This window comes from Sciurus carolinensis, chromosome 11 (assembly GCF_902686445.1).
Source record: "Sciurus carolinensis chromosome 11, mSciCar1.2, whole genome shotgun sequence".
NCBI classification, from domain to species: Eukaryota; Metazoa; Chordata; class Mammalia; order Rodentia; family Sciuridae; genus Sciurus; species Sciurus carolinensis.
The window spans coordinates 109,725,313-109,869,491 of record NC_062223.1 but is presented as its reverse complement, the minus strand read 5'-3'; the positions used below and the strand labels follow the sequence as shown (position 1 = coordinate 109,869,491).

Sequence of the window (144,179 nt, the reverse complement as noted above, 5' to 3'; positions counted from 1 at the left end):
GTCCCCACCGAGTGAGTCTTCCCGGCTGGGGAAGGTTTTCCCACAGGGACGGTAAAACCAGAGACACAGGCACAAACAGGCCTTGCCTCAGCCCGCAGTCTAGTTCCCCATTGGATGACCATTGGTCAATAAGTGGAGGCACCTCTGCCCACTAGCAGGGAATATACGCCACCTGAGGGTCACCACCCCTAGAGAGGCAGCTTCTTCATGGAGCTCTGCATTATCAAACTCCTCCAAGACTTCAGGCTACTGAAGGATAAGAGGGGATATACTAGCAATCTTCAGGGACATTATAAGTTGATAGAGGAAATCTGCAATATCTTAATGACCCACTGACTCCTGAACAATATGAGAAAACAAGGGAAGAAAATGCCCCAAACAAATCTAGATGTTACATCAATAAAATCCAACGACAACATGGCAGAAGACATGACAGAAAGGGAGTTCAGAATGCACATAATTAAAATGATTAGGGAAGCAAACGATGAGATGAAAGAGCAAATGCAGGCATTGAATGATCGCACCAATCGACAGTTAACAGAGCAAATTCAGGAAGCAAAAGAGCATTTCAATAAAGAGTTAGAGATATTGAAAAAAAACCAAACAGAAATCCTTGAAATGAAGGAAACAATAAACCAAATTAAGAACTCCATAGAAAGCATAACCAATAGGATAGAACAGCTGGAAGACAGAACTTCAGATATTGAAGACAAAATATTTAACCTTGAAAACAAAGTTGAACAAACAGAGAAGATGGTGAGAAATCATGAACAGAATCTCCAAAAACTATGGGATATCATGAAAAGGCCAAATTTGAGAATTATTGGAATTGAGGAAGGCTTAGAGAAACAAACCAAAGGAATGAACAATCTATTTGAAGAAATAATATCAGAAAATTTCCCAAATCTGAAGAATGAAATGGAAAATCAAGTCCAAGAGGCTTATAGGACTCCAAATATACAAAATTACAACAGAACTACACCAAGGCACATTATAATGAAAATACCTAACATACAAAATAAAGACAGAATCTTAAAGGCTGTGAGAGAAAAGAACCAAATTACATTGAGGGGGAAGCCAATACAGATATCAGCAGATTTTTCAATCCAGACTCTAAAAGCTAGAAGGGCCTGGAACAACATTTTTCAAGCTCTGAAAGAAAATGGATGCCAACCAAGAATCTTATACCCAGCAAAACTTACCTTCAAATTTGACGATGAAATAAAATCATTCCATGATAAACAAAAGCTAAAAGAATTTACAAAAAGAAAGCCAGCATTACAGAACAATCTCAGCAAAATATTTCATGAGGAAGAGATAAAAAACAAAGAAGCAAATCAGCAAAGAGAGGAATTATCTGAAAGGAACTGTCAATTAAAGGAGGACCAAGATGTGTCAAAATTTTAAATATGAACCAAATGACTGGGAATACAAATCATATCTCAATAATAACCCTGAATGTTAATGGTCTGAATTCATCAATCAAAAGACATAGACTGGCAGATTTGATTAAAAAGAAAGATCCAATAATATGTTGCCTGCAAGAGACTCACCTCATAGAAAGAGATACCCATAGACTAAAGGTGAAAGGATGGGGAAAAACATACCATGCACATGGACTCAGCAAAAAAGCTGGAGTATCCATCCTCATTTCAGATAATGTAGACTTCAAGCCAATGTTAGTCAGAAGGGATAAAGAAGGACATTTCATACTGCTTAAGGGAAGCATAAATCAGGAAGATATAACAATCATAAACATCTATGCCCCAAACAGTGGCTCATCCATGTATGTTAAACAAATCCTTCTCAATTTTAGAAACCAAATAGACCATAACACAATAATACTAGGTGATTTCAACACGCCTCTTTCACCACTGGACAGATCTTCCAAACAAAAATTGAACAAAGAAACCATAGATCTCAATAACACAATCAATAATTTAGACCTAACAGACATTTATAGAATATACCATCCAACCAAGAGCGAATACACTTTCTTCTCAGCAGCACATGGATCCTGCTCTAAAATAGACCATATATTATGCCACAAAGCTAATGTCAGCAAATACAAGAAGATAGAGACACTACCTTGTATTCTATCAGATCATAATGGATTGAAGTTACAAATTAATGAAAGAGTAAAAAACAGAAACTACTCCAACACCTGGAGATTAAACAATATGCTACTACATGATGAATGGATAACAGAAGATATTAGGAAGGAAATTTAAAAATTCTTAGAGGTAAATGAGAACAAAGAAACATCATATCAAAATCTCTGGGACACTATGAAAGCAGTACTTAGAGGAAGATTTATTTCATGGAGCGCATTTAATAAAAGAAGTAAAAGTCAAAAAATAAATGACCTAACACTATAGCTCAAAGCCCTAGAAAAAGAAGAACAGACCAACACCAAAAGTAGTAGAAGACAGGAAATAGTTAAACTCAGAGCTGAAATCAACAAAATTGAAACGAAAGAAACAATACAAACAATTGACAAAATAAATAGTTGGTTCTTCGAAAAAATAAACAAAATTGATAAACCTTTAGCCACACTAACAAAGAGAAGACGAGAGAAAACCCAAATCACTAAAATTCGGAATGAACAAGGAAATATCACAACAGACACGACTAAAATACAAAACATAATTAGAAGCTATTTTGAAAATCTATACTCCAACAAAATAGAAAATTTCGAAGACATCAACAGGTTTCTAGAGACATATGAATTGCCTAAACTGAACGAGGAGGACATACACAATTTAAATAGACCAATTTCAAGTAATGAAATAGAAGAAGTCATCAAAAGTCTTCCAACAAAGAAAAGTCCAGGACCAGATGGGTTCTCAGCCGAGTTCTACAAAACTTTTAAAGAAGAGCTCATTCCAATACTTCTCAAAGTATTCCAGAAAATAGAAGAGGAGGGAACCCTCCCAAACTCATTCTATGAAGCCAATATTACCCTGATTCCTAAACCAGACAGAGACACATCAAGGAAAGAAAATTTCAGACCAATATCCTTAATGAACATCGACGCAAAAATTCTCAACAAAATTTTAGCAAATCGCATACAAAAACATATTAAAAAGTTAGTGCACCATGATTAAGTGGGTTTCATCCCAGGGATGCAAGGTTGGTTCAACATCACGAAATCAATAAATGTCATTCACCATATCAATAGACTTAAAGTCAAGAATCACATGATTATTTCGATAGATGCAGAAAAAGCATTTGATAAAATACAGCACCCCTTCATGCTCAAAACACTAGAAAAAATAGGGATAGTGGGAACATTCCTTAACATTGTAAAGGCCATCTACGCTAAACCCATGGCTAATATCATTCTAAATGGTGAAAAACTGAAAGCGTTCCCCCTAAAAACTGGAACAAGGCAGGGATGCCCTCTTTCACCACTTATATTCAATATCGTCCTTGAAACTGTAGCCAGAGCAATTAGACAGACCAAAGAAATTAAAGGGATACGAATAGGAAAAGAAGAACTCAAACTATCCCTATTTGCTGATGATATGATGGTATACTTAGAGGAACCAGGAAATTCCACCAGAAAACTTTTAGATCTCATAAGTGAATTCAATAAAGTAGCGGGATATAAGATCAATGCACATAAATCCAAGGCATTTTTATACATAAGCGATGAATCTTCAGAAAGAGAAATCAGGAAAACTACCCCATTCACAATAGCTTCGAAAAAAATAAAATACTTGGGAATCAATCTCACAAAAGAGGTGAAAGACCTCTACAATGAGAACTACAGAACACTAAAGAAAGAAATTCAAGAAAACCTTAGAAGATGGAAAGATCTCCCATGTTCTTGGATGGGAAGAATTAATATTGTCAAAATGGCCATACTACCAAAAGTGCTATACAGATTCAATGCAATTCCAATGAAAATCCCAATGATTTACCTTACAGAAATAGAGCAAGCAATTATGAAATTCATCTGGAAGAATAAAAAACCCAGAATAGCTAAAGCAATCCTTGGCAGAAAGAGTGAAGCAGGGGGTATCGCAATACCAGATCTTCAACTCTACTACAAAGCAATAGTAACAAAAACGGCATGGTATTAGTACCAAAATAGAAAGGTGGATCAATGGTACAGAATAGAGGACATGGACACAATCCCAAATAAATACAATTTTCTCATACTAGACAAAGGGGCCAAAAATATGCAATGGAGAAAAGATAGCCTCTTCAACAAATGGTGCTGGGAGAATTGGAAATCCATATGCAACAGAATGAAACTAAACCCATATCTCTCACCATGCACGAAACTAAACTCAAAATGGATCAAGGACCTCGGAATCAGACCAGAGACCTTGCATCTTATAGAAGAAAAAGTACGTCCAGAGCTTCAACGTGTCGGTTTAGGACCAGACTTCCTCAACAGGACTCCCATAGCACAAGAAATAAAAGCAAGAATCAATAACTGGGATAGATTCAAACTAAAAAGCTTTCTCTCAGCAAAGGAAACTATCAGCAATGCGAAGAAAGTGCCTTCAGGGTGGGAGAAAATCTTTGCCAATCATACTTCAGATAGAGCGCTAATCTCCAGAATCTATAAAGAACTCAAAAAACTCTACACCAAGAATGTAAATAATCCAATTGACAAATGTGCTAAAGAAATGAATAGACACTTCACAGAAGAAGATATACAAGCAATCAACAAACATATGAAAAAATGTTCAACATCTCTAGTAATCAGAGAAATGCAAATCAAAACCACCCTAAGATTCCATCTCACCCCAATTAGAATGGCGATTATCAAGAATACAAGCAACAACAGGTATTGGCGAGGATGTGGGGAGAAAGGTACACTCTTACATTGCTGGTGGGGCTGCAAATTAGTGCAGCCACTCTGGAAAGCAGTGTGGAGATTCCTTAGAAAACTTGGAATGGAACCACCATTTGATCCAGCTATCCCACTCCTTGGCCTATACCCAAAGGACTTAAAATCAGCATATTACAGAGATACAGCCACATCAATGTTCATAGCTGCTCAATTCACAATAGCCAGATTGTGGAACCAACCTAGATGTCCTTCAATTGATGAATGGATAAAGAAAATGTGGTATATATATACAATGGAATATTACTCAGCCATAAAGAATGATAAAATTATGGCATTTGCAGGTAAATGGATGAAACTGGAGAATATCATGCTAAGTGAGATAAGCCAATCTCAAAAAACCAAAGGAAGAATGATATCGCTAATAAGTGGATGATGACACATAATGGGGGTGGGAAGGGTTAGTGTTGGGGTTGAAGTTGGGTTTAGGGAGGGGGGCAGGAATGGAGGAAGGAAGGACTGTATAGATGGAGGGGAGGGGTTGGAGGGGTGGGGGGGGAAGGGAAAAAATGGCAGAATGAATCAAACAACATTACCCTATGTAAATTTATGATTACACAAATGGTATGCCTTTACGCTATGTACAGACAGAGAAACAACATGTATCCCATTTGTTTACAATAAAAAAATAAATAAAAAAAAATAAAACAAAAAAAAATTTTATTAAAAAAAACAACAACAACAACAACAAAAAAAGTTTCTAGGATTCTTCTCCAATTTTCAGTTTTCATTGTACTGACACTTGGTTTTTTTCGGACTTCAAAGTCATGTCTCTTCTTTCTTTGGAATTTTCTTGTGTTGATAATTTGATCATTTCTTTTCTTCCAGTTCCTCTGTTTTCTTTCTGAAACTCTCATTGTTCAGATGTGTCATCTTCTGGATAGATCCTCTAACTTCCTCATGTTTTCTTTCCTCTTTTTGTTTTTCTGTTCTACCATCTAGGAAATTTTCTCAAAATTCTCTTAGAGTCTCTCTATTTTCACTTTACTCATTATATTCTTTAATGTCTAGGAGTAATATCTTTGAGGATTTCAATTATGTTCTTGAACAAAAATGTTTCCTCTTTTTTGCCTCATTTTCTAAGATTCTATTTTTTAACTAAAGATATTTTTAGAGTCTTTCCTCGAATTCCTGCTGTTTCTTCACTGTTTCTTTGAGATCAAGGCACTAAAAAACAGAAAGGCAGGATGTGTGGACAGGTGGGTTCAGTGGGGATGGTTGGGCAGAGACCCTGCTATTTCCCTGGGAAACCTGTGTCAGTCTGCCTTTGATGGTCTCTGCTGTTGGCTGGTTGGGAGGAGTCCCCTCTGTCTTTCCTGTAAGGTACAAACCTGGCTGATAGCATCTTGAGAGCAGACAAGGGCGTACAGACTTCTCCCTGAATGTCTGTTTTCATCTCAACCCTTGACCCTGTCTGGGTCTCTGGCTCAGGGCATCCCTCTTTTTAGTTCTCCAGAGAATACATAGCCTGCCTTTTGTTGGAACTGGGGAGGGGAATTTGCCTGGTTGTGTAAACTGGAGGCAGGGTTCTAACTTATTCCTCAGTTTTATAATAATTCCTCCTATTTTCAGCCCAGTTTCTGTTTTCCTGGGGACTGTCAGCATTTTGTATTACTCTCTGCAAGCCAAGGCTTCAACTTTCCTTGCTTTGCTATCATTTACCATTCATTCCCTGATCCCAATCTTTCAAACTGTTTTTGAAATATCTGGGGTCTAGTCTTCCTTTGCGCATTTGAGTGTGTGAACTTTAAAAAAAATTCCTCTTATAGAACGGAAATAAAAAGATAGATGCACAAAAGATAAATGTGACTTCTATCCACTGCATTTATTTGGCAGTCAGTTGCAAGCCTATAATGCTTTAAAAACAATATGAAAAGTGTGTTCACACACTTTACAGGCTTTTCCATGGAACTCTGTCTTATACTTAAAAGCAGAATCCTTATTTATTGTATCTCAGAACCTAGCATTTATTCTGGGCATAATCTGTTCACAAAAAATTTGAATATTATATATAACAAATCAGTCATTAATCTTTGAATGTAAGAGAGTTAATAAACTTATTTCTTAATTTATGAGATTTTTATCTTCAGCAATAAGTTGTGAAATCAATTTTCTGGAAAGATTGATAATCTCTCTCTGAGATCATAGAAGATGTCCAAAATAATAGTTACCTGCTAGGGGTTGAGGCCAGGTAAGGTATTACGTGTTACAATTTAGAGGGTTTGTGGAGGACGAGAATGGTCAGATGAAAAAATATGGAAGAAAGAAGAAGTTCGAAGACTCAGCAAAAATCATTCTTTTAGTTTATGGGCTTAGGTTTAAAAGCTTTGTTTTCACATTTCTAGTTTAGTGCCTTTGCTTCTTGACCCAAATAAACATTCTGCTTACACACTTATTTATGGAGCCCAAGTGGGAAGGCCCTGGCAGGTCTCAACAGAATTTATTTCACATACCTGGCTAAAATAATGCATAGAATAAAAATCCCATACCTTTAACCAAGAATTTCTTACCTTTCTTAAATACCTACTATAAGTCATCTCTAAAAAGATCATTTTAAACACAGGCACACTGCTTCTACTATAAAATTGATGCCCATTTCATAAGTACTTTTTGTTAACTGGCCAATTAGTACCTTCATGCACATGGCTCTATTTTTTTAGGAATGAATGGAAAGGCAGTCTAGAATGTAATTCAAGCTATTCTTTTGGGGGTCAGGGATGAGTAGAATACATTATGTATTATCTTTGTCCCTCTGCCAATATGCTGCCTTTAAAGAGTTGATAAGAATTTAAGGAAGACAGCCGCCATAGAACTGAAGGATTGCTATCAGTCCTAGAAAAAATTAAAGTTGAATCCGTTTCAGTGGTTGGACCACCTTGAACTTATCATATTTTATGCCTTTTGATGTTTGGATTACCTTAATTCTTATATCTTTTCCTACTATTTTCATATCCTTTGTCCTTATACAAATCAGTTAAATCTTCTGTACTTATTAATCTTCTTCCTGCACTTATGCCTTCTCAACCTATATTTCATATTTAAAGAGTACTACTCATCCACATCTGTCTCTCATGTTACCCGAATAGCTTCAAAACCTCCACTTCCTGCAACATCCCCTTCTTGCCACTACCCTGCCATGGAATTTAGCCTCTTCTTGCAAGAGAATTAAAATTTTAGGTATTGATTTTGCTAACAGATGACTAGTATCTTCTCCTATAGAAGTACTGCTGTCATTGTCTTTAATTTTTTGCAAGACCTTAGAAGACATAGATACATCCAAGTCTGTTTGTTAGACCTCTGATATTGGAACACATATTTTCCAGACCTACATTATTTTCTAGTTCTGCTGCAGATCTGGGACTGTTTAGACTTCTCACTTGCAGACTCAGTCCTGTCCTATTGTGAGATTTGATACTGAGTCGCCTAGCTGCCAGTCTGACCCTAGTGGGACATTCCAGTTCCCACGTTGGTTTTTTTGTCTCATTCCCAAGCCCCAATCTCTCCTCCATGTGCGTGAATCTTGGGAACAGGGGTTCTTTTTGTCCTTAAAGTGTACTTTATTTTAAGTAATACTTTGCTCTAAGATGTAGTCCTGGCATTCTGCCCTTATGTGATTTTGATTTCTATCCAGTATCTCTGTGTCCTGCCAAATGGAGGCCCTGCCTTGTTTTCTGCCAGGTCACCCCCTAGAGAGGGGAACTCATTCTTACACATCATCATCAGCCTGGGGGCTGGGCCTGGCCCTCACCCTGCCTCATATTGAAAACCATCACTCATCCACACAACCACTTTCTGTGCTCTTACTACCTTCCAGGAACTTAACTGTTCTGAGAGTCTCTTTTTCTAAATTTAAATAAAAAATTGCTGTATTTCTTAAACCCTCACAGGGCTTAGGAAAGAGAGGTAGAAAGGTAGAAAAGGAGGAAGAAAAATTTATTTCGTATGGACTATGTTCCTGGAGTAGTTCAGCCACTGTCACATATGACACACATTCACTAATGAACTCTTTTATTCCCACAAAAGTTCTGTGAAACAGATATGGTTTCCATCTCACAGTGGAGGAAAAACCGAAATGAAGAATTTGACACATGTTGTGAATAAGAGACTGAACCAGAAATTAAACATGGGTCCTTTGCTTCCAGATCTCTGTGATCTTAGCATACAAGCCTGCAATTTGCCTGGTTTGACTGATTCTGGTTTTATATCTTGTATCTTCTCACTTCTCTGCTCTACATTGCTTGATATAGTCACAACTCAACTCATATTGAAAGTTTTAGATGATAATGATGGTTTTATACACATACATAATACAGACATATGTATAAAAATCTTCCTTAGTAAAACAACAGAGAAAATAGAACAACAGTTAATAAGATTAGAAAGTAGGAAGGCGTTTTTAGAGTTGCTCAGCATGAGTACTCAAGAGACTATTTTAATTATGGTATGGGTTTCAAAGAAAATTATTTCCCTTGGACCATTAAGAAAGATATAAATCATTAAACACGATTAGTGAAATTCCACAAGTTTATCAAAGAGCAACAACTCTTTGTTGACTGACGTTTGTTTTAAATAAAAGGAAGTGTCTATAATTGCAAACCTCAAATTGAAAATGCTATCAGCAGCATTAATAAACTTCAGTCCTATCCTTTGTTTCACGAATGTTAGTCATTCACTTAAATAGATGTTAGTAAACTAATTATGGGGCTTCCAAATAATAAAGTCTAATGAAACCTCCTGCAGCAAAAACAATGCCCTTCAAACTCTGGTTGGAATGCAGGACACTCTTGCTTACTGATCTCTGGTGTTGGCTCTGAATCTTTCCAGTAGTTGCAAAGGGTACAATACAGCCCAAGACTTCATCACATCTGTCAAAGTCATTGTCAATTCATCCATTCTTAAATCAGAAAACTAATTAATTCAATGGGAGAAAAAAATTCAATGAAAAAAAACTTTGGTATATCTTGTGGGGAGGCATTGTTTAGATGAGAAGAATTACTTAGTTGTTTAAAGCTTTTGCTTAATGGTTTAATGCTTGTTTTTATATATGAAACAGATATACCTGGGACCATACAAAACATCTGAGAACTCCTAAATGATAGGCATTGCATATGTGATGACTGGATTTCTAGTACATAATAGAATAAACACTTAAATATGTTTTGAATGAATGAAAGGCATATGGATCAGAGGCCATTCTTAATAATTACATTAATTTTGTATTTAAGAGTTATGTTCATACCCATTTGGCTCTGAGGTAGCTTTAGAGTCTAATTTGAATTTAAACTGACCTCAAGTTCAGCTCTAGGTGGTGTGCCTTGGTGTTCTCCAGATAACATGGTCAAGGGGCTAGTTTTCCCTCTTGGAATAACTGTTCCTGATTCCAATGATAAACTTGAGCAAGGGCAGTGAAAATGAAATCTGGAAGGAAAGTCATGAAGAACTTTGGCTCAAGGACATTCTACTAAATGGTAAGACTTCTCTTCATGGCAGAATTTTCTGCTAGTCAGCTTTTTGTTGCTATGACAAAATACCTGAGAAAAACGACTTAAAAGGTTTTATTTTGGCTTAGGGTTTAAGTTTGTGATGGTTTGGCTCTAACACTAGAACATCATGGTGGAAAGGTGTGGCAGAAGAAAGTTGCTCATCATGTGTGGGGCAGGGAGAGAGAAGAGGAGAGGAGAGGAGAGGATGGGGAAGGGAAGAGGCTGGAGACAAGATATAGTCCCAAAGTGCATGCCTTCAAGCTGCTGCTCTCTCCAACCAGGTTTCATTTCCTATAGTTTCCATGACTTCCCAAAAGTCCACTCAGCTATAAGTCCTTCAATGGATGAATCCACTGATGAGATAATTAACTAATCATTTCCTAAAAGTTCCATCTCTGAACACTGCTGTACTGGGGCCCAAGACTTGAAAACATGAGCCTTTGGGGAACATTCCAGATCCAAACCATAACTTCAGTGATGGGATAGAGAAAACTTACCAACAATACATTTAGGGGCAATGTAAAAACAAGTCACTTTTCATCCTTAAAAAAAAATAAGGTAATTTATTTAACAGCAACTAGCAAAGTGCCTGGCACATAGAGCAGGCACTTAGCAAGTACTAGTTCCTTTCCTTTTCCTTCTTGACAAGGACAAAGTAAGCTTAGAAAACCATTTTGACTTTTCTGGGCATCTTGGGTTTTTGTATATCTGTGTGTATTTGGAGGAAGAATCTAGGTAAGGAAAGAATAGGAAAATTTTATTTTAAAAATATGCATATATATCAAGATAACATATTGAATATCAGTTGCCTTGTCCTTTGGGGCCATCTGCATAACCCCTTCTAATTTCACCTTGATGGTTAGCTAGGGCTAGTCACACATAACGCCTTATTACAAAATTCAGAAGGGAATAATTCAGTGCTTAGCCTTTGAGTGTCAAAGTAGACATTGAAGCCCCTGATATAGATAATAGTTTTAAAACAAAAGTGGGAGAGTATTGAATTGGAAGAGACTAGATCTTCTGAACCTTAAGAGCAAGACTCTGATATAAGCAGTGGGCGTTGAAGAATTGGTGATAAGTGAGTATGAGTAAATAAAGATTCCCTAGTGATAGTAGTGAGGAGTAAATTAGGAATCAAGAGAATGAGGTACAGGCAGGCACCTCTCACCAAAGGACAGTTCCAAGAGCTGAAGGGAGAGTGTGGTAGATGATAAGAAGTTTCTGTGAGATGCAGAGATCTGAAGACAGATATGGAACTCTGCAACATGCGTGTGACTTGAGCCCTGCATGGACAAGTCATGGCAGTAAGGGGTCATGGAAATACCCCCACACCTGGGGAAACATGAATGCTAGTGAGCATGGAGAGCGCGCAGGCCAGGAGGAGCCTCCCAGTCAGAAAGGGCCTGGGTGTCTTACCAGTGGGTTCTTATGTAGGGTGATGATCCTGTCTGCAGGCCTTGGAGGAATCCTTCTCAACCCATGACTCTCAAGGCTGACGACCATGGTTGAGTCTCAAACCCACCCCTCTCTGAATACTCACATACAAGCAGTCCACAATGTTAGCTCATCATCCAGCATTTTAAATTAACTTCTAGGAAAAAGAAGGAAAGGGAGGATAATCTTTAACTGACCAGATTTACCACCAGTTAGAAAGAGGTTATGAAATAGAAACTTTATTTAGTTATGAAAAAAGTGAAAAATATGTTTCTTAGATATCTGCATCTGACAAAATTTTAAAAAGTACAAATATGTGAGTGTGTAAATGCTGAATGTACAAGTAAATATGGCCTAGGTAGTAGGAATGGCTCTGAGCTACATGGCCTGGGGTTGCATTTGAGTATGAAGGAGGAAAATCAGGACATTCTTTTTTCTTCTTTAGTGCCTATGAGGGAGTCAGGAGGGGTCCACTGTATGATAGTAGGTAATGGTGGGCTCTGGGGTACTTGAAGGGTTCCTGGACCATCTAAAGACAAAAACTATGTTTTTCACATAGTTTGAAAAAACTCTTGGTGGGTCAAATGACATATTTGCAGGCTAAAGAGTCCACAGATGACTATATCTACCTCTACTAGAGAGTTTTTATGATACTCCTAAATTCTTTTTTATAATTTAATGAATGCCTTATTATACTCTGATCTTTCGTCTTTGGTCTCCAATTCAATCACCTATCTTTGATTACATCACTCCCTTGCTTAAAAATTTTCAATGATTTTTCCTTCCTACAGGATCAATAGCAAAAGCAAGGCAGAGGCCATTTTTTTCTGAGTGCCACCCCTGCTTCAATGGAGATATGTTGACTGACTGAATAAATGAATGACTAAACTATGAGGCCTTAGGTCAAAAACCCTAATTAGCTCTCAGATTGTATTTTTTGGGCCCTATCGCACTATTTTTAACATTTAGTCCTATAATTCTCAATGAATCCTTGCTGACTTATTTATTTTTCTATTTCTGCATGCCAAGAACCATGTTAGATATAGGTAGACAAAAATTAATTGAGTACATTCTTTGCCTTAGCAGATCTCAAATTATAGCAGAGGATACACATGAACCAGCCATTAAAATACAATGTGATTTGCATTAAAATTAGTAATAGGTTAACATTCCATGGGGATATGTGATATGTGTGGTCAGACAATTTGCTAATCACTTGTCATGCCTTTTGAAATTCTATTTTCAAAACAATCTATGAGGTAGGTGCCATTCTTACTTTACAGTTGAAGAAATGAAGTTTTAGAGAGGATAAATTGTTTGCTCAGAGTCATATGAGTAATAAGTGGTAGAGCCTCGTTTCAAACAAGTCTATGTTCTAAATGCCTGCATACTAAAAAGAAGCGGGCACAAAGTGGCTGTAGAATTACTAAGTACAGGAGCCTAACAAAGTCCAAAGTGATCATGGAAAGTGTACAGAGATAAAGATACTGTGAAACTAGACAGGGAATTTTACAAAACAGTTATTCTAGGATTACTCCATCCACCCACAATGGTTTCGCCATTTATTTATTCCTCCTTCTCCCTTGCCCACCAGGTCTAAAAATTCCTCCAATCTTTGCATTCTATTTCCAGTACTTCCATTCCCATGTTATTATAGGCCAATTACTTTAAAAAAAAGATATTCAGTAGCTTCTGTACTCTTCCAGCATTGGAAGAGCAAGTGGGTACATGGAGGGGATGGAGAGTGGAGTTCTTATATTCAAACGAGTTTCCTACTCTGCTTAGTGGTATCCCAAGAATGGGGTTTGCCACCACTTAAGACATAAAAGTTAAAAGAAAGAAGTCTTCTCAGGTCACATGGATATCATGAAATCTTTAAAATCCATTTCAAATTATAACAAATTTGAATTTGTGCAAGGAGAAATGACCTTACATTATAACAGAACTGATTCAACTATAATTATTAAAATATTGGCTAAAGTTATTAATTAAAAGACAAAACATTCCAAATGAATGTGGCAAGAATAGCCCCACCAATTCTACATTAACTCACTTTTTAATTCTGTTCAGTCACATTCTTTCTTAGTCTGTTTTGTGTTGCTATAATAAAATACCTGAAGCAAGATGCTTTATAAATAAGAGTTTTATTTAGTTCACATTTTTGGAGGTTGAAAGTCTAAGATCCGGCATCTGGAATCTGTTCAGCCTCTGGTGAGGGCCTCCCTGACTGTATCGTGACACAGCAGAAAAGTAGAGAGGAAAGTGATTATATGCACTACAGGCCAAGCACACTGGGTGGCCTTGGTTTATAATGACCTGCTTTGGAGAGAACTAACTCACTCCTGGAGAACAGCATTAGTCTTTTCTGAGGGGGTTGCCCATGACCTAATTACTCTCCATTAGGCTCCACCTCTTAAAGATTCCACCATCTGCGTGACCACATTGTGGACCAAGCATCTAATACATGACTGCTGGGTGTCACACTCAAATCATAACCAAAGCATAGACATTCTCACACTGTTTCTGAAACATCTAGAGTGTACTCTCCATTCTGTTCTGCTTTTCCTACTTTCTTCTTCCTCTTCTGCATGTTCTGTTTTTATATATTTTGCCTCTTCAGAAGCAAACCGTGGTCATTTTAAGAGTAACAGAACAGTTTTTAAACTCAGAGGTACATTCTGACTACCATATCTCAGATTTCTCTGTTCATCTGTTCTTGTGAGTACAAAACAGGTATGGGGCTTTAAAATCCCTCTCCTGAGTCCAATATGCCTTCTCACATTTGACCTAGAAAGGTATTGCTTATCCTTGTAATAGAAGCAGAGATTCACCTGAGATGCCCTGTTTGTTTAATTATTAGTTTGGGATGGCTGGTGTTTGGGGCAGGAAGACTACCTTAGATGGAGCTGCAGAGCGGAGAGAGTCCATGGGAGATTTCAGAACACACTAGAATGGTTCTCTTGACAATTTCCTTTCCAAAATCATAAGAAGGAAATATGAAGGAAAACCAAACTAGAACATTATGTCTTTCAAAGGCCAAAGGATTTGTTCTAGTTAAAGTGTTATTTTTCCCTGTGCAATGATTTCTTCATTTTAATGATAGTGTGAATTTATTTCTTGCCCTTCATGTAACCCTTTGAGCAAAAATAAATCACTCCCAACCTGTCAATGATTTCCTAAGAGATGATGCATTTTGGTGGAAATAGAACTGGAATGAGAGAGGCATCAGGGCTCTTCATTTGGTACTAAAACTGAAGAGACTTTGGGGGAAAATTCCCTGTGTCCTAGTGTTCTGGCTGTTATAGTAAAATACCACAGGAAGGGTAGTCTAAACAGCACAGAGTCTCACACACTTCTGGAGGCTGGAAGTCCAGGGGCAGGGTTCCAGCACCGGTTCTGGGGAGGGCTCTCCTTCTGCCTTTGTAGACAGCTGTCTTCTCCCTGGGATCCCCTGTAGAGGGGGAGAGAGAGAAAGAGGGAGAGAGAGAGGGATAGTGAGAGAGAGAGAGAGAGAGATTTCTCTTTTTCTTTTCCTATAAAGCAAATAATCTTACAGGATCAGGACCCCTTTCTTTTCTGGTCTCATTTAATCTTAATTGTTTCCTAAAGACCCTATTTCCAAATATAGTCACACTGGAGATTAGGACTCTAATGTAAGAATTGTGAGTAGGTACAAATTCACTTCATAGGACCCCGTATCTTATTTTTATAGTTTAGATTATACTTCACAATGCCTAATTAACCTAGTTCAAAGGATAAGGATCATATAACAATGTATACAAAAACTCCTTGTAAATTTTAAGATCCTCAATGTAAGATGCTAATTAATAAGAACACTAATATTGAAGGAATATACAAAATAAGTAGAAAGTCCAATGTATTTCTGACTTAAGAGTAGTACATACACAGACACTTGAAAAATCCCTTGACTATCTCACTACTGTCTAGGCAGATGGGGACAGTAATTATTATTAAAATGTCCTAAGATAGACTACCACTGTTAAAATGTGTGATTATTATAACAAATAATGAAATATTTGCTTTTGTTTAGGCAATTAGCTTTGGGATACCTAGTAATTATATTCTGTACTTCTACTAAATTGCATCTCTCAGAGGGATGCTGAATTACTGTCATAATAACATTTGAATACCACCAATATCCCTAGTTAACTTGTCTGAAACACATTCACAGCAGACCTGTGCCTTCAGTGTCAGATTTATGTAAATAATACTGAAAAATTAAAATTTTTAGCTCTTTAATCTCCTTAATTATTATTTATTAATTTTGTATACTGGGAGTATAACCTGTACTGTATAAAATAAAAAAAAATTACGCTGGTGTGAAGACTCATAATTCAATCAGAAGATTAAATAATTCAAATATAAGAACACTGGTTAAAAAATGGTTGTCAGATGTTCTAGCTGAGTCCTTGGGATGTCAGCTATTTTTAGAACTGTTTCACTTGCATCTTCAGCAACTGGTGATCACACAGGGTATGTGCTGCTTTTGAAAGACCTGTGCTCAGATTAACATATCTCCTGCTTTTATGTTAGTCTCTATGATAAATGGAGAAAGGCACGATTCTCAAAGGCAAGTTTTCCCTTTCCCCTGAGGCCCCAGGAAGAGCTTCTCCCCAGACTGGGGGCAACTTGATCTCTCATTCTGTAGAGATAATTGATCACACATTTACAGTCACCAGCATCACTACTGCCATCATCAAAATAATTAAAACCACTAGTTCCCAGCTGGAGCTCATGAATGACTTTATGGAACTTCTGAACTCCGTGCAAGTCCATAGCTTTCAATGAATTCTCAAAAGTCTATAACCTAAAAAGATTTAAAGCCACAGAAATAAACTTCAGTTAATTAGTATGAATTTTTTCCCTCATACAATATTCTTTAGTGCTTTATATTAATAGTGACAATTAAAAATTAACTACAGCAAACTCTTATTATGTATAAGGTTTAACGCCATATGGGTATGCTCATAGAATATCTTAATATACCATGTAAGAAGAGAGAAATGTAAATAAAAAATATGTAACAATAGTCTGGATCAAAAAGGAATAGAGTGTGAAAACTACAAATATGAGCAAGACATGTCACTTCTACACTCAATCTTGCAGCATAGTTAGGGTATTTAAACCAACAACAGCAATACAAGACAGACTGTGTAAAGATCATAAAGTAGCATAAAGAATTTTTTCCCATTTTTAGAAATATTTTAAAAATTTGTTCTTTTAAGATACACGTGACAGTAGAGTATTAGAAACATATTATACATACATACAAGGAGACATAAAGGAATTTTAAAGAAAATTGTCAAAGGAATTAAGTCTCCATGGAGGAAGTTGTATTTGAACTGGGTTTTGAAAAACAAATGGAATTTCACCAAGTGTAGTTTGTAAATAGTGTAGTAAGTTATTGGGTATGCTCATAGAATATCTTAATATACCATGTAGGAAGAGAGAAATGTAAATAAAAAATATGTAACAATAGTCTGGATCAAAAAGGAATAGAGTGTGAAGTAGGACACTATTTATTTAGGATAGAAACCAAGTCATGTTACATCTAATCATCAGGGAATTGCAAATCAAAACCACAAGGAGATACCAGTAAGGATGACTATTATCAAAAAGAGTAAAAATAATAAGTGCTGGTGAGGATGTGGAAAAAGAGAGCCCTTATACAGTGTTGGTTGGGCTGTATATTAATATGGTCATTGTGGAAAACAGTATGGAGCTTCCTCAAAAAAATTAAACAGAATTACCATATGGTCCAACAATACCTCTACTGGGAATTGGGAAATGAAATAACTATGTTGAAGAGACATTTGTACTCCCATGTTCATTACAGGCCACAAATGGAAACAACCTAGTGTCCAACAATGATTAATGGATAAAGAAAATGGGTACCTATCAACAGTATAAATATTATTCAGCAATAAAAAATAAAATCCTGGCATTCTGAACATCATGAATGGAATTGGATATCATTATGTTAAATGTTATAAGCCAGGTACAGGAAGACAAGTACCACATGATCTCACTCATGTGAGATCTAAGAAAGTTGACCTCATAGCAGTGGAGAGTGGAAAGTAGTGGGGAGGGGCAGATGGGGAAGGGTTGATCAAAGGGTATAAGTTGTGTTGAGTTAGATGGAGGCAAAAAATTCTGGTGTGCTTCTGCATACCAGAGTGACAATTGATAATATTTTTCTGTACACTTCCAAAAGTCAGAAGAAAGAATTTTAGAGATTTTCCCCATAAGGAAAAGAAAAATATTTGAAGAGATAGATATGTTTAGCCTGACTTAAACATTATACAATGTACACATGTATCAAAACATTATGGTACCCATTAATATGGACAATTCTTATGCACCAGTTAAAAACAAATTTAATTATAAAAAAAGAAGTATTCGGGGAAAGAGTAGGAGAGAGGAAAGTATTGAAGGGTATGTGCATAAGAGACAGAGACAAAGACATAAGAGACTGAGAGTCAGATAGGGACACTGAGGACATAAAGTTTAGGAAGGAGTGGGAGAATAAGAAAAGAATAAAATTGTAGAGAAATTCTTAGAAGGAGGTGAAAGTTAATAATATCATGCTAAATTTATCTTCCTTGTAAAATTCTTCTTCTTCTTTTTTCTTTTCTTTTTTTGGTATAGAGAATAAGTAAGCCTACCATTAGAAACTAGGAGTGGAAGGTCAGAATAGTCACTGCATTTTGAACAAAGAAGTGAAGATGAGCCCAGCTGAGAGGGACTGGATTGGTAGTGTTCCATGCTACCTGGGGTTTCTGACTCCCCTGGCACCATTCAGCAGCCAGGAAGCCAGGGCAAAAGCAGACAGAGGTTGGGTCCCTGGGTGTGGATCAACATGGGAGACCTGGCAGAAGGTCAAGCAGAATGAGGTCCACTGGGTTCAAGCCAGAGTGCACATTAATATTTCATGTGCGCTGGTTCTGAATGTTACTGTAATAGTTCAGAGATGGCACAGCACATAGGTTAGAGAGCATGGCCTTTGAGGTTAGGACAGACCTCCTGGTTGGGAACTGGCAGTTCTGGGAAAGACTTGTAAAATGTAGCCTTTACAAAGCAGGTACCTGATCCATTCGCGATTAAGAACAAATGCTGCAGAGAATAAATTAATCTGATAACATTTAAAATAAAACAAATACAATGGTAATAAGAACCCTATTAAAATAAATGCCTGAGAACCATATGTTATAAAACCGAAGTAGCATAGAAATTAGATTGTTTGTTTAAAACTCCCAATCTATATTGTTGGAAGTTTCAGTAAATTTGTGTATTTATCTATAAGTAATAAAATATTCAACTTCAATTCATATAAATTAAAAGATTTATGTGTTTTGATCAGTACTATTGCAGATCTGCTCTGCTTTTAGAATACTGATCACCTAAAATATTCAGAGGGAAAATGCAACATCCTTGCAAACCAGTGCTGCAGTCTGAATGACTCTTCAGATGTATTTTTGATTGAAAATATATGGTTTGTCTTTGCTCCAGGGACTTTTCTGACAATATATGTTTTGTTGTTGTATTTTCTCCTAAAGGTAAAAATTACTAGGAAAAAAACTGGAGGGCAAAAGGCTAATGTCTAGTTTGTTGAAAGAAAGACTTATTCCTTCTAGGAGTATAATTTACATCAAATATCACTAATCGTAGCATTAAGTATTAAGAAATAAAAAATTCTCTCCTCAAAACTCTGTACAGCAACCTGTGATAAATCTGAAATAGAACATACACTATGTTATTTCAGAAAGGATAAAGTAATTAATTTTCTTCCTTTTAAAATTTTTCTTTTCAAAAAAACTTATTTTTCTTTAAAAAGAATATTTTGTGGCATACTTAAATGAAATAAAATGTAATTATTTTAAGCTTTATAGTTTGATAAAATTTGACATCTGTCTATACCTGGGTAACCATCACCACAATCTAGATAAGGATTATTCCCATCATGTGAAAACATCCCCAGTCTATTTGCAGCTTATTCCCCACCCACTCTCTACCCAAAGTAACCTCTGTTCTACTTTCTGACAGTCTAGATTGGTTTATCCTGCTCCAGAATTTCATATAAATGGAATCATACAGGATGTACTCTTTTTTGTTTTCTGGCTTCTCTCACTAAGTACAACATTGCAGTGTTTATCAGTAATTCATTCCTTTCTTACTGCTGAGTAGTGTTCCATGTAGGTTTATAGCAAAATCTGTTTATTCCATCTATCTGTTTGGAGGACATACAGGTTATTTCCAGTTTGAAGGTATTATGAATAAAGCTGCAATGAACATTTAAGTCCAAGTCTTTTGGAGGACGTATTTTCTTTTCTCTTGAGTACATTTCTGAGGGTGGACATGCTAAGATGTGTTTGTTTAATGTTATAGGAGAGGACCAAACAGATCTCCAAGTAAGTAACACCATTGTTAAACTCCAGCAGCAAAATATGAACGTTCCACCCACCCTACATTTGCTATTATTAATGATGCTTTATTTCTCATGACTATAGAAATCTGTTGAGACCTGATCTGAGGAAGGAATTCTCCAGAGAGGATTTGTGTTTTCCTCTTCTAGTTGTACTAGAAAGAAGATCAAATATCGCAGCATTAGAAACATCTAGATGCTTTAGCTTTCATTCCCGCTGAGGCCATGCTGTTCATATTTTCCTGAATTTCTGAACTCTTACAGAATATTTCCTCCATGCACCAATGCCCCGATCCACTTCCCCTTGCAATTATTTGAATGATTCTTTATTCTTACAACTAACAATACCTAAGAAAACCTCCTTGTGGTTGGAGTATTGCTTAGTCATGAAGAATAAAATTATGTCATTTTCAGGAAAATGTGTGCAACTGAAAAACATAACATTATATGTTTTCTCTCATGTGGAAGCTAAAGTGAAAAAAAAGATAAAATGAGACCTCATGAAAACAGAAGGGAGAGCAGTAGAGTTGATGGGGATCAGGGGTAGGTAGAAGAGGGAAAGGGGAGGTACTGGGAATGAGATTAAATTATGTCGTGTGCATATACAAATATATCACAATGAATTACACTATTTTGTGTAACTATAATGCGCCAATAAAAATCCTTAATATTCAACTTAATACAATTTGAGAAAAAAAAAAGAAGAAAATCTGTGGATTCAGTGGACACTATGCCAGGTTAGAAATCTAGAGGTTTTTTTTTTCTTACTCTATTACATAATTTGGGGGCTTCTCACTCCACCTTTAATCAGTAGAAACAAATCTACTTCCAGTGACTTCAGGAGAATACTGTGAGACTGCTTTTTGGCAAACCCTACCACCCCAGCATGTGTCTCACAGCTTGGTGTTGGGCTCCAAGTGGTTGATTCAGGAGCCAATTAGATGGTAAATCATAGAAACAGGAAATGGATGTGGGAGTCCCACATTATACTTCATATCCATAATTTAGTTGTGGAAATCTAGCAACTTCCAAACTGCAATATTAATTTCTGGATTCTGATTATGTGAAATTTGGGCACATTTCTTTCTCTGTTAAGCAAATATGGTATCATATTGTACAAATGTAGCTCCTGGCCCTACTGTTTGCTGAGAATAATGGTTGGGCACTGGTGATCTTTTTAACTATTGGTTCTTGGCTATGTCTCAGGCTCACAAGGTGAAAAGGGCTATGTCATTTTCTAATTTATAGTGCTTACTGCTTTGGCTAGTAATATAAAGTCCTTTTGGGTTAGTTGACTTATTGATTAATCATTACCTTAAATAAATATTTTTTTTCTAGTCAAAAGAATAGTCCAAAGGTTTTTAACATTTGGAAGGTTGTGCTTTCTTTGCACATTAATTAATCAGAGGTTAGTGACTTACAAGCACTTTTGACACTTTTAAGTTTGCTGGGTTAGAGTTCAGAATGACAAATTTAGTCAAGAACATACATTTTATGTTCTGGCTGTCAGTAAGGCATTGAGCAGTATGTGTTTGTGCAAAGACAGGGCACATTTGCACCACATTTGTGTGTATAGAAGGAAGATGAATTAAAAATAAATCAAGATTGAATTACATATAACATTCCCTTCACTACTATGTTCTAAACATCCAAATAGAGTCATACAGTGGGATTACTTATTTTGGGAACACTGGAGATTTTTTTTTTAATAGACTTTATTTTTATAGAGAAGTTTAGTTCACAGCAAAATTGCAAAGTGGAAAGTATCTGGGCTCCCATTTATCTTCTGATCTCACACAGGCACAATCTCTCTCACTACCAAAATCCTGCTCCAGAATAGTACATTTGTTACACTCAATCAACATACACTGACGTATTATTATCACACTCAGAGTCTAGAGTGTACATTAGGGTTTACTCTGGGGGTTTTCAATCTTATGGGTTCAACCTTAAGTGTGACCCATCATCACTGTACCATATGGAGTATTTTAATTACCCTAAAAATCCTTATGCTTGGCCTATTCACACCTTCCTTTTCCTTCCTACTCTTTTCTTTGTTTTGCTTTTTCCAGAATGTCATATGGTTGGAATTGCCCAGTATGTAGCCTTTCCAGATTGTTTTCTTTCACTTAAGTAACATGCATTTAAGCTCTTCCTTCATGTCCTTTCATGACTTGATAGCTCATTTCATTTTTTAAAAATTTCCTATTTGTTCTAATTAGTTGTACATGACAGTAGAATGTATTTATACATTTTGATAGATGAAACATAAATGGAATGTAATTTCTCATTTTTCTGATTATATATATTGTAAGATCACATCAGTCATGCAATCATATGTGTACATGAGGTAATAATGTCTGTTTAATTCTACAATCCTTCCTACCCCTATGCCCCTTCCCCTCCCTTTACTCTACCTAATATGAAGTAACTCTGTTCTTCCCTATTATCCCCTGCCCCTTATTGTGAATTAGTTTCCACATATCAGAGAAAACATTCTGTCTTTGACTTTTTGGGTTTAGCTTATTTCACTTAGCATGATATTCTCTAACTCCATCCATTTATCAGCAAATGCCATAATTTTATTCTTTAAAGCTGAGTAATATTTCATCATGTATATACCATATATTCTTTATCCATTCATCTGTTGAAGGACACCTAAGTTGGTTACATAATTTAGCTATTGTGAGTTGAGCTGCTATAAACACTGATGTGACTGTGTCACTGTAGTATGTTGATTTTAAGTCCTTTGAGTATAAACCAAGAAGTGGGATAACTGGGTCAAATAGTGGTTCCATTTAAGAACTGAACAGACACTTCACAGAAGAAGATATACAATCAATCAACAAATGTGTGAAAAAATGTTCAACGTCTCTAGCAATTAGAGAAATGCAAATCAAAACTACACTGGATTTCATTTCACTCCAGTCAGAATGGCAATTATCAAAAATACAAGTAACCATATGACTACATGATCAATGTGATCCTGCAATATGTATAATCAGAAAAATAAGAAATTATACTCCATTTATGTATGATCTATCAAAATGTATAAATGCATTCTACTGTCATGTACAACTAATCAGAAAAAATAAAAAAATTTAGAAAAAATGAATACAAGCAAGAATAAATGTTAGTGAGGATGTGGGGAAAAAGGTACACTCATACATTGCTGGTGGAAATGTAAATTGGTGCAACCATTATGGAAAGCTCATTTCTTTTTTGTGCTGAATAATATTCCACTTCATAGTTTTACCACAGATTATCTGGGAAATGTGTACAAAATATCACTCTTTGGAAGTGGTGAGGAGAAAACTGACTAGAGGATAAAGCACTTCAAGTGGAAACAGGAAACAAAAAGACCTAAGATATTTTGTTTTGGGAACAGAAAGGTTTTGCATAATATCATATCAATACAAATTAGGCAAGCAATAAATATTTGTTGAACTGCACGTGAGGAGGCCTGCTCCTTGGAATACGACTTGTATACAGGCAATGAAAGAGATGTGGATCACAATGAATTACATTAATTATCATGTCACCAACAGACGAACTTAATCTGAGATTACAAAACTGGCTAGTCAGTGTTCTAAGGGAATAAAACACTTGGCAGGAGGTCACAATAAAGTTGTTTTTCCATGCCTGGTCTTTAATTAAATAATTATTTTCACAAAACTGTAAGTGAAAAATTCAGACTCTAAGAGACATTTTTAGGTCTAAAGAGGCATTCCACAAAATTCCTTTTATTATCTAGCTGAGAATTTGAAGCAATTGTTTGATAATACTTGTACCTATTTCTTAGTCCTCTCCTGCTAAAGTTTTGTCCCTTGCATTGTTTTAAAAGTCCAAATAGTACCTTAAGTGGGGAAGTGAAAGATTCTTTCAAGGTCAAATTCTGAGAACATGACCTGGTCACTATTTGTGGACTCTGCTCATGTAGAGGTGAGATGATCTGTCCCTTTTGAAATGGTTGACAATAATGAAATCCAATTAAAAGTTGTCATTTCTTTTATTTGGAGTCCAAAGATTGGGCTTTCTTTGGTTACAGAAAGAAATATTACAAAGTAGTGAGCATGCTAAATTCTCTATGACATAAAACCACTTTAATTTTTCTTATGTTTGTAATTTATACCAATAGTTTCATGGGATTACAATGGTAAAGATATAGCATTTCTATTCATTTATCTATTAAATAATGCATTCATCCAAGCAGTACCCATTGAGCACCTACTTCTGTGTCTAATAGTGTGCTAGGTATACAACAGAGAACCTGACAGAAAAGAGCTCCTAGACTCTGGTAGAGAAATAAACTTTGAGTAAACAGACAAATTAGACAGTTTTGAGGGTGTTAAAAGTGTGATGGAGGAAACAACCCATTAAAGAAATAGTCCTTGGGTGTGGGTAAAAAGATGATTAGAGAAGAATGTTACATCTATATCTATATCTGTATCTATATATGATTTTTTGGTCATTCTGGGTTTTTGGGATTGTCTTGCTCACTAGCCCTACTTTGAATCTTGTCAAGTAACAAGTCTATTCATTTATGTAATGGACTTGTTGCTTCATTTTTTAATTTTTATTTTTAGTTGAGAAAAAACTGCACATATTTGTGGTATACAATGTGATGTTTTGATGTATGTACACATTGTGAAATTATTATTACCACAACCAGGCTAATTAAAATATCTATCATCTCACATATTTATCATGTTTTTGTGGTAAGATCATTTGAGATCTACTTTCTTGGTAATTTAAGTAAATATTACAATATTATTTCTATTATCACCATGCTGTATGATAGACCTCCAGAACATATTCATTCTAATTAAATTTTGTAGCCTCAGACCAATATCTCCCGATTTCCCACCTGCTCTAGGCCCTCCTAATCACCATTTTACTCTCCGCTTTTGTTAAGTTCAACTTTTTCAGATTCCACATGTAAGTGAGATTACACAGTATTTGTCTTTCCGTACTTGGCTTACTCCACTTGGCATAATGTCCTCCAGATTCATCCATGTTGCAAATGACTTTCCCTCTGAATATTATTCCATTTTTTAGTTCATTCAGCTGTATATCAACAGATCAAAATTTTATATCTTGGCTATTGTGAATAGTGTAGCAATAAACAAGGGAGTACAGATGTCTCTTTAGCATATTGATTTCATTTCTTTTGTGTATATACTCAGTAGAGGGATTGATGGATTATACTATAGGTCTACCAGTTTTTTGAGGAAACTCCATACTGTCTTCTATAATGGTTTTATAAATTTGCACTCCCACCAACAAGGTTCAGCTGTTACCTTTTCAGAACATCCTTGCCAACACTTGTTACACCTTTCGTTCGTTTGCTGTTTTTTGCTAAAATCCATCCAAACAAGTGTGAGATGATAGTTCATGGTAGTTTTGATTTGTATTTCCCTGATAAATTGTGATTTTGAGCATTTATTTGCATAACTGTTGCCATTTGTCTTTTTTGGAGAAGTGTCTTTTCAGGTCCTTTGCCCATTTTAAAATTGGGTTAATGTTTTCTTACTATTGAATGGTAGGACTTCCTTATATGTTTTGTGTATTAACCTTGTATCAGATGTGCAGCTTGAAAATACTTTCTCCTATTCTGTAGGCTCCGTTTACTCTGATGATTGTTTTCCTTTGATGTGCAGAGATTTTGGTTTGATGTGATCTCATTTGTCTGTTTTTGATCTTATTAGCTATGCTTCTGGGGTCATTTTACTGGTCTTTGATCAATGTCATAGAGCTCTGTCAGGTAGGTCACTGAAGTAAAAGTATGTGATGGAATAGATAATAGACTAAAAACTTTAGGGAATGAGACCAGAAACTTTGGGTGTGATGAAATCATAGGATATAAGAAGAAAACATGTTTGGAAGTTTTGTGGTTTTATAGTTTCAGGTCTTTAGTGTAAGTTTTTAATTTCTGGGGGTTGATTTTTGTGTGTAGTGTAAGATTAAGTTCCAATTTCATTCCACATGTACATATCCAGTTTTTCCAAAACTACTTATAGAAGACTGTTCTTTCCCCATTGTATTCTTGGCACCTTTTCTGAAGATCAATTGACTATAAATGTATGGATTTACTTCTAGGCTCTTTTTTTTTCTTCCACTGATCTGTTTAATGCCAGTACTATACTGATTTGATTATTATAACTGCAGTATATTTTATAGTAAAGAAGTCTAATGCCTTCAGCTTTGTTCTTTTTTTTTTTTAAGATTGCTTTGACTATTCAGGGTATTTTGTGGTTTTATATGAATTTCAGAATTGTTTTTTTCCCTATTTATATAGAATTGTTATTACAAACTTCATAAGGATTGCATTGAAATCTGTAGATTGCTTTGGGTAATGTCTCTATTTAAAAAATATTATGTCTTCCTATTCATAAAATGGGATATTTTCCCATTTATTTGTATCTGATTTAATTTATTTCAGCATTTTAAAAATCATTTTCAATGTATAGGTTTTTCACATCCTTGGTTAAGTTCATTCCTAAATATTTTATCTTTTTGGATGTTGTAAATGGGATTGTTTTCTTTATTTCTCTTCTAGATAGTGCATTGTTACTGTCTAGAATAGTCACTGATTTTTCTATGTTGATTTTGTATTCTGCAACTTTACTAACTTTGCTTTTTGATTCTAGCATTTTTTTGGTGTGTGTGAAATCTTTAGGGTTTTCTCTAAGATTTTATCATGTGTCAAGAAAGACAATTTTCCTTCATTCTTTTTGTTTTATTTCTTTTTATTGTCCAATGCCCTGATTAGGACTTCCAGTACTACACCGAATAGAAATGGTGAGTGTGGACAGACAGACTTGCCTTGTTCCTAGTCTAAGAGTAAAAGTTTTTAACTTTCCAAGTTGGGTATAATGTTATTTGTAGGCTTGTCCTATGTGGATTTCATTATATCGAGGTACATTTCTTCTACACTTGATTTATTGAGAGTTTTTATCAGGAAAGATACTTCATTTCAAAATGAGAGTAGTAGGAGGTGAAAACTTCAGGCAGATGATGCTTCTAACTGTTGAACTCAGGGTAAAAGCATTTGTGCAGCATGCTGAGAAAATTGCTGCTTTCCCAAAGAAGCAGAAATATGGAGAGTACTGCCAGGTGGGTCATAGAAGTGTGTGATGGAGAAGACAATAGACCAGAAAGTTTAGGGAACAATTCCTCAAACTTTGAATATCCTAGCAACTTTGGGGGATGATTGAATCAGGACACAAGAAGAAAACGCCATCAGTAACTTCAATAAAAACAACCAACTAACCAACCAATTAGAAAGACAGTTATGATCCCAAACTGCAGTCAATTAATTGTGATTTTCAGCTATTGCTAAGGATAAAGTGGGAGAATCTTTTTGCCCTGAAGATTACAAATTTTCCTAATGTGTCAGAGGGGTTATGGCATTAGGATCTCAGAGAAGAATACTCCTAACATACTCTAGTGGCTCTGCAACAACCACTTATCTGATTACAACAATATAAACATGGTTTATTGTGTTCAACTTGTGCAATGAACTTATAAAGAAAGCATAAAAGGTTTTGCCATTATAACCGCTATTAGCCTTGACCTCATAAAGGTGAAGCTAGAACTGACAGATGTTAGGAAGCAAAAGAGGGAGTGGAGGGTGAAGAGAAGAGAGAATCACTGAAATCCCAGCTCCAAATGGACAGTCAAGAGAAATGGTGAATAAAAATGGAGGTTTAACATCTGAAGTTTCTGAGATGGTTAGTGGGAGGAACTGAGAACAGTGGTGTAACTATATTAGGAAGTAGAGGGTAGAGAAAGTGGGAGGTAGTACAAATGAGCCATCATTCATGTCTTTGAGCAGGAAGTTACAAATAATCAGTAAAAATGATACAGTATGAAAGAGTGACTTAAGCATACTATTTAGAGGTTAGTAGTTAACTACCAGAAGAATCATGTAAAAGTGATTCTCTCTAGGGAGAAAGATCATAGATGCGGATGGGTGGATCAAATAACTGATGGTTTCCATTATGAGGTGCTAAATAATTTATGCATGTATATATAAATTTTGTATACTGAGAAAATTTCTGAACCATATTTCCTTCTAATCTATAAGCAAGAGCACAAATACCTCCATTGCTTTCTGGCATGTGGAAAGGGCTCTTTTCTAATACAGACAGTACTAATTTAGTTTTTGGAAGCTGGAGGGAAAACCCGTTAATGGGGGTGGAAGGGAAAATTCCACCGTAGTATCTTCAGACTATTTTTTAAATGATTTTTTTATTGTGGTAACTATTTATAGCATAAAAATTATCATTTCAAACGTAAAATTCACTGGCATTAATTACATTCACAATATTTGCAATCATTATCACTATTTCCAAAATTTTTGTCATACTGAACAGAAACTCTGTACCCATTTAACTGTAATTCCCCATGTCTGTTCTACCCAGCCCCTGGCAACTTTTATTCTATGATTTTCCTTAGTCTAGGTACCTCTTGTAAGTGGAATTATACAATATTCATCCTTTTGTATTTCACTTGTATCCAGGCTATCTTCTGACAATTTTCTGAAGCCTTCTTAGGACAATGACAAATTCTGAAAGGGATGGAAGATGTGAATTTTAAGCATTTTACTTCATATAAATCCTTGGTAGTACTAGAAAAAAATATATATTATGTCCATAAGGAACAGTGGATGCTGAATTTTCTAGAACCCAGAGTAGGTGACTATACCAAAGATTTCTCTTACTTGATCATTACAACAGAGAAGCAAATTTTATTACAGTAGGGGAGAAAGCCACGTGGAATCTGTTGCTTTTCAAAATCACTGATACAAGATTGCCAACATGGGTACAGTGTTGGGGTACACACTTCAAAACAGACTGACCCATGGTACTTACTTTTTTTGTTATCTGAGACACATGGTTGGTGTATGCACAATTTAATAAGACCAATCACTCAAATCTTATTCTATCACACAGTGTGACTGTCATACATGCCCCTGAAGGACATTTTGCTTTTGTTGGTAGAATTCCTGCCCATTATTTGGATACAGATATAGTTTCCTTCATACTCTGCATTTCTTTCTGGAACTTCTGACATATCCATAAAAAGGAATGAATATGCGTGCAGTGATGTGAGTTACAACATACCTAAAGAGATTAAACCATCTCTTGTTACTTGTATTGATTTTCCATTGCCAGCTAAAATTAGTTTCAAGGGTATAGCAATTTGTACAAAAACTGAAGACAGGATTGATAACAGGCAGATTATTTTCCATGCTTTCTTGAATTGCTGTCACTCTTGACAGATACCCTAGAATGCAGTTATGCAAGGAGATGCTAAAATGTCAGCATTTCATTAAAAATAAACTATTGAAGATAGCAGGGTGACTATTAAGCATACCCCAAAGCACAGAGAACACTCACATATTTGTAAGAAAGTCCCTGGAGATCTCAGGAGCAAAGCATCTTTGTGGATTGACTTACCTTTCCAGAATGTGTAAAATGTAAACAGGAAATCTTAAATTTCTCAGAGGCAACCCTTCCTATGGAGGAACTGTGGTTATAAGGTAGCTGTCAAACTGAATTGGTAAGTGGAACCTCTGATTTCTTAAGCTAGCAGGCATGAAGGATATATGAAGCATGTGTGCATGCGAGCCTTCTTTTTAATTTTTAAAAGAGATGCTCTATTCTGAAGACTGTGTGTGTTTGAGATTCCTTTACTCCTCTGATGATAAGTAAGAAAGAAGAAAACAATATAACTTGACTCTACATGTGCTGGTAGTCTCAGGATATTGGTACCTCCAAACAGCAGGTGTGACCTGGGAGACAGAGTTCCATTGACTTTAGAGGACCTAAAACAGAGATTTTGTGATGACTTCTTTGTTTTTCTCTCACCCTCACAGCTTGTGGTCAAACTCAATTGCCTGCATTCAGGTACCTGGCATCTTTGTGGGCTTAAGAGGGAACTCAAATCCTTGAATAGGTGGGGGTATATGGTCCAGCCTGACCTCTTTGAAATCTAGCTGATGTCTCAGGCAGTGAACTTGGAGTCATGCTTGTTTGTCCTCTCTTTCTCTCTTATCTCATAGCCAACCTATTAGGAAACTGTCAGCTCTACCTTCAAAGCACACCCAGAACCCAGCCACTTCTCACTACCTTCATGCAGATGTACTGGTCCCAGCCACTATTACTGGGTGGCTCTAATGGAATTCTGACCTATCTGCCCATTTTTGCCTTGTGTCCCTTATGGTCTCATCTTAATACCTCTGTGTAGAGACCCCACTAATCTCCATTCAGCTCAGAATGAGGCCCTTAGTATGGACCACAAGGCCCACACAATTGCCTGCACAACTCTTGGGCCTTTTCTCCTATTATTTACCCCCTCACCGATTCTACTGCAGTCATACTGGCCTTTTGGCAGTTCCCCACGCAGACCCACTTTGCTCTTGCCTATGTGCTTTTGCCCCTATCTGGAATGCTCTTCCTCCAGATGGCCACATGGCTCACTTTCTTATGTCCTTTGTGTCTTTGCTTCCATACCACCTTCTTAGAGAGGGTTTCCCTTGGCCTTCCTGTTTCAAATCTCCCTCTGGTCCCCATCATGCCCTATCTCTCCTCTCTGCTTTCTTATTCTCTATTGCATTAATCACCATTTGTTACATATTTTAAATTGAATTTTATTTATTGTCTATCTCCCCTGATAGAGTACAAATTCCTTGGGAACATGGAGTTTTGTATGCTGCTATATGCCTGGCACGTAGTGGGGCTCAGTATGTATTTGAGCGAATGAATGAAGGTCTCTTGTATCTTATTTCTGGAAACAGAACCTGGCTTTGTTATATAATAAGCGTGTTCTGACCCAGGCTGTGTGTAAGGTCTTTATCTTAGTAACTTATCCTGCCTCTGGTCCTAATTACTTAGAATTGTTTTTCTCTTGTCCTTATTGCCTTACTGTGCTACCCAAAACTGAAATCTCTTCTTGATCCCCAGTCTTGTGAACCAGGGACCATAGAGACTGACTGAGTGCTGATCTGCCTGACGAAGTCACTTTATTTGATCTGTTCATAGGGGTCCTCTTGGCCTGGCTTTCCTGACTGGCCTAGCATCCTGTTACTGCTTACTATGCCTCCTGGTCCCTGTAGGAAGCACAACCTATTGTCTGTCATTAAGCCTACAGGTGAGTCTCCCACCACCTGTCCAGCCGGTATTTCCAGTTGGAACACAACATACAAACACATTTTCTTTTTATAATCCAATTAGGTCATTATATCTCTATCTCATTGATTATAATAAGATTTTTCTTTTATCTCTGGGTACTCCATCCCATGATGACAAAGACCTTAGGGTCTTACTCAATCCAAAGATTTATATCAAGGAAAGAAAACCAGAAACAAACAAAGAAAACCAGAAATCTACTTAGTGGTTTGGGGAGTCTTGGGTTATTGTCACTGCCACATGGTGTCACTCTTGAGACATTATCAGGCCAGCAAGTGGGTATCACCTGTATACCAGCAGAAGAGCAGTGAGATCTGGTCCTGAGTAGGTGGCATATTACAACTGGCATCTGGAAATTCTGAAGCCTAAGTAATAGTGTCCACTGAACAAAAAAGTCAGAGGAAGTCCTGCTTTCCGAGGTTGGCTCTCAGCTGCTGGAATCTACACCACCAGGGGCAGGGCCCCAGTGTTACTGCTTCTTGGGTGTCTGGCATATTAAGTTCATACATAAGCACACATATGTACATCCATACACATTCCACCAGACGTGTCAAAGGGGACGGTTCCTAAGTGGTTGTCAGCAGCCTTCTTCACTGCCAGGAACCAGTCTCTCCTTTAATCCTAGAATTCTGATCCTAAGAGCATAGGAAATTCTTCTCTTTCTTTGACCTAAAGCTTGCCTCATTTTGCAGGAGGAATGACTTTTCTTTTAGAGAAGCAACCCCATCTTATTACACATGCAGTTTGGAACATGTTCCAGGTATGCCTCACCCAATTGGAAATGCATACTTTTTTGATTGCCAAATACTTCCTTTTCTGACTGTTATTTACCTATTTTATTCTTGCCTAAGTCATAGGATCTGAAAGAGTTTAACTTTGATGGAAATGAACCCAAAGGAAGTACATTAACCATCAGGCCAATGTTAAAAGAATAATGAAGAAAGAGAAAAGGAACTCTGAGAGATCACTCATTTACTCATTAACAATACAAATGATCATGATAATAGTTGCTATCCATCTGGTAACTAAAGTGTATTTAAGGCTTTAAGGATTCTCATTCAACTCTACAACAATCCCAAAATTTAGATGTGATTAAGGGAAATGTGGAAATGAGAAATCCGAAGTCCAGAGAAGTAAAGTAACTGAAATCCCAAAGTCATATGGAAAAGAGCCAGGATTTAAAGTTAGATGTTTTAGACTCTAGAGCTTGAAATCCACACTTACTCTATAGTGATTGAATAATTACTAATCATCTTAGGTTCCTCACTGTTGAGGGACACATGCATCATTAGTGGCTTTTGGCTTCCTAATTTTTACTGAACCCACTCACCTACCGTATCAAATGACCCCATTCTTTTGGTTCTGAGTGTGTGTGTTCAAGTTAGTGTTCCTTTCCCTTTTGAAACATTCTCATTTCAATTCACTCTTTTATAGCAGTGTGAAAACTTTATGGTGGGCCCCTTCATATTCCAGATGAAGGAAACGGGGAAGAAACCAGCCATCAGGAAGACTCTCCATGATACCTTGGAATCATGTCATTGTCTTGTTGGCAGATCAGTCCTGTGCCTACAATAAAGCCAAGAATGATCTTGGTAAGAGATGTTATCTTTTGAAGTATGATCAAAGCTCTGGGCCTAAGATTACTTAGCAAGGTGCAGTTCTTCTCTCTCTCTCTTTAGAGTTTAAATGACTCCTGTAATTGGTCAGCATTATAGTCACAAAATGAACTGAAGTGGAGAAGATAAAAGACCACTACCTTGGAAAACAGTGAGAAATTCTCCCCTTTGGTGTTGCTTTCATCTCACACTTGCTCATTTTGTGAGGTTCTGACTGTTACCCTCCAGTAGTTTCCCTATGACTCAGAAAAAGCCCCAGGATCTTGCTACCCAACTTGAGGTCATTAAGATGCTTGAGTGAACTTCCCAGTTCCTGTCTGTTGAGTAGAGATGACATTGAATGGAGAGAGACACTTATGTAGGAGGTGTGTCTGGGTCAGGCATGAAAATGCCCCAGGAATTATCTCAAAGGAGGAACATCCCCAAATGAGAAAAACTAAGCAAGATTTCTTATCCTTTAAACTACTTAATTCACAAATATTTTTTCCTCAAAATAGAAGTAGGAGGGAAAATGATAGCATCTGAAGTTCTTAATCCTGAAAACCTCTTTCAAGAGGTTTGTCCAATTATCTCACTTTTACTGAATCATAAAGGCATTCAAAGCATCAGTTTGCATAGACAGGGTCACGATGTCATTACCATGACACTAACATAGCCTCCATGCTCAGCAATGTGATTCTCATTTCTCTTTTGTGTACAACAGTTCCTACATTTTGGTTTAGATCTCTTTGAGGATAATGGTGTAGAACTAAAACATTTTTCATTTACTAAATGGATTTTATTTGAAATACATACTCCATTAATTTTCACAATAACTTATAGGTCATACCATTAATTCTGGAATGTCATTGAATGTCTTGCTTTGATGATAAACTAGGTACATCAGGTGTTTATTGTCATTACCAACGAGTTTTCTTCAGTCTCTTCATAAGCCAGTGCCAGTTTTCTTTCTTGATTATGCTGGAAGATAGAACAAAACTTATAGGTTTGGTAATAGGAATTAGGATTTAGAGTCTACAAATTCTCAAATCTACTTTCTACAGTATGCCCAAAGTAAAATTGATAGAACAAGGTAGCTCACTAAGAGAAATTAGTATTGTCAGTATTCCAACTACTGGCTAAAATTCAAAGGACTAAAACATTTCAAAAAGGCAACAAGAGTCTATTTCAAAGTAATAAAATAAATCCTTTCTCTAAAAAATAAGAACATTAAGCATCTGTGATTCTTACTGGAACTCTGGTTTGAGTTTATAAGATTATACCAGGGATCATAAACTCAAATGTCTTCAGGGCCAGGTCAGTAATATTAATTTTGGCTTGTGAGGATGGAGGTAAGCTGGCGAGTTCTCACATTATTCAGGAGAAGCTGTTCCTCGGCTCTGGCTGGTTATTATAATTTGGAATGTGGACTTGGCCTTGTCAGAGTTCTTATCTCTTCAAGGGAAGCCATAAATCCAGATTTGTATAAGGAAGTTCCTGTACCCTTGGCCTAGACTTTCACAAGTTGTTTTATTTTATCTTAGATACTGTCTCTACATCTCAAACAGTTATTACCAAGGGAACAATCATGACTGACAATGGCTACATGAGTCAATAATCAAACTCTCCCTAAGAGCAGCCCATGGAGAGGGACTAGCACATCAATCAATTGATTATTTTGGTACGAGACCAATCCCTTTAAAAACAAACTCAAACAAGTTATAAATGAACATAATTACATAATCAAATACTTTAAAAAAAGCAACTAACCTCTAATTGATAACCTTTGATTAGTATATATAAAGAATTATATAATCTGGGGCAATATCCAATAATCGACCTATAATATCTTGGCTAAATGTCATTGTAATTAAAAAGGTGGTAAAGACCTTAAATTCATCACAGACACAGAAGAAAAGTCAAACCTTGGCCTTTGGTTTAGTTTTTTTTTTTTTTTTTTTTTTGGGGGGGGGGATTGAAGCCAGTGCACTTTACCACTGAGTTACATCTCTAGTCCTTTTTATTTGTTATTTTCAGACAGGGCCTGGCTGAGTTACTGAGGCTGACTTCAAATGTGCCATCTTCCTGCCTTGGGCTCTTGAGTCCCTGAGGTCACAGGGGTGCACCACTGTGGCTGTTTTAGGTACTTTGGGAATCAAATTCTTTTTAGTTGCAAAAGATTATAAGTCTCTTTTGCCTTTGATTCCTCTGGAGTGGAATAGACCTGTTTACAAAATATCCTCTTTGATGTGATGGCTCTTATAAACTCAATTAAATGCATTTACATGTATTTCTCAATAAACCTCATCTGCATTCTCCAAATTCCTAACTTGTACAACCTTAAAGAAACGGTTGACATCTTTGTGCCTGAGCGCTAACAGGCAGGTGCTGGCCTTATACATTCCCAAGGCTTTTCCCATCCATTGACCAATGTGCTGTGCTCTTTGGTTTTCAAATTCATGCTTTGATTAGCATACAGTTTCATAATTTCTATACTTTGGTATTCGTAGACAATCAGGGATGTCTTCCCAATCCATTGTGGTCACCTGCTCCTCTTCCTCCTCCTGAATGCTCCCAATGAATAGGCTCAGGATGTGCCAGATTATTATATTTACAAAATTTAAGATGACCCAATTATGAGCACAGTTAGGAAATTCCTAAATATACAACAATGCTCACATTTGTCTCAAGGGCATTAATCAAGAAAAGAAAGAACAGATTCCTCAGCAATTGATCACATGCAGAAAAGTCTCCTAAAAAGTACATCTATGCTATAGCTTCTGTGTTACTTTGCTTTGTGTATTATATACATATTCAAGTCTCCAAGGTTGGTACCTTAATAGATAAAAAATGTAAATTTACATTGCTAAGAAAAAAAGTTTAACTTACAGTGATTTGACTGGTGATCACAGTGTGGAGCCAATTAGATTTTATCTCTTTATATGGACATTTAAATCTTGAATCCAGAACCTGAATTGCTCTTACATGATTATGTTGAGCTGATGACCTGTGGTTATCATATTAAATGGAATCAGAAAGTTCTGGATGTGTAATTCAAACCTTCAGAATTGTGTCTTTATTAGGAAGTAGATAATTCTAATTTACTGATCAGACGACATAACCAAGAAAGAGAGGTGTAAATACTATTTTATTGTTTGACAAACATAAATAATAATCTTATTATTTAGGCGAAGGACTCTAACTGATCAGCACTAGTAATTTTATCTGGGCCATTCACCTTCTCTATAAGGGGTAGTCTTTTAAAATTTTATTTTTAGTTGACAAAATAATTTTAAATATTTATGGGTAGTTTGCAATACATATTTATAATATTTTTTTTACATAAATATACAAGGTATATTGAACAAATCAGGGTAACTAGCATATTCATTTTCTCAAATATTTATCATTTCTTTGTGCTGGGAACATTCAAAATCCTTTAACTATTTTGAAATATGCAATAAATGCTTGTTAACTGCAGATACCCTACTGTGCTGTAGACCACTATAACTTATTCATTCTAACTATATTTTTACGGTCAGTCACCAACCTCTCTCTAACCCTTCTACACTTCCCACCCCCTGGTAACCACTATGCTACTCTCTACTTCTATGAAATCAACTTATTTAACTTCTATGTTTGAGGGAGAACTTATAGTTTCTTGTCTTTCTGTGTCTGGCTTATTTCATGTAACTTCCTTTATGTGCCAACAGAGAAAGACCTGGCTGTCTGATGATACTTGACCACTGGACTGATTGAGAAGTAAGTTATCAGCTTGCACATCCTCAGAAAGTGACTCATGTCCACACGCATCACTGTTTCTCAACAAGACTGGAAGGTTCTTCCCATGCAGCTTTTTGGCATCTATTGATCAAGCTTTTGGAAGGTCTAGAATATCTGGAGGATTGGGTGGTTTTGGTGCTGTACTGCAAGGGGCATGGGACCAAAGTTGGGAAAAAGTAAGAGTAGAGTTTCCTGCTCAATTCACCCTTGTGCAATCGCATGAGAACATAGGCTGTGTCTGAGACCTTGTTTTATTTCTCAGGGTTCAGACAAGAAGATTGATCTCAGTCCCTTTTTCTACTATGTTTAGACACTGTTCTGTAAAAGAGATTGGTCAGATATAAGACTGTTCTTTGAGGGACTCACAGATAAGTGGTTAGTTAATAACTTATCTCTACAAAATACAGAAATCTATATTTTAATTTAAACAAATGTGTCTTCTGTATTCTACAACAAATTATACTTAGGTCATTCAATTTAATTTAAATTCACAATAATCAAAGGCTGGTCCTTACCCTTAAAGGACTTCTGTTCATGAAGATGAGCTCAGAGACCTATAGAGCCTTTTATTCAAACATATTTTCTGGGTGGCTCTTAGTGACCTCCCTGAGCCTTTATCTTAGTGTTATTTAATGGGTGGCAAAGACTCTGACCATCAAAGACACCATTATGACCTTGGTCATTGCCATTATTGATTCTGAAGTGAGTCAGTTTCCATTTAGCTTTAGAATTAAGCCATTTCCTCTGATGAGGTAGATAAACTTTTCTTGGGTCCCTCAGGATATAATTATCTTACAGGAGTTAGACATAGAAATGAAAATCAAATTCTTAGGAAAAAGTAGTGTCTATAAGAAAGAACATTATTTTCCAAACTTATGAAAATCAAGGAATGTGATAGTGAAGGTCTACTCATTTAAATAAAACAAAGCAAACTAACCTCTCTTCTCAACCACACCACACCAGCCTGTTTGCAAACATTACACTTTTCATTTCTTCTTTGTTCCCTGGGTCTCCTCCCCACCTTTATTCCTTCTCCCTGGATTTGATCTACTTATTTCAGACCCCAGATTTGCTATTTATCCATATAATATGTAAGGAACTCATGTTCTTTATCTTATCTAGTGGACTCCCCTTTTTGGTTAAGATATCAGACAGAATTGGGTTCAAATCCCACTAACCTTGTGACAGTCAATAATATTTTATTTTTGTTTTAAATTTGTGGTTCTTGCCTAAATATAAAATTTATTTAAACAAAATCAAATTATGCTTTACAAGTCTTAGAAAATTAAGTCTAACACTTATTTTCTTATAATGTTTTCTGAATCACTCTAAATGTCAGTTATCTCATTGGTAAAATGGAATTAATATAAAAGTATCCAAGGGTTGTTGTAAAGATTAAATGAGATAAGGTATGCATTGTTTAAGAGAATATGTGTCAGGCAAATTCTCAGTAACATTGTTTTGAATAATTTCCTTATTTTCCTGATTTTTTCTTTTACTTTATTCATAAAGATTTTTCTATTGTTCCACTGACACTGTTTTAACTATCTTCTCAACTGCTGTTCCAGTACTCACTGGACACTGGTAACACATAGGTCGATTAGAGCACTGGATTAGGAGGCCTACAGTCTGGTTGAATTCCTGGATCTGTCATGTACTAGCTAGACTTTGAGGGAGCCACTTAACCTTTTTGAGCCTAGTTCTTAAGACAAGAGTAAGCAGTGCTCACTACATTGGACTGTGATTAAATAAGGTTATTTTCATGGATGGCTTACTACGTACTACGTCCTGGTCTAAATTCTTTATATGCATTTATCTCATTTACACTTCAAAACAACTCTCTGAGATAGTTACTATTATTATCTTTCTTGCACTGATGAGGACACAGAGGCTCAGAGAGATTAAGTTACTTGCACTGGGGGAGGTAGGATTTGTGCCTAGATGTGGCTGGCACCAAAGCACAAGCCTGTGAACACCACGCTGTGTTACTCACAGAAGGTCGTTTATTCTCACTTGTGGCCTCAGTGAAGAGCTTGCATATTGCTATAGTTTGGCACATTGAACTTTTTTATGTGTCTACCTCGTTTCTCTAGTGAGATTTCTAACTTCTTCAGAGTGTGTGGTGTTTTTGTTTGTGATCTGTTCTCTTTTTCCCTGGTATCTATCACAGCGTTGCATTATAGTAGACATTTCATAAATTTCCTAAGTGTGTCCTCTTTTGCTTTCTCTCCTCCCGAGGGATTTTTGGAAGTCTTTTATGTTAATGCTAGTCAGTAATGTATGAATTTATTTGTCATCAAATAACAGTGACAAAATAATGATAATTATAGTAAAGAGTTGCTGAGCACTCTCTTTATATAAGGAAGGTTATGTGGATTATTTTATTTATCCCTGTCCACAATCCTAGGACTTACTATAATTAACTATATTATGAATGGGGAAACTCAGCTTTAGAACAATTCTGTAACTTGTTTAATGTCACAGAACTGACAAAAGCTTAAAAGTCCTGGTCTGAAACTATTAGTCTGATTCCAGAGCCTGTGCTCTGAGCTTTTAAAAATAGGTACAAGATGCAAGAATTATATGAAAAAATGTTCACCATCTTTAACCATCAGGGAATGCAAATCACAATTACATTTGAATTCTATCTCATCCTACTCAGCATAGCAATCATCAAGAACACAAATAACAATAAATGATGGTGAGGATAGAGGGCAAAAGGAACTCTTAAGCTGTTGGTGGGAATGCAAATTATTATAGCCACTATGGAAATTAGCATGAAGCTTCCTCAAAAAACTAAAAATGAACCTAACATATGACCCTGCTATACTCACCCCTTGGTATTTTATTTGAGAGAATTAAAGTCGGCATGCTTTAGAGATATATGCGTACTATGTTTATCATAGCGCAATTCATAATAGCCAAGCAGTGGATCCAGGCTAGGTATTCACTGACAGATAATGGATAAAGAAAATGTCGGATATATACACAATGAAGTATGGAATTATGTCATTTGCACAAAAATGGGTAGAACTGGAGATCATCAGACTCAAGAAAGACAAATTTCATATGGATTTTCTAATATGGAAGCCAAAGGGAAAGGAAAAATAAAAGAAATAAAAGGATAAATGGACATTTTGAATGTAGAAAAGAGCCTATTAGTATAGAGGAAGGAGATTGAGAGGAGGGATAAGGGGAAGTACCAGGAAGTGAAATTGATCAAAGTGTATTATATGCATGTATAGATATGCCACAAAGAAAAAGGAAACCAACTGTACTGTGTAATTAATATCCACCAATAAAATATAAAACACAAACAACAAAAGACCAAAAAAAAAAAAAAAAAAAAACCCAAAAAGCAAAACAAAAAACAGGCCTGCGTTGGGTATGACATTGATTGACCAGTTTCTATTTTTTTCTTTTACAAGTTATGCATTACTAAAATTATTTTTGTAAGTGCATTTTATTGTGTTAAATATACACATATTATTGTATTAAAATGCAACAAAAATTGTCATTTTAACCATTTTGAAGTGCACCATTGGGTTTAGTGGTATTTAGTTCCTTCACAGTGCTATGCAGCCATCACTACCACCCATTTCCATACTGAAACTCTGAACCCACTTAGCAACAACTTTCCATTCCCCTCTTTCCAGTCTGTAAATACACAACTCTTCCAAGGTACAATCGTAACCATTTCAATCCTTTAGGGATGAGTCTCAAATTTTTATCACAGAGGCCCTTGAAAACTCTGTGTCCCTCCAACTATCAGCATGGCCCTGGCCCTCTTTGCCTTCTTGGTCCTTTACTTCTTATCTGATATCAGCAGACCTAGGATCACAAGAAGGTCTTTGGTGATAGATGACTTGTCTTGTCTGAATCAGACCTTGTGCAGATTGTTTTTCTATCTTCAGGACTTGTTCAAATGTCTTCTGTTGCAGCCACATACCCTTGACGTAGGCTTAGAGTTCTGAGTCACCAGCTTTACATGCGTCAAAGAAAGTTCCAATGGCAAAGGGAAACTGCTGAATTTATTATTTGCCATAAACTGTGCTGACTTGCTGGGGGAAAGAGAACCTGGTATTCTGAGCAAAATATTCCAGTGTCATCTATAGCTCAAGAATTAAAATTAAAATCAAATGGTCAGGCTAGAAGTCCTAGAAATTATCCATCCGTACACATAATGAGCATGTGGAGGGTATTGACAGATGGAGGATCTCTGCTCCTAGCGCCCTTTCCAAGATATTCCTCTGGTGGAAGATGGTAGGACAGTCTCATACCAATGAACTCAATTTATCAAACAAACACAGAGTGAGAGCCAGCTCCTGCAGCTGTCTATGCTGCATTCTATTCTATATTATGCCTTCTCAATGCATACAGCACCCTCAAATTTACTTTTCTCCAGTTTTCAACTTTCTGGCTTTTATGTCTACTTTCACACGTGCTATATACCCTAGGTCTTTTGTGTCTAGTTTTCCTGAGCAACTTCTTTTTCTCAATGAAAGCAATTCTATCCTTCCATAAAAACTTCCTTGACAAATCTAAAACGTATTGATGATTTTTTTCATTTAACTCTTTCATAATTTACCTTTATTAATATATACAGCACACACACCTTATCTCATTTTAAACACTTTTTACTGAGTGATAATAAATGATAAAATGCACTGTAAAGTCCACCCAGTCTTCTCACTGTAACACACCCACAGAACCAGGGAAGAGGTCATGAGACAAAAGCACTAATATGATTTCTAAGAGCAGAGATTAGTTTTGTTTATATTTGAACTTAATATAAATGAATCAAATCAGTAATAATCTCTTCTTTCAAATATTCTTTTCCTAGAGCTTAAAACTGGGATCCAAATAATATTTGATTACAATTGGTTGTCATGTCATTTATGCCTTTTGTATGTATCCCCTCTCTTTTATTTTTCATTTAAACACAGATACTGAGATATGAATCCCATCTAGTGTCCTGCAGTATAATTTTTCTGGATTCATTCTTTAATATTTTCTTAGACATGTGCCTCTCTCTACTATTCCCTGCACAGTTTTGGTTCTTAAATATAAAGGCTTGATCTGATTCTGAAGGCAGAGAAAGTATAGCTGTGTTCGTTTGTGGTGTCACCTGCCTCTGATAAACATTGCCTGGCTCCTGGGTAAGGTTGTCAGAGCATGCAGAGCTTGAGACACTTGGCTAGGTTCTCAAATAAGGCAGGTGGCAGATCTCAAACTAGACAAGAGGTCTCCTGGATTTTAATCCAGTGTACTTAACATTACAGTGTAGTATTAAAAACAGAACTGAAATTTCTGAAGGTAACTTGCATATATTGACTCGGTTGTCTTACTCTTGGATTTGTGTGCCCTCTGTTTGGAAGATTGGGCTCCGTTCCTTTTATGGTTTCTGTAGTGCATAGCATTATTTATAATGGCAGTGGTTTTGTGTCAAAAAAAGAGGAAAGGCCTACTTTCGTGGCACTTTCATGCTAGAAGGATGGTGCCATTTAATTTTAATTACACGTGCTCAGCAATGTGACTGTATAAACCAAAAGGAGGGCAAGGTAATGTTCCTGCCATTGAGGGCTCCCGAACTTTTTCATAGAGTCTTATGTCTGGGAGGGACTATCCACATGTACCACAGATAATGGAAAAAATAGTCTCTGAGTCTGAAGATGAGAAATGGAGTTTCACCTGTGTTCTTTTCTAGCTTTGTGACAATGGACAGGCAGTTTTAATGACTGTGTTTTTGTTTTCCTCATCTATAAAAAGACTTGCCCCACAAGGTGGTTATGAAGTTTAGATGAAATAATGATTGTTAAATGTATGATGGTTAAGGTTACTATTATATACTACTATTTGGATACTACAAGACAGGGAGAAGCCCCTACTTTAAAAGTAGGTGGTTCTTTTTGGGGAAACTATAATTATCATAATCTTTTTCCTTGAATAAATCCTAATCTCCCTTATTCTGACTTCCATCCACTGCTTCTGACAGCTCTCTTCCAGTATGAATGTAAGTCTTTCTTTCTTTGGCTATCATCATGTTTCTATTTTCAAAGGAAAACCACCCCCAACTCATTCATTTATTCTCCCCAAGCCACAGTTGTTCTCTCCAAATTTTTATTGGTGCATTACAATCCTATGAAATGGTAGGACTCATTGCTGCATATTCGTACATGCATACAATGTAACAGTGACCCATGCCATGGTTCTAAATGAATGATTTTTAATATAGGATCCACAGCAGAATCACTTTGGCTATTTTTTTAAAAATGTGTTTTGAAAAAGCTCTCCAGGTGATTCTTAAATTCTTCAGTATCTCAACAGCTTAAATTGTCCCTGAAACTTTTCAAACTTGCCAATATCCCTCCTGAAATATGACTCACTCATCCAAAAAATAAAAAAAAATGTGGGTCAGCCAAATTAGTAAGGGAATGGTAGGTATTGTGGCAACAAATCAAAAGATGATACAGGTTCGAATGCAACAGAAGTTTATGGCTTGCTCATGTGATGGACTTCCCTGGTTGGCAGGTGGCTCTCTTTTAAGCATTCATCTAGGGAATCAGATTTATTGCCTCCTGCAATTCTGCCTTCTTTAAAACATGACTTCAAGGTAATTGTGCTCAACTCATCAAGGTGGGGAAGAAAAAGGCATGGAAGTTATGGGCATATTTTATGGGCTGTTTTAGTCAGCTATTTCACCACTGTGACTAAAAAAACCTGACCAGAACAACTGTAAAGGAGGAAAGGTTTATTTAGGGACTCATGGTTTCAGAGGTCCTAGTCCATAGAAGGCTGGCTCCATTCCTTGGGGCTGGAGAAGAGTGTGACAAAGGGAAGCAGCTCACATGGTGATCAGGAAGCAGAGAGAGAGGGACTCCACTTGTCAGATACAAATATATATCCCAAAGCCGCATCCCCAATAACCACTTCCTCCAGACACACCACACCTGCCTCCATTTACCACTCAGTTCAACCCATCAGGGATTAATTCATTCATTAGGTTAAGGCTATAACCCAATCATTTCTCCTCTGAATCTTTTCTTTCTTTTCTTTTTTTTTTTTTAACAGCAAAAGGACAAACTTCATTGAGCCCAACAGGACTAATTCTCTTTGTCCTGCACAGACTTGGTTCCACAGAGTTGCCCAGTCCGGTGGGCAGCAATGAGACCCACTTTGCAGCCAGCAGGAGCATTTCAGCGGATGGTAGAGGGTTTGCCAACATGCTGATGGTTATCTCCTCCGAAGGGATGTTCCACAGGATTCATGGCCACACCGCCTACACGTGGCCAGCAGTTGCTCTTTGCCTTGTACTTGTGGTAGGCACGGTCAGCTTTCAAGATAGGTTTGTCAATCTGGCTACCTCCAGCCACCACACCAACAACAGCTCTGTTGACTGAAGAAATGACCTTCTTGGAGCCAGAGGGCAGCTTCACACGGGTCTTCTTGGTCTCAGGATTGTGAGAGATGACCGTCGCATAGTTACCGGAGGCGCAGCCAGCTTGCCCGGGTCCCCAGGCTTCTCCTTCAGGCAACACACAAATACTTATAAGATCTCAGTGTTTGAGGCAGCACTGTTACTCTGTGGACTCTCATTGAAGCAATAGTCAGCTAATTGTGTTTACTTCTTTTCAAAAGAAATAGTAAGTTAGAGTTCTTCTTCATTCTATAATCATTCTGTTGCTTTTTTAAAATTTATTTATTTGTTTTTTATTTTTACAGACTGCATTTTGATTCATTGTACACAAATGGGATACAACTTTTGGTTTCTATGGTTGTGCATGATGTAGATTCATACTATATGTGTAATCATACATGTACGTAGGGTAATGATGTCTGTCTCATTCCACCATTTTTCTTACCCCCAACCCCTCCCCACTCTCATTTCCCTCTATGTAATTCAAAGATCTTCCAATTCTTCTTACCCGCCCCCTATGACCCTCATCACGTATCATCATCCACTTATCAGGGAAAACAGTCGGCCTTTGGTTTTTTTTGGATTGGCTTATTTCACTTAGCATGATATTCTCCAATTCCATCCATTTACCTGCAAATGCCATAATATTATTCTTCTTTATGGCTGAATAATATTCCATTGTGTATATATACAACATTTTCTTTATCCATTCATCTGTTGAAGGGCATCTAGTTTCCACAATCTAACTATCCATATTAGTAAAATGAAATTAACCTCTATCTCTCACCCTGCATAAAACTCAACTCAAAATGGATCAAGGTCCTAGGAATTAGACCAGAGACCCTGTACCAAATAGAAGAAAAAGTAGGCCCAAATCTTCATCATTTTAACTTAGGACCACACTTCCTTAACAAGACCCCCAAAGCACAAGAAATCAAAGGAAGAATCAATAAATGGGATGGACTCAAACTAAAAAGCTTTTTCTCAGCAAAGGATACAATCATTAATGTGAAAAGGGAGCCTACAGAGTGGGAGAAAATCTTTTCCACACACACTTCAGATAGAGCACCTATCTCCAAAATTTATAAAGAACTAACAAAATTTTACGCCAAAATACAAAGAACCCAATCAATAAAAGGGACAAGGAACTGGACAGACACTTTACAGAAGAAGACACATAGGCAATTAATAAACATATGAAAAAATGTTAACATCTCTAGTAATTAGAAAAATGCAAATTAATACAGCTCTCATATTTTATCTTACTCCAATTAGAATGGCTATTATCAAGAACACAAGCATTAATTGATGTTGGCATGGATGTGGGAAAAAAGGCACACATTGCTGGTAAAGTTGCAAATTGGTGCACCCACTCTGGAAAGCAGTTTGGAGATTCCTCAGAAAACTTGGAATGGACCCACCTTTTGACCCAGTTATCCCACTCCTTGGTTTATACCCAAAGGACTTCAAATCAGCATACTACAGTGATACAGCCACATCGATGTTTGTAGCAGCTCAATTCTGTTGCTTTTTAAAAATCTAATAATAGGAATTTTTCATTAATCCAGGCCCATCATACTAAATCTTTCAAGCAATTATCTATTTTGTTAGATAACTTGGTAGCATTCACATATTTAATAATTCTCCTTTTCCCTTTAGCAGAGACATCATATACAGAGAAGCGTACAATATGTATTATATAATAATATTGCTATTATATACTACTAACTCTCACATTCTTAGTGTTAATGTTTTTTTTTTTTTCTGGGTACTCAGCTTAAGTTTTTTACATTCAGTTTTTAAAATTTCATAGCAATCTCATTGTTAGATGTTATTACCTTCACTTTAAAAATGAGAAAATGGGCCGAGAGTTTAGGTCACAGGTAGAGCACTTGCCTAGTATGTGTGAGTCCCCGAGTTCAATCTAGTACTATAAATAAATAAATAAATAAATAAATAAATAAATAAATAAATAAATAAATATTTTGCCCAAGGTCACATGACTAGCCTTTTTCAGAGTTGTGGTTCAAACCTAGGGAAGGGCATGGTGACGTATTGGGGAATGAAATCTACCAAATTATGCTATGTACATGTACAAATGTACCTCAATGAATCATATATATGTGTATAATGCACTAATTGAAATAATAAATAAGAATAGAAGGCAGATGAGAAGAAGAGAGAAAGTAGATGGGGGGAGGGAAAGAGGGAGGGAAAAGGAAAGTAACCAGGAAATGAGATTGGTTGAATTATTTTAGGTACATGTATGAATATGACATAATGAATCCTAACATTTTGTGTATAATTATAAAGCACTAAATTTTTTAAAAGATTAATTTTTAATTGTTTTTCTATGTCACCTTCTACGTAGGCAAAATTTTTGATTAGAAAGTCAAAATAGAGAAAGGGCAAATTTGACAAATGTAATCAGGGAAGATTTTTATGGAAGATTTGTTCTGACCCTACACAAGGTGAGGGTTAGATAGACAGAAAGGTACTAAGGGGCAGGTTTATTATGTACTGCATTTTCTCCAAGAAGATAGCACACTTCTATACAGAACAATATTGTAATCCTTTGAAACAGAAAGGGACGGTAAAAATGAAGACCCTGAGGTGTAGAAACTTGGGTCTTATATTAAACCTCTGCAATGGGGACCAAGTGACCTGAGCCTCTTCCAGACATATTTATTGGCAGATTTTTTTCTTTTTATATATGCACAATTTTATAGCACTACTTCAGGCAACTTAAGTATCTACAACTGAGTCTAGGAATGAATCCTATATGAAGCCACCTAAAAAAGTTTCATTTTAGGATGTCCTGGCAGGAAAACCTGCTCATTTCTAGAGCTATATCTCTCCCTGCTGGAAGGTAATGGAATTACAATAAATTCACAAGGGTCACTTGGGTAGGATAACAATTATATTGGCTATAAAATCTTTCAGCTAATTATAGGAAAGAAGAAAAAAATCACCACCACCACCAACAACAAATAATAAGTTTCCTGAAGTTATTTTTCCTTATCACAGTGTATTGATTTCTTTCCCACAGAGAACTATACAGTTTATCTGCATGCACTAATAGGAGCATTGATTGGAAAACATCAATACTATGCCATTTAAGGGCTATTGCCCTTCTCAAAAACATTCTGAGTATCACCTTACTTTGTGGTATGTATTCAATGAAAGGCTAAACATCTGAAATGTTATTGACATCAACTCTAGAAAAAAGGAATGTGAAAGGATGAATCAATCTTAGAGAAATTTTAAAACATTTCCATGGATACAGATCATTCACACACAAAATCCATACATCATAAATATAACAGTATTGATTACATTTTAAATTTTCATTGCAGTTAATGTATATTGGTCTGTGACTTTTATAAATAATTTTTTCTAATCCCTGATAAAAGCATAGGCTTAACATAGCTTCAGTCTCTTAGTTCAGAAATAGACCTGAAGATTTACCTGTTTCAAAATCACCAATGTCCCCTTTGAGAATAAAAGCTGGAGTTGTAGATAGCATGCAGTATTTTCATCACATTAGTTATTTATGGTAATACCCAAAACAAATTTAGGTGTTTTAAAAGTGCAAATTACTCTGTATCTGAGGGAAGGGAGAACTAAGAATCAAATCATAGTAGCTTTAAAAAACTACTTAATTTATTCCACAGTTATGGGAAGGGAATGAACAGCTGGTAAATATTCTGTGAGTCCTAAATTTGGTTAGGACTTTAAATCTGCTTTTGTCGAAGTAAGTGTTATTTTCCCTATTCACAGAGGATGTTATGGTTTGAGTATCCCCTCTAAAACTCATGCTGAAGTTGAACTGCCATTCTAACAGTGTTGAGAGACAAGACCTTTAGGAGGTGGTTGGATCACAAGGGCCCTGGCCTTATGAATGAATTGATTCCGTTGTTAATAGAATGAGTTCCTAATGAAAAGGAGAATTCCACCCAGTTTTCTCTGTCTTCTGGTGCTTGCTTGCCCCTCAACCTTGAAAAGACACAGGTCTTCTCAGGTGCCTCTGCTGTGCTCTTGACCTTATCAGCCTCTTGAAACTGCAAGCCAAATAAACTCTTTTAAAAAATAAATTACCCAGCATATGAAATTTTGTTGTAGCCTTAGAAAATAGACTGAGATAGAAGGGGGGAGAGGCATTTAAATAACTTGCCTAGGTTCGTATTGCAAGTAAGATGCTTACCTGCTAGGACTGGCCCCCAATACTCATCTTTTCCACTGATTCATTTATGTCCATATTGTATAAGTCAGGGTTCTCCAGAGAAACAGACCAAAAAGATAGATGTAGATGCAGATATAAATATAGGCATAGACAGACAGATAGCAGGAGATTTAATATAGAACTTGGCTCACACAATCATGGAGCAAAGAAGTTCCATACTGCCATCTGCAAGCTGGACAACCAGGAAAGCCAGCACTATGATTCTGCTGGAATATCTGAGAGCCAGAGCAGGCCACTAATGGAAGACTCCAGAGTCCGAAGGCCCAAGAACCAGAAGCTCCCTTCTCCTAGGTCAGGAGAAGATGTATGTCCCGTTTAAAAAAGAGCAAATTTGCCTTTCCTCTACCTTTTGTTCTATCTGTCCCACAATGGATTGGATAATGTCCCATCAATTTTGGTGAAGATGATCTTTACTCAGTCAACCAATTCAAATGCTAATCTATTGTGGAATCATCCTCACAGACAAACCTAGAAATAATGTTTTATCAGCTATCAGCATCCTTTAGCTTATTCAAGCTGACTCATAAAATTAACCATCACATACACTCTTCATTTTAGCAATAAAGGAAAATGCTTAACAAAAATGAAATCACCCAAATATACTTGAATGTGTTGTCTTCTATTTATAATACCTATCAACTTATAAATAATTTTACATACATTATTTCATTTGTTTTTCACAACAATCCCAAGAGAAAGAGTTACAGTGATTCTATTTTTTTCTTTTTATGGTTCAGGAGACTGAACTTGGACATGCTGAATTGCCTGACCATTGAGTTCCTTTGGATGTGTGATTTTTATAGGCTCAAAGGGAGAAGGTAATTGTCACACCAATAATTTCCCCTCTAATTACCATCCTTCCAAACTTGTCAGAGCTTTCTGTGCTAGGCACAAAGCAGGAGGACAATGCATATGCAGTCACAGTGGATTTTACCCCTGCATCTTGCTACTCCTTGATTCAGAACCTCAAAACCTTATACAGAAAGACGTATTATGTGCTAACACAGTATCTGCTGTATGTGAAATAGTTACCTTTTAACGACTACAGATTAGTGATACCTGGCAAGATATGAATTCTAAGCTAAGTGTGAAAATAGTAAGTTTAAGTTTTTGAAATTGTTTCAAAATGATCACCAACTACATTTTTGAGTTCCCATTCTACTCTGAGATATGTGTTTTCAATGATATTGATAATTAGTCAATGACTCTACCCATACTAAATGGAAGACATGATGTGATGGAGGGACCACATTTGCCACTTGCAAGTTGTTACTCATGGCAGGTTAATCTTTCCTGATTATTTCTTTGCTTAAAAATTGAGCCTGGTAATGCCCATTTCTTGGGGTTTTAGTGAGGAATAAACAATAATGCATGTAAAGGACTGCAAAAAATGCACTGCACACAGTAGGAGCTCAGAAACAGGGATATTTATGAAACAAATTTTTTGAGTTGTCTCAGAGAATTATATTTTAAAGGGGGAAACAAACTCCATTAAAAGCATTAATGGAAAAGCTATTTAAATATATCTCTTTTCTAGCAATGTATAGGCATAACCCAATGACATATTTTAGTGTTAAAAGACAATATGACACTTAATTTTTTTCTACAATGGAAAGAAAACTAAGTTCAGAGAAAAACGTAGTCCTGGTTCTGTCATTTAACATATCTGTGATTTGAGGAAGCCATGCATGGTTTTTTTGCATTTCAGTGTTCTCTTCAACAAAAAGGGATTATCTAGCTTTGATATTTCTTATCTTGGTGGTTATGAAAACAAATTAGCTTCTGAATATGAATGGTGTTTTTTTTTTCTTTCTGTATCGAGTTATTAGATAAATCTATCCATGCATAGCATCAATTTCTGGGAACCATCCATGGAGTCTCCTTCACCACTTATTGAATCTCAAATCCAGAACAGTGTCTAGTTGACACCTTACTTTAACATAAAAATGGCAGGTTGTTTTGAACTTAGTATTTCTACAGTATTTTTCTCTTGAAAGCTCTTGGATGTTACAGTCCTTCCCATTAAATCCACCATGTTTAAAACTGCTGTTGGAGGAGGAATTCACTGACTTGGAATCAGCACCCTTCTTGGGCTGGCACTGACACTATAAACTTCTGAGAGGGCTTTTGTTCTGGAGATGGCCAAGCAATCTTTCAGTTCCAGGAGTGACAGTCTAGATTGAATTAGCTTTGGTTCTTCCATTACTAATTAGATGGTGCAGCAGTCCTGCCTCAGGGCACAAAGGCATCGATTCAGTTTCTGTAATAAGTCTAATGAAGTGCCTTCACCATGTTTCAGGATGCCAATTCTCTAAAAATTGCCCTGAAATGTAGATCTTAAAAAATACTAGAACTTGACAACCAATTTACAGACACAATAGAAAACAAGAAAAAGTTACATTGATATTTAAAGGCTATGCTTACATTTTCTCCAACCCTAGGTTTGAAAGTGACCTTGACATGTTAACTAATTTATCCCACAGATTCCATCGTCGACTAAAATGGAATTGTCCTAGGAGTCAGAATCTATTCTAAATTTCTAAATGCTGAAAGTACCATAATTGTTTTGTATCAATACACATTTAGCTACCAAGTGGTTTTCGCTATTCTCATTACTATAAAACACTACTTTTCTTCATAAATGAATATCACCCGTTTGCCAAATACTGTCTCCATCCAAGAAACTTCCACAGTAAGGACAACCAGATATACAGAAAATGAAAAAAAAAAAATTAATGGGGTGCTATAAAATTCTCAATATAAACGTTTATTTTATATAGTATTATATATTTTGCAGAGCATTCTCATATCCAGTTTCTTATGAGAAGGAATCTGCAGTGAAGTTCATGGACCTGGAACACTAGGCTGAGGGAAAACTATTAAGGAAGAGACATTAAGGAGATATAAGTGCAGAATTCACAGCACTGAGGAGTTGAAAGGACTCTTATATTTTTTACCAACTCTGTCCTCTCTCCTAGTTAGAAATCAATTTTGCATGCCTAAGTGGTAATCTCCCAGCTCCTCCTGGATGAGCATGTCTCTGATGCAGGGACATGTCCAAGGTTAGGAGGCAGTGCTGTCCATCATTGAATGGCTCCATCTGCTAGGACATACTTTGCTATATTTAGCTGAAATCTTCCTTTTGTAACTCTTTTTGCTTCTGCATTTGCATGTGGTGACAAGCATACAAGTCTGTTCTTGACTTACATGACAGTTATTTAAAATTTAAGGACTAGAAATACAGCTCCACTGTATAAATCTACTCCATGTTAAATAGTCCAGTACCTTCAACAATGGTCACGGCTTGATTTTCACATCCCAAGTCCTCCCCATGTGGGTTTGTCTTGGGATCAACAGTAGCTCCTTGCTATTTAACAAGTGGTCTGTGTCCCCAAAATAGTAGTATAACCTGGGAGCTTGCTAGACATGCAGACGTTCAGGTCCTGGGTCAGTCCTACTAACAAAGATGACTTTTATGAATGATAATGTTTGAGAAGGTCTGTTCTAGTTTGTTATATAGTATCTTAAAATACGTCAATTAGAACTGTGTAAATTCTGTCAGCAGTGTCCCAGGTGAGATCATTTCCCTTGTGCTGTATATATATATATCGTATATTTGCATTAAAATCTCCTATCATCTACTTTTTGTTTCAGTGAATGTCTTACAAACTAAAACCTTCTAAGTTTATCAACAGGAATAAGATCTAGATCTTTTCACACAGACTATTGCTATTCAGCTTTTCTTCTTTTTCTGATTGCACAATATTCCACAGCCATATATGAGAATATGCACATAATGTTGAACTTTATTGTGCCAGGTAGAGTCAACCTTTTTTATCTTTTTGGGCTAATTCTGAACCTTTATTTTGTCAACTATAATGTTTTATCTCCCAGTTCGTAGCCTTTTTAAAATGGATGAGCATGTCTCTCTGGTAAGGCACTGGTAAAAATGGGAAACTTAGCAAGGTTAAGGGCAGAATCTAGTAATGTGCTTCTAGAAACTTCCTTCAGAGAAACACATCAGGTTCTGCAAATATTTCCTGGACACAAACATTTGTTGAAAATTGTCCTGTGCTACCTACCTATCTAGAAGTCAAAGACTCTAGAAGTCCACCATCTCATCAGATTCTGGATCCCCAGTTAATGCAAGGATGCCTCTTGCCAGGGCTTCAGTCTCTTCATTAGACTAACTATGGGAACAGAGTCCATGTCTGTGTGCCCTGAGGCAAATCTGCTTTGCCACCTAATTAGTGATGAAAGAACCAAAGCTAATTTAATCTAGTCTGTCACTCTCTAGACTGAGGAATTATTCCTGACACCAGACATTGTGAGAACACAGCTTTCTCTTGATAGTAACAGAAAGGACAGCCAACACCACAAGATTTTTATGTTTCCTGATGAGTTCATTGAATCAAAGGGCAAATATGACCTACTAAAATGTATATGCTGGAGGGAGATAAAGCAAATCCATAAGATGCAATGCATATAGTAATCTTTTAATGACAGCATATGATAATATTAAGACTATGATTTCTAACTAATTTTGTATTAGTGGACTCATCAGTTAGAATTGATGTATTGCTATTTTAAATACCCCAAGTTAGCAATCTAAAGCAAATTTAGATAAACATTTTTTTTTAAATCTAGCTCCAAAATGGAAATTTTTAAAAAATGACTAGTTGGGTCCTTGATGTATTTTTTATTCAATGACCTTGGAACTGATTTGTCTCACTGGTCTCTTTACCAATCAATTTCCCCTCATATACTTGAACCTCAGCCAGAAGTCTGCCCTACCTCATTTTCAATGGACACCTTAGGCCTTGTACTTGAAATGGACATTTTATTAATGTTATTTATAGTTTCTTTCTTGCCTAGGCCTTGCGCATTGAGTTCCTGGCTTAGATTTCCTTTAAAGCTTTTACCTTCTTTAGAGCAACATACCTGGGGTCTTGCTCATTTGATTGAAGCCCAAGAGCTTCTACTGTGTGTCTCCACAGTGTCCTGCGTTTTCCTTCCTCTAGAACTCATCAAGCTATCTTGTCATTTATGTGATTGTTGCCACCTCCAGAGAGTGAGCCCTTTGAAGGCAGGTACTAAATCTCCAGCTGACAGTTCATCACCTGGAACAATGTCTCGCACATGGCAGGTCCTTAGACACTGGAGTTGAGGTGATAAGATGTTTCTAAGTGGTTCCAGAATCCTGTTAAACTTCATTTGATTGCATCATATTACCATATATAATTTTTCCTGATAGTATTAAATGCAAGGAATGATTTCATGTGACCATATTTTCACTTTGTTAAAGTCATGGCATATTCTGTAATTTAAATGTAATTTCACTCTACTTAAAATGACATTGGGCAACTAAACTTCTGGAAGATAGAAAATTCAGGGGTCTTTGTGGCATAAGATTTATGTATTTTCAATTCATTTTTGGTGGATGTTTTGTTCATTTGGAAACAACATTTGTCAGTAAAGCTTTGATATTTACATTAGAAAACCCAAGTACATGCTGTTAATATTTATTTATTTAATATGGATACTTAATGCTTTTCCTTTCACTTATGTGCATTTGTCTGCCAAGAGACCTCAGGAGACTTTTTCAGCCATTCTCACTTGATGCAAGAAGAAGCCATAATTTTCCAAGAAAATGAATTTCTGCAAACAGAGGATTTTAAGCTTGGCTCAGAATTCAGAAACAGTGACACTCCTGTGAGTGTAAGTGATTGGATAAGTAATATGATTTTGGGAAGAAAAGTGAGTTCCCACATTTCTCTCCAATGATCTTCTAGCCAAGGAATCTTTTTCTGAAATTTTACATATAAAATTTTTCTTGTTAAAATGCAAATTCCCTTAGGAGGGATTAGATATTAAGCCTTGTTCACACTGAAATTTAAGTGGTTAATATCAGTTTTTTTTTTTCCCTGAGAAAAAGTTAATAGCTTATAAACCCTTGAGCTCTGGAGGGTGAAGGAAGAGAATAAGAAGAAACTACAGAGAGGAGGTGAACATATCAAAAGAGAGGCTGGGAACCCGCAAGTTAGACTTTGTTAATTTCATAGTTCTGCAGAGGTGGGTCTCCCCAGCAGGGGGGCCCCAGGTTAAGCCTGACAGAACATGCTGCTCTGTCCTTAACAGTTTTCAGAGTCAGTATTGCTAAATCCTTTAATAAATTCCAGATGGTATAGCATAAAATGTGAGGTAAATCCCTTTACTATTTCAGAATTCAAAGTGAAATATTCTCAGTTTGTTGATTTTGAGTATGCCATTGATTCTGGCCAGACATTCATTAGTAATGGACAAAATGATTTTAAATATTCAATAACTGTGCTATGCCCAACTGTGTATTTACATACGTCTTCATAAGAATCACCAAGGGTAATTTTACATTTATCTATTCAAGCTCTGGTCAGTGCTGAGTTTAGCATTGAATTACTCACAGGAAAATTTCACCTTAAAGCAAGATTAGGATTCTAAATTGTATGTGTTTGTCAAATACTAAATAGTTCAGGCGATTTGACCAGTTCTCACTGCAGATGCTGAGGGTGGGCAACAGCACTCAAAAGAGAAGATAGCATAGAACATTTAAGAGCAGTTAACATTACTGAATTATTGCCTCATTCTGAGTACCGTGCTAAGCCCTTTCCACCCAGAACTGCACTCAATCATTGAGTAAGCCCTAGGAAATAGGAACCACTATCATCCTGATTGTATAAATAACTAAATTGTTGTTGAGAGATGTCAGGTAATGTGTCTATTCTCAGAGCTGGAGAAAGAAGGTCATCCACCTTCTTTGGTGATGGTTACTTCATCAGACAGTTGCTATGTGACTTTAGAGCCCCAGCTTGAAACCACTGTATTCTACTGACAGGAATGAAGATAAAGGCAAGAGGCAACTACTGATTTTCTTTCTGTTGCCATACATTAGTTTGTATTTCTTAGAGTTGTATATAAATAAAAACACACAGTATATATCCTTTTTGTCTTCTTTCATCTAGCATAATTATTTTGAAATTCACACATGCTATTGTGTGTATCAACTATTCATTCTGTTTTATTGCTAAGTAGCTTTCTATTGTATGGATATACCACAGCTTATTATATATTCATCTCTTGATAGACATCTGGGTTGTCAACTATTACAAATAAAGTTACTATGGACATTCTTGTACAAGTCATCGTGTGGGTGCACACTTTCACTTCTTTTGAGTGTTTACCTATGAGTGGAATGGTCAGATCATATGGTAGGTATGATAGTCTGAATATTTAGATTCCTACTCTCAAATTTATATGTTGAAATTCTTATCTAAAAGTGATGGTATTAGGAGGTGAGAACTTTGTAAGTGATTAAGCCATGGGGTTATTGCCCTCAGGTATGGAATCAGTGCCCTTATGAAAGAATCCTTGACACCCTCCAAAAAGAGGCCCAGTATGTGAAGATACAGCAAGAAGCTGCCATCTATAAGCCAGAAAGGTGTTCATCAGACTCTAACCCTACCACAATCTTGGACTTCCCAGCCTCCAGAACTATGGGAATCAAATTTATTGTTTATAAGCGAGTTTACAGTATAGCTGTCTAATGGAATTAAGACAGTAGGTATATACTTAATGTTTTTAGAAAAATGAACCAAACTCTTCCAATGAGGTTGTACCATTTTACATTCCTCCCAGGAATGAGAGTTCCAGTGTGTATGAGAGTTCCAGTTCCCCCAGAGCCTTGCCAAAACTTGGTAGAGCCAGTCTTTAATTTTTAGCCATTCTAACAGGTATATACTGTTATCTCAGTTTAGTTTTAATTTGTGTTTTTCCTAATGACTCATGACGCTGGGCATCTTTTCAAGTGTTCATTCATCATTCATCTATCTTCTTTGGTAAAAATGCCTATTCAAATACTTTGGTCATTTTTATTGAATGGTTTATTTTTATTATTGATTTTGAAGATGCTTTACATATTTACATTCTGCTACAAGAATTTTATAAGGTATGTTATTTCAAAATACATATAATTTAGGTATTTCATAAGTTGGGACCAAATATCAAATATTTTATATTTTAAGACCTCATCCATATTGTTTATAGTTAAACCAAGAGAGTAAAGGAAATTAAAGTTTCCCTTTTAAATAATATTTTCTTTCTTGGGGTTTAAAATCAAACCTATGTGGACATTGGATCACGTAGAAAACATTTTAGGAATACATACTACTAACTTGAATCTTCTGGATTTGAATAACTGGATTTGAATCTCTAGACTCAAGTCATATAGCATGTACTTTTAAAAATGCTTTCTAGATCACTCTGATTTAGCTGGTTGTAATGGTTAATTTGAATTGTCGACTTGATTGGATTAAGAGATACAAATGATTAAGAGGCTTCAGGGTGTGTCAGTGAGGACCTGTCTAGGAATGAGGAGAATGGGGGATAGTGAACTGAAGTGGAGACCCTCCCTAAGTTTGGGCAACACTGCCCAATAGGATGGAATAAAAGTTGGAATAACAAGGAAGCAGATGCAGATGCAAGCTCAACTCTTCTTGAATGGGTTCTTGATTGCTCCTTCTATCATCTGAGGATATCCTCTCACTTTTTCACTCTTCCAAAGCTAACTCTGCCAGTGATTCTTCAGATAGTTTCCAGAAGCCTTGATCTTGGACTAACAAAGCACTGTTGATCTTTCTTGTCCTTCTGCATCTTGGACTGTGCAGCTACTGGTTCTTCCAGCACTCCAGTTGCAGACAGCCATTGTGGACTATCCATCTTCTGGTCATGTAAGCCAATCTAATAAATTCCCTTTTTATAATCATACTTCCTGTTGATTCTGTTCCTCTTGAGAACCCTGACTAATACACTGGTCTTTGGTCTTTTGGCACATCTCATTTAGAAGCAGTGCACATTGTAACAGAATAACGTCTTCATCATTACTGACCTGTCAATTTGCACTAAAGTTCTGCTGTCCTGGATTTCTCTCTGACACTATACATCAGTCATAATACACTATGATTTAATCTGTCAACCAGCACCAAGTTACTGGCCCAAGCTTTGCCAACAATTCGATCATAATTGGACCTGAACTTGTGGACCTCAGCTGTGTTATTCACATTGCTGGGTCACTGAACTGAAATGAGGGTCAATAGTCTCTTTTGAGAAGTCAATTATATGACCTATTCTTTAGTGGTATTAATTTGAAGAATGTTTATTTTTGGTTAGGGGCAGTCTTGAACACCATGTGCTATGCAAATCATCATTACCATCACTTTTCTTCCTATTAGCATCTGAAGCCTAATTAGATTCCTACCGTGACAGGAAATAGTCAAAGTGTGCAAATGCCAAGGCTTCACCCTGCTTAGCAATCCACTGGGAACCAGAGTATAGCAAAGTGAATTAACTCTCTGCCCTTGAAAATGTGGGAACTGTTCTTATGTATTAAATATTATTACAAATATATCCTCCTGAGATATAAACTCCAGGTCCTTCTTGGAAGATGTTTCAAACTTTCCAATAATCATCATAAGTGCTAATGCCAGAGGTGTCATTAACAAGACATAGGAATATGTTGGGAATGTTAGAACAGTAAATTTTGGTTTACTGACCAGGCCCACTCCAATATTTAAGTGACAATCTCTGATAAGCTGTGTTACATAACTCACCTTTATTTTACAGTTTTGAAAGTGAACTCCTTTGCCTCATAATCTGTTCTAGAGATGTGATTCCAACAATATGGAAACCCAAGTCCCTTGAGGGAATATACTGCACTTCATTAGTGAAAACAGGTTTAAAACACTTGATTTGTAGAAATACTATAAAATATCACATATAAAATCAACCACATTTTAAAGAACATTTGGAAACTGAACTTGAAAGGGATTGTTTTGTCTTTCAGTAAGCATATGAGATACATTTAAAAACAATGAAATTCTAGTTTTGTAAAACAAATTAACTGGCCTTTATCTTACCATTTCCTTCCTTCCTTCCTTCCTTTCTTCCTTCCTTCCTTCCTTCCTTCCTTCCTTCCTTCCTTCCTTCCTTCTATGAACTATTTAATGAGTTCCTTCCATATGTCAAGTGCTACCGTACTGAGAAGTACTATGAAGAAAACACCACCACAAGAAAAATAACACCACCAAAAGAAAAATGGCAACAACAGGGTTGTGGGGGCGGTATGTGCTATTTTAAATAGAGAGGTATCCTTCTAACAGAGACCTCAGTGAAGTGAGAAAGCAATTCATGGCAATGTCTAGGGAAGGTCTTTCCTCCAGATAGGAGAAAGAGCAGGTGTATATGTCCTGGTTCAGAAGTCTGTTGGAATGTTTGTGAAACAGCAGATAGGATAGGACAATCAAGGGGTAGAAGATGGTATGAGATGTGAGCCAAGCCTTGTTATGACAAATAATGTGAATGTCATTTAAAAAGTTGAAGGGAGACTGTTTGCAAATATTAGGGGAGTAGCATGGGCTGTCATAGGTTTTTAGAGAAGGGCTATAACTACTGTATACTGTGAAGTATAGATTTGGTGGGGTTGGGCTGGGGGGACCTGAAGAAGAGAGTAGAGGCAGGGGTTTGTAGCTCCTAGGATCCTATGTCAGTGTTAGAGATATACCAACAAAGCAGAAACAGCAGTTCTTCAAAGACAGGTTATATATTATTAATTTACTGCCATAGCTGTGATATCCTCAGAAAACCCCTGCATTGCTATAATTCAGTTGCGCAAGTTATTGCTAAAATGAAATGTACAATGTTCTACAAACCAGGTTCCCCTGCCCCCTTGTAAGAAATAGGAAGATAAAAAAGAAATTAATCTTCCTTTTTACTGCACACTAGGCATAAATTGTTACTTATCCAGAGTGAGTAGGAGAATATTATTTATAAGTCAGAGTGATGTTAAATTATTCCACTGATTTTTCCAAAACGATCTTACAAAAGATCTTTGAGAAAAGTTTTTGGAAGACAGAAAATAATATTAAGTTTTTTTTCCCCTAAAACACAATAATGATTAAGTACATAATTATATTATGATACCAAAGTTTATATGTAAATATAAACTTTTTTTAAGATATAAATCATAAATTTGGGGTGAGATCCAAGAATCTCTGTTTTTTAACCCAATACAGAGACATGATTGTTCTGTACATACTCAGAAAGTTGTCTATGCATAGTTTTTCTCGAAGTTAAGTCTCTGCTAAGAGTTTGACAATATGTATTTAAGATCATGAAGTTAAAATGCTCATATTCTCATCACCCTAGGATCTACTCAGATTTTGCACTTTTCTGGGAATTTCCTCTCCTCTCCTTCCTCTTTTCTTTAGCTATTCTTGATTAGTTCAGAAGTGTTGGATTGACCTAGGCCAGACTAATCAGAACTATTTTCCAAGACCTAAGATTTAAGCCTCATGGGTGAAATTGTAAGATTGAAAATGTGAATGTTTTGAAGTACATTGAAGAAAGCTTGTCATCAGTAATGGGTAAGAATTAAGACCACCCATAAAGGAAAGCAGAGAATATATGAAAATAGTCCTGACACTATTTGTGTTCTGGTTTCAATTTTTCCATACCCACTTACATTTCCACCATGTAACTCAACATCTTGTTTTAGTTAACAACTGCCGTGTAAGAAATTACTCCAAGGCTCACACAGCATGGTGACTATACTTAATGATAATGCATTATGTATTTCAAAATTGGTAAAAGTACGTTTTAAACATTTTCACCACAGAAATTGTAAGTGAAGTGATGGTTGTACCAACTAGTTTGGTTTAATCATTCCACAATGTATATACATATCAAAGAATCATATTATATCCATAAATATAATTATTATATGTCAATTAAAAATATTAATTTGTTATCTGTGATGATTTCTTTTTCTTATTTTCTTTTTAGTTGTAGATGGACACAATACCTTTCTTTTATTTATTTGTTTATATGTGGTGCTCAGGATCAAACCCAGTGCCTCACACATGCCAGGCAAGTGCTCTACCACTGAGCTACAACCCCAGCCCACTACCTCTGATGATTTCTATAGATCAAAAATGTATGCATACATTTTTGTATGGAAGCCAAGTATGAATGGCATGTCTCTGCTCCATGACGCTTATTGCCTAAGCTGGGAGGGAGACTCAAAACCAGGGAGAGAATAATATATATCTCATTCACTCACATGTTTTCTGATGGATGGCTGTCTACTGGCTGAGACCTTACTTAGCTAAGGTGGTTGGTTGGAACACTCTCATGTAGCCTCTTCATTTGACTTGGGCTTCCTCACAGCACAATTGGTAGAGCATAAACAACCATCATGGTTTTATTGGGGCTGAGGCAGTTTTCAGAATGTAAGACACACAATGCTAAAACTGGGGAAGTCCCTAGTGAATAAGGATGAGTTGTTCCCCCTACACCACAGCTGGGATACAATGGCAGTGTTCTAAAATATAGAAAACAGCATGCTGAATGGAAACTGTATATTTTCTTAACCTTGTCTTGGATTAAGAGTTATCTCTTCTGCCATCATCCATTCATTGGGTCAATCATAAACTCTACCTCAGATTCAAGGGGAAAGAACATAGATTCCCCACTCCATGGTAGAGAGTATTGGTCACTTTGAAAGATGAGCATGTGGGAATGGATAAATACAGCAGTGTGACTACTTTATAAAAATATAATTTGCCATAATGTACTTCTATACATCCCCTTTACTTAAAGTTTGTTCAAATTGGGTTTCTGTCACTTGCAAGTAAAATAATTTTTTAAAAAAATCCTTGTTATTACCAGTTAATATTTTAATAATCACCCAAAAGTTTGGGTTAGTATGCAATTATGAATATAAGGAAACTATGCTATTTCTGAACAATTGGTTACTCTACAAGCTGAAGGAAGGAGCCTAGGAAATAACTGCAGAAAAAGTCAAGGTTTTTCCCAGAAAGAGTCTGGATCTGCTTCAGAATGTGAATGAGTACGTTATGAAGGTCCTAAAATTCTATGACATAACCATCTTAGCTGAGGAACATTACAAACATTACTAATTTCTTAATACAGCCACTTAAAAAAACAAACACAACTCAAGAAACCCCTTCCCCTCAACAATAGAACCTCATAGTGGTGAGCTTTTCAATAATAAAAAATATAAGGTTTGCCTTTACATAATGACTTACCATTGAATGTGTCAGATTGTCCCTTTAGGGGATGGCCTCCGGGAGGCTGAGCAGTGCAGTGCAATAGGGTGAGTTAAGTGTAGAGCTTAGAGCCCCTCAAGACCTGAGTGGATCCCAGCTCCCTCCCTCATTAGCTCTCTGCTCTCTGTGGTACTAGTAACTTCCCTGCCACAGTGATGTTCTTGGAAAAATTTTTAAAAATATTTTTTTAGTTGTCAATGAACCTTTAATTAATTAATTAATTAATTAATTAATTAATTTGTATGTGGTGTTGAGGCTTGAACCCAGGGTCTCACACATGCCAGGCAAGTGCTCTACCACTGAGCCATAACCCCAACCCATTCCTGGGAAAATTACTCAGCTTGCCAGAAACTCTATTGGAAAGAGAAAATGGAAAAATTAAAATAACATTTTTTAAAATGGTGAGAAATAGGCTTCCAACTACTCTGTTTTTCCCCTTCTATTCCTTTTTCTGTTTTCTTTTTCCTCTTTTTAAAAAATTTCCTAAATTATACTAATCTAAAATTATTTGTATTACATCTATTGTTATAATTCATTTAACACTATTTGCATTTATTTAAATATTATTTTATTTTAACCTTCTTCTACTAAAATACAAGTACCTTGAGTTTTATGATTTGCTTTCTTGGTAACAGGCAAGAGTAGTTGGAAGCTTTCCAACTACTCTTAATTGTACCATAAACTTCCCCCACTGATATCATTATTACTATTATTATTCTTGCCTGTTACCAAGAAAGCAAATCATAAAACTCAAGGTACTTGTATTTTAGTAGAAGAAGGTTAAAATAAAATAATAAAGATAAATATCTAAGAATAAGAAATAAAATAAAATACATAGTAAGATACAGACTAAAAATAAAAAATAGAAGTAAAATTTAACATGATACATGGTGTAGAAAAAAGGAAAATATTTAAAGAATAACTTTAATCAGATTTAAAAGTATGAGATAAAAGGATTAAAATAAATTAAAAATAAAAAGCATAAATAATAAAAATTAGATAAAATTAAAAGTTAAAACATTGCAAAAGGAATTAAAGCAGAATAGATGAAAAAATAAGACATTCTAAAAACTGTAAATATTTGAAGGTATATTCCTAATACTAAAGAGTAAAATCAAAATTGGAAACACTCTGTGGATGTGAGCCTTAAGCCAAGGCCTCCCCTACTATGGGATTCCTTGTAATGAAGAACCAACATTAAATCATTCATCCAACTCATGTTTGTGTCTTATTCATTTTATTCATCATATTCCTAAATTGGTATGCTGTGGACAAAGATGCTTAATATTTGTAGAATAAATTATAAATTTTATCGAATACCTTTTATGTACAATATACCTTTTGAGAAGTTATGAAAATTAACTCATTGAATTTTGATAATAATCCCATGGGTTATTTTTACCCTCAATTTATCATCAGGCAGCTGACACTAAGAAAAGTTAAATGACTTTGTCCAAGATCACAAAAGTAATAACTGTTAACTTTCCATTAGATTCTAGACTTGTGGCGAGAGCATTTGAGTACCTTTCAGGTAACACATACGCACGTGCATATGTAAATACACAGGATGCCCTTGTTAATAAGCGGGTATAAAGCTATCACCTCTCTCATGAGGATCCTCATTTTAACTGTACAAGAATGTCAGATCCTAATCAATTCTCATAAATTATCCAGGGATATGCTGCTATAGTCAGCTACTTTCAGATTCAAGATATGAAAAGACTATAGCAGATGGCTTCCTAAGTGCTGATGTAAATGACAAAGCATTTCAGCTTTGGTGTTATACATGAACAAGCTAAGCACATGAAATCCTTTTGTACAATCTCAGAGGCTGTACAGAAATTATTATTATGTCAATAGGATACAGGAAGAAAATTGGATTTAGCTGAACTGGAATCAAGATGAAGGATATTTCTTCATAGTATTGTGCAGTTGGTTGGCTCTTCCCTTTCCTGTGTTGCAGAATGACTGTGAGGATCAAATGAGATCATGGTTCAGAAGACAGTGCAAAGCAGAAGGGTTTAGGCTTTGGAGTCAGAAAGATGTGAAATTGAATCTGGGTTTTTCTACTTACTCGCTGTGTGACCATGGCAATTTAATTAAAATTGCTATCCAAAAGACTTAAGCTTTTCATTTCCACATGTGGACCATAGAGTAATGCCCATCTCTTAGGTTTTCTCTGAGGTTCAAATAGGTTACTGGATATAAAACAAAAACTTGGCATTCCATCCACAAGAGTGTAAATACAACAATACCTTGAGGATACTTTAGGGAAGGAGGAAGAGGGAGTGTTTTTCTGAGGCCCCAGAGTTATCTCACCCTACTCTGGGCACACACAGGTCAAAACAGAACCTCAGTGAACCTGTGGAGACAGGTAGAATCAGCTAAGGAAAACATTATTACAAAAAGACTGGAATCTTATTTGCTGGTTGATTCATCTACCAATCTCTTGTTAAATACTCAAGTAATTCTGTGGAAGAAGAGTCATCATCATCTGATCCCTGGAGGTGACTCACTTGGAGTGTGGTCCTCAGTAGGTCCTCAACAAGTACTTGTTTGTATAATTATTGAAGTAGTTGTATTTATGGCTTACTTTCCATGCTCTTAAGAGACATTTAAGGAATGAGGCATGAACCAGAACTCTAGTCACCTAGTTTTGGTCCTTCCTCTGTCATATTTTTGGCAATGTGCATTGGACAAATGTACAGCTTTCCCAGGGCCTCAGGTGGCTTATCTTCAAATAGATAGACACTAAAACCAGAAAATATTATATATGTGAACATATACACATTATATACATACATATATATTATATACACTATCTGTATATATGTAAATATTTATATATGTATAATACACATATATAATTGTGATGTCTCCTTTATACACAAGATTAACATAGCCTCATGTTGGAAAAGCATTGTATGGATTAAAGGTGGATTCAGATTTCCCCTCTTCTTTGCATTTCCCTAACAGTCTCCAGGACTCTTTTGGCATTAGGATCCCAGGGCGTAACTTAGTGTCATCTTTCCTTCAAGAGCTGAGCCACTAGGACTTGGGTTCCTGGTTCTAGCCAAAGCAAATCCACATAAGGGGGAAGAATACTGTGTTCATTGCAATGGAATAGATGGTTCTACTAACTTGTAAGGATATTTTATCTGTCAGTCACACCATTGACAGAAGCTGAAGAGCAGTTAATTCAAGGTTAAAGTCTCTGACAAGGACTGGCACCCTGGGATTCATTTGGCTGCTTGAAAGAAAATTCTTATTTGTTGGCTATTTTCATCTTATTAGGAGTAGCTTTGGGAGGATAAAACACATTGTCTCGATAGAGAAAGATATTTTTCTTCTTGTTTGCCAAGGCAAAACAGTATGTATCTAGTTAATCCAAGAAATACACAGAGCTATTTAGATATTTGGAGGTGAAGAATATCCTTTGAAGATCAAGTTAGCAGCATTCATGCATTATAAATCGGATTAGCCATCTGAAAGAGAAATCTTCTATGAAGGTTTCAATAGTCTAGGGTTAGAATTTAATAAGTAGAATCTTTATAAATTAATTTTTTTCTTTTTCAGAGAAAGACCTTGAAAAGAACCCCCCCACACACACACACACAGACACCCCTAGAGTGGATCCATTCTCAGTGATCCAACAAAATCTGGCTTTACTAAATTATTGATAAGTGGCATCTTATTGTTAGGTAGTAGTTAGTAATGAGCAGTGAAATGTGAACCAATAATATAGTAGAGTCATGGGGTTTCTTTGAAATTGTCTTTCATGAACAGATCAAGTAACTTGTACAACAACAACAGGTATATTAACCCTGAGAATAAGAGGTGGGGGAAAAAAGTGAGTCAATCAAGAAATATGTCAAAAAGGAAAGATCAATGGTGCTAACTCTTGGCAAGGTCTACTGAGGTCATTGTAAAGTTAGGATTTATGGGTAGAGTTTTCTCAATGTATTTCAGAAGGGAAATTTCATTAATAGAACAGGCGCACTAAGATGAAGTCTGCCTGGTCATTGACCACGATAACCACATTAACATAACCTTGATTTGTAGATGAAACCCCCCTGAATAACATGGCCACCATGATGGCTTCAGAGAGGACCAACCGGGGTCAAACTTCCCTGCTTGATGTGAAGGAGGAGATAAATATCTGATTGCTAAAGACTGTAGAAGGTGGAACCTGGTTCTCCTGGTAAATATCAAACAATAATAAATTAGGAAGCAGCATTGTATCCTTTGTCGTTCTCTGCTCAGAGACAACCTTCTCTCCACTGATCTTTCCTTCTTGATATATTTCTTTTTTTTATTGTAAACAAATGGGATACATGTTGTTTCTCTATTTGTACATGGAGTCAAGGCATATCATTTTTGTAATCATAAATTTACATAGGGTAATGTTGTTGGATTCATTCTGTTATTTTTTTCCCTTCCCTCCCACCCCTCCCACCCCTCTTTTCCCTCTACACAGTCCTTCCTTCCTCCATTCTTACCACCCTCCTTATCCCTAATCTTAAACCTAACCCTAACCCTAATGCTAACCCCTCCCACCCCCCATTATATGTCCTCATCTGCTTATCAGCGGGATCATTCGTCCTTTAGATTTTTGAGATTAGCTTATCTCACTTAGCATGATATTCTCCAATTTCATCCATTTGCCTGCAAATGCCATAATTTTATCATTCTTCATTGTGGAGTAATATTCCATTGTATATATATATGACACAAGTTTCTTTATCCATTCATCAACTGAAGGGCATCTAGGTTGGTTCCACAATCTGGCTATGGTGAATTGAGCAGCAGTGAACATTTATGTGGTTGTATCTCTGTAGTATGCTGATTTTAAGTTCTTGGGTATAGGTCAAGGAGTGGGATAGCTGGGTCAAATGGTGGTTCCATTCCAAGCTTTCTGAGGAATCTCCATACTGCTTTCCAGAGTGGCTGCACTAATTCTTGATTGAGTCACTTTTTTTGCTTGACCCTTACTTTATTTTCACTTATTATAAAATTCTCTTTCATGGTTTTTATTCTGACTTTGTTTCCTTTTGTTGGATCCCAAGAACTGAGGTTTGGAGTTTCAACTTCTCACCTTCCTGTGACATTATGAGATTGTTGGCAACAAACAATGGACTTTATTTTCCCAATCATTTGTGCTACATGCCATAATATTTAAAATTAAAAAAAAATAAATAGACTAGGTCATGTTTCTGATTCATTGGGACTTGGATTGGAATATGATAAATTAGGAGCTCTCGAATACACATTTTTATTCTGGCAGAGTTCACAGAATCAAATTTTGATAACAAGTTTTTTATTATTTTTATATTTTTACAGACTGAATTTTGAGTCATTGTACACAAATGAGTACATCTTTTCATTTCTATGGTTGTGCACGAAGTAGATTCACACCATTTGTGTAATCATAAATGTACATAAGGTAACGATATCAAGTTTTTAATGTCTCCAAATTCTATTTATTTTTAGCCATTTCCTAAGCAAGGTGAAAAAGCATGACAATATTTGCATGTTCCTGATGTGGAGTACCACACAGAAAGATCAGGAACTTCAATTTATTAAGAAAATGACGTTGTATATTTTTGTTGGACTATCTGGAAATCTAATGAGCTTATACATACCTACACCCATACAGAGGGAGCTGTACCTAAGAATTAACAAGAACATACCATTTAATTAAGAATGAAGCCATTACGTAGAACAGGAGCAACAAAATACCTCATCCTGGAATCTTTCAACAAGTCTCTTATAGTAGAAGGAATAATACTCTCCGGAAAAATGGCAGAAACTAAAAAATTCCGATACATTGTTCTGAATCATGAGAAAAATTTCTTCTATGCATCGATGGAAACCTGTAATTAAATGTCTTAAAAGAGAAAAGTTCTTATATTTATTAATAACAAATTTGAGTCTGTTCACTAAGATCTGTCATACTCCAAATTTTTCCCAAGATATAAAAAAAAAATATTGGTTTCATATGTTTTCTTCTATGTATTGCTTGAGATGGAAAAGACAAACATGTAATGATTTCCCCATTTGGAGCTTGTCTAGTTATTCCTTCTCTTTAACATAAATATATTCTCATGACACATAATCCTGCCTTATAGATCAGATAGCAAAATTTTGAAGACTGGATTTGTGTAATTTTTTTAACCAAACACAACTGATGAACTATGAGCAAATGCTACACAAATCTCAAGGACAAAAGATTATAAGCATTATGATGATTTATTCTTTTTCTATTACTTTCTCAAGTAGCATATTGGACACATGTGTAATCTCAGATAAATTTGGATCTTGTCTAACAATCAATAATGATATTTGTAATCAACCTTAACTTGATTGGACATTAGGAAAACTGCCAATATTGTCTCCCACAGGTGTCTATCTCAGAGTAATGAATTCCTGACACATAACTCTGCTGTGCAAATTGCGGTATTCCTTCAAAGCATTCTTTTGTATTGAACATAGATGTGACCCCAAAATCTTCCTCCATGTAACATTTAAATCTGTCATTGTCAATTGATTGGCATTGTGTCTATAAGATGAAACTTATTTGCCTTCCCTGAAAAAACACAAAATTCCCTTAAATTTGTATGTCAGCTAAGGTTCTTTGAATATTTAATTATTCATGATATAATTGTGAGCAGATGGCAGTCTACAAGTTATCCCCTTTTCCTCTGTGAGAGGAAGTAAAATCTTACAAAATCTCTCCTTATGGGACATATGATCAGTGCCTAGACACTTTTCATTTATCTAATTTATGAATGACCTCCTTGTAGAATGCCAATGTAGTGCTTATGTGCTATGAGGGAGTGGGGATCAAATCAATTGGAATAAGTCAAAGAGATTTGTGAATGAACACTCATTTCTTGACATTTAGCGACTTTTGAAAAATTGTCTTAAATTTAATAGCAAAGTCACTAGCAAAAAATGCCCTTTTTTTTTCCTGTTGAAAGAATAATATCAGAGTATTGCATCAAAAATTACTCTATGAGGTGCAAAATTCTGGAAAGCTTTCCCAGAGGCCTTTTGAAAAATAATGTGTGACCAGGTAGACATATTTAAATATATGTATTTTATTTCACCTTAAAACTTTAAAATACTTAGGAAACTACTGGATGAGGTGTAAGGACAATACCTAGGTAAAACCTGACATTTCATTCCTGCTCAGTTACAACAGTAGAGAAATTCCCTATGAGGAAATGTAGTAACGTCCATCTTCAATCCAGGTGAGCTGTGTCATTGTCCTTAGAGTCAATGAATTAGTAAAATCTCTACTAGACAAAGTAGCAGATAGTAATCAGTAATGGAGAACATGCATGGTCATCTTCCATGAAATGGAGATTATACAGCTAGATGCCAATAATTAGAACTGACTCTTTTCAAGTAGCATGATAAAACGCTAAACATTTTCAATTTTCCCCTCACTTTCAATATTTGATAATTAAAAATGTAAGATTTTATTCAGAAGGATAGCTATCTCAATGTAATTAGTCTGGTTCCAGTTGCTGAGCAGACATTTCTCTAGAAATATAGGTAGTAGAGATCAAAGCTATCAACTCCTAGCCACAGATTGATACGATCAATATTAGTAATATAATTTAGACCTAGACACAAATCTTTCAGTCTTACCACATTTTTATTTAACTCTAGAAAAAGGTTAGTACTATGAAATTTCCCTTCCTTTAAAGAGAAACAACTTTCCAGGGTTATGTCTGTTCTTATGGATTCAGAATCCTAATTCCTTTGTGTTTGGAAAAAGTCACAATTAGCAAATGCCAATGACTTTAAAGAGCACCATTTTATTCAGTAACTACTCTAAAGATATATCTCAAAGATTTTTTCCAAAAGCTTTTCTGGAAATCACAGAAAAATATCCAAGAAGCCTTGTTTAATTGTGTTCATGTTTTACAAAACCTCTAAATATTATTCTTTAATTTTTTAATCTTAAAAGTCTTAATCTTTCTGTCCTTCTACCCCACTCCCAATCGAAATGCAATTAGTCCTTCCACCTTCATTCATGCAAAATGCTCCTGGGTTACCCTTTGTTGTAAACTGGTGATTTATCTCTTTGTCAACTTTGGCTTCCCCACCCTGTTGTCTCTACCAGCGTCTTCATCTCTCACCCTGGCTTCAACTCCTGCAACAGTAGCAGCTGAATTGAGCAAATGGTGTATACAGAACACTGCACAAGATAGTTGTGAGGAGAAGGCATCAGAAACGAAGCCAGATTTCTTGCCATTAAAATTTTACTATCTTCTAAAGGAGACAAAATAGAATCTACTTACTACCTACAAAACACATGTATGCACATGCACACACACAGAGTGAATTGAAAGCCTAAAGGAGTATATGAAGCTAAGTATGAAGGTAAGCCATCTTTGTTTTTAGATGCCAGAACAAAATTTTATAGCATTACATATACACACATGCGCATATACACTCATACATGCAAATTTGATACATTTTTGTAAAATTTACAAGGATTAAGTTGCTAGCTGTCACAGTGAGAGTTTTCATTGTGATTATTTCATTAATTTTAGATGATGTACAACAGCAAGTTAATCTGTGTACTGTTAAGTATTTTTGTAATTAAAACTCCATCCCACTTGTCAGCATAAATGAATAGCACTCATTCTCCCTTATGTAAGATCCTTTGCTTTAATCTTTTTTGTTTGTTTCATTATACAATCATTAAACCACAATTTCACAACCTAGAGAAAGGACAGCCCAACTTAATTGGTGGCCTAGAATTCACACTTAAAATGTTTGTTGATGCAAATGTACATGATAAACAAAACAACAAGAAAAAAAAATTCCAGTATGCCTGGCTTCTCTGATATACCTGGATGAGATGAAATACCGTGTTTCATATTCTCCATTGCCTGGTGGAAGTCTCCTAAATTTCATTTAGAACTTGGAGGAAGAAGCTTAGAAAATAGGTTTAAAAAAACCAAACTAGTGAAAGTCTCATAAATGAATAGGGATGGCCAGAGAAAACAATGCAGAACAACTGACCTTCCCAGTATCTTGAGGATGGATGAGTTGGAAAATTATAACAGGCAAAAGAGGCAAAAGTATACTGTAAAGCTTGGCTAAGCCCACTTCTGTCATTAAACCATGAAAATACAGGAATAAAAAAAAAACAACTGGAACTACAGTGACCCCTGACATGTATTGTATCTCTTCTCCTAATTAGATTCATATTTTCAAAGAATCTTCTTTGAAACGTTGTCTGTGTTATAATGTTGAAATCTAATTTGAGCAAGCTACTTGTCACAAAATCATTAAGGCTTCTTTCTTTGTGTCTCAATGTTGTAGAACAGGGTGCAATGCAATCAAATGGCATTCCCAAAGAGCTGTGGTAAAGGGAAAAGAAGTGCAGGCCTCCATTCTAATCCCTACACTGTGTTCACCAACTAGAGATCTTGGTTAGGTCTCTCCTTTTTAACTCCCTCATTTTTTTTTTTAGTTCTCCACCATATCCTTTTAAGCTTTTTTAAAGAATATATTTACTTTGGTTATCTTTTCTCTCAAACATCATCTCTGTGTGTGGAGTCATGCTATATGTTCTATTTCCCATCTTAGTTTAAAAAAAAAAAAAGTTAAATGAAACTCTCCACAACCTCATATCCCTGTAATTAACATCCCTTCAAACCACACTTCTAGAAAAAGTTGTCTCATCAGTTTCCCTTTCTCTTTTTTAATTTAGCTACTTTTTATAATCATTCCACTAAAACTACCATAGTGGATATAACATTTACACTACCAAAGGCAAATGATGCTTTTCTAGACTAAGATACTTTAATTTGGGACACTTTCCTAGTTAGCTATTCCATCAGGATGTGCTTCTGGTCTCCTCATACCTTTAGGCTGCCTCTTGTCAGGTTTTTTCTTTATGTCCCTTCCTCCCTCCCTCCCTCCCTCCCTCCGTTCCTTCCTTTTTAAAATGAACTTCTCTCCTCTACCTAAACTCTCTCCCTAGACAATCTCCTTCATTTCCATGACTATGTAAACATTTTTGGTGCTGGTTTCCAGTCTTTCACAGGAGATTCTTGCATAGATCCTGGCCACATTAGCAGAATTTTTAAATGAAGAATCGAGTCTCAATAAAACTTCTAGACCCACAAAAAGTAGATCATTACAACTTCCAGGAGTTATACTGAGCTCTCAGGCATGGGTATAGCAATGACAAGCAGTGAAATGTGTGGACTTTGGGTCAGATTGCCCAGATTCACATTGTATCTGTACTGCTAATGTAATTTCCCAGTGCTTCAGTTTCTTTCACTTGTAATAAGGGGATGATGGTAATAGTAGGACCTACATCAGAGCACTAATATAAGGGTGAGTTAATAGCCACAAAGTGCTTAGATGAGTATCTAACCTATAGTAAAGAATATTCGTGAGAAACTGTGAAGGTCTGAGATTTTCCTTACATGGCAGCTAACAAGTTAGCATGTTACTGTTACATGGATGTTGGCAGAAGACACAAGACTTCTGGGCCAGAGACAAAGAATTTTAATACTCATGGCAGAACAAAGACTATGAGTATAATGTTTGTATCATCTCTTCTTTCCTCCCAAGACCCATGGGGCTGAAGTAGAGGGGACAAGATGGGCATTACTCAGCTTTTATACTACAGCTGAATAACTCCAAGTTTAAGGAATCTGACTCTAATAATGGGGGTTGAGGCACACCTATCTTTTGCCATTATCTTTATTAGATTGGAAAGTATGACAATCTGCTTTTTACTCAAAAGAAGAAGACACTATTTCTATCTCCCAAGGCTGTTTGCTAGATAAGCATCCTTGAAGAGATAGTACGGAACAAAAGGACGGTTACAGATATATGAAACTTTGAAAATAATGTGCCATCTCCTTTGCGGATTATCTTACTTACCTAGGGAGAATTTATTATTCTTCCTCCATGTTCCTCAATAGTATGTATATGCTGTAAATTTATCATGTCTACCATGGAATAGTTTGTTTGTAATACCTTATTCTGCCATATTATGAAATTCTTTTGAAAAAGAATTTTTTTTGAAAACTGAACCTTTTATCTTGATCTCATTCTTTTTAAAAATTTTTTACAGACTGCATTTTGGTTCACTGTACACAAATGGGGTACTTTAGATTATGTAGAAGGAAATGAAAGGGAGGGGGCATAAAAATGGTGGAATGAGACAGACATATTATGAAATTCTTTAGAGCAAGTATTATAACTTATTCATTTTCTGTATTCTTGCCCCTACCCCTTCCAGCTTCTAGACAAGTGATTAAAATAATTGGTGCTCCAAGTACATTGAATTATTTGTAACTGAAAAGTAAACAATGCTATGACTGAGAAGACTTCTTTGTAGGTCGTGATGAAAAAACATTGTCATTTTTCAAAAGGAACATGTAGCACCCAGGAAAGTAGAGAGACATGAGGCTTATTAAAGAAATTAACAAATTTTTAAATATAGAAAATAGAATTAGAGAGACTGTAAAACCAGTGCTACTTTTCAAAGAAAAATAGTTTTTCATCTCCAGAATTTAATGGTAAAATGGTAAATACAACATTTAACCTCTAAGGCATTGAGAAGTTCTGTTTAGAGTTATAGTATTCTCTAGCTTCAAATTTATTCTGTTTAAAATGGATATATAGCACAAGATTTCTTCATTCTTCTTTAGAACTGTCAGGAAATTCTTCAGGAGCCTAAGAAGCTGTGTCCCCAAGGGGTGTACAGACACCTAGATAGAGATGTATGTTGGTCCATGGCTCTAATTTGCTTTGGTATCCATGGGGATGACAGGTGCTAAAGAAATGCAAGCTGATATTATGACACAGAGTCGAGCTATATGATTTTGCATTAAGCAGTTGGCATCAAGAGAGTTCGATATGAGCTGAAGTACAGACAGGTTTGGTAAAGGAATGTTGTAGTCTGTTCTGAGTTTAGGATGATATCAAATAATGCCTCAGGAGGGACTTCTCTTCTGATGAATGTAACCAAATATTTATTATCTTGGTTTCTATTAACAGTAATAGTTAGGTATGAGGTCAGATTTGTTGATGAGAGTGACAGGAGAGTTACCTACAACTGAGAAGATTCAGGTGGGAAGAGAAAAGAACACACCAGAGGTGGTATGTGGTGGTGAAAGACCAGAACCTGGTGGAAAATTCCTTCAGGGTCAAGTTACAGCTCTACTGTTCCCTACCTTTAGAATCTTGGAGAAATTATAAGAATTATCAAAACTCCAGTTTCTTTGTAATATTTGACTTCTTGTAATGACTAAATAATTTAATAAGGTATGCTTTCCTACTTAGCCCAATGCTGACATAGTGAGAAATAGTTCGTAACTATCGTACATATTTATTCAAGAATTGACCTAAAGAAAAGCATTTGTCTATCTAGTGGTTTACATTTAACTGCTAAAAATATTTTTTAAAAATTTCTGGATGAAACCTCTTGCTCCTGTTTCTCTTAGGGTTCTCCAGAATTTTGATTTTTGATCCTTCTTACTTTACTCTGATGAGCAGGGTCTCTGTTTATATTTAAATGAGATAATGCACAAAACACATTTAGGCTGATGCATAGCCTGAAATAAGTCTTCAGTAGATGGTAGACATACAACTAATTCTAATTTCCATCCACTTTTCTGGGTTTTCCTTCCTATTTAGAACAGAGTTATTCCCCTGCTTTCTTCCTTACCACTTCTCTGTAAATGCCAGTCCACATAGCCCTTCCAGTTCTCTCATGGCTTCATGGAGACTGCTCATTAAACCCAAGTCAGACCCTACTGAGGAATCAGGAGCCTTCAACATTCGTACAAGTGGTGAGCTCCTCTCTCTGGTGACCAGCTGTACTTGGTTATCCTTTTAGTCATTCAACTTGAATAACAATCGAGCATCTTTGTGTGAATGTCTTTTGTGGTCCTTGCCTCGAACTCTGGTAACTGAACTGGTACTCAGTTCCCAGGTTTCATACTTGATTACTCAGTTGGCTCCTAGGAATTGCAGCTTTGAAAACTCAGTGACTGAAATTGAGACCCAAACCACAAAACAAGGTTACAGTTGCAAACATTCATTATAATAATTTCAGTCATATCTGGCACAAGAACATAAATGCTCCCTGAGAGAAAAGTATTCCATGTAGAATTAAGATTATTGTCTCAAAGCAGTTGTTAGCAAGTACATAGACAAAAACCTTTTATGCTTTAGATTCTTATTTTGCTTCTTCAGTGATAGCTAATTCTGGAAAGCTTACTTTAAAGTTCTCATTCATACAAGTGACAGTTAAAATGCAATGTGGCAATTTAAGAGAACAGTAAGTGAACACATCTTTCTGACAACCTCAGCACATTCACCTTGACAAGACTCAGAAATGTGGGTTATGTACAGCATGGAATATCCAAGACAGGAAAATGCTAAGAAGATGATGATAAGACCACAAAGCCTCAGCAATTGGAAGAGGATGAGGTCAAGAGAGATGAGAGATGATGGAATGGATAAATTTGAGAGTGAGGTGGGGAAGGTGAGAGAGGGAGAATGAGAGAAGGAAGGGGGAGGGAGAGGAGAGGGAAAGAAAAAAGAATATGAATCCTGAAGGAAAGGAGAAAAACAGGGACAGAAGCTGAGGTCTTTAAAAATTTCATTAAACGTTCACCACCTAAAAGTATTGTGTGTGTGTGTGTGTGTGTGTGTGTGCACTTTAAAATAGATTTCATATTTCATTTAATGAGAGAGGAGAAGTGTGGAATAAAAGAAGGTTGCATGGGGCCCTAGGAGTTACTGAGTTTAAATTGGGCTTCATGATTATGTATGTATGCTGTTATTTCTAGTCTTTTTAGAAAACATATGCAATGAAATTCCCATACAGTGCTTTTGCAGACTGTAGCTTTTTTTCTGTTTGCATCTCCCCCTCCTCCTTACTTTTTAATTGTGTTTACACAAAGTAGGCTCTAATTTCTGCCTAGAGCAACACAATTCCCTGCCTCAGCTATATTTTGCAAAATATAAACTAGTGAGGGGGTGGAGGGATATTGTGCTAACCTTGAAAAGCCTGTCAGCACATTCTTTCCCTGACTCAACTGGCCAGCTGCCTAATGGGAAAACGAACAGGGAAAGGAATTTGGTGGTATATTTAGTCATACAATTAATTCTGTAACTCTCCTGTCCAGAAGAGTGAAATGGAGAGGTCAAAATGCAAGGTGGAAAAGACAAAATTGTATGGTTCACAAGTTTTTCAATATTAAATGTTTGGTTTTAGAAATCAAATTTTTATAAAGGACGTGAAGTAAAGGAAATTTATACCTTGTGAAAGCATTCATAATGACATGCTATTCCCTGGGATATTTCTTATTCCCTGTATGTTCATTTGGTCAATGTAATAAAGTTACAAGGTTTGCAGATGAGAAAAATTGAGACTCAATTTTTAGTGTTCAAGCGACTTATCCAACTCTCAGAGGGAAAGTGAAAGCCAGTTTAGTCAGCCTCAAGTTTTACTTTCAGCTTCCAAACTTTCTTGGTTAAAAAGAAATATGTGGAAGGTAACAGAATTGGCAGGTTCCAGAAATCATTGTTGCTTTCCTTCCCTGTAAATTTAATCAGGATGAAAGAGAAAAACAAAAAAATGGAACCTGTTTGAAGCATTTGTAATTCATTATTTTGAGGACGTCTTCGAGTAAGCTGGCCAGGTTTGAAAAAAAATATTATTTCTTTTGTTAATGACACATTACCATTGAACTAAAATAGAAATTTTGGAAAATGTAGAAAAACAGAGATAAGAGAATAAAAATTATTACTAAGCCCACTGTGTTAGAGTTTATGCTGGCTGCTATGATATAGTCACTTAAAACTGAGTGAATTAAAGATTATATAATTAATTTTCCTTTTATAAAAGAGTTCTAAGAACATTTCAGGTAGAGGTTGTAGTTTTGTCATCTTCAATGTGGCTTTCAAGTTATTCCAGCTGTTATCATTCCATCCAACAAGAAGAGAGGACAGAACCTTTGTGCAAAAAATTGTGGACCATGGTTTTGAATCACTTCTATTGCCAAGAACTAAATTCTATGACCCATGATAGACACAGGAAAACAGTTCCCAGATTATCTTTTATTCTTCTAGTGCTAAGGAGGAGGATAGCATCTTAGTCCACTGAAGTTGCTCTAAGAAAATACCTTAGACAGAGTAATTTAAAAGCAGTAGAAATTTATTTCTCTCAGTCTGGAAGCTACGAAGTCCAAAATCAAGGTGCCAGCAGTCAGTATCTGGTGAGAGCTTGCTCTCTGCTTCCAAGGTGGCACCTTGCTCTATTCCCACATGGTGAAAGGGCTGGCCACCCCAGTCGCTCTCTTTCATAAGGGTACCAATCCTGTTCATGAGTGCAGAGCCCCTATGATTTACTCACTTCCCTAAATTCCCTACCTCTTAATATGATCACATTAGGTATTAAGCTCTAACATGAATTTTGGGTGAATACCAATATTCAGACCATCACAGTTAGAATGGGTTTCAGAGGGAAATCCTCTGTAAGTTAGTTTTATTATATTCTCTATTCTTTAGAATCTTTTTTTTTTGGTGGGGGGAGAAGTACTGGGGATTGAACTCAAGGGCACTCAACCACTGAGCCACATCCCTGTTGTGCCCAAAGGCTCGAGACCCCACAAGGACCACCAGAGACCACGATCAATGCAAGCAGCAAAGAGTCATTTATTAGCAAGTTCAAACCTGGTCCTCTGCGTCCTTAACCAGTGAGTGACGCTAAGAGAAGCCCCGAGCCCTCGTTAGCAGGGTTTTTATAATGAAAGGCAAGCAGTTTTACAGTGTTCTTTTAATTGGTTAACATTTGAACAGCTAAACATTAGTCCTCCTCTGGTTGGGTCCGGCCAATCTATTTGATTCTCATTGGGTCCCGCCAGAACTGAACAGTCCTAGTGGAAGAAGGGAGGAGGGAAGGGGTGAACTATGCAGGAGATGAGTCGGGGCTAAGCCCCACTCCCGTCCTTGACGGATAAGGTCTCCAGGCAACCGCACATTCCTCGGACAAATATCTCTTAACAACCTTGGTAAGCACAGGGGCCCAGCAGTCCTGTTTGTCCTTGAGACAGTTAGCAGCACAGATACCATCCTGCTCTCAACACCCCAACCCTATTTCATATTTTATTTAGTGACAGGGTTTCACTGAGTTGCTTAGTGCCTCACTTTGGCTGAGTCTGGCTTTGAACTCATGATCCTCTTGCCTCAGCCTCCTCAGTTGTGCACTACCAGACGTGGCCTTTAGAATCCTTTTTATAAACAGTTCTGGGAATGAAATCTAGGTTCTCTTGCATACTAGGCAATTGCTTTTCCACTGTACTACATTCTACATTCCCAGTCTCATATCCCTATAGAATCTTAATAGGAATACCTATACCTACATAATTTAAAAACAGAATTAGGATCACATTACACTTACTGTCTTGTAACATGTTTTTCATTAAGTAAGTATTTTGGTAATATGGTTCCATGTTATTAAATATTTTGCTATTATATCATTAAAATATAGCAAGATGTCCCTTCACCTTGATGTGACATACTTCATTCTACTCATCTCCTAGAGTTGTTTCAAGTATTTCACTAACATTAAAGTGAGATGGATAACTTACATAAAATTGTTTCTATACATTTCAGACAAATTCTTAAGTCAATAGATAAGAAGTTTCTAATATATATTGTAAACATATCCCAGGAAAGTAGTATTAATTCACTGTCCTATCACCAATGCATGAGGGACAAGAGACCAGGAATTAGAAATGTGAGAATCACCTACCCTTGACCTTCTTAGCACAATTACACAATTACCACTTGGAATGCGTCAAGCTAGGCCTCTACCTGTGGACATTGGTCTTTTAAAAATAGTAATGCCTCCTCTGCCACTTCATTAAAAGAATGTACTCTGCCACTACTTGAGTTTGAGCTTGGCCATGTGATCAGGGCTTCCCTGATTATGTGGGCTCCCTGTCCCTTAGACATTGGCAATGAGTAAATCTTCCCTAGGGTAGTATTTAGTTCAAGAGGATGAAACATAAGGGGCAGACCTAAGTCCAATCAAGAGCTTGCAGCTGCCAAGCCCAGCCCAGCCTATGTCAGTCACATATATGTTGTAGGTCACTGAAATTTAATGGTTGTTTACTACTATTATTATTATTTATTATTATTATTATTATTATTATTATTATTATTTGTGGTACTAGATATCGAACCCAGAGGCATTTTACCTCTGAACTACATCTCCAGTCCTTCTATGTTTTATTTTGAGACAGGGTCTTGATAAGTTTCCTAGGTTGGATTTGAATTTGTGATCCTTCTGCCTCAGTGTCATGAGTTACTGAGATTACAGGCTTATAACAGTGTACCTGGCTTAGGTGTTGTTTATTATATGACAATAGCTCACTGATACACTGCTAACTGGCAATGCCTTTGAGAAAGGAAAACTGCATGTCATGGAACATGCAGAGCATCAAGGGCAGGTTGTTCTTTCCTGCTTCTTTGAACCAGTACTTTGATCTCTCTGGGTGAGTGACTGACCCTTAATTTCCATGTTGGCAGGTGAATGAGCTAAAGTTATTATCCTAGTTGTGCCATTTTGGTCTTACATATTTTTTCTATTTTTACTTTCTTTTTGTTCTAGACCTCAGTTTTAGTCCATTGCAAGAGGCTAATAGAGTATAGAGCAGAGTTTGGTTTCTAAAATGTCAAAACATAATGAGAAAAGAAAAACAACTATTAACAGAACCAGGAACAAATACCCATAAGTATATCCTTTTGCCCCACAAGTTATACATATAGTGCAGTGAGGTCACCAGGAGAGGCTAAACACAGGAAATATGACTGCAATGGAGAAGCTATGACATAGTATCTTAAATGCTTAATAAAAAGCACAACTTTCTTAAAAACAAAACAACAGCAAAAAGAACAAAATACAGCTTAACAAATTTTCATGGAAAAATTTTCCAAACCTCTTATTCTAGGGACAAATTTGTGGTGTTCAACATTTTATTAACTCATCTGCAAAAACCATTCCACAGACAATATTTTTCAAGACTACAGCTGCTTCACTTGTTCATTCAACATTTATTGACTGACTATGTACCAGGAATAGAACACAGTCAGTCAATAAATGGGATCCAAAACTAATACACACAGTTCTTGTGCTCAAACAGTTAACAACTTAGCAGAGAAAGAGAGAGATGACACATAGCCACTAGCCACTATAAAATGCAACAACAGAGCTTTAAATAAGGTATTTGGTATGGTTTGGATCTTAAATGTCCCTAAGGGCTCATATGTTAACAGCTTGGTCAGCAGCCTGAGGTGCTAGTAGAAGGTGGTGTAACTTTTAGGAGGTGGGGCCTAGTGGTAGAAAGTTAGGTCATTGGGGGTGTGCCCTTGAAGGGGATATCGGGACTCTGGCTCCTTGTTTCCTATCACTTTGCTTCTCCGCCACCACAAGGTGAACAGCTTTGCCTTGCACATGCTTCCGCCATGACCTTCTGCCTCATCACAGGTCCCAAAGCAATTGAGTCTGTGGACCATGGGCTGAAACCTCTGAAACCGTGAAGTTTCAAACTTTCCTCCTTATAAGTTGTTTATCTCAGTTTATTTTATCATAGTTACAGAAAGTTGACTAACACAGTGCCACCTCAGGACAGCAGAATGAAGTAAAATCAGGACTCAATCAGTGTCCTCTCTACTACTATAACTAACCACACCACATTTCACTACCACACTATTTGAGTTCTGCTTTCTGTTTTTCCTGGCCTATTATTATCAAACCATATATTGTTATCACACTTTTTGTACTCTTTTATGTCCTACTTCCTTTTTAATAAGTTGTTTTCAACTTCTATCATCCTTCTGGTGGAAAACTCTCTGCTTCTCTTCCCAGTATTCGCAGAGATTGAGATACTCTATATAGAATGTATACAATTTTTGGAAGATTGCAATGGAATTATGTTCTATCTAGCTATGATTTAAAGAAAAAATCATTTAGAAATAGCTAAAAGAATTGACATATTATCTCAGGACCTGACACAAATATAGATCATTTTTGTCATATTCATTTAGGTCTCAGACATGTAATGAGCATAGAACCCATGATGGCGAATTCAACTGAGCAAAAAACAACTCATCCACTTTATTCTTTCCTTACCAAGCTCATGTTCTGCAGCAAAAGTAGAGATTATTATATATTGATCTCTGTATTCCCTGACAATGAGACCAAGACCTTCTAAGATCAAGACCTTCTAACAGAAAACTTATGACTTTTTGTTACAAAATAACTAAGGGCTAAGTGTCTGCTAATTAATAGTGGAAAATCTATTATTTGGGGGGCAAATATAAAACAGTGGTTCCCAAACCAGTCACATGTCTTCAGGATCATCTGGAGACTCTTTTATAAGTAAGGATTTCATCCCCTTTCACTCCTTTAGAAAGCAAATGGTTACAGAATGGATCCAGAAACTGTATTGTTAAAAGTCCCTTAGATGATTTTGATAACTAGGAAATCCATTTAGAGACTCTTACTTTGGAACACTATGACTTTTGACACATTAAATCCTCTCATTCTTTAAATTCTCTCTTTGAACTTCTAGTCAGGATGGTGTCTGATGCTTATTTCTTAGACCACAGTGATAAACTGAATCTTACTGATGCCAAAACTTCAAACCTCAGCAGGATTTAAGGTTTGGGGATCCAGTGAATCTCATTATCAATGATAGAGCTTAATTTTTGTCTCCTATAAATATGTGTATAATTGGGAAGGATATAACCTCATGGTCCCATGCCTTCTCAGGAGGTTCTGGGAAGGGCTTCTATGTCACAGAAGTCCAGGCAGCAGCATCCATGTGTCTCTAAGAAAGCTGTCACTGGGGAGCTTTAATGAACCTCTCCTCCATTGTAGCTAGTGATGCCGGTGGCTCCCACTGCCCACTCCTAGGCTGCTGAGTATTGCAAAAGTTTGACCCGCTGAAGGTTGCCTTGCTCTGCCTAGGGTTATTCTTCTGTGGGGATCTATATTAGCACTCAAAAATGAGTGGGGGCATTCATCCTTGACTTCTTTTTTTGCCATTCTATTTAATTTGTTCTTATTAGTTATACATGACAATTGGGATGTATTTTGACATATTATACATTTAAGGAGTATATAGTAGCATGAATCGAACATCCTTGACTTCTATGACTTCTTTTTCCAGCAACTTTATGGTAACTTATGGGTTAGGGTACTGATTGACTCACTAAACTTTTCTTCTCATTGGGTCCATCTCCTTCTTTCAGGGGTCTGGGTCTTAACACAGGGAACCTAGATAGAAGCAGTCTCAGCATTCTCAGGAAGAGTACCTTATTCACTAAGACTCCTGACAATCTGCCCTGAAATTTCACAGTTTCTAGGGAGGGCACAACAAATCTTGTGCTTCTTCTCCAGGGTTACATGCACACAGAGACGAAAAGGAAAAGAGATGGGAATTAGGATCAGGAAGAAATAAGTAACATAAAAGTAGAATCACAAGTATTACCTGGGTTGTTCAACTATGGAATCTTTGAATCCTGAACAACTCATACCTGTGAACAGGTGCTGTTGAAATTATAAAAGAGAAGTGTTCTTCAGAAATTTTCCAGATTTGAAAAGATCAAATAATATCAAACCTATAAGAAAGAATGTAATTAAGTGCCAAGTATTTGGAAAAGACTATGAAAAAGTAGTTTATGATTCTATAGCATTGTCTACCCAATGTCCATTTTTCCAGATCATGGAAAAGTAAACCAAAAGCAAATTACCACTGCAGAAAAATGGAAAACTTGTTTGGATTATAGCACTTTACTAAAATGCCAACTCTCCCTCTGCTAGGGCTTATTTTACTATTTTCTCTCTGTTCCTTTTCTTTCTTTCCTTTTCTCTTATAACCTAGCAGCTAAGCATAACAAATGTAGAAAAACTAAATAAGAAAGTGGGAAAGCTGCCTCCCTTATTTTAGAGCTTGACGAGATGTGTTAGCTTTTACATTTTGAGCTCTGTAGGATGTCAGGCACTCAGAGCAGGGGTGGCATCTATCTTTACGGTGTGAGATGCACAAGCATCCTTTTTGGATGAAATCATCCTTTGTTTCACTTTTTTTTTTTTTAAATAGAGCTTGTCAAGGTCCCCAAAATTTCTCTAAAGAGACAATATGTCCTCTAGCTGCATTTGTGAATTTGAGCAGCCCACTGCAGAACAACGTGCTGCTGACTGCAGAGTGGCCTCCTGTGTATGTTTATGTTCGTTCGGTTTCCAGAATGTGCCTGTCATTTGGGAGCTCATCATGGCCTTTTCCTCAGGCCCTTCAGGGACTCTGCAGCAGGAGTGTGTGATTCCTGTGGTCCCATGTCACTTATCATCACCATTGGAAGCTCTGAAATGCCCATTTTGTGAGACAGTGACTGCCTTGGCTCACAAGGGGATCATGTGGGGAAGGCTTAAAAAAAAATCCTGGGACCACCCCCAGTTTCTGATTTAATGGCTGAATGGCAGAGCCTGGCTTTCAGTCTTTAAAGCCTGTTGGGTGCTTCTAATATCCAACTGAGGTTGAGCCATGAAGGGAGGCAGAGGGTTGAGACTGTATTGTGGAAGTTAAAATGCTGGTGAGGCTAAAATAGGAGAAATTTTTGAAGAATCATGTGCCAGAATGTGCACATTCAAAGTAGCATTTCTCTCTGGGAGTTTTCTTTGGGGCCTACTTCATATTCTATTAAATTTTGATGGGGTCCAGACTTGTCCTTTGAAGCTGAAGATGAACTTTGGTAATGGTCAAGCGATTTGGATGGGGGTTTCGTTGCATTGCTTTAAAATCTAATAATAGGAATGATTCTGAAATGATGAGACTGGTTTGTTCCACTTCCTTCTTCCAACTATCTGCTAGAATTATCTTAAAACTTGTAAGTCAGATTATATTACACTTTTCATTAGAGCCCTTCAATGACCTTGCATTAGAATAAAATCAAAATTCTTTTTTTTTAAATATTTTATTTGCAGTGCTAGAGATGGAACCCAGAGCTTTGTACATGTTAGGCAAGTGCCCTACCAGTGAGTTATACCTCAACCCCTTAAAGTTCACATTCTTATCAAGACTTCTGGCCTGCATGTCTTACACAGTAATGAGGCTCCTCCCCATTACATGGACCTAGTCTTCTTCCTTTCAATACACATCAGCCACACATTCCTCCTTTCTATTTTTTGAACTCAACAAATAACCTCAGGACCTTTGAATTTGTTTTCGCTGTCTGGAAAGCTTATTCTCTCAAATATCTGAGTGCCCTTTCTGTTATTCAAGTCTCAGTGCAAATGTCAAATCTTCAGAGGAGCTCACCCTCCCCATCCTATCTATTCTAACATCCTCCATCCACCATCTTATTCATTTTATTGTTTACATAGTGCCTGCTACTATCTGAAATTAACTTGATTATTATTGTAATCATTTGTTGTGTATCTCCTCCCACCCCAAGAAAGTGGGCTTCTGTAGTCCATGATCCAGGTTGTGGTGCTCACTATCAAATCCCCAATACCTAGAATAGAGAGTACCTGCTAAGTACCTGGCATACAGAAATTGCTATTGAAAATTACTGAGAAGAGAAGGAGGAGAAAAAGGAAGGCAGAAATAAGGAAGGAAAGGAGAACTTCTAGGAAAGGTAGTGAGCTATTGATAATCTCTTCCCATTCCCAGCTTTCCAAATATGTCTCCGTCACCTGCATACCAGTCCCCCTTGCTCCCTTTCAGAGGGAAAAATAGATTCTGGGCGAGATTGAGATATATGCCAGTTTCTCTATAATTGTGATTGCTTGTTTCCTAAAACTAATACTCAACAATTTTAGTGACAGTTTGAATAGTAATCTTCCTAGGTAGGAGCCAGGATACCTATGAGGATCAGAGGAAGCAGTAATCATCTGTAAGTTTTGGCCAAATTCAACTATCAGACCTGGTAGTCAAAACTAAATCAACTACTGGCCTACTTGAAACTTCTCAAAAGTCCATGTGGATTACTGAGAATCTATATGTCCAAGTTGTAGGAAATCTTTCTGAAAAAAGGAATTTAGGGTAAAGAGAATCCTGTGTGTGGAATTTATGTTTCAGGAATACATGATTAATAGTCACACTCTTTCAAGTGCATAAATAGTTGCCAGCACTTGGGCCAGCTTCTTAACATACTGTCTGAGGTTTCAAGTGTATATTATCAAATTCTTAGGGAAAGACTTGAGAAAGAAGAAACTACACAATTCAGGCCTCACAAACTGGAGACGGAGTCTGATCTCCCTGAAGCAGTGGTTCTGAAACATTTAAGGAGGACCAACAGATTAGAAGCTGCTATAAAAGACCATAGATGAAAGAGTCCAGTGGTCATATGTGCACATTGTTGGATATAAATTCAGGTCCCTCTCTCTCAAACAAAAACATCTTGAAATACACAAGTGATCTGCAAGGAAGACATGCACCCATTCGAGTAGAGAGCAAGTGGTCTCCTGGGATGTCCAAGCAGTGAGGTTCTATACTCATGTTCAAAAACACTTTACAATAACCAGAACACCTGGCACAACTTGGAATCTACTTTTCAGATCCTAGTATTTATGAATATTTAGATTTTTTTTCACATGGTTGTAGTTCTTCCTGCGAATCTTAAGTGTCCCACGCAAACGGATGGTTTGGTAGATCTTGCTAGTGATAATTAAAAAAAAAAAATCTTATTGTTTTGCCTAGAAAACAGGGTGACATTGTATGCCAGGTGGGGACAAAGGAATTCCAGGTTCCCTATGCCTGAAGAATCACCTTCTGCTCTAAAATGTCTTCCCACCTCCTGGATCTCCCCACTGTTCTTTCCTCCTGCTGGAAGAGGGAGTAGAATACAGGGTTGCAGCTACATTTTATACTCCATTTGCTGCCTTCTGTTCTTCTCATCTCTGTTTTTCCATATGCCTTTAGCGAGGACTGGAGATGCACATGGGAGAACGAATCTATGTGAATTTTAGGTGTCATGGGGAGGACAGTCTGCCAAGCACAGATTGCTACCAGCCTGTTTGCTGTGGGTGCCTGTATTATACCATTGGTTTACTGTTCCTTTGGGTTTGCTTGTGATGTAACTTATCAGATTGGCTAAAATCTGCTTGAAGAAGTTAGGGATGTTGAGGGAGAGAAGAAAGTAGAGAGGGTGGCTGATTAATAAGATGTTGCCCTTGAAAGGGGAGCACAATAGACAAGCCCCAAAGACTGACACTCGAAGGTAGGAGCTGGGGATCCAGAAAAGGAAGAGAAGAAGATGCCAAGCTTCAGCTCCCAGGAATGTCCCTTCACTGTGAGGAGGCTTCTCCTCCTCAGTCAATCTGCTGGAAGTGCTATTTGGTGTTCTCCCCTTAGTCCTCTCCCCGTCTCCCTCTAAAAGCACTCTCAAGGTAATCTTGTCTACCCTGTGAATTTCATTACTATTTGTGTGTTGATGACTTTCAAAATAAAACCCCTAGTTCAGAACTCATTCCTGAATTTCTATTTCCTTTGGATGTCCAGAGACCCCTCAAATGTAACAGGTACAAAAGAAAACTCTTAATCTTTCTGTTATGCTCCTATCTTTTGCCCAAATCCCCCAGGCAAAACTTCTGCCCTATTACCTCTGTGAAGGATAAAAGCATATAACAAGAAGGCCATGCCTAAGCAGATGCCACCTTCACCAATTCCTGGAGACTTTATCCTTTCATATCCTTTCCCGTGTAAGCAATCTTCTTGTTCCTACTACCTAAGATGAGACCTCACCATTTCTAACCTGGAATCTTGGTAATTTCACTTTAGTTTCACCTCTCCAAACCATGCTATAGTTTTTCATTGTCTCATGCCCCTGTACAAGTTCTCACTAACTGAGATAACCCTCACTAAACTATCGTTTATTGAAGTTTTACTGGTTTTTATTTTGTTGTTCAAAATTGTCTGCAATCTTCATAATAATCCTGCCAGGTACCTGTCACGACCCAGGCAATTAAGCAGGTTACATTACATTTGAATCTAGAGCTTGCCGAAGGCTTACTCTTCTGCTGTTCCAGCCTGCTCTCCAAGTGCTCACCCATCTGTCCACTCTGCCTATTTCTGGTTGTGCATCATCAACCTCTATACACATTCAGTATTGAAGCGAGGAGTCAGCTTTTCCAAGACACCCCTTTTGAATGTACACTCATCATGGCACCATCTATCTTAGGCACCTCTTCAGACATTCATTACATTTCCTGTCACCTACTAAGACTGCATATACCATGAGGATGGAAACTGTCCATAGATAACATTTTCTTCTCTTTTCTGTATTTATCCTTGCTGTCTTCTGAAAGGAAAACATATGAAAGTAAATATTGGGTCTTTTATCCTTGTATTCCTACTACTTAAAGCAGTTTGTGACATATAAAATGTGTCAGGTGAAAGTTTTATGAACGAATGAATAATATCACTAAAACTCTGTCAAGCTATAGTCAGGAATCTTCAGAATTTCCACTTCAGTAAAGAAGAAAGTGAAACTTGGGTGGGTGAGTTGGACTTGCACAAGGACACTAAAAATTTAGTAACCAAGTCAGGACCTGGATATTTGTTTCCTAATCTAGTGAGAAAAAGCAGCACTACAAATTTATAATTTTGTTTACTTCTACTTCATTTCCCTTGGGAGGTCTTCCCCCCTCTTCCTTTTCTATCAATTTATTCTCTCTGAAAGGAAGCTCGGTTACTTTTTTGCCTTATTTACTCCTTAGTGCTTACAGATGTCATAAATTTGCTTTTCCCTTCATCCCTGATCTCATCTGACATTTTACCCACTTTCTCACTCCATCCTTTTGGTCCCATTACAATAAAGCAAGACTCTGAGTTCAGCATTTCACTTTGCACAGTGGAACATCATCTTTGTCTTTTTAAGTTCTCTCAAACTTGCCTCTAGATTATAGAGGATGTGGATTTCCATTCAATCAATAGCAACTTTTCATAAACTGCTTTGGTCTCAGTTAGGAATTGATTGACATTCAACCCCTGTGAAAAGCCTGGAGGAGGCGGCTGATAACTGACAATGTGCAGGAGATTGATTGACTATAGGCTCTTCATTGTTTTCTGAAATTCATTTCTTTGTCCCTTAGATCATAGGCAAGTTACCCAGCCTAAGACTCAGTTCTGCCTTCTGTTAAGTAGGAAAATTATAATAATAACCTCTCTCATCTGGTTAAAATACTTGAATACTTGGAATAGAAACAGAGTTATGGACCAATGTTCTCTATATTCTTGGCTTTCACAGAGAGTTGAATGCCATATTTGAGAAAATCTAAGGTTTTACAAAACAAAGACTGTTATTGAGGACCTTATTATTCGAAATTCCTTTCTCTCAAAAATGATTGGAAAAAAATCTTTCAGCTTTCAAGACAGAATAGTTTGTCTTTCCCATGAAATTCCATGTTTTCTTTTCTAGCAATTAAAACAGGCATGAGTAAGAGCTTGTTACTTCCATCTGTGTTTTAGAAGCTAAGGATGGAGCCAAGTTGCATGTTCAGACAGACGTTTCCCGATACGGTCTTTCTCCCTCATTATGTGCCTTTAATCTTTCCATTTTTAAAGTGATACTAATTTAATTATAATCTGTCTGAAGTACCTTTTTGAAGTTCTAGAGAATAAGTTCCTAAATAAACAATAAATGTATTAGGTATAAAATCATCTTGACGTCAGTGATTGCACTAACCATGATGGATGCTGTGTTCAGAGAAAGTATACTACACCAGGAAGAATTCTAAAACTCTAATACTTCCACTGGCTCCCTGCTATAATATGCCCATATAAGTTCTTATCCCTGAGTTCACCTCCATGATTAGGTTAGTAATTAGAGTTACTCAAAAGTGGGGTTCTCCTGGGTGGGTCTATCCTCATGTGGTGAGGTGATCAAAATAAACTAAAGTGTCTGAGTGTCCTACTAGTCCAAAGGAAGAAATCAAACAGCCATATGGTGAATTGCTGTTGAGGCAGCCATGTATCTAGGACATGAGTTTGACCTCTAGATCTGGAAGCGAACCCAGGAAATGGGGCCTCAGTCCTAAAACTACAAGGAACTGAATTCTGCCTCAAACTGATCACATTGGGAAGGAAATTGTGAGTTTCAGATAGGAATACAACCTTCCTGACACCTTGATTTCAGCCATGAGCAGAGAACTCAATTATGCTGCACCTCGCTTCTAACCTATAAACATTGTAAGATAATGAACAGGTGATATTTTTAAGTGACTAAGTTTGAGATAATTTATTATGTAGCAAAAGAGAAACAATTCTGGTTTCCAAGAAATAAAAAGTAAAACTATATAAACAATTTTCATAATATAAACAATTGAGGATTAATACCGACTCCTTGTTGAGTCTATCCAGGTCTATTTCCCATGGGGTGTTAATAGGTAATATGGAGACAAAGGAAGAGGGAGGGAGAAAGGGAGAAGGGGAGAGGGAGAGAGAGCAGGGCAAACAAGGTGCTGTGTCACATTCAAGTTTCCTAGCTCATGTTTGGAGGTCATACAGCTTTGCTTCCCCTGTTTCTGTATGTGTGTTTGTCAGAACTGAATCATTATTTTGGTTCATACCAAAGGGAAAGGAATTAGACTTTAACTTCTGGATGAGAGCAGTGTCAAATTATTTGCAGGCAAGATTTAAAAACACAGCATCTCCTATTAACTCATATTTTCTTGTATCTTTCCAAGGTCAGTGGAGCTTCAGAAGTAGCCATCTCTATATTGTTTTTAAAATGAAGGCACAATTTACAAATAGTAGAATGCAAGAATTATAAGCGTGTAGCTTAAAAATTTTTTATATGCATAAATTACATAAGTAGATTATATATATATATATATATATATATATATACTTGGCAGATCAATCTATGGAACATTTACAGTATTCCAGGTGGCTCTATCATTTCACTCCAGTCAGAACTCCCAACAATATGTAATATTACTTTAATCTCCATAATCACAAACCAGTTTTTACAAACCAGTTGTATGTTTTTAATCCCCATAAAAATGTAATTATATTGCACATACTCTCTTTTATCTGGCTGCTTCCGCTCAGCATAATGTTTCCGAGATTTTTTCATGTTGAAACTTGTGTCATTAGTGCATTGTATTTTTGTGTTATTATATAAAATTCCATTGTGCAATTACACTAGTTTATCTATTTCAATATTGAGGCTGTTTGGGTGGTTTCCAGCTAGGTCACAGAAAAGTTGTTTACTCAGCTTTAGTAGATACTAACAAACCATTTTCCAAGGTGATTGTTTCAATTTACAATTCTACCAGGCACAATTATTTGATATGAGCTCTGCTGATGGGTTGTGTAGTGGTATCTCATGGGGTTTTAGTTTGCATTTTCCTGATAATTTGGATATCTTCTTTAATGAACTGTGTGTTCATAATTTTGTACATTTTAAATTGGGTAATATAATTTTTTACAGTTCATAATATATTTTAGAAGTGAGTCCTTTTGGGATATATGTATCACAAACAGCTTCATCCTGTAGTTTGCCTTTTCATTCTCAGACTGTTTTTAAAACAGAAATCTGGAATTTTAATCACATATAATTTTCAGTATTTTACTTTATAGTAGGTGCTTTTGGTATTTTGGTATTTTGTTTAAGGATTCTTTACTTATCCCTATGTCATTAAGATATTCTCCTGCTGGGTGTGGTGGCACATACCTCTAATCCCAGAAACTCGGGAGACTGAGGATCTTGAGTACAAAGCCATCCTCAGCAAAAGCAAGGTGCTAAGCAACTCAGTAAGACCCTATCTCTAAATAAAATACAAAATAGGACTTGAGATGTGGCTCAGTGGTCCAGTGCCCCTAAGTTCAAACCCTGGTACAAAAAAAAAAAATTCTCCTAAGTTTTTTTTAATAAATTTGTTTTATCATTCCCTTTACGTATATGGGCCATCTTATTAATTTTTTATTATGGTGTTATGGATAAAGGATGTCATTTGGAGGTTCAATTGGCATAGCACTGTTTATCATTAAGAACTTTCTCCCACTAAATGTTAGTGGAGACTTGACATTAAATTGGGTTACTGTCATTTATGGGTTAATTTCTGGAATCCTACTCTGTTCTATTTATATATTCATCTGTCCTTCTGGCAATTTCACACTGAATAACTATAGCTTGATAATAAATCTTAAAATCAAGAAATATAACCTATTCACTCTTTTTCGAGTTTGCTTTGATTACTCCATGTTCTTTGTATTTCTATAAAATTTTAGAACCCATTTGGCCATTAAAATGGAAATTTGCATGGGGTTTCCAATTACTGAAACTTCTGACTATTGAGACTTCTAATCCAGAGTATGGAATATCTTTCCAAACATTTTGCTTTTGTTGTTCTTTCAGTAATATGTTTAGTGTAGAGAACTTGCATATTTTTGTTTATGTTTACTTTTAGTTGATATTTTTGATCCAATTAAACATGGTGAAACTTTCATATTTTGTGTTTCATTTATTTGTTTTTATCATTTAGGAATATAAAGAATTTCTATATACTGACCTTCAATGCATTTGGAAATTTTGTCAAATTAAAATATTCTTAAAATTAGTTGAAGATTGTTTCAGATTTTCTACATATATGTGTTGTGAGTAATAAATGATAACATTTACCTCTAATATTTATTTTTGATTTCTGTTCTCTGCCACATTACATTGACTAGGACCTTCTATATGATATAGAATAAGACCGGTGACAATAGGCAATCTTGTCTTGTTTCCAAATTATTTAATAACCCACAACTCAGGACAAAGATTTTTGGGGGTGCATCCATTTGTTGTGTTGAGAAAGTTCTTCTTGGTTTTCTGAAAGTTTTTAATCATAAATGAGTGTTAAATTGTGTCACATTCTTTTTTGCATCTATTGAGGTGGTCCCATAATTTTTTTCATTCTTCTGTAAATGTGGCGATTTAATCAATAGTAGAGATTTATTAAGTCTTTCATTCTTGGTATAAAACCAAATTGGTCATGATGTATTTCCCCTTTTCTATATTATTGATTAATTTTGTTAGTTTTTTTTACATCTAATAATGATACATTAGCTTATAATTTTCCAATATTATAAAGTCATTGTCAGGTTTTGATTTTGATATTACATTTGAGTCATAAAACAAATCAAGAACAATTCTTTTTTATTCTCTGAAAGGATTTATGTGAATTTTGTTATTGTTATTCAAAAATTTGAAAGAATTCATTACTAAAACCATCTAGACCTCTGTATTTTCTATGAGAATGTTTTAGATTTTGAAATAATAATAGACTTATGAGAAATTGTAAAAAAAAATAAAATAAAGTTTCACACATGTTCTTTTACCCAGACTCCATAAGTAGTAACACCTTGAATAAGTATAGTACATCATCTAAAGCAGGGGACCAACTTTGGTACAAACCACATTACTTATTCATATTCCCCAGTTTTACAAACATCCATTGTGTATAGATAATTTTATGGATTTTATCACATGCAGCTTTGTGTACTACCTCCACAGTTGAGATAAAGCATGGAACCACCACCAAACTCTCTGATGCTATACTGGTATAGCCACACTATCTTATCTCCCCTAATCTGTAAACCCTGGGAATCAGTCATTTTATTCCATTAGTATAATTATTTTATTTCAAGAATATGATAAAAATGGAATGATATGTTATGGAACCTTTGGAGAATGTCTTCTTTCACTCACCATAATTTCCTTGAGGTTCATTAAGTCATATGAATCAATACTTCATTCCTTTTTGTTGCTCAATAATATTTTGTGATATAGATGTACAACAAATGCTCTAACCATTCATCCATTGAAGGCCATTTGAGTTGCTTCCAGTTTGGGCTCTTAAGAGCTTCCATGAACATTTATTGAAAAGTTTTTGCATGAACATAAGTTTTCATTTCACTAGGATAAATGCATAAGAGTACATATTGGCAAACTGTTTTCCAAAGTGACTGTACCATTTCATATTTACATAAGCAATGAGGAAGTGACCCAGTTGCTCTGAATGTTTGCCAGAATTTAGTGTTGTAACTACTTTTTATTTTAGCCATTATGAAATTTTTGTAGTAATATCTCATTGTGTTTCATGTTTTATGCCTAATCTCAAATCAACATGGCCAGTCTTTCATCTAGCTCTTTAAACAAGCACAGCACCATTTTAATGACTATTTTAATTTTATTCTTATCTATCATCTTTGTCATTTCTGGGTTGTCCTCATTTGGCTTCTATTTTTTCTCATCATAAGCTGTGTGATCACATTCATAGCTAGGCGATTTTTTATTTGATACTAGACATTGTGAATTTTAACCTAATAGGTGTTGGGTACTTTTTGTTCCTAGATATACTCTTGTCACAGTTCTATGATGCAGCAAAGACAATTTATGTCTTTGAAATAGTTCAATCCTACCTGGTGGTTTTTTTTTTTTTTTGTGGGGGGGGGGTGCAGAGGACACTTAAGATAGTAAAAATATTCTTGCTTACTCTGTCTAACACCCTATTACATATAAGAGTTTCCATTTGAGCTAATGAAGACAACAAATATGACTGACCCTGTGTGATCTATAGAGATTGTGTATTTTGATCATTTTGGGTGTTTTATTCCCTAGTCTTGGGTAGTCTTTTCTCAGACAGGTGTTGATCAGTGCTTAGCTAAAGACTTAAGGGGGGGATTCTCTGCAGATCTTTGCAGCACTCTCCTCTCTCTCTGCAGCTCTTTCCTCTCTAGTGCTTCGTACTTTGAAGTTTAGCCTTCTTTATTTCCCCATCCTCCCAGCCCTGATTTTTTAATACAGAGAATTTTCTGGAATCTTCTCAGTTTCCCATCCTTGTGCTACTACTGGGGAATTCTAAGAAATAAGCTGATATAATTAGAGGGCTTACTTCTTTGGTTTCTTGAATCTCAGAGATCACTGACTTTTATTTCTTAATGTTAAATATATTAAAAACTATCTTTTCGAATATTTTGCTCAGTTTTTTTTTTCATTGTTTCATGTAGTAAGGCAAATTTGGTCCCTGTTTCTTCATCTTGGTTGATAGTTGAAATCTTGTCAAATAATTTTGTTAGAAAATATTTACAAATGTTGCTTTCTTGAATTCAATCTCATTATGGGTAAGTGACACCTCTTTCCTGTATTATTACAGTTATGCTTAGCTATTAAGATTATACAAGTTGCCTCCTGGTTAGTCTCACTTAATCCCAACCAACACAGTGTATGTATTCTTCAGTGAGTGAGTCTCTCCAGGAAATTTGATTCTTAGGTATTCACAGGAGCCTATTTGACAGCTTCTGGGTTGCCGAACACATGGACCACATGCTGGTGCCCCCAGAGGGCATGGAAGCCCTGCCCCCATTCCTCTATATGTGTCCATTCATCTCTTCCACAGGACTATTTCTGAGTTGTAACTTTATAATAGACGAATAAATACAAGTAATGTACTTCTCTCAGTTCTAGGAGCTATGCTTAGAAATATAGAACCTGGGAAGGGGATCCCAAGAACCCCCAATTTATAGCCAGTCAGTTGCAAGTATCAGAGGCCTGAGCTTTCAAATGGCATCTGAAGTGGAGATGGTCTTGTGGGAAGGAGCCCTTAACTTATGGGTTCTGATGCTACCTCCAGGTAGCATCTGTGTGACCAAATTGAACTGAAATGTAAGATATCCAGCTGATGTCAAAGAATTGCTTGTTGAAGAACCATGCCACCAACATTTTGTCTCTGAAGTGTTCTGTGGTGAGTGTTGAGAGTAGAGAAGAGAAACAAAATTTCCCCCATCTAACAGTTAACCTTTAAATTAGGTTACTGAGATGCAGGATATATGATGCAGTTTTCTGTAGAAACAATGCAATGAATTTGAACTGACATTGCTTTATGTCCACAGTCAGGTATATTTTAGGTTAAATAGAGCTTCTAGAGGAAAATGTATTCAGGTTCTCAATTAGAATGCAAAGAAAGAATCTTCCTTTCTTTGTTATTGTGGTTTATTGCCAGTAGTTTTAGCTTTTCCTTCCCAGAAAATTGTTAACTTTCTCCATTTCTTCATTAACATTAAAAACTCTCTCTCAAGTGAAAAACAAAGGAAATTTCCTGGGAAGATAGAAAATGTTGGGATATAGACTCAGTAGGTCCTCCTCAGAGAAATTGATCTATATTTCTATTTGGCACTCAATGTTCGCATGTTGCAGGCCTGCTCTGTCATGCACATCCCCTTAGGCTTTCTGACTTGTATTTCCTTTGTGCTTAGTTCTATATCAAATGTTAGAGGGAACAGACATGAACCAAACAATAAAATCCTATCAATAATTATACTTTTAGGAATTTATTCTGAGCAGATTATTAGAAAAGTAATGAGGCATTTATATAAATTGTTTGTCCTAGTTATAAGAACAAAAAATTGAAAACAACCTAAATGCCCATGTGTGGGAAATTGAATATATATATATATATATATATATATATATATATATATTTTTTTATATTCAGTTGGGCACATTGACACATGCTTGTAATCTCAGCATCTCAGGAGGCTGAGGCAGGAGGATCCCATGTCTAAGGTCAGTCTCAGCAACTTAGCAAGATCCTCAGCAACTTAGTGAGACCCCATCTCAAAATAAAATTTTAAAAAAGGGCTGAAGATGCAGCTCAGTGGTAGAGAGAGGGCCTGTGGGTTCAGTCTCCAGTAGTCCCCCATTTAATTTTCCTAGCAAATTGTTTTCTAAGTCTCTGTATGGATATTCCACCCTACACCTACAATATTCTGAATTGAGCTTTCAGGGGCTTCTTGGAGACTCAGAGCTCTTTTCTTATAATTTTTCATTTGCTGTCTTATAGGAAACTAAATGAAAGAGAACTGGTTTTCAAACTTAGCTTCATATCAGAATCATCTTAGGGCCCTAAACCCTGAGATTTTGGTTTAATTAGTCACAGTTGTGCCTGGGCATCAGGATTTGAAATAGCTTCTCATGTGACTCTAGTGAGTTGCAAAGTTTCAGAACTATTGACCTAGATCTGCAGTTCTCAAGTATGACCCAAGGATTTCAATAAGATCCTTTCAGGGGCCCTATGAAGTCAAAAACATTTTCATTGTAATATTGAAGCCTTAGATTTCATTTGCACAGATGATGCAAAATCAATGGTGGATAAAAGCACTGGTGCTTTAGTATAAATCAAGGCAGTGCCAACAAACTTTATAGAAACATTCCATTTTCATTGCAATACACAGTAAAAAATATTCAAAATATCAGTTTCACTGAAAAATTTCTCCTATGAAACAGTATGAAGTATTTATTAATTTTTATTTAAATTTAAACCATGAGTAGGTGTCATTTTAATATTCTGGGTAATAAAATGGGAAATACACAAAAGCATTCTGCTGCACATTGGAATACAGTGCTTCTCTGGGGAAGGTGCACTTAAGCAAATTTTTAAGTTGCAGGCTAAATAACACAGTTGTGTGTGTGTGAAATGACTCAGTTTTGGGGGTGCTGGGAATTGAACCCAGAGAAGTTCTACCACTCAGGTACACCCCCAATCCTTTTTTTATTTTTTATTTTTATACAGATTCCATTAATTTTCTGAGTCTGGCCTTGAACTTGAGATCTTCCTGCCTCAGCCTTTGGAGTAGCTCTGATTATAGGCATACACCAATATGACTAGCTATAATTGTGTATTTTACTTGGAAGTATGTCTGCCAGGCAATTTATAGTTATTAATTTGTGTATTTGGCAGATATTTTTTAAATGAACAAAGTAAGCCTTTGCCTTCAGGGAAAATAACTGACAATTTTTGTTTTGCTTGTCACCAATGATAAATTTTTAGCTTTTAAGTGAAAATTAAAACTTGCATCTGCCACTGTGAGCTTGGTTTCTTCTTTGTACTTCAAGATATTTCTGAAAGAGTGAGTAGAAGTATTTAATAAGTGATTTTTTGATTTAGATAATGACATGTTGTCAACATTTGGAAGGTGTGCATAGCTCAATGAATCATCATTTTCCAAATATTCAATACATGATGTTAAAAAATCATGTGTGGGTAAAAGAGCCATTCAGAGTTCAAGATGGCCTAATAGATTTTTAATGTTACCAAGTATGATAAATTCAAAGATTATGTTTTCAGATTCTGCAAATGACCTGTAAGAAACTGCCACTTGTTGAGTTTGGGTGAAGTGTCAAAGAACACTGTTCACAGTTTTCTGGAAAGAAGAGTAAAATGCTCTTCAATTTCAAAGTACATATTTTCGAGAGATAGGATTTCTTCCTATCCATCAACCAAAATGGTAGATCCTAAAAAGATTGTGTGGAGGGAGTTGTAAGAATCCAGATTTTTTTAAACATCCAACATTGTAGAGATTTGCAAAATGTACCACATGCCACTTTCCTCAGTAATTTTTTATGTGGGATATTAAAATTATTTTTTACAAAAATATTAACATGGAATAGATTTCATTATTATTTTAAGTGAATAAATAAATGTTTGAATAATCAATCTTATTTTAGTTTCTAACATAGTAAATATCACACATACTTTCTTCAAGGGTTCTTTTAGCATTCTATACTCTGGACCCATGGGTCTTCTCTAGAAGGGAGGATGAGGGAAGTTCAAAGGCAGCCTCAGGCTGTATCTAGAAACACTGTTTCCTTTCTCCTGAGAGAGCTTTGCTGAACAAGTTCCTCTGCCTGACTCTGACTTGGGATTTCCCATTTTGAAGTGCATTATTATTCTATGCAAGTTGGATTCTTTTGGTTCCACCTCCATGTTTATTAAATATATCTTTATACATCCAAGACTTTATTTGAGCAGAACTTGAGCTGTTTTGACAGTGAGGTTTTTGGGTCCCAGATGGATAGAGAATGAGGATTCATGTTAATGGAGTATCTCCAATAGCACCCACCTCAGCTGTGACCTGCATGGGCACCTATGTGCATACCTGTAACTTTACTGAGAACTTTCACATCTAGAGTATTACTAAAAAAAAGTGTTGACTAAAACTTGCTTCAAGTGCAACTATGTATTTGATATGAGATCAAAACCTAGTTTCCATTGGATCTTTGCTTTTTCTGCTAAATGCCTGATATGACCACTTACTCTAGTGCCGTGGGCTACTTCATCCCCAACCTACTGCTCCTCACACTGCATTCTGGGCTGAGGACTCCTGAGAATCCTGAGAAATCATAGCTTCTATCTCTGGAAACTCCTTCTGGTTAAGATCCTTGAAAGGAATGGAAACTTTATGCTTTGTTTCCTTTCTCCTCTAGCCTCTTGAATCAGTCACTGGGAAAGACAGCCCCAGAATCTGTGAGGGAACACCATAGCACTCAGCTGCACTTTATCTCTTTACTTTTCGGTCCAATCGCTCCCTTCCTAATTCTGCTCTATTTGTTACTTTATGCTAAAAACATAAATACTTTCGGAAGAAAGATACCATGCATGGCTTACAAATAAATAAATATGTCGTCCCATGGCAGAGGCTTTGGGGTCAATAAAGTGTCTGTGCTCCTTTACAGGTTTATTGTGAGGCTCAAATAAAATGATGTACGTGAAGCCCTAAGCAAGGTGACTGGAAAATAACGTACCATTAATATATTAGTTTTTATCTTTCCCTTCATCTCCTCATGCACCCAACATCACCAGACCTTTCTAGTCCTCCATCCTAACTTTTTACCAACTAATTCCCAAAGAGAATAGTTGGCAAAAGTGAGGTACTAGTGGATTAATGGATTATCCATTCCAAGCATACCAACTGTGGGATGTAGTTCTTTGAGGAGGAGAACACTCTCTGATGGAGAGTGTTCATGGTTGGTGCATAGGGAAGAGAGTTTTGAACAGGCAAGCCTTGTAGCTGAACCTCTGGGTCCAGCCAGGAGACAACATCTCTACTTAATTAGGTACTGGTCGTCTAGAAGAAAAACTCCTCAATGGCTAAATCATCCTTTGTAAGCTTTCCCGCTCTAAAGTTTTAATTAGTATTGCTTGTCCTACTTGAATACTTTTCAGATTTATATCTCACTTAGTTTATTTCTGATTAGCTATGCTGATTTAAATAATAAAGATAACACTTGATAGCTATCTAACATCCTGCTCACTAGTTCCCAAGAATGTTGTCATTGGAGTTGGACCAAATTATGATGCCTTCAAACAAATCAACTACCCTCCTTCAAAACTGCCATCCTTCATCTTTGTACTGGCATATGGGGTAGTTCAGGGCTCTTAGTCTATTTGAGCACCAGAGACAAGGCTACCCTGTGTTTCCAGTCAGTGACTGCAGACACAATTTTGATTCAGAGTTCAGTTCCAATGTCACCCACCTAACTCAGCGGGTGATCAGGAACTCCTCACTTTCTGAGCATCAGCTTTTCTCACTTGCAAATTGAAAGAGGTAAATTAGGCTGGGAATTGAATTCTCAGAACTCTGAAGACAGTATGAACCTCGGCTTTCCCTGGCAATTTGAGGTGTCGTGTGATGTCTTCCACACCTTCTATCAAAGCTAAGGAGACATTTACCAGCAGGAAGACATTTTTCCCTCACACACAGATCTACTTGCTATCAAAATGTTTGAAGATTATTGTGTTCTTACATGGAAATACACAATCAAACACCAGATGCTCAGCATTCAAAACTAAAAAAAGCAGATGAACGATTTGATCTCTCCCATCTGATAAACTCTGATAACCAAGAGGCTGACAGATATCTTGACAGTGGCTCAGCCTGCACACCCCTCAGACAGGCTGCCTTGGAGCCATTCAGGGAGCCACCTCTGAGCTTGGCACAGGCAGGAGCAACAGCATTTGAGGTGGGGGGGAGTCTGAGTGATGGGGACAGGAGTGACAAATTTGTTATTAGCTACAAGACTGCAGGCTCTGAAGCACCACCAACAGAAGCCCACAGAGCAAGAACAAATAGAAACGATGACTCCAGAGAGGGTTGGAAGGCACTGTTAAATCTTTTCTCCAGTGCTTTCAGTGGAATTATACAGCTAAGATTGGAACTGTTTTACAGAAGGCAAAAAAAAAAAAAAAAAAAAAAATGAGCATTTTGCAACAATGCCACTATATGTTTACAGAGAAATGGAATGTCATAAAACCTCTTCCATCTGTATGGAGAAAGTATGTATTTCTTCTGTCACAAGACAACATGGGAAAGAGAATTTTCTATTGGCGTAACAGATTGTAAACAAAACCATATTTCTTGACATTTTCTGTAAATTAATATCTTGTTCTTTGTATGTGAGGATCTACACTATTTATTGCCAACTTTGTCTTTTGAACTCTGTCAAGCAGTTAATAAAATTGATATCTACTGATGGGGTGTAAAATGCTCATGTGAAAAATAACCCCACTCTGTTTTCATCTCCTTGCTTCTTTCAGGTACTCTCATCTTTAGCATGCCCAAAGAATCTTAGGGATGCTGGAGACTGTCAATCAACCAGCAAAACAGTATCCTAGATCTATCCACACTACCATTTTACTGACTTCCTGCTTCCCACCTCCAGTAGCTCCTGCATTTGAAAGGAGAATACTATCTTTAGGGATGATGCCTAAACAATATGAATCAGTCTCAAATCATGGAATTTCAAGCATAAGGGTGGCTGCTTTTTCCAGAGAGGTATTTGAGAGCAGTAGAAGTCTCTACTCATGTCCCTTGAGGGACTACTTATTCTGCTTATAATTCAGGCATCTTGTACTATATGCATAGCATTATCTTTCTATTGCTTTTATTATTCCTATGAGCTGGGTTGAAAGATAAATTAGGCTGATATAACAAATTTCAGTTGGAGGTTGACCATAAAGCACACTTCATAGATTCATCCCCTAATGAATGAGATCTGGTATGCTTTGTCTAAAAATATGACTTTGTGAACTTTCTCTATCCGCTTCCATTTTTCTTCTCATCAGTTTTGGAAGATGATTTTGCAGTCTGTTTAATCACGTTAGGTAAGCTGTCAGCACTGAGAAACACATTATCATCAAGGCCTCAACAATAATAGCTACAGGATTCTGTGGCCCACAGAGAGATGAGTGAGGGAAAGTCTGACTCAGTTTATTTGAAAATAACTTTTCTGATATGTGAAATTGCTCTAATTCTATTCACACCAGGAACAGGTGGCAAAAATTAATGACGAGTCACCTATCTGTTTTTATTTCAATTTGTGTGTGCCTGAACATTTGGAGTCACATAATTGTTTTGAGCTGAAGTCAGCAGGGGGAACATGAGGGTGCCCTGTATTTTCCAAGGAAAGAAAAAAAAAATCTGAGTTGGAATAGATAGGTGGCTAGATTTTTCTCCTGATGAATTACTTTGTGAGGGGTAAGATAAAGATGGGGGAGTTGAAATTGCCTCAGGGGGATGATATTCTCCCAGGTTGGTTTCTCCCAGTCCTGTGGAACAGTCAGAATTCTAGTCACTCTGTGCCTCCATTTCTTCATCCTAAACGGGAACTTCCTCTTAAGATGAACAGAGTTGAAGAAGAATACTGTCCAGGTGTGCAGGTCAGCACACTGGATGCCAGAGCCATTTCCTCTGCCATCTTTCCCAGCATTGGATGCAAGTTCTCTTCATTCTCTCCCATTTTCTTTGTCAGCCAAATTCAGATCGATCATTGTCTTCAAACTGGGCTTAGCATAATTCAGTGCTCTTTGAAAATCTCCATAAACAATATATTTCAAAAGATGTTCAGAAATATCTAATGGATGTTGAATAATGGTGATATGCTGTTATTAAAACAGTGTTTCCTGAGGTGACTCAGAGTTGACTGGTTTTTTGTTCTGTACAGAAACATCTATTTGGTTGTACAATGTCATCCTAGAAAGATGTGAAGTAGTCAATAATATAATAATTGTACAAGAAACATTTTGCACTTCAACATAGCTCATAAAAAATGGAATAACCTTTTAGATTAAAATAAACTTTATTGTAACTCCACATCATATATGAACACAAGAATGGGAAGTTATACTCCATGTACATATATGTCAAAATACATTCTACTGTCATGTATAACTTAAAAGAACAAATAAAAATTAAAAATAAATAAACTTTTTCTTAGAGTCAGTTTTTCCCCTTTCTTCTTAGACCTTTGAAGATCAGAAAGAGAAGTGAAATTCTTTTGATCAATGTGTAAAAACTAGAGTTTTATTAAAAATAGTCCTAATTAATTGTGTATACCTGACCAGTGGACTCCACAGAACAAAAGCTGGTGGTACTATCTAGAGTTGATGAGCTCTGAGTTTTATGCAGAGCTCTTATGATAAGCTGCAATCCTGCCAAAGATCCAGTGTTAATGGTAAAAAATTGCTGTAATTGGTTTCTCAACCAATGAAAGGTGCTTTTGCAATGAGAGACACTAAACCTGCACCAAACCTGCAGATGACTCTTATGGTATCACAAATATGCATTTAGAATATTTAATCTGGAGGATTGTAAGATTTTTTCTTTCTCTAAAAGCTATTTGGAGTTATCAGGAAAGATCAGAATTTACTCCAGTGGATCTAGATTTGAATCTTGGCACCATGATTTACTCACTGTATAAACTGGAAGAGAATAGGTTTTGTCAACTATAACTTGAGATAAAATGAGTTTATTCTATTCTTCTTATCTTTTAGATTTATCGTGATGTTTCAAAAAGATATCCCAGGATATTTTCTATAAATCACAAAGGACTTTGTGAATGATACATTGTATTTAACAATGTAAGAAAACAGTAGGTTTATGGGGAAAATTTTTAAAAATAGGGAAGAAAGGAAAACAAAATAGATTTTTGAAAGGTTACCATGAAACAGGCATTTTAGAATTTCTTAGTACATTCAATTCTTCTAACAATGTGAATGATTCAATATGCAATCCTTCAATTTCCAAATGAGAAAACCAAAAGTCAGAGAGTTCAAGCAACTTGCTTATGATCACACAGCTAGAAAGCACTTGAGTTAGTGCTTTTTAAAATTTTTATTATCATATTATTATTATTATATCACCTGTCTTTCCATATGGAACACCTTTCCTCTTTGAAACAGAGCAGTGTGACAGAGAGGCTAATATGCACATCTATATACTCATTTGTTTGTTGGATAAACATGCTTCATCACCATGAAGAAGATATTTTTTCTTGGTTCTACTGAGGAAACAGAAATGAATACATGAATTTCCTGTGCTTATGGAGTTATAAGCCTGTGTCCACAGTTAACTCTCAGCTTTCCTTGCTCACAGTGGGGAGAAAGAGAATTCAAACACTGGGAAATAGATTCTCAGACCAAGGAAGATGTTTTCTAATCTGTTACGTTTTCTAGATAAGTAAGAAACAAGGAGAAACCTTTGTTGTGTTCTGGTTGAAAATAAAAGATGAATCACTCTTTGCTTGGTAAGTGGAATATTAAGAATATAAACAGGGAAGCTCTGATCTAGCTGAGTAGACAATACAAGCAAAGTTCACCCTCCCGAGCTGAATAAAGTTATGAACAAGAAGTTATTCCTGAATTAAATGGTGGCTGACATGTCCAAGGAATATTGTGGGGATTTGATCTGTTTGTGAATCTCATGACAGATGATATGTGGGGATGGCAACCAGGGGACAATAGAACAACACTGGAATGATGATAATAGGAGGAAACAGGAGCATGTTAGAAACCTTGGAAGAACTATAGATAATGGCTGTTAAGAGAAATCCATGTCCCCTCTCCAAAGGGCCTATTTTACTCTGGAAAAACTTTTATATTAAAATTTTGTCAAAATTTTTCTTAATAGTAAAGAAATTGGAACAAGTAAAATTTAAAAATTAAAAAGAAAAAGAAATAAAAGAATATAATAGATGTTCAGATTGCTGGATTTGGAATAAAAAAGATCTGTGTGCAAGTCCTAACCACAATAAACAATTGTATAAGTGTGGAAAATTTACTTCTCCACTTTTCATCTTCCTTATCTGTGAAGTGTATATCTAACTGTATATTAGGTGTAAAAATACAACCCCCTAAATAAGAGGATTAAATGAATGTGTGGAGGGATGTGTAAATGGTCATAATGTACGTTAAGCATTAAGCACATTGCCCATTGTTTGACAAGCTGTCCTCAAATGATAGCAAGTATTACGACTTCTTTGTCTTTGAGATCTCATGATTTAAGGAGACACAGATCATTATCCTGACTGCCAGCTTTGATTGTAAAGCATAGCAGATGCGGACAACCTGCTTAGTAGATCAGGCCTCTAGGAATACTTTATTTACATTGAATTGTTTTATTATCTTTATATTCCTGGCAACAGTGTTTCTTTGTGTTGTTGTCATAAGAAGGCATGTTAGGAAAAGAATTCTAGCTAATTAAGGGTTGGAACTACTTGACTTCTAGAAAATTAATTAATTTTTATTGCCTTTGCCTTTTAAACATTCAATTTTTTTCCTGGCAGTTTCACTTTAATTATACTAACTTACATTCATTAAACACTTATTCTGCATTGGATACCATTATAAGAGATTTTCATGAATTAATTTTTTCTTCTACAACCCATTGTAGAGAATACTAACAGGCGTCTGTATGGTGTGTATTTGCTGACAACCAGAGCAATATAAACCACCACACACACACACACACACACACACACACACACACACAAACACTTAGTGGAACTATCACTATAAAAGATTTGTAGGAGGACTCATTTTATACATGGGGATACTGAGGTCCAGAAATATTAACTAACTTGTCTCAAGAGTGTAAGTGGTAGGTAAGTCTGAGGTATGACCGTTCAGAAACTGGCTCCAAAGCCCATTCTCCTAACACCTATAACATATGCCTCCCATAATACAGGCTTCTCTATATTTTTGTAGACAGTATTCAAATAAGCATTTGACCCATTGAGGAAACAACTCAGGTGGAGTGGCCCCACTGGGCCCATGACAAACATTTATCCTTGGTGCATCATCAAGGAAAAAGATAACTGGATGTCAGGGCGTATGAGCTCCAGTTTGGCTCTGATAATAATTTACAAGTGACCTAGATAAGTGGGTCTCTAGTCCTAAGTCTCTCATCTATTGATCAAGGGATTGGACAGGGGAGCCCTTACCTGTCTACATCAGTAGCATTGAAGTTCAGCATATGTAATGTCTGAGATAATTTTCTTATTAGAACTACTTTGGGTTAAGGTGATCATTTATTTGATTTTTTTAATAAATTATTTATTTTGATTCATTGTAAACAAATGGGGTAAAACTTATTTCTCTGGTTGTACATAAAGTAGAGTCATACCATTTGTGTAATCATACATGTACATAGAGTAATGATGATTGTCTCAGTCTGTTATTTTTCCCTTCCCCCCACCCTTCCCACCCCTCTTTCTTCTATACAATCCGTCCTTCCTCCATTCTTGCCTCCCTCCCACCCCCCATTATGTGTCATCATCCACTTATCAGAGAGATCATTTGTCCTTTGGTTTTTTGAGATTGGCTTATCTCACTTAGCATGATATTCTCCAATTTCATCCATTTGCCTGCAAATGCCATAATTTTATCATTCTTTATGGCTGAGTAATATTCCATTGTATGTATATATATATATATATATATATATATATATATATATATATATACCACAGTTTTTTTATCCATTCATCAACTGAAGGACAACTAGGTTGGTTCCACAATCTGTCTATGGTGAATTGAGCAGCAATGAACATTGATGTGGCTCTATCTCTGTAGTATGCTGATTTTAAGTCCTTAGGGTATAGGCCAAGGAGTGGGATAGCTGGGTCAAATGGTGGTTCCATTCCAAGATTTCTGAGGAATCTCCATACTGCTTTCCAGAGTGGCTGCACTAATTTGCAACCCCACCAGCAATGTATGAGTGTACCTTTTTCCCCACATCCTCACCAATATACCTATTGTTGCTTGTGTTCTTGATAATCGCCATTCTAATTGATTTGCATTTCTCTTATTACTAGAGATGTGGAACATTTTTTCATATATCTGTTGATTGCTTGTAGATCTTCTTCTGTGAAGTGTCTGCTCATTTCCTTAGCCCATTTGTTGATTGGGTTATTTGTATTCTTGGTGTAAAGTTTTTTGAGTTCTTTATAGATTCTGGAGATTAATGCTCTATCTGAAGTGCATGTGGCAAAGATTTTCTGCCATTCTGTAGGTTCTCTCTTCACATTGCTGATAGTTTCCTTTTATGAGAAAAAGTTTTTTAGTTTGAATCTGTCCCAATTATTGATTCCTCCTTTTATTTCTTGTGCTTTGTAAGTCATGTTAAGGAAGTCTCATCCTAAGCCGACATGTTGAAGATTTGGACCTACTTTTTCTTCTATAAGGTGCAGGGTCTCTGGTCTGATTCTGAGGTCCTTGATCCATTTTGAGTTGAGTTTTGTGTAGGGTGAGAGATATGGGTTTAATTTCATTCTGCTGCATGTGGATTTCCAGTTTTGCCAGCACCATTTGTTGAATAGGCTATCTTTTCTCCTTTATATGTTTTTGGCAACTTTGTCTGTCTACGGCCATACCACCCTGAATGCGACCGATCTTGTCTGATTATTTAATTTAGATGACCATTGATAAAATTACTCTGTCTTTCCCAACAATACAGCCTGAGTGACAATTTTTTCTTGTTTATTTTCCTCTGGCCCAGATCAGTTCCCTGGATTAGTTAACTATTCTCTTAAAAATGAAAAAACTGAGAGCTGAAAGGATTGCCACGCAGAACAGTAAGTTTTGAGGGTGCTGGATTGAAGGTGGGGAGGATACAGAGTGTGAGAGCTTTGGGTGCTGGCTGCATGAGGCTGCAAGGGGTGCAGGTGGCTGGATGTGAGAAACAAGTGTGAAGTGGTGAGAAAACCCATGTTGACTTTCTACTCCTTACTTCTGGGAAGAATATCCCCCTTTCAGCCGAACTTATCTTCCTTTGACAACCAGTTGTCCGGGAGTCCATGCGTCTCTTAAGTGGACCAATCAGAATCCTTCCCTGGGATCTTTAAAAAAATTGTGATTAAGGGAGGAGGGCCAATTCCTCTAGTAGGAGATTTGACACACAGGAGCTATCAGCAAGCACAGTCTCCAAGCTGCCGCGGAAGCTAGTTAGAAACTAAAAGTGATCTGCAGAGAGGTGCATATCCTGGTAAAATTTAAGCTTGGTTCCTTTTGTTTCAGAGCCATATTCTCACCTCTGTTTGCTTGTTTATTTCCTGAACTCACTATGCTAAACAACCACCACCACTGCCCCCTCCTTTTCTCTAAGGTAGCTGCAGTTGGATTTTTATAATGTGGGGGAAAAGAGAATTGATTTTTAAGTAACAATATACATTCAGCTCTCTGATAATTCAATTCACATCAGTTAGGTTCTGAACCCAGAATTCATGAGCCACATAAAGAAGGGTGTAAAATTTTATTGGTTGTTGCATTTTTCTGTTGTAAAGATGCATGACTTTCATCAGATTCTCAAAGGGGGGTGTGAACTAAAAAAGGATAAGAACAATTACACAGGGAGCTTGCAGGCCAGGGGTGAGATCCTTCCAGTAGGAGTTCAATAAACAGTCATTGAATGAATTCAGTATACATCAAGGAAGCTCCTGCTGAGCTCCAGTTTTGGCATCAGGTTCATGAAGGACACAAAGACAAATGCCATGGCCTCAAACAGAGTGAATCCTGTGGGCGAGAGATACAGCTGAAAGGAAACAGAGTGAAGTAGTTTTTTGCAACAGAGGCCCACAGTATGGGGCTCTCTGGGAAGCAGAGGCTGATGGCTAATTTTTTTGTTGGAATACCAAGAAGGCTGAGCAAAATGGTATACAACTGTGGTGCATGAGACTTCAAAGCTGGGCATGTCTCTGCTCATCAGAATAGTATAGACTCTGGCTTCAACCAATTGGATTCAAATTCTTCCCAGTCCACTTAGTAGCGATGGTATTAATACACCTCAATTTCCCCATTTATATAACTGAAATAATAACAGTATCTATCTCATAGGGTAGAAATCTGGTCATAAAATTGGTATAGAGTAAGGGCTCAAGAAACCGTTACCACTGATTGTTGTTACTGTAACCACAGGTGTCAGGTAACAGTTGTTCAACGAGTGGAAATGATGGAGCAGAGGTTCTAGGCTGAAAGGGCAGTGAAAGTAGAGGCAGAGAGCCAGGGGATTGTGCATATCACGGTTGGGAGTAGCAGATGTGGTTTGGTTGGAGCCCAGAGCATCAGTAAGATGACTTTGGAGAGGCAAACCGTAATGCCTTCAAGGCCAGCTCAGGAGTTCAGTAGGCAGTAGGTGCTCATCAAAATATCTTAAGCAGAGGAATGACCTGATGCAAGCTGAGCTTTAGGCGGAAAACTTGTTGCAGTGTGGAGGACCAACAGACCAAGGGAGAAGTGATGGGTAGCAAGGGAGAGTTAGGGCAGGGTAGCACTGTGTTTAGCAGCTTAGGTTCTGGAGTCAGACAATCTAGTCTCAGTTCTTGGCTCTGTTCCTCACTATTTATATCACTTTTGAAATATTACTTAAATTCTCGAAGACATATTTTTGAAAATGATTGTGGTAAAATTACTTATGAGATTATTGGGAGGAATAAATGCAATAATGCATGTTAAGGAGTTTTATTTTTTAACCTGGCATACAGAAAACCATTCCATTTTTAGCTATTTTTATAAGGTTAGAGAACAATAAGGAGGTTATTTCCCCCAAGACTGAACCTTTCCTGTAGTTCAGTCCACTTCATCTAAAATGCCAGATTTATCCAGTGAAAATTCTTAGACAAATCCCAAACTTGTAGGGTCTAGAAATAAGTCCCCAACATGTCTGCCTCCATCTCTGCCAGCATCTCTCCTTCTATAAATCTTCTGAAGCAGTACCCCCACTCCGTATTTGTTGGGTTTGGGGGTTTGTTACTTTGGATGTTGGCAGGCCCACTGCAAATGGATGCCCAAGCTTGGAAGTAAGTGTGGCCCTGAGGGGCCACAATCACGTCAATGCACGCTCCCTGTTGAGCACGTGATCTGGGTAGCAATCAGTCCTCTCCACAAACCAAGGCTAAATCCAGGAGCCTGTCGCTTAAAATGAACAAAGTCTCTGTGATAGTTTCACATTTTTCTAAAGCAGGGAAAAAACATTCAGAGCAGAAATTGAATTGTAAGCTAAAAAAAAAAAAAAAAAAAAAAAAAAAGAATTCATTTCTTCCTTTTTGAAATCCAGGGTTATAATGATGATTGATCCTCACTTGAAAATGCTGAGAAGAATCTGGAGTAAAAGAATAAATGAAGTTTTTAAAAAATGAGTTATTTCAGAGCATGGGACAGGAATATACAGCTAGGGTACTCATCTGATCATTTGTTACCCTTTCTTCTTGTTTAAAAAATATTGATCTGAGAAAATCTATCTTTCAATTGCACTCTTCTTTCAATTTCATCTTAAAAATAATTTGTAAAAATTATTGAGACCTGACACAGTCTGCTCTCAAATTTTCTGGACACACAGTAACATTCCCAAAAGTAAACAGCACCCATGACAATAGGCTAATAGTTCCTAGATTTTTTGTGATTCATATTGATGATGATGATGAATATTTGTATGGTTCTCACTTTATTCTAGGAAGTATTCTGAGAACTTTATGTCTATTAACCTAATCTTTTGGATGGGTAATACAACTAATCTTATGGATTAGGTAATATAACTGCATTTTGTAGATGATGAAACAGATAATAAAAGGTGACTGAATAATTTAGCAGAGGCCACATGCTTGCTGATACAGGGTTAAGATTTGAACCCAGGCAACCTGGCAATCATTTGTCTTCAACCACAATGCTCTGGTAAAAATAACCATTTGTATTCTTATAGCTTTGTGTTGCTAGCATGTTAGTTTATCACCCAAATTAAGATTAATGATCAACTCTGTACTACTTTTATTAAAATTTCACAAAATATGAAGACAAACTGGGATGTCATATAAATATGGAAAAATACTTCCAGTTTCTAAAATTACCTTAACACAGATATTAGACAAGCTAAAGTCCTTTATATACTGATGAATGCCATCTCAGCGTTCCTTGGTTTTTAAATTTCTTTAACTTCTAGGTGATTTCTTTCTTTTCTTACAGTTCCTTGAATTTCTTATTTGTATTTTCTCACTAATTGTTTTAGTCAGCTTTTTCACCACTGTGACTAAAGGACCTGGTCAGAAGAATTTTAGGAGAGAAATATTTTATTTGTGGGCTCACAGTTTCAGAGGTCTCAGTCCGTGGACAGCAGGCTCCATTCCTCTGGGCTCGAGGTGAGGCTGCACATCTTGGTGGAGTTTGTGGCACAGGGAAGAAGCTCACATGGTAATCAGGAAGCAGAGAGAGAAAAAGAGATCTCTATCCACTTGTCAGATACAAATATATATTCTCAAGCCACGTCCATCAATGCCCCACCTCCTCCAGTCACACCCTACCTGCCTTCAGTTACCACTCAATCAATCCCATTAGGTGATTAATTCACTGATTGGGTTAAGGCTCTCATAAGGCAATCATTTCCCCTCTGAACCCTTTTGCATCGTCTCAGATGTGAGCTTTTGGGGGACACCTCACATCCAAACCATATCATCAGTTTCTACTTTTGTTCTCCTAGTCACTTTGTCTGCCAATTGTGACATGCCATAAGTTTACCTCCTTCCTAGAAAAGAAGCCATACACTTTCCTCCTTCCTTCAGGAATCATTCTTCTACATTTGGGTGTGTGCATTAAATGTATTAATATTGTTCAAAATATGTCTGTTATTTTTGTTACCACAGTATTTCCTTGGGGTACTGAAATAAACTAGTTTCATTAAGTTTCTTAAATCAAAAAAGAGGGATAGGTTTTTGCATTATATTTGAATTCTGATCTTAATTTAATCACTTTTTTTTTCTGTTGAAAAGAAGTAACCACAAGTATTAGTTTGCTAGAGTTGCCTAAAGGAGTACTGGTCTAGGTGGCATAGGCAACATAAATTAATTTTCTTACACTATTTATTTATTTATATTGGTTCTTTTAGTTATACATGACAATAAAATTCATTTTGACATACTTATAAAAGCATGGAATACAGTTTTTTCTAATCCAGTTCAAGTACTTCCCCTTTCCTTCCATTCCTCCTCCTCCCACCCCTGATCTCTTACCTTCCCTCTACTCTACTGATCTTTCTGCAATTTATTTATAGTTTTTTTTTTAAATTAACATCTTGTGAATGCACATGATGGCAAATTTCACTATGGTTTATTCATATGTGTTCATAGAAAAGTTAGGTCAAGTTCATTCCAATGTTTTTCCCTATCCCACTAGAAGTTCAGGATCAAAATGTCAACAGGGTTGGATTCTCCAGAGGGGACATTTTTCTTTCACTGATATTGCTCAAGTATACAGAAGAAATATTGTAAGCACAGAAAACACAATGTCACCAAATTATCTTAAGGTGGATCATTCCTCCTTATCCCCAATTAAAATAATACTAAACTTGGGGATTTCATTTCATTTTTATATTTCTATTAGTACAATTATACAAAATAATGGGGTTCATTGTGGCATATTAATATATGCACAAGACATCATTTGTTCCAATTCATTTTCTAGTGCTTTCTCCTTCCCTTCCCATCTCTCTCCCCATATTCTCCTTCCTCTATTCTTCTGATCTTCCTTGTATTTATTTTTATGTGTCATTTTTTCATTGATGAATTATAATCATACATAAGAGTGAGATTCATTGTGATACATTCATACATGCATAAAGCATAATTGGTCAGTCTTATTCCTCTGTTCTTGCCCTTTCTTTACTTCCCTCCACCTTGATTCCCTATCTGGCCTCTACTGATATTCCTTCTACCCTTATCTATCACCCTGCACAAAAAATCAACTTAAAGTAAATGAAGAACCTAGGAATTGGACCAGACCCTGCAAATTGATAGAGAAAAACATATAGTCAAAGGCATTGACTTCCTTAATAAGATCTCTAAAGGGAAAGAAATAAAACCAAGAAAAATAAGTGGGATGGCATCAAATTAAAAGGCTTCTGCAGAGCAGAAGAAACAATAACATAAAAAAGAGTCTACAGAATGGAAGAAAATCTTTACCAGTAATTCTTCTGACAGATGATTAATATTCAGAATATATAAAGAAGTACCAAAAAACTTCACACACACACACACACACACACACACACACACACACACACACAACATAACCCAATCAATAAGCAGACAAATGAACTGAATGGGCATTTCTTTTTTTTTTTTTACCATTTTTTTTAATTGTAAACAAATGGGATACATGTTGTTTCTCTGTTTGTACATAGCGTAAAGGCATACCATTTGTGTAATCATACATTTACATAGGGTAATGTTGTTTGATTCATTCTGTTATTTTTTCCCTTCCCCTCCACCCCTCCCACCCCTCCTTTCCCTCTATACAGTCCTTCCTTCCTCCATACTTGCCCCCCTCCCTAACCCTAACTCTAACCCTAACACTAACCCCTCCCACACCCCATTATGTGTCCTCATCCACTTATTAGCGATATCATTCGTCCTTTGGTTTTTTGAGATTGGCTTATCTCACTTAGCATGATATTCTCCAATTTCATCCATTTGCCTGCAAATGCCATAATTTTATCATTCTTTGTGGCTGAGTAATATTCCATTGTGTATATATATATATATATATATATATATATATATATATATCTCACAATTTTTTTATTCATTCATCAATTGAAGGACATCTAGGTTGGTTCCACAATCTGGCTATTGTGAACTGAGCAGCTATGAACATTGATGTGGCTGTATCTCTGTAATATGCTGATTTTAAGTAATTTGGGTATAGGCCAAGGAGTGGGATAGCTGGATCAAATGGTGGTTCCATTCCACGTTTGCTAAGGAGTCTCCACACTGCTTTCCAAAGTGGCTGCACTAATTTGCAGCCCCACCAGCAATGTATGAGTGTACCTTTCTCCCCACATCCTTGCCAACACCTGTTGTTGCTTGTATTCTTGATAATCGCCATTCTAATTGGGGTGAGATGGAATCTTAGGGTAGTTTTGATTTGCATTTCTCTTATTACTAGAGATGTTGAACATTTTTCCATATGTTTGTTGATTGCTTGTAGATTTTCTTCTGTGAAATGTCTATTCATTTCCTTAGCCCATTTGTCGATTGGATTATTTGCATTCTTGGTGTAGAGTTTTTTGAGTTCTTTATAGATTCTGGAGATTAGTGCTCTATCTGAAGTATGATTGGCAAAGATTTTCTCCCACTCTGTAGGCTCTCTCTTCGCATTGCTGATAGTTTCCTTTGCTGAGAGAAAGCTTTTTAGTTTGAATCTATCCCAGTTATTGATTCTTGCTTTTATTTCTTGTGCTATGGGAGTCCTGTTGAGGAAGTCTGGTCCTAAGCCAACATGTTGAAGCTCTGGACCTACTTTTTCTTCTATAAGATGCAAGGTCTCTGGTCTGATTCCGAGGTTCTTAAACCATTTTGAGTTTAGTTTCGTGCATGGTGAGAGATATGGGTTTAGTTTCATTCTGTTGCATATGGATTTCCAATTCTCCCAGCACCATTTGTTGAAGAGGCTATCTTTTCTCCATTGCATATTTTTGGCCCCTTTGTCTAGTATGAGAAAAATTTATTTATTTGGGTTTGTGTCTGTGTCCTCTATTCTGTACCATTGATCCACCTTTCTATTTTGGTACTAATACCATGCTGTTTTTGTTACTATTGCTTTGTAGTAGAGTTGAAGATCTGGTATTGCGATACCCCCTGCTTCACTCTTTCTGCCAAGGATTGCTTTAGCTATTCTAGGTTTTTTATTCTTCCAGATGAATTTCATAATTGCTTGCTCTATTTCTGTAAGGTAAATCATTGGGATTTTAATTGGAATTGCATTGAATCTGTATAGCACTTTTGGTAGTATGGCCATTTTGACAATATTAATTCTGCCTATCCAAGAACATGGGAGATCTTTCCATCTTCTAAGGTTTTCTTTAATTTCTTTCTTTAGTGTTCTGTAGTTCTCATTGTAGAGGTCTTTCACCTCTTTTGTGAGATTGATTCCCAAGTATTTTATTTTTTTCGATGCTATTGTGAATGGGGTAGTTTTCCTAATTTCTCTTTCTGAAGATTCATCACTTATGTATAAAAATGCCTTGGATTTATGTGCATTGATCTTATATCCCGCTACTTTACTGAATTCACTTATGAGATCTAAGTTTTCTGGTGGAATTTCCTGGTTCCTCTAAGTATATAATCATGTCATCAGCAAATAGGGATAGTTTGAGTTCTTCTTTTCCTATTCGTATCCCTTTAATTTCTTTGGTCTGTCTAATTGCTCTGGCTAGAATTTCAAGGACGATATTGAAAAGAAGTGGTGAAAGAGGGCATCCCTGCCTTGTTCCAGTTTTTAGGGGGAATGCTTTCAGTTTTTCACCATTTAGAATGATATTAGCCATGGACTTAGCATAGATGGCCTTTACAATGTTAAGGAATTTTCCTACTATCCCTATTTTTTCTAGTGTTTTGAGCATGAAGGGGTGCTGTATTTTATCAAATGCTTTTTCTGCATCTATTGAAATAATCATGTGATTCTTGACTTTAAGTCTATTGATATGGTGAATTACATTTATTGATTTCCTGATGTTGAACCAACCTTGCATCCCTGGGATGAAACCCACTTGATCATGGTGCACTATCTTTTTAGTATGCTTTTGTATGCGATTTGCTAAAATTTTGTTGAGAATTTTTGCGTCGATGTTCATTAAGGATATTGGTCTGAAATTTTCTTTCCTCAATGTGTCTCTGTCTGGTTTAGGTATCAGGGTGATATTGGCTTCATAGAATGAGTTTGGGAGGGTTCCCTCCTCTTCTATTTTATGGAATACTTTGAGAAGTATTGGAATGAGCTCTTCTTTAAAGGTTTTGTAGAACTCAGCTGAGAACCCATCTGGTCCTGGACTTTTCTTTGTTGGTAGGCTTTTGATGACTTCTTCTATTTCATTACTTGAAATTAGTCTATTTAAATTGTGTATGTCCTCCTCATTCCGTTTAGGCAATTCATATGTCTCTAGAAACCTGTTGATGTCTTCGAAATTTTCTATTTTGTTGGAGTATAGATTTTCATAATAGCTTCTAATTATGTTTTGTATTTCAGTCGTGTCTGTTGTGATATTTCCTTGTTCATTCCGAATTTTAGTGATTTGGGTTTTCTCTCGTCTTCTCTTTGTTAGTGTGGCTAAAGGTTTATCAATTTTGTTTATTTTTTCGAAGAACCAACTATTTATTTTGTCAATTTTTTGTATTGTTTCTTTTGTTTCAATTTTGTTGATTTCAGCTCTGAGTTTAACTATTTCCTGTCTTCTACTACTTTTGGTGTTGGTCTGTTCTTCTTTTTCTAGGACTTTGAGCTGTAGTGTTAGGTCGTTTATTTGTTGAGTTTTACTTCTTTTATTAAATGCGCTCCATGAAATAAATTTTCCTCTAAGTACTGCTTTCATAGTGTCCCAGAGATTTTGATATGATGTTTCTTTGTTCTCATTTACCTCTAAGAATTTTTTAATTTCCTTCCTAATATCTTCTGTTATCCATTCATCATATAATAGCATATTGTTTAATCTCCAGGTGTTGGAGTAGTTTCTGTTTTTTACTCTTTCATTTATTTCTAACTTCAATCCATTATGATCTGATAGAATACAAGGTAGTGTCTCTATCTTCTTGTATTTGCTAACAGTAGCTTTGTGGCATTAAATATGGTCTATTTTAGAGAAGGATCCATGTGCTGCTGAGAAGAAAGTGTATTCGCTTTTGGTTGGATGGTATATTCTATAAATGTCTGTTAAGTCTAAATTATTGATTTTGTTATTGAGATCTATGGTTTCTTTGTTCAATTTTTGTTTGGAAGGTCTGTCCAGTGGTGAGAGAGGTGTGTTAAAATCACCTAGTATTATTGTGTTATGGTCTATTTGGTTTCTAAAATTGAGAAGAATTTGTTTGACATACATGGATGAGCCACTGTTTGGGGCATAGATGTTTATGATTGTTATATCTTGCTGATTTATGCCTCCCTTAAGCAGTATGAAATGTCCTTCTTTATCCCTTCTGACTAACATTGGCTTGAAGTCCACATTATCTGAAATGAGGGTGGATACTCCAGCTTTTTTGCTGAGTCCTTGTGTATGGTATGTTTTTCCCCATTCTTTCACCTTTAGTCTATGGGTATCTCTTTCTATGAGGTGAGTCTCTTGCAGGCAACATATTGTTGGATCTTTCTTTTTAATCCAATCTGCCAGTCTATGTCTTTTGATTGATGAATTCAGGCCATTAACATTCAGGGTTATTATTGAGATATGATTTGTATTCCCAGTCATTTGGTTCATTTTTAAAATTTTATTTATTTATTTATTTATTTTTTGACACACCTTGGTTCCTCCTTTAATTGACAGTTCCTTTCAGATAATTCCTCTCTTTGCTGATTTGCTTCTTTGTTTTTTATCTCTTCCTCATGGAATATTTTGCTGAGAATGTTCTGTAATGCTGACTTTCTTTTTGTAAATTCTTTTAGCTTTTGTTTATCATGGAATGATTTTATTTCATCGTCAAATTTGAAGGTAAGTTTTGCTGGGTATAAGATTCTTGGTTGGCATCCATTTTCTTTCAGAGCTTGAAAAATGTTGTTCCAGGCCCTTCTAGCTTTTAGGGTCTGGATTGAAAAATCTGCTGATATCCGTATTGGCTTCCCCCTGAATGTGATTTGGTTCTTTTCTCTCACAGCCTTTAAAATTCTGTCTTTATTTTGTATGTTAGGTATTTTCATTATAATGTGCCTTGGTGTGGGTCTGTTGTAATTTTGTGTATTTGGAGTCCTATAAGCCTCTTGAACTTGATTTTCCATTTCATTCTTCAGATTTGGGAAATTTTCTGATATTATTTCATTGAATAGATTGTTCATTCCTTTGGTTTGTTTCTCTAAGTCTTCCTCAATCCCAATAATTCTCACATTTGGCCTTTTCATGATATCCCATAGTTCTTGCAGATTCTGTTCATGATTTCTTACGATCTTCTCTGTTTGTTCAACTTTGTTTTTGAGGTTAAATATTTTGTCTTCAATATCTGAGGTTCTGTCTTCCAGGTGTTCTATCCTATTGGTTATGCTTTCTATGGAGTTCTTAATTTGGTTTATTGTTTCCTTCATTTCAAGGATTTCTGTTTGTTTTTTTTTCAATATCTCTAACTCTTTATTGAAATGATCTTTTGTTTCCTGTATTTGCTCTTTTAACTGTGAATTGGTGCTATCATTCAGTGCCTGCATTTGCTCTTTCATCTCATCATTCAATGCCTGCATTTGCTCTTTCATCTCATCGTTTGCTTCCCTGATCATTTTAATTATGTACATTCTGAACTCCCTTTCTGTCATTTCTGCTGCCATGGTGTTGTTGGATTTTATTGATGTAACATCTAGATTTGTTCGGGGCATTTTCTTCCCTTGTTTTCTCATATTGTTCAGCAATCTGTGGGTCATTAAGATATTGCAGATTTCCTCTATTGACTTATAATGTCCCTGAAGATTGCTAGTATATCCCCTCTTATCCTTCAGTAGCCTGCAGTCTTGGAGGAAGTTGATAATGCGGTGCTCCACAAGGAAGCTGCCTCTCTAGGGTTGGTGACCCTCAGGTGGGGTATATTCCCTGATAGTGGCCAGAGGTGCCTGCACTTGTTGACCAATGGTTATCCAACAGGGAACTAGGCTGGGGGTTGAGGCAAGGCCTGTTTGTGCCTGTGTCTCTGGTTTTACTATCCTTGTGGGAAAACCGCATCCGACAGGGAAGACTCACCCGGTGGGGAGGTCTCGCTGGTCAGTTCCCCTCCTAGAGGTTCCCCTCAATCTACAACTACCGCCTGGGCTGGGCTGTCTTCCTCTGCAATGTTCCCAGGGGCCCGGACCTACCTCCTGGGCCTGGGAGCCTCACCCTTCGCAGGCGAGTCTCCTTAGGCTGCCTCTCCTCAGAGAATCTGCCCACAGTCCTGGAAACTTCACTCCGCCCCTAGGCATGTCTCGGTGCGGCTCTTCCAGCAAGAAGCCGCCTAGGTCCTGGGACCCTGCTCTGCACCTAATCGCTTGGCTATGCGGCCCCTCCTCTGAGCCGCCACCTGGAGCCCTGTACAATAGCTCTGAGACCCAGAGACCTGCCACACACCTCTTCCTCCGGACAGCCGCCCGGTGTTCCAGCGCAGTCACTAGGAGTCCAAGCAACTCACTTCGCATCTCCTCCTCCCGCCAACTGCCCATAGCCCTAGGCAGTCACTCCGAGTCCAAGTGACCCGCCCTGTTCTTCCTCCTCCTCCGGGTAGCCCCCCGGTCGTTCAGGATCTGTCGCTCAGAGACCGAGGGACCCACTGCGCTCCTCCTCCAGGCAGGCCACCAGTGTTCAGGAGCGGTCGCTTTGAGTCCAAACAACTCACCACTCGCCTCCTCCTCTGGCAACCGCCTGTGGCTCTGATGCAGTCACTCCTAGACCAAGCGACTCCCCACGTTCCTCCTCTTCCTCCGGGCAACCCCCCCGGTGTTCAGAAGTGGTCGCTCTGAGTCTAAATAGCTTGCCACGCAGCTCCTCGTCAGGCAGCCGCCCGGAGCCCCAGTGATTGCTCCGAGTCCAAGTGCTCTGCTGAGCCGCCTCCTCTACAATGATCCCAGTTGTCCGTGTTTACCGCTCCAGTGGGGGGGAGGGGCGTCTCGCTGAGCAACTCTACTTCACAAAGTTCCCTGCATTCCGGGGCTACCGCCCCATCCGGGACGCCTCCCCAAAGGGAGAGACTCACCCGGCGGCTTTGAGTTGGTCCCAAGTCACTCATTATCTCCTCTTTTGAATCCTCCGTCCTGGAGCAACATGAAATGCAACCGCCCTCTAGTCCGCCATCTTGAATACCCTGAATGGGCATTTCTATAGAAATATAAATGGCCAAAAATGTATGTTCAACATCATTAGCAATCAGGGAAAATGCAAATCAGATGTACACTGAGATTTCATCTCACCCCAGTTAGAATAATTTGTAGTACTTTTTCATAACAACCATCCCCTAGGAAAGTGATATGACTGGCAGTGATAAGGACCAACTGGATGGGGTATAAGTCGAAGTCCTCCCATCCAAAGAATTAATGTTTGGACTAAGGGTTGGGGAGCCCCAGATATTTGAAAAGGATGGGGCCATAAGAGTCCGGTGGGCTGATACATGAGGCAGCCCTTAAGGACTTTATCCCTTAAGGATAAAGAAGCTAAGATAATTTAACAGAAATAAAAACGACTATAAGTTTTTGGCAAGAACGCAATGTTTTTGGGAGGGTTGGGGTGAGACTGGATAACAAGACCAACTTTGGGAGGCTGTTGCCATTATCAACAACTGAGATTGGAATGAGACTGAGGGGAATCTATCAATGAGGATAAGTCAAATTTTGTGTTGTTTTGGCAGCAAACAACCCTCAAATTAGTGTCTCATTTAAAAAGTTAGGTTTATTTTGCATTCAGGCTATATGCCCAATGCAGCTTGATGGGGGAAGAAGGATAGGCTTTCCATTTCAGATGTTTCCACAGTCCTCACAGCAAAAGGTATGATACGCAGGAAATCACATACGAGTTCTTAAGGTGCCTACCTGGGAGTGGTGCCTGTCCTTCCACTTGCATTTCATTGACCAAAGGAAGACTTTGATGGGATGCAATCCCACCAGATTCCCCTGAAGGAAGAAAGCCGGGATCACTTGGCGAACTACACTAATGGCTTCACAGAATCTTAAGAACTACACAGTCCAGATATTTGCTGTATGCATGAGGAAACTGGAATCCAGAATTGTGAGTTCTGCCAGCCAAGCCACAGCTATTAAGTGGCAGATATAGAAATTATGACACTGTGTTCTTTCTGCCATATCCTGCTGTGTTCTTCACAAGCTTCCATCAAATCAAACATAACAATATAGAAAACATTTCTTGTACAAAGGGTCTCATTGCTCTCTAAAGTGTACATGAAACAGATGAAACCATTCTTAGTTGTTAAAGAATGAGATGTATCTACAAGAAACAGACCAATGTGTGCTACAATTGAACAGCTACCCAGTAATAATTCTCTCCTGCCCCCACCCCCTCCAATTAAAAAGGGCTACTCAGGGATATTTTTAAAGTAAGAGAGCTATCACATTTTAACCAGTTTTGTATCCACAGCTTCCAGGACTGCCTTAGGTCCACTGTATTCTTTAAATTAATGAAGGTAATCAGCATAAAGCTAACTAGAGACATCTAAACCAATATTAAAGGTTTTGTTCAACAGGTTTCTGTGCAGTCAAAAAATAACTCATCAGTGTTGGGGCACTCATTCAGGCAAAGAATGACCTGACCCTGGAAAATAAGCTCTAAGCCTTTGGACTATACTGCCTGATAAGAGTATGTTCATATGACTGAGACCTTGGACTGTACCAGATAGTTTATATTAACAATATGATTTATGATAAATGCCTGTTTTTGTTCGCCTGTGTTCCTAAGTCTAGCTATATCAGTCTGACTTCTGGGTGCCAGAGACTTGATTAATTAAGGTCAGACCTCTAGGAACTCCACACTCATGTGACTGACCCCAAATAAAAATCCTGGACTCTAAGGTTCATATGGGTTTTCCTGGTTGACAATATTTTGCACATGCTGTCACACATCATTTGGGAGAATTAAGTGCTATTTGATGTCCCATCCCCACTGAGAGAGGGCACCTGGACACTTAATGCCTGGCTTCAGCAAGACTTTACTCGGTGTGCCTTTTACTTTTGCTGGTTTTCATCAGTACCCTTTCTCTGTCATAAATCATCAACATGAATGGCTTTTTTGATTTCTGGGAATTCTTCTAGCAAATTATTGAACCTGAGAGTGGTCTTGGAATCCCCCCTCCCCAAAAAGCTTCAAAGTGGTAAGAAGACATATTCAAAATATTTCCATAGATAATCTTTTGAAACTGTTAGGAACACAGAAAGGATGCTAGGGAGATGCTCTGAATGGGGGAAACAGAATGAATACCATCCTAACACAACTTAAAGAGGACCCTGTCAGGATGATCTGGGGTGTGACAGAGGACATCTGAATGCATATGAATTTAGACATAGGTGAACAGTCAGTATACATGGTTTACTACTATTAATATAACCAAATGTTATTGTCCTCTAAAGAAGAGTAACAGCATAACTATGGGTTTAAAACACTACCTTTAAAAATGTGTTTATGTGGTAACGTTTATTTATCTTTTCATCATGAAATTCCCAAACATATTAAAAAGTAGAGATAACAGTGCAATCAACTTCCGTCAGCCCACACCTACCCCCAGCTCCTCTCATCTCAGGCAATTCGTTTCATCATTCTGCCTCCACTTCTCACCTCCACCCCAAATTATTTTGAAGTTAAACCAAAACGTGACATCATTTCATCTGGTAATTTTTCTGTAGGCAATCTTTAAAGATTAAGACTCATTTTTTAATCAGAAAAACTATCCATATCTAAAAAGTTTAATTATACCTTAAATGTCAATATTTCCTACTACCCTCAGATATATAAGTCCAATATTCAAATGTCCCTGTTGTCTCAAAAATTTTATTGTAATTATGAACACATGATAAGTGTACAAATTTATGTGTTTCACTATGGCATCTCCATACATGTATGTATATATATATATATATATATATATATATATATATATATATATGAGAGAGAGAGAGAGAGAAAGAGAGAGAGAGGAGAGAGAGCTTTGATCATGTCTATGCTCCCTTCTCCTCCCTGACACTTCTTTCTCATTCTTTCCCAATCAATCCCTATGACATTTCTTACAGGAAAAAAAAAAAAAAGGAAGAAAAAAGAAAAACTTAGAGTGCTTTTAACTCAAGGTAATTATTTGTTTACTTGCTAAACCACTTGCTTTTCTAATTATTATGATCAATAAAAAATGTTAACAGAGACTTGCTCCTGGTTATAAAACAGGAGACTTGTGATATACAAACATACCATGTCTATGAAAGTGCAAATATGAACTGTGAACTGAAAAAAGAAAACCCACTAATTACTCTAAAGGACTTTATAAAAAACATACATTATTTTTGGCTCACACATTTCCCTCTTTTATTGGAGAATGTCACCATTGCCAGTTTGTACACGGACTGCCTAAGAGAGAGTAATTTTGCTATTCAAACCTTCAATTATTTGTTCACATTAAATAAGGTAATATGTTAAAGTGCTTTACCAAATGTAAAGTGTTATATAAGAAGTAAGAATTATGAGTCTTTCTCATGGGTAGTGGACCTGATGCTTCTTAGGCATCATGGCATTTGCATTGCAAGTGTATGTTTTTGGCTGGGGATTTGACTGGATATGGTCTGCCTGGCAAGAGCAGGTTGGGACATAAAGGAAGGGTTGACGATGGAAAAAGGCCTAAGAGAATGGGGAGGCTGTAGAAAAAGGTGGGATAACAGGAAAACATTTTGGCAGATTGAACAACCCTTGGACATAGCAGCTGAGTAATGGGATATTTGGAATTACAGAGACAAGGTGGACAGACAGATTGTTGTTTTGTGTGTTTTTTTTTTTTAAGATGTTGATGAATGTTTATTCATTTATTTATATGTGGTGCTGAGCATTGAACCCGGGGCCTCACACATGCTAGGCAAGTGCTCTACCACTGAGCCACAACTTCAGCCTGGACAGACAGAATAGTAAGATGCAACATAGTAAAGAGGTTACGGATATGACTGGTGAAGTTCATAGACACAAATTTGAATTTCAGCTTCACCCACTGAGGGTTGCATGGTTTAGGGTAAATAAGAATCTCTTTGCAATCCTCAATTTACTCAAATGTAAACTGGGATAATAGAAACTACCTGAAGGAATTAAGATCAAACTTTAACAACATATGTAAGGTATTAGCATAGTGCCTGACAAATATAGTAAGTGCTCATGAATTGTTGGCACATAGATATTTAGGAATACTGGGGCAAGAGGTTGTTTTCAAATCAGAATTAGTTTCAGCTGTGTACAGGGGGACACTTTCAGGTCTTAGGAATCAGGCAGATCCTCACAGGGAGAAGGAGGAAGAAAGCTCAGCCACATCTGTTTTTCACCTGTCACCATTGGAAGGATGAGTGCTCATGGCCATAGTGGAGAAGACACTTCACTTTTTATCTTGTTGCTGTGGTAGACAAGTCTTCTCTCCACAACCTACCAACACCAAACTCTTGTCCTATGAATGAGTTGGCTGAAGGTGCTTGAAGACTTTGCTCTTTGTTGAGCCCCTTCAAAGCACCAGCCTCTTTCTCATAAGCTTGTGTGTGTGTGTGTGTTTAGTTAAGTAATTTTGCAGTGCTGGAGTGCTGGGGATGGAACCCAGGGCCTTGTGCACCCCAGGCAAGCTTGTATATTTTTATGACATCTGTATCAAAGGGCAAGGAGAGAGGTTTCCTGATATAGATAGGTGGAGGTGGCGTGAAAGGAAAAGCCCCAGCATGAGCATTTCAGTAGAAGTGAACAGATAAAGCACACCTTATCATATAGGGTCAGAGGCAATGAGACATTTGTAGTAGTTGAGGTCCTCTTCGAGTGCATTTCAACACTTCATTTGGCTTAGAATGGTCTTAATTATTTTTCACATTTGGTCAAAATAAACCCAACCATTTGCAGAGGACACATGAGCCATTAAAATGCATTAAATGAGTCCAGGGAAAGCACCTCAAGGACATACATAGCATTTGCATTACTTGTTCACACTCAGATCTCAGTAAGAATAGCACCCCCCCCCCAACCAAAGAAGGAGTCAATGCTGAATCAGAGTGTCACTCAGACAGCTAAGTGGGCAGCTCCAAGGCCACGCAGTTCATTGTTACCATGGGTGCATCTAACCATGGTAACAATGAACAGCAGAGATGGGGCCTCATGCTGAGGAAGAAGAACTCTGAGAAGTGGAACAGATGGCCTGTTGTCTGTTTCTACTTTGGGCATGACAGATGAGCAATGGATCCAATTATATTACTAGAAGGGGAGAGCCATCTAGGACATTAGTGATCTATAGGCTGACTGTGAAGCTTTGGAGCACCACCAGGTGCGTTCAGGCAGTACCTGCTCAGGAGTAGCCATGGTAACTATAGACATGCTCCAAGAAGTCATCCTCTGAGCCACACATTGCTTGGGAAAGGAAGCATGAAGATGGAAGGGGCTACCAGTAAGACCAGTACATGGTTCCTGCTATCTGTAGAGACAATATGGATTCTGGCACTTAACCTTAATCACAAAAGACTGAATTAATAAAAAAGGCCAACTTAAAAAAAATCCCTTTTTCAGAGAAAGATAAAGTGCTCTCTCTTGCTGTTCTTACTTAGCCCAGTGACTCCTCAAGTGTTTCTGTTTCCCCTGAATTCTGCAAAGAGAGATGGCTGCTTCACATTAAAGGAAACAATGAACAGGTGTCTTAAAAGAGCTTTCTGTAATAGTTGATTTTGTAATACTTTAAGTGTAAATCAATAAAGGATTTCTTATCAGATAAACTTGGGCAATTTAAAATTTAACAAATCTCTTCACTAAAGGACTTCACAGTCTTTATGTTATTAATTATGTTATGAATTATGAAGATTCAAACATAACATAAAATGTGGCATTCTAAAGCTTATTTGAGTAAGGAGTGCTTTTAGCCTAGAGTATTTGTCTGAAGAGGGAGTAGGGTATATTTTAAAATAATGTTTTGTAGAGACTCTTCTGAAAAAAAAGTTACTTGTCACCTTTAGGAATAATTTGATTATTAGAGCTGGTAATATGAATCAATTAATTTAGCACTGTAGAAATTAGCTGCTCTATACAAGACCACAAAGACTTGTTTACTTGTACTTTCTCTGTGTGAATTTTGAATTTTCTGAAAACCTCCATGCACACAGCCAGTGTTGCTGCAAGTCACTTTGTCTTCCTTAAGATTTCTATTTAGTCCTTCAAGCATGAGAATGGAATATAACCCATTTCATGAAAGAGTTTTACAAATAAGAGATACTAAAGGAAAATAAAAACTATATAATGATTGATATAGAATATACTACTTAGTATTTCAGAAGGTTTAAATCCCAAGGGCTATGACATTCTCCAAAACTGTTGAAAACACCATAAACTAAGAAATAGTGTCTAAGCTTTGTGCAATGCAATAGTTAACATATTCATCCCCACGTAATCCTTTGCAATGATAGTATAGCACATTCCCAATCAGAGACAAGCTAAAGAAGTCATGCTTCAGAAAACTTACTCTGAATAATGTAGAATTAATGAGTATATAATTCCCCCCATGTATGCTAGGTAAATATACTCAATGACATATGTTTTCAGGCCACTAACAATCAAATCAGCCTGGAAATTCTCCCACTTTGTTTGCATTCTCTTGACACTAAATTGATAGTAGGCCTCTAGCTCAATGTTTAATGAATCTTCTTAGGGAACTTTCTCTGATAATGAAAAGGACAATGGAAGCTTTGATGCGGCAAGTCCATGACTGAAGATATTGCAATTGGGCTTGGTGAGCAGGATGAAAAGAGGAATGTGCTCACTCTGCAGTTGCTGGTATTAAATGTGTTCTGGTGTGTTATAGGTGAACAAGGAGCTTCTGTATCTGCCAACCTCACAGTGGTTTCAGGCCTGATTCTGTTGCATATGCACCTTTAGCATTGGGCAGAACTGCAGGGACTCACCTGAGAGATGAATGAACATGATCAGGGGAGGGATATGATGCACACAGGAATGATCTGGTCTGAGGCGTGAGGAATGAAGATCCAGGTTCTGCTTCAAGCTCTGTTGCCATTTACCTTCCTCTTAGGGACAGTGAGCTTGGAGTTGCCACCCTTGCTTTCTCTACTTGTAAATCACAGGCCAGGAAGCCTGGGGCCACAGGGTCTGCTAATGTGCTCTCATATATTGCACTGAGAGCTGCCCGCTCAGATGACCTCCACAAATCTTGTTACTTAGAGGTGAGTGCCCCAGAGAAATAAGTGTTGGATTTGGAAAGAAAAATGAATCATCTAAATTAAGTGGGAAGATTCTGGTCTGATGCAGTGAAAGTACCACCAAAACAGGAGGAAACTGTGAAGGAGCCATGTAGAGAATATTCACATATATGTGTGACTCTATGTTCATAAGCAGGAACTCAAGTTCAACATTTTTCTTCATTCAGGACTGTGAATAATAAAATCCAGATGCGTTAATATTATAATAATTAAAATTATAATAATAGTAATAGCAAACACAATATTATTGAGTGCCTATAATGGGTCAAGAACTAGGCCTCCTGGGATTTGTTTAATTTAATTTCATAATAAACAGGCACTGCTATTATACCCATTTTACTTATTTGGAAAAAGAGCCTCAAAAAGGTCAAGTAACTCTCAAAGCCACACTGCTAACTGGCAGTGGAGCTTGGTCTTTGAATTCAATGATGGGAATTTTAGCCACTGATGATGAGTCATTACTACTTGGATTGAGGAGGTAAGAGGTTTTAACGAATAGGACACATTTCTTGCTGTCATGGAGTTTATGGCCAGAAGGAGAAGATGAGAAAGTATTTCACATAGTTCATTAGATATTTGTTGGAGTATGTGGAGCAGGAAAGGAGACGTGAAGGAGTCTGTAATGGCATGTCAAAAGGGACCTGACTAAATCAACACTCTGTCCCCTACATCAGTCTGCTTCCATCCACAGCAGCCTACACACACCCACACAAATACAATTAGTCAGGAAATACAGATCCATCCTTCCCATCCCAAATCAGATTTTAGAGTTTATACTGATTCTGTATTTTAAAATAAGAAAATATAAGACCATTGTGCATGTCATCATTGTGCTTTGGTTGTCTATAGGATAGAAGTGTATCTTTTAAACTGCATTATGTACTAGACCTCTAGACCATTTTGAGCTTCTTTGATGTGGTGAGAGAACAGAGGAGCATCTAAAGTCTGACTCACAGTCTTTTCCACCCATATGACTGTGGCTCACCCTTTGGGAGGTGTTGGAGGCAGAGTGTGGGAGTGCAGATCTGGCTGCCATTGACTATTTGGGTTCCATTGGTGACTGTATTTGACTAGGGAGATTGTGAAGTCAACTTGGTTAGTGGGTTCCTTAATTCCAGGGGACTTTTAGAGATTCTTCCAAAGGGAATGGTGCAGTTGAACACTTTCTTTCTGCTCTTGCCCCAACTGTTATTGGGAGGGAATGTATCTGTATTAGAGCAGGTTCTGTAGGCCCTGGGACAAAATATTCTTTGGGAAAACACCTACAGGATGGGGGTACTATGGTTGGGTATGATTTGAGTATATTCCAAAGGGCTTATGAGTTGAAATTTAATTACCGCGGTGAGGTTAAGATTAAGATTAACATGGTAGAAACTTAATTTGACTATGTTATTAGAGGTGGGGCCTTTAGGAGACCTTATGATTGAATGTTGGTGATTTTATAAGAAGGAGAGGAATCAAAATAGACACACACTCTCCAGTCTCTTGCCATGTCATGCCATTAACAAAAGGCCATCACTAGACACAATCCTTCAACTTTGCTCTTCCAGAATAAGACAAATATTTTCTACTTATAAGTAGCTTGCCTTAGGTATTTTGTTACAGTAATAAAAAAATGAACTAAACCAGTCAAACAGGATCAGAAAGTGTTAGGAGCTCAGCATGTGACTGATTCCAGAGTTCTGGAATATAAGACATATGCAATGTTGTCCCATCTTGAGGGAAGGGGACCAGGATTTTATCCCCAAGTTAGCCCCCTCACCCTGAGGGAGGTTAATCTCCCAGGGGTCTCCAAAAGTCAGAGTTAGGGTGGTTACAATAGCAGCTAAAGGAGATTTGGATGAGATGTCTACTCCAGAGTTACAGTGGGATTGGGATAAAGAGTTTCCTCCACCTCTGAGTTCCAAACCCTCAATGAGGGTATGGAGACATTTTGCCTAAAACAACATAACTTACCATGATTTTTGCCTTTCTGATGGTAGTAGCCCAGTTGGTAGAGGATTATGGGGAACTCAGTGACTTATGGCAGAGGTCTGTCCAGATCCTGTGTTTCCTGTGTCCAAATGGGGAAAAGTTATTCTTGCTAGTGGAAGTGCCTCCCAGTTACTGTTTTGAAGGGTCTTCTCTTCAGGACAGAGCATCCTATTGTATAGAGTCTGTGGAAGGTTAAGTGAAATTCTATCTCTTAGGGACAAAGTCTCCACATGGGCCAGAGAGAGAGACAACCTCTTTTACATATTTGAAACTCACTCTTACAACAAATAGAATTAAGATTTTCCTGCCTTTATACATTTCCAACTGCAAATAGTACAGGAAACCCTGATGATTCATCAACTTTTCTGTACTCAAATTTTCAATTCCTGCCAATACACAATTTAAATATTCACTTAGGGATAACTTGTTTATGAATATCAGGATTTCTGGAATAACTTCCTGAAACTGATCATAGGCTAAAACTCTGTAAAGCCTATTTGAGCAAATGATCCTAAAGGAGATTTCTCCATCAAGGACTAAGAACTGTGGACCAAAAGAAAGAGAGGGGAGACTCTTCTAAGTCCTTGAGCCTATTCTGTGTTTTTGTCAGAAAATGCAAGTTTTCCCTCTAAAAGCTAGTTGCTGTTTTGCTGTTGCCATATATATCTTCCAGAATCCTGCATGTGATAGCTCTGCTGTTAATGTGTGGAATACCAATTAAGAACGTTATACTTCACTGAGTAACCTCTTTTGTTTTTCATGGAACACTGTTCAGTTAATTTCATACTATATTTTTAATGGGTATAACCAATTGGTTGTTTCAACTTGGAAGTTTTTATCTAAATAGAAATCATTACAGAGAATAAATGAGACTATATAACCAAAACAGAGAACTGGATTTAGCTTTAATTTGCATTCTGATTCTTTTACTTCATGTGTACCTTACTTAAATAAGCCACAGATTTTTATCACAGTAGATGTACATTTACAGCCCAGATTTGTGAATTTGCTAGTTGTTTCACCATGTCGGAAAACTTCATTGTTGTGTCTGTAGCCATGATGTTCACAATTTACATTATAGCTATGTGCAGTATAATGACATCCAGACAAAGACAGACTGCAACTGCAGTGGTGGTACCATAAGATTATATCACAAGGTTACATAAGTTTATACAAGTGCACTGTACAAAATTCACACCATGTCAAAAATCACCTGACAATGCATTTCTTAGAATCCATCCCTGTTGTTACAAAACAATGACTGGTTATATATGTATTATTTATTGCTGTTCTCCAATTGAAATGATTAACTGAATCGTGTCTTTTGGAGGGACAGGTGAAGATGATTTGAATAAAGAAATAAATACCCATGAAGAGGAAGGATTTACACATCTGAATATGGGTCCCAATGAGCCTTCCCACATGCCCATGCTAGGCCAGGGCTCTCCTTCAGGGCAAGAATATCCACTTGATGTGATGCATCCCCTTATAATGATCAGGAGCCTTGGGAAGACACATAGTTCTTAATTTAGACTCTCAATGAAAATATGTTTGTGACTGGTAAGACAACTCTCAAAACATACTAACCAAAGAAATGAAATTTGATTCAGGTAAAGTAGAAATCAATATTGACTCCAAGAAACTATAAATCTTGATATCCCATATAAAAAGTGTATATGTTTATCATTACTAGTTCAAACAGATGAGCCAGAATTACATTTAAAACAAGCTGGAAAGTAGCTACATTTCTACTTGTCAGTAGCAAATGATTAATGACAGGTAAAGAGTAGGGGGAAAAGCTGGTTCAATTAATTTTGTCACTAGGGTTTCTCTACTGAGGAAAGGTATATTGGGAAGCAGTCTTCTAGGCTGTTTTCTAGTATTCATTTATAAGAATAATTTAAAACTATCCTACTGCATCTTTATATATGATTGAGGTTTATTTTCTGTTTGCAAGTTTTACAGCCAATTAGTCAACTCTGATCATCATCAAACCAAGTGATGGATCGGTCTGACTTTTCTTATTATGCAGTCAGGGATCACTTCTAGATGGGCTTGAGGTTTTTATTCATTTATTAAACAAACGGTTATTTGATATTCATTATATGACAAACTTTTCTAGATGTCAGAGATATGATGATGGACCAACTGGACAAAGTAACTGTTTCTAAAGACTAATTTCTAGTCCTTATGATAAACGAGAAACAAGGAAACATACATATCTCATATATTTTCAAGTTGGATAAGATGTAAAGAAAATGAACTAGAGTCAAGATATAGGGTATACTATTTTAGAAAGACTAGCAAGGAAGGTCTTTCTCACGGGGTGATATTTGAGTAGAAACTTATGATTGCAAAAGTATATGAATCTATGTGAACTTGAAAAATTCAATCTATTTGAATATTTGGGGGTAGAGAGAATACAAGTGTATAGCCCTAAGCTAGGCATGTGCTTATCTTGGAGCACTATGTCTAGTTTAATTCTTTATTGGCATGAGGAACTAGCTAAATTATCATCCATGTTGGTAGCAAATGGGGCAAGAATTGGAAGTGAGGCAAGATTTTCATGCTGAAAGGCTGTCAAATTTAGCAGATACAATGGAAAAGGAGATGCCAATTTAGGGATCAGAAACTAGAGGGAAATCCATGAATGGAGTGTTGATACAGCTCAACAGGATGCAGAACAACAGGGTCAGTGAATATGGAACAAGAGACAAAGGCTTGTGTCCACAGATGCTCTTCCTAGGGTTCATGAGTCTGTTTCACAAATGTGCCAGGTGCATGGGAAAGGCTAGAAGGAAAGACACTGGGGCCTTGCAGAATGAGATAAAACAACTTCTTGAATCTCAAAATGATCAGCTCTACTTTGTAGCTAACTTTTCCATATCCTATGAAGTGCTGAGGCATGGATATATGGGAGGGGTGTCAGAATTGGAATAGTTTCTAAGTTTATGCAAGGTTGGGGAAACAGTTGACTTTATCAGAGTAGAAATGGCTATCCTATTCCCTGAAGCCCAGCACAGAGATGGGTCAATTGTCCAACCAAATTTACTCAAGGATGAGAGCAATTTTTTTTGGTCAAGTATATTATTTGCTTCATTTGGCCCAGATTATAGGGATTTTTTTTCAGACTTTCTAACTTACCCATCCCCACTAATCCCCCCTGTCACACACACAAAGTCCACAGGCCTTGGGCCCCAGAGTTATTTATTCTTCCTTCCTTCAGTCTTTCCATCCATCTACCCATCCACCCACTCATTCATTTAGCGCATAATGATTGCATAGCTATTTCATGGCAGGTTTGAAAATACAAAGATAAATAATTGGTCATTGACTTTAAGGAACTCCCACCTTCTATTACTAGGTTGATCTATTTTGTTCAATTCTCTTTTGGCTATACAAGGAAAAATGTTCTTTCCTATTGGACTTTATGCCACCTCTTGGGACTCTGAATCCATGCTCAGTCCCTTTGCTACCTCACTGGGCTCTGACATAAAACCCCATCTTTTCCTTTCTCTAATCTTAAAACCAGTCTACTATAGTCTATTTGAATTCTGTTTTTCCAATATTTGCTACTCTCTGGGTTCTCCATTCTTGTCCTTTCCCATAAGGTTTACAATATCACATGCAACTCTCCCATCCCAACCCAGAAGAATAGATACAGCCAAAAATGTAAAACATTCCACTCAATGCTCAACATAACTCCATTGTTAGAAAAATGAAAATCAAAACCACAAGGAGGTATCATCTCACCCCAGAAGGAATGTAGGCTACTGTCAGAAAGGCAAAAATAGCAAATGCTGGTGAAGACATGGAGAAAGGCAGGGAACTCTCATACACTGTTGATGAGATTGTAACTAGTATAGCCATTATGGGAAACAGCAAGAAGTTTCCTCAAAAAATGAGAAATAAAATTACCATGGGATCCAGCAAACCCATCACTGGTTATGTATCCAACAGAATTGAAATCAGTATGTTAAATAGACATCTGCATGCTCATGTTTATTGTAGGACTATTCATAACAGCTAAGATATAGAATCAACCCAGATGACCATGGACAGATAAATGGATAAGGAAAATATGATATCTATACACACAGTGGAATATTATTCAATCATACAAACAAATAAAATTCTGTCATTAGTAGCAGTATAAATGGACATTGTGTTAAGTGAAATAAATCAGGCATCTCTGAATACTGCATATTCTTGCTTATGTGTGGAAGCTAAAAGTTGATATTATAGAAGTAGAGAATAGAATCATGGTTACCAGTGCCTGAGAAGGGTGTGAAGAGGGCAGCAGACAGAGAATATGAAGGGGTACAGGGGATAGGAGGAAAAACTTCTAGTGTTCTATAGCACAGCAAGATAAATGTGACTGACAATTCATTGAATATTTCAAAATAACTAGTAGAGAGAGTTTTGAATATTCCCAGCACAAAATGACAAATGTCTGAGTTGACAGATATGCAGTTATCCTGATCTGATCATTACACTTTATATACATCTGTTGAAATGTCACAATGTATGCCAAAAATACATATAATTATTAGATGTCAATTAAAAATAAAAATATATTTTAAAAAGAAAATGCATTACATTCTGAGATTCCCCAAAGTTCTTGAATCTTCTAGTCCCTATTTCTATTGCCCTGTTAATTCTCATTTATGTTTTATCTTAGGGGTATTGCAAGGGACTAGGAGAAGAGATGTCCATTCACATTTCCTCTTTGCAGGAAGTAATACTACCTTCTCTCGTGGGTTTGAAACATAATAGCACAGTTTCTGAAAACTAATTGTGAGTTATAATTATCTCATTTCCATCTTCTTATTACTATTTTATTCCTAACACATCCTTTTTGAAAAAGTGATAAGATAGAATAGAGATAGAAAGTTGGTACAAAAATAAGTTTTTGCTCTCCAAGAAAGCAGGGATGTTCTTTACCTTTCCTGTGCTCCTAAGATAGAAAGGAAAATGAAGAGAACTAAATTTATTAAGCAATCTCTGTGTACCAGATATTTTATAAATACTTTTTCTTTGAACCCTAAAGCAACATACTTGGAGGTCAAGTAATCCACCAAACAATGTACAACTAATAAAACTGAGTTAAGATTTGAACCAAGCTCTTCAGGTTGTTGAACTGACCCTTTATCCTCCATCATGCTCTGACCATGCAGCTACCTAACTCTGGACCTTGATCCTGCTGACCGCAGCTTCCACATTTGGGAAATGACAAGATGTGACCCAGCTCTTGAGAACACTTCTAGTAAAAACTCAGTGACTTGACTATAGGCACTTCCATGTTATCCATGGCTAATATCTACATACTGTTCCTTGGAATTTTCCTGACCTGAGGGCTGGAAAATTTAAATAAGAAATAGTTAAATAGTTACCTACATTCTGACCAGATCCTTGCAGTTTGACCTCAACTTTCTTACTATATAGAGTTTCACAGTCTGGTTGTTTTGGGAGTGACCTTTTTTATTTTTTTTAGATGGACTCATGCTTTTTAAGGTGACTCATCATTGTGACCTCTGGCTATTCAGGGGACTTTGCTAGCATCTTTCAATATGACCGTCATCCAGTTAGATTCAGAAGGAAAAACAGATTTGACCTTTTGAATACCAAAGTGAAATTAAATTGACAGATACTTTATCACAAAACACCTCTGTTCTACCTAATGATTTCCTAAAATCAACGAATGGATCAGCTGATCAGCAGATTAAAGAATCAATGGGAAATTAGAGGGGTAATGTCTGCCTCAGAAAAGATGACTTGACACAATGTTCTAATAATGTGGAGCAACCAAAGCACTTTAAAAATTAATGGGAAATCCACCATCAATCATTTTAGATTTTTATGGCCAAGGAACTACATTTGTATAACTTGATTGCTCAATTGCATAGCAACATTAGGTTTCAGACCCAGAGAAGGGGAACTAAATGAAATGAGCACTGACCTTTGCTACTAATGAAAATGAGAATCAGCATCTCTGGGCACTTCTTGTTTCACATTGTTTCTAATTGGACAATATCACAGAAATGATGAGAAACAGGACTTGATATTGATGGAAATTGTTTTAATGGATGGGAATATTTTTACACTGTAATTCCAAGGTTTTCTAATTGGAAGATGGCTAAATTGTAATTTTTTTTTTTACTAAAGCGTACTTTTATAAATTAATCTCTAGGGGAGATATACCCAACATATGTCTACAGTGTCTAAAATTGAACTACAGAATTTCACTGTCCCCAGGATTCAATGACTTGAAAGTTCAGGTCATTTAACTATGTACATGAGAAGATAATTGGTTGAGGTCTAACAGCATCAGACAGAAAAACCAGACAAATTTGAGAACTGTCAGCATCACACAGAAGCCACAAATTGGGCTGTCAAAAGTCCTTCAATAATTATTCTGAATCTGCCAAATATACTCAGATTATAGGAAGTAGAGAGCCCTGAAAACATATCCTAGAAGGGTCAGATGAGAAGTCCAAGTAAGTTGTACTGGCAGGGACAGAAACTAGTGAGGATTTTAGAATTAAGACCAGTCAAAAACTGTACCAGACAACCCTGCAAGAAAGTGGCCAAGGATAATGTTTGATACACTCTGTCCAATCTATTATTCAAGGTCCTACTTTGATCTGCGAGGATCAAAATTCCTGCTTTGTACCCTTACCTATTAGATGATATATTGCAACCACGCCCTAAAAACATCGAGGGAGAGAGAGGAAGTGGGGGGGGGGAGAAGGAGAGGCAGAAAGAAGAAATAATCATCTGTGGCAGGAGAATGGTCATGCAGCAAGATATTGCTTAGCCTCCCTTCCTGCCTATCTTCATGAGTATCTCTCCCACTCTTGGGAGACTTGCCTTCCAAACATTGATGTAGATGACTATCACCTTGAACAGGAATTCATTCACTGTAATGGGAAGAGTTGAGAACCACGCCCTTTTCCATTCCTTACCTAACTTTCTTTGTGAAGGATGCTTTATACCATGGGATGGTTATCTGTAAACCATTAGAAAAAAGTGGGAGGACCAGGATCTGAAGAAATGGACATCCCCCTGCAAAAGGTAGGTATAAGGAAAAGAGGTGCAGTGCAAATAAATGTCTGTCAGGTGAGATATGGAATCCAACAGGCCTATTAGGGAGTAGGAAGGTTGAGTGAATGATAGAGAATAGTGATAGGCAACTCACAGGCAATATAGACTAATGTGAGTTAAATATTAGCTCTAGTACTTGCTAGAATATATGTAATATGGGAAATATTATGCTTATTTCTCTAATTATCCTGTATCTAGGGATGCTCTAAAAATAACCACTTCAGTTTATTATAGTCTACCTGTTGTTATTTAGCACTGACCTCAAACACTAAACATGAGCTCTATCCATGTCTTCTCTCTCCTTATCTAAGTCTCCACTGCTTTCTGTTCTTCCTTCTGGTTTGCCACACTGTCACCTCCTTGACATTATGGTGATTTCTGGACAGCCAACCCAGAGCTTCATAGTCCAGGATTTCTACTATCACAAATGATTTGATAGTCAGGACACTCAGCAGAAAATTGTGGTGTGATTGTTTTAGAATCCAGATGCTCTAAGTATACTGGTGAGGGCTTGTGAGATGACTGTGAGTCAAAAAGCAAAAAAAAAAAAAAACCCTTACAACTGGGAATCAAAGTTACCAGAGGGAGGTGGCATTAGTATACCCTACTCTTTTTCAAAATATTTGACACCCTCCCTGGAGGAAAATTATCTTTCTTACCCTTGCAGTTTGCATTGACCAGCAAAATGAATGGGATGGTTGGTGTCATTTCTAGGAGGAAGCCTTAAGAACAGGCACGTGGCAATCTATGTTCTCTCTTCATTCCATCTGCTAAAGTTGCCAATAGGATCTGAACAGAAACTTCTTCACTGGTATGGGTCCCAGAGCAAAGACAATGGAGACTAGAGCCACATTGCAAATACATATATGGAGAGAGTGGGAGCAGAGATATGAATAAAATCTGTTGCTACAAACCATTATGATCTTTGGAACATTTTCTACCCTGCCTCAACCTAGTTTAACCAAATTGTTATACTATTATAAGATAGTGACAGGAATAAGGTAATCTTATCATTCAATAAGATTCAGGGTATGCATGTGCACACATGCATGTGTGAGATTAAACAATCCATAAGAAAAAAGTCAACAGTAATAACTCTGATGAATACTGGAGAACTAACTGCATAAAAGGAAAAAAACTAAAAATTTGATTTGGTTTGGCTATATAATACTGATTACAGTCATTTTCTGTGAACTGAATTCCATTTAAGACTAATTTATATGCAGCAAAATTAAAATATGCATAGCGTTAAAATATGCACCTGATTAACTCTGTTGCAGGCTTTGTTTGATTACAACAATAACCTCTATACCTGTATATTCAATCTTTGTAATTTGTTTATCATGTAGCAATTTACAATAATCTATGAAAACATTCCCATTAAAATGGCCAAATTAGGAAGCATGCTGTTGGATGAGAGTATAGAACAGAAGGGAAATACGCAACAAAGAGAAGAATGAGGATCATTTTGACTCTGGTCAAAACTATGTAAATACTTATTGCATTGCATTTCCTCTAGGCTCAAAGAGATATTATCACTACACTCTTCCTAGTCATTCTCATGCATATTCATGGCTTTGACCGGCAAATGATTAGTATCTCCCCGAATTACATCTCCAGCCTGTAGAGCTTCTATGAACTCTGCAGACATATGTCCAACCCCCTATTCATAATCCACTTTGATTTCTCCAAGATGCTGTTTTAGAGCATTTTATGTTATTAGAACAGAATATGTGAGACTGGGTAATTTATAAAGAAGAGAGGTTTATTTGATTCACAGCAGGAGGCTGGCAAGTCCAACAGCATGGTGTCAGAATCTACTTGTCTTGTGATGAGGGCACCATGGTAAAAGGGTAAATAGGTGTCTGCAGAGGAGAGAAAGGGAATCAGGCTTCGGTGATAGCTAACCCATTCGTGCAAAAAAGGCATGAATCTATTCATGGGGGCTCTGTTCCCATGACACAAATGCCTCTCACTAGCCTCCACCTCCCAACATTGCCACATTGAAGACTTTAAATTCCAACACATGAACTTTTGGGTAACTTACTCCAATCATAGCAGCACCCAACCTCAACTTGGGCAAGTTCATGTTCTTGGTCTCCTCTATAGCTGCTTCTCTTTTTCTCCTCTTTTCACTTTTTCCATACTCAATTTATCTTCAACTACTATTGATTTTAACCTCTTTTATTCTATTGATATTATTTTTACCTGTTCATTTTTTAAGTGTATGTTAACCTTCTTAATCCAATTTATCATTATTCCCAGTCTGAAAGTCTAACTGATCTTTCCAAATCTACTATGCCCCCTCTATCATCCAACTGCTGTTTGGGTGATTGATATTGAAGTACAAATCTGATTATTTTCCCTCACTGTTTAAAATGCTCAAGTTATTTCTCTTTGCTCTTATGGTAAAGATCAAAATGTATAAAATGGCATCAATATATGTATATGGACATCTGTTAATCTACCCCTATGTACCTCACCTACACTCTTTACTTTTCAACATGTATCTCACCAGTCTAGTGGGTTATCTGTTGTCTAGTTCCACCTTTCCTTAAGAGGAGGAACATGGGACTCAAACTGCCATATCAGTGAAATCCAGTGATTGGTTCATAGTTGGATATTATATCCAAAGTCAATAACAGCACTACTTTGGCAATAAATATGAATCCTAAGAGAAGGCAGATCTCTCATTTTCTTAGACAGAGACTCTTAGGTCTGCCTCTATGGTTGTTCTATTCTACCAAGTAGAGAAGACCAGACTAAGAATGATACTAATACAAAGGAAAAGGGAGTCGAGAGATGAAAAGACAGATGGTGACTGGTGATATTTGTCTGAGCTGGTCCTGGAAGCTGGTGCCAGATGGTAGACTTCCAATTCAGTGTATTCCTTTTTGAGTTAGGCTAATCTATATTGAGTTAAAATCATAAGTAAACATTTCCTTCATATTATGTGTCATATAGCTTTATCCCTCTCCCATGTGCACACCAAGTTAATTCCTTCAGAGCTACTTCTTTAGTAAAGTGCTTCCTAACCCTCCAATCAAGACAAGAGGTCTTCATCTTGTCTGCTCATGCTGTGTTCCATTTGGAATTATATGCTTTTTTTTATACATTTATAATCTCCTTGGTTCACAGAACTCAGGACCATAACAATAAATGTTTGAATTAAATGCCCAGGATCAAAAGTGCTCACAATAAAAAAAAAAAAGGTAGAGCATTCAGGAGATTTTGGATGTGCCAAAGATATGTACAGAAGGCTACTCAAGGAAATCAGCCTTCAGATTCTTTTTTTTTTTTTTAATAAAGAACAGAAATTTATTTCTCATAGTTCTGGAGGATGGGAAAGCTACCAGCAGGTTGAATGTCTAGTGAGGGAGCTCATCTCTCCTTCCAAGATAAGCTCAAGAAGAGTCAAGCATGTGTGCATATGTGAGCTTCCCCCTTCTGTTTTTTGTTCCACTTTGCCTCTAACCTATTGGACAGTGCAGCACACATTCAGGACAGCTCTTCCCTGCTCAGTTTGCTGAACTACATGCCAGTTGTCTCTGGAAACACTTTCACATACACATCTAGAAGTGTGCTTTACCAATTTTCTTTCTTTTTTGCAATACAAGGAATTAAAACTGTGGGCACTCTATCCCTGAGTTACATCTCTAGCCCTTTTCTTAGTTACAGATCAGTGACAAGATGAAGAGCTATCACCAAAGGGTAAATCAATGCACTGCTTAATTCACTGAGACTCTCTTGTTATAAAAAAAATGTCCACTGAACCACAGTGTGCATAACAACATTCTTGATGATGGCATGAGCTTCTTATCTTATCCTAAATGGGTTACAAAGTTTGCTGACCAGCACTGCTTTCCAATTGCATTTGAGAAACCATAGCTTTGAAAACTGTTTGCAACATGAGCTGTATTTTAGAAGTACCTGGGGGTCTTCACAATCTACCAATCTGTGAGTAACTGATCCAGAGATTCTGACTTAATGAGTCTTGGGAGATGTCTAATGTGCTTTAGCATGTTCCCAAGTGATTCTTGTATACTGTGAAGGTCAAGAACCACTGGTTTCAATTGTAGAAGAATCAGAAGATGTGGATTACCAATACTAACCTATGGCAAAGCACTGAGAGTTAAATAAAGCTGACATAGGGTGGTAATGTCTTTTAAAGGCTTTTCTTGGCTCTTTTATTAGCCATTAGGAAATAGAACTGAACCCAGTTACTAAGAGACTGGTGACATGTGTCAGAGGAAGAAACACCTACGGGCTATTTGAAACCTTAGGCTTTAAGAAATCTGAATTTAACAAGAGAATTGGTGGATGGGATTTTGCCCCAATACACAAGAATAATGACACAGAGGAGGCAGTTGAAGGACAAAACAATATAATGGTCCCATTTCCCCCTTTCTTCTTGCTAGGTGCTATCATTGACATCTAATGAGGGAAAAAGTGAGGATTTGAGAAATAAGGGCTATAAATATGGTGGTATAGAGAACAAACAGAATCTGTCATCTATTTAAAATGCCAAGTTCAGAGAAGAACCTGAAAAGTATGTAGTTAAGAGTTAATGAATGACCTCAGTTGTTGGGGCTATCCATCACTTTAGCCATACAAGCCCACAAAACACCAACCATTTTTTTTTTATCACCCACTAAATGAGGATGAAATTCAGAAACTTAGACATACTTGTCACACAACTATAAAGGATTCAACCCTTTGCTTAATATTAGTCCCTTAGATCTGCATTCCAGAAAACCTCATTTTGGAGGCCAAACTGATCTCCTTTACAGTCACTGCCAGACTTCCCAGAAGGAACTGTCATCATATTCCTGTCCTTTGCATACTCATCTGTGGGCTCATTAAGGGTATTTATATACATTAAGCATATTAAAATAGGAAGCATGGCCTCCTAAATATGTGTACTTTAGACACCGGTCCTTTAACTTGCTAGTAGGACCTTAGGTAAATTAACTCACTTAGTTGAACCTTGGTTTCTCTATATAGGAAGTATATAATTATCTTTATCTCTTTAGGGTTACTGTAAAGATTAAATGGAAGCTTATTCTATTATTAGCAAGCTGAATTTAGTAGGATGAATTGAAAGCAATTATATATTATCTTGATATTGCCTTTTAAGTCTGATCTGCCAAAATTCCCTCTCCTGTCCCTCAATAACAATTTAGACTAGTTTTATAGCTATTCTTACTAATTCTTGGCATTGAAAAAACAGTTGCATCTTAAGAAGTTCAGTCTTACATAAAAATTTCAATTTCTCATGCAATCTGTGCTCCTTCCAGATGAGAGCTGACCAGTTTTTAGAAATCTGCCTTGCTACCTCCCCTATTGCTCTGTGGTGTCTGAATTTTTCAGGATTCTGATGGGAAAAAGAAGAAATAAAAGGAAAGGTCTTGTGGAGTTCTGTGCTTAACTAGGTGGCAGATGCTCAAGTCCTGGTGCTTTTCCTTGTGGGATACTGTAGTGGACTCTTCAGTGGACCATGGTAAGCACAATGAAGCAAATAAATGATTGGCATATGCAAACCCCTAAATGCCTTCTGCCTGGATTTAAAGAAGGCATGTAATGACATGTTCCTGTAGATGTAGGAAGAACATTTGTCATCTCTTCACAGAAAAACTTCTTGTGAAATAGTTCAGATATATAAATGTACATTTACTTTCTCTTTGCTCACTTCTCTGCAACATATATAATGGTTTCTGCTTCTTTATCATTAAAAAATTATGGCAAAATATACAGAAAATATACATAAAATTTACCATGTTAGCCAGTTTAGGAATAAAGTGGTAAGTACATTCAAAGTGTTGTGTAACCATTACCACCATCCATTTCCAGAACTGAAATTCTGGACCCATTAAACATTGTCTCTACATTCTTCCTTACCTCTGTCCCCTAGAAAGTACTGTTTCATTTTCTGTCTTTGTGAATTTGGCTACTACCTGATGTAAATGAAGCAGTACAGTATATGTTCTTCTGTGTCTGGCTTATTTAATTTAGCATAAGATTCATCCATGTTGTAGTATGTATCAGAATTTCCTTCTATTTTTAATTGTATATACCACATCTTATTTATCCATTAACTGTTGAAGGATAATTGGGCTGCTTCCATATTTGACTCTTGTAAATAATGCTACTATGAACATGGACTTATATACCCCATTTTATTTATCCATTCATCTATCAATGTACATTTGTGATCTTCACTTTCCTTGTCTCCTAATGCCATTTTAGATAAAAGTGCATTCCATGGGTACCCATCAATTGCTGGAGACACTTTGTCAATGTGGGATTTCTCTTTCTCTGGCTCATCTCTTTCTCCCTTTTTCTATGTGGCATTGGGTAGGAGTCTGAGCTGTTGTTACCTGGGAAACAATGGCCCTCAGGGAAAGGCCCTTATAGACTATTTTCTTCTTAGCTAATATGCCCTTCCCTCCACACTCCAGATAACTTAACAGATGCACAGAAATGGGGCATTGAGAGCTAGGTCCTATCATCAGGATGGGCCACAGACACCAGCTGCAACTTTGTCTTGGGGTGTGGTCACTCTGGAGTGGCTATTCCTCAGCTTGTTTTAGCTTCTCCCTAGTAAATCTCAAGCTTTTCTTTGTTACATCTAGACCAAGAAGGTTTTTTTTTTTTTCACTTGCAACCAAATGACAAGAACTAATGTCATTTGTGCTTTCATTCTTTCTCTCTCTCTTCCAAAATGTTCTGTTCTTAGATTGAACCTCTGAGTCACTTACCAGTTTTGCTCAAGACCACTTAGCCCGTACCTCTCAAGGTTAAAAGGACCATCCACTCCAAGCTAGACTTCTGAAATTCAGTCCACTCTTGTTCTCTATCTGGTTCTCATCTAAACCCTCGGTTATTTAGGCTGACTCTGGCCTCCAAAGCCAGTGGACATAGTGCATCTACTCAGGCATTTATAGTGAAAAATAATCATAGTTTTCATAGAGTGGTGTATAAAACCACAGAGCAAATGTCAACAGGCTTGAGTGCATGGTCAGCTTTCAAAAGCCATAATTTTCCTCTTATTTTTCAAGGCAGTTATGCCTCTGAGGATCATACCTTACCTAGAAAAGCAGAACATATGCAACATAATTCATGCCCAAGTGACTGGACATATTTGACCCTAAAAGGTTTGTACAGATTCCACTCTATTTTCTGTTGACTGAATTTTAGACTTCAACTGCTTCTTTATTTCAACTTTCTTCAGTTTATGTGGATTCAGTTTCCCCTACCAATGGTTTAGTAATTAAAACTTACGTTATTTATTTCCTTAATTTTTTTTTAAATCCCTAGGAAGCATGGATCAAAACAAAGACTGATATGGTACTTTGGAAAGAATGATATGGTGCTTTGGAAACTGTACTGGTGGGTCCCTGGACTATGATCCTCCCTCAGCCTTTTCTGTAAATGATGTACAGAGCTCCATGGCTACCCTTTTTCTTCACAGTACCCATTGAATTCCCCATTTCTACTAGCCTGTAGCACTCTCCTTTTTTGGTCTATTTTATCTATTATGGCTGGAGGGAAAAAGATTCACTTGTCAATAATAATGACAATAGTACAATCTATTGAGCCTCTGTGCAAGATATTTTATATGAAGAACAATAAGCCCTACCTGCAAGATGTGATTTTCTTATCTCTTCATAGATGCAGAAACTGAGCCTCAAAAATGAGGTTAATAGGTTCGCCTAAAATCCCTGAGCAAGAAAGAAATGGGGAAAGGTTTAAAACTCAGATATTCTAACTTTTTTAAAAAGGTGTCATACCTATTGGCAAGGACTGGCCCTTTTGAAAAATACTTTAGAACTCCTACCAAAAAGCCCAAGGAGGTGTAAAGGCTACTCTCCATTTAAGTGTGTTCTCTGTCTCCCATTATGCACTCAGGCAGGCTCTCCTTGAGACACTGTCCTGCGGGCACTATGTGCTGAGACTCAATAGCACCACTACTGTGCCCCCAACACACCACCATGACCAGTCCACCACCCTGTGTTTCACTACATGCAGGTCCCCAGACACATCTGTTGCTATTTTGAAAGCCCTATTCCATCAGTTGATCTGAATAGAAATTTAGACATTTCCCTGTCAGAAAATAATTGATCACAAAAAAGAATTAAATTCAATGTGTGACTTTGAGTTCTTACAATAGCAAGGTTAGAAGAAAAAAAAAAACCATTCTGTTTGGAAACACGCTTGAGTACCTGTCGAAATAAAAAATGACTTACATTCATACCATGTGGGAGTCACATGAACCGACTCAAGAATAAAATGTGATTCACTGTAGATGTATATGGCATGTGCCAGGGAGCTGTCCCTGACCTGAACTTTCTAGAAAGTCTCTGACAACTTGCCAATCAGTACCTTTCTGGTGGCAAATACCTCCTCCTTAAAACTATCCTCATTTGGTTTCTGTGAAACTGCAATATTCTGAGGTCTTCTTCATTATGGCTTCTTTGTCCCTATATCCTCTAAAGGATGAGCTTCTCAAAGATTCTGTCCCAAGCTCCTGGGGCTTCTCTGGACACATCCTATAGCTCCCATGGCACAGAGAATACCTGCCTATAGCTACTCTAGGCCTCTCTGCTCTGAGGGTCAGGACACAGGCTCCAACCCCCTATGCCTGTCTTTCACCTGCTCTGGAATTCCTTTGTGCCCTTTCCCTCTGTCTGGCTGAATGTTTGTTATTCTGCTGACCCTTCTTGATCCTGGGGGCTGAGTTGGCCAGCATCAATCATCCTGTGCCTTTCCTTAGGGTACCATCTTCTTTTTGGTACACTGAACTTTATCCCAGAGTCTGCCCACTGTGTGCCTTTGTTTAGCTCCAGGGTCCCTCTCTCAGCCATGCCTGAGAGGAGATTTTTGTCTAGAAGATGGTAAACTCTCATATGATATTGTGGTCCCTATAATACCCAGGATACTATTTGAAATGTATTTTTGACAAATTATAACCATATGTAATTATGGAGTACACAGTCATGTTATGATACATGTACACAGTGAGGGATGATTGAATCAAGCTAATTAATATTTCCAGCCACCTTAAATACTTATAATTTATTCCTACTGTCTAATTACAGTTTTGCACCCTTTGACCACTATCTCCTCATGCCTCTCTTCCCAGTCTCTGGTAGCAACTATTCTATTCTCTGTTTTTATCAGCCCATAAGTAGACTTTCCACAAAGAGTTCAATTTAATCTGACAAACACTCAGCAAATTGAATTGAAGCTGGTATTCACTGCATCAAGATAATACTAGATAAGAGAGATAAAGGATTCTAGAAGGGAAGAGAAAAGAGAGGAAAATTTAAATTTACTATATTTGTAAGAAACTGTTCTTAAATATCTGTGGGAGTTTATTTGTTTGTGTAGTGTGGAAAACTTTTTAGATCTGTTTACCAGTGAG

At 36.9% G+C, this 144,179-nt stretch overlaps 1 pseudogene; it reads right to left on the bottom strand.

Moving 5' to 3' along the window:
* Positions 1-43,903: 43,903 nt before the first annotated feature.
* Positions 43,904-47,743, bottom strand: LOC124959654 (60S ribosomal protein L8-like; annotated as a pseudogene).
* Positions 47,744-144,179: the final 96,436 nt, after the last annotated feature.